At 44.5% G+C, this 106518-nt stretch overlaps 6 protein-coding genes across 12 annotated transcripts; 4 read left to right on the forward strand and 2 right to left on the reverse strand.

Moving 5' to 3' along the window:
* Positions 1 to 25299: 25299 nt before the first annotated feature.
* LOC110502855 (desumoylating isopeptidase 1) lies at positions 25300 to 31945 on the reverse strand. 2 transcript variants are annotated; one of them, XM_021581195.2, is made up of 7 exons: positions 31477 to 31945; positions 31237 to 31258; positions 30997 to 31066; positions 30347 to 30456; positions 30105 to 30227; positions 26531 to 26648; positions 25300 to 26073 (listed from the first exon to the last, which is right to left on the reverse strand). In XM_021581195.2, exons 1-6 carry the CDS (start codon positions 31565 to 31567, stop codon positions 26555 to 26557), a joined length of 510 nt encoding a protein of 169 aa, XP_021436870.1. In that variant the 5' UTR covers positions 31568 to 31945; the 3' UTR covers positions 25300 to 26073; positions 26531 to 26554. The 2 variants fall into 2 exon arrangements, with proteins under 2 accessions (XP_021436870.1, XP_021436869.1); XM_021581194.2 differs by having other exon boundaries at positions 25300 to 26648.
* Positions 31946 to 34139: 2194 nt separating this feature from the next.
* Positions 34140 to 39563, forward strand: xrcc6 (X-ray repair complementing defective repair in Chinese hamster cells 6). 3 transcript variants are annotated; one of them, XM_036960582.1, is made up of 13 exons: positions 34140 to 34292; positions 35149 to 35240; positions 35325 to 35437; positions 35683 to 35824; positions 36011 to 36262; positions 36454 to 36640; positions 36991 to 37177; positions 37689 to 37857; positions 38028 to 38189; positions 38301 to 38430; positions 38626 to 38726; positions 38862 to 38978; positions 39143 to 39563. In XM_036960582.1, exons 2-13 carry the CDS (start codon positions 35171 to 35173, stop codon positions 39340 to 39342), a joined length of 1830 nt encoding a protein of 609 aa, XP_036816477.1. In that variant the 5' UTR covers positions 34140 to 34292; positions 35149 to 35170; the 3' UTR covers positions 39343 to 39563. The 3 variants fall into 3 exon arrangements, with proteins under 3 accessions (XP_036816477.1, XP_021436871.2, XP_021436872.2); XM_021581196.2 differs by having other exon boundaries at positions 34196 to 34352; XM_021581197.2 differs by lacking the exon at positions 34140 to 34292 and adding an exon at positions 34635 to 34738.
* Positions 39564 to 41455: 1892 nt separating this feature from the next.
* On the forward strand, positions 41456 to 45962 carry LOC110502859 (GTPase IMAP family member 4). The gene is made up of 7 exons (XM_021581199.2): positions 41456 to 41738; positions 42115 to 42192; positions 42423 to 42473; positions 42607 to 42657; positions 42851 to 42901; positions 43006 to 43056; positions 44892 to 45962. The coding sequence occupies exons 1-7, from the start codon at positions 41621 to 41623 to the stop codon at positions 45635 to 45637; spliced, it is 1146 nt and encodes a 381-aa protein (XP_021436874.2). The 5' UTR covers positions 41456 to 41620; the 3' UTR covers positions 45638 to 45962.
* A 169-nt stretch (positions 45963 to 46131) lies between these two features.
* On the forward strand, positions 46132 to 53022 carry LOC110502861 (josephin-1). 2 transcript variants are annotated; one of them, XM_021581202.2, is made up of 5 exons: positions 46132 to 46331; positions 46791 to 47654; positions 47857 to 47985; positions 50595 to 50715; positions 51072 to 51205. In XM_021581202.2, the coding sequence occupies exons 2-5, from the start codon at positions 47350 to 47352 to the stop codon at positions 51108 to 51110; spliced, it is 594 nt and encodes a 197-aa protein (XP_021436877.2). In that variant the 5' UTR covers positions 46132 to 46331; positions 46791 to 47349; the 3' UTR covers positions 51111 to 51205. The 2 variants fall into 2 exon arrangements, with proteins under 2 accessions (XP_021436877.2, XP_021436876.2); XM_021581201.2 differs by having other exon boundaries at positions 46136 to 46331; positions 50595 to 50789; positions 51072 to 53022.
* Positions 53023 to 53192: 170 nt separating this feature from the next.
* cbx7b (chromobox homolog 7b) lies at positions 53193 to 58512 on the forward strand. Of its 2 annotated transcripts, XM_021581200.2 has the most exons (7): positions 53193 to 53276; positions 53472 to 53585; positions 54597 to 54640; positions 54748 to 54813; positions 54953 to 55019; positions 55163 to 55499; positions 57248 to 58512. In XM_021581200.2, exons 2-7 carry the CDS (start codon positions 53517 to 53519, stop codon positions 57445 to 57447), a joined length of 783 nt encoding a protein of 260 aa, XP_021436875.2. In that variant the 5' UTR covers positions 53193 to 53276; positions 53472 to 53516; the 3' UTR covers positions 57448 to 58512. The 2 variants fall into 2 exon arrangements, with proteins under 2 accessions (XP_021436875.2, XP_036816478.1); XM_036960583.1 differs by having other exon boundaries at positions 53214 to 53585.
* A 2434-nt stretch (positions 58513 to 60946) lies between these two features.
* LOC110502858 (histone acetyltransferase p300) lies at positions 60947 to 84340 on the reverse strand. 2 transcript variants are annotated; one of them, XM_036960585.1, is made up of 29 exons: positions 83807 to 84340; positions 81102 to 81691; positions 79862 to 80035; positions 79393 to 79699; positions 79106 to 79219; positions 78455 to 78688; positions 77986 to 78091; positions 77686 to 77820; positions 76659 to 76776; positions 76293 to 76380; positions 75899 to 75976; positions 75568 to 75650; positions 75126 to 75329; positions 74343 to 74819; positions 73637 to 74060; positions 73333 to 73451; positions 72966 to 73205; positions 72124 to 72212; positions 71487 to 71567; positions 69765 to 69821; positions 69569 to 69646; positions 69411 to 69478; positions 69130 to 69280; positions 68321 to 68467; positions 67920 to 68199; positions 67534 to 67701; positions 67185 to 67346; positions 66694 to 66975; positions 60947 to 66177 (listed from the first exon to the last, which is right to left on the reverse strand). In XM_036960585.1, exons 1-29 carry the CDS (start codon positions 83898 to 83900, stop codon positions 63070 to 63072), a joined length of 8256 nt encoding a protein of 2751 aa, XP_036816480.1. In that variant the 5' UTR covers positions 83901 to 84340; the 3' UTR covers positions 60947 to 63069. The 2 variants fall into 2 exon arrangements, with proteins under 2 accessions (XP_036816480.1, XP_036816479.1); XM_036960584.1 differs by having other exon boundaries at positions 71487 to 71597.
* Positions 84341 to 106518: the final 22178 nt, after the last annotated feature.

Genomic DNA, 106518 nt, shown 5'->3' on the forward strand with positions numbered 1-106518 from the left:
ATTCCTCCTCATCTTCTCTCTATTCATCCTCTCCCACTCATCTTCTCTATTCCTCCCCTCCACCACCTCCTATTCTCTCTATTCCTCCACATCATCTTTTTATTCTTCCTCTCCCCCTCATCTTCTCTATTCCTCTCCTCCACCTCATCTTCTCTTTTCCTCCCCTCCACCACCTCCTCTTCTCTCTGTTCCTCCCCTCCACCACCTCCTATTCTCTCTATTCCTCCACATCGTCTCTTTAGTCCGCCTCTCTCCCTCATCTTCTCTATTCCTCACCTCCACCTCATCTTCTCTTTTCCTCCCCTCCACCACCTCCTCTTCTCTCTTTTCCTCCTCATCTTCTCTCTATTCCTCCCCTCCACCTCCTCATCTTCTCTATTCTGCCCCTCCACCTCCTCATCTTCTCTCTATTCCACCTCATCTTTTCTCTATTCCTCATCTCCACCTCCCCACCTCCTCATCTCTCTGTATTCCTCTTCTTCTCCCCCTCATCTTCTCTCTATTCCTCCTCTTCTCCCCCTCATCTTCTCTCTATTCCTCCTCTTCTCCCCCTCATCTCTCTCTATTCTTCCTGTCCACCTCCTCACCTTCTCTCTCCACCTCATCGTCTCTATTCCCCCTCACCTTCTCTCTACTCCTCCTCTCCACCTCATCTTCTCTCTATTCCTCCTCTCCACCTCCTGATCTTCTCTTTTCCTTCTCCCCCTTCTCATCTTCTCTCTAATCCTCCTCATCTTCTCTCTAATTTCTATAATTTTTTAAGTAAAGTATAACAAAAATAAGAACACAAGAAACTATGTAAGCTATATATAGGGTGAGTTCCAGGGTCAGTAGCTATATACAGGGTCAGTTCCAGGGTCAGTAGCTATATACAGGGTCAGGTCCAGGATCAGTAGCTTTTTATGGGGTCAGGTCCAAGGTCAGTAGCTATATACAAGGTCAGGTCTAGGGTCAGTAGTTATATACAGGGTCAGGTCCAGGGTCAGTAGCTATATACAGGGTCAGTAGCTATATACAGGGTCAGGTCCAGGGTCAGTAGCTATAAATAGTGTCAGTTCCAGGGTCAGTAGCTATATACAGGGTCAGTTCCAGGGTCAGTAGCTATATACAGGGTCAGGTCCAGGGTCCGTAGCTATATACAGGGTCAGTTCCAGGGTCAGTAGCTATATACAGGGTCAGTAGCTATATACTGGATCACTTCCAGGGTCAGTGACTATAAATAGTGTCAGGTCCAGGGTCAGTAGCTATATACAGGGTCAGTTCCAGGGTCAGTAGCTATATACAGGGTCAGTAGCTATATACTGGATCACTTCTAGGGTCAGTAGCTATAAATAGTGTCCGTTCCAGGGTCAGTAGCTATAAATAGTGTCAGTTCAAGGGTCAGTAGTTATATACAGGGTCAGTAGCTATATACTGGATCACTTCCAGGGTCAGTAGCTATAAATAGTGTCCGTTCCAGGGTCAAATCAAATTTTATTTGTCACATACACATGGTTAGCAGATGTTAATGCGAGTGTAGCGAAATGCTTGTGCTTCTAGTTCCGACAATGCAGTAATAACCAACAAGTAATCTAACTAACAATTCCAAAACTACTGTCTTATACACAGTGTAAGGGGATAAAGAATATGTACAGTGCCTTGCGAAAGTATTCGGCCCCCTTGAACTTTGCGACCTTTTGCCACATTTCAGGCTTCAAACATAAAGATATAAAACTGTATTTTTTTGTGAAGAATCAACAACAAGTGGGACACAATCATGAAGTGGAACGACATTTATTGGATATTTAATACTTTTTTAACAAATCAAAAACTGAAAAATTGGGCGTGCAAAATTATTCAGCCCCCTTAAGTTAATACTTTGTAGCGCCACCTTTTGCTGCGATTACAGCTGTAAGTCGCTTGGGGTATGTCTCTATCAGTTTTGCACATCGAGAGACTGACATTTTTTCCCATTCCTCCATGCAAAACAGCTCGAGCTCAGTGAGGTTGGATGGAGAGCATTTGTGAACAGCAGTTTTCAGTTCTTTCCACAGATTCTCGATTGGATTCAGGTCTGGACTTTGACTTGGCCATTCTAACACCTGGATATGTTTATTTTTGAACCATTCCATTGTAGATTTTGCTTTATGTTTTGGATCATTGTCTTGTTGGAAGACAAATCTCCGTCCCAGTCTCAGGTCTTTTGCAGACTCCATCAGGTTTTCTTCCAGAATGGTCCTGTATTTGGCTCCATCCATCTTCCCATCAATTTTAACCATCTTCCCTGTCCCTGCTGAAGAAAAGCAGGCCCAAACCATGATGCTGCCACCACCATGTTTGACAGTGGGGATGGTGTGTTCAGGGTGATGAGCTGTGTTGCTTTTACGCCAAACATAACGTTTTGCATTGTTGCCAAAAAGTTCAATTTTGGTTTCATCTGACCAGAGCACCTTCTTCCACATGTTTGGTGTGTCTCCCAGGTGGCTTGTGGCAAACTTTAAACAACACTTTTTATGGATATCTTTAAGAAATGGCTTTCTTCTTGCCACTCTTCCATAAAGGCCAGATTTGTGCAATATACGACTGATTGTTGTCCTATGGACAGAGTCTCCCACCTCAGCTGTAGATCTCTGCAGTTCATCCAGAGTGATCATGGGCCTCTTGGCTGCATCTCTGATCAGTCTTCTCCTTGTATGAGCTGAAAGTTTAGAGGGACGGCCAGGTCTTGGTAGATTTGCAGTGGTCTGATACTCCTTCCATTTCAATATTATCGCTTGCACAGTGCTCCTTGGGATGTTTAAAGCTTGGGAAATATTTTTGTATCCAAATCCGGCTTTAAACTTCTTCACAACAGTATCTCAGACCTGCCTGGTGTGTTCCTTGTTCTTCATGACGCTCTCTGCGCTTTTAACGGACCTCTGAGACTATCACAGTGCAGGTGCATTTATACGGAGACTTGATTACACACAGGTGGATTGTATTTATCATCATTAGTCATTTAGGTCAACATTGGATCATTCAGAGATCCTCACTGAACTTCTGGAGAGAGTTTGCTGCACTGAAAGTAAAGGGGCTGAATAATTTTGCACGCCCAATTTTTCAGTTTTTGATTTGTTAAAAAAGTTTGAAATATCCAATAAATGTCGTTCCACTTCATGATTGTGTCCCACTTGTTGTTGATTCTTCACAAAAAATACAGTTTTATATCTTTATGTTTGAAGCCTGAAATGTGGCAAAAGGTCGCAAAGTTCAAGGGGGCCGAATACTTTCGCAAGGCACTGTACATAAGGATATATGAATGAGTGATGGTACAGAGCAGCATAGGCAGGATACAGTAGATGGTATCGAGTACAGTATATACATGAGGTGAGTATGTAAACAAAGTGGCATAGTTAAAGTGGCTAGTGATACATGTATTACATAAGGATGCAGTCGATGATATAGAGTACAGTATATACGTATGCATATGAGATGAATAATGTAGGGTAAGTAACATTATATAAAGTAGCATTGTTTAAAGTGGCTAGTGATATATTTACATAATTTCCCATCAATTCCCATTATTAAAGTGGCTGGAGTTGAGTCAGTGTCAGTGTCAGTGTGTTGGCAGCAGCCACTCAATGTTAGTGGTGGCTGTTTAACAGTCTGGTGGCCTTGAGATAGAAGCTGTTTTTCAGTCTCTCGGTCCCAGCTTTGATGCACCTGTACTGACCTCGCCTTCTGGATGATAGAGGGGTGAACAGGCAGTGGCTCGGGTGGTTGATGTCCTTGATGATCTTTATGGCCTTCCTGTAACATCGGGTGGTGTAGGTGTCCTGGAGGGCAGGTAGTTTGCCCCCGGTGATGCGTTGTGCAGACCTCACTACCCTCTGGAGAGCCTTACGGTTGTGGGCGGAGCAGTTGCCGTACCAGGCGGTGATACAGCCCGACAGGATGCTCTCGATTGTGCATCTGTAGAAGTTTGTGAGTGCTTTTGGTGACAAACCAAATTTCTTCAGCCTCCTGAGGTTGAAGAGGCGCTGCTGCGCCTTCTTCACGATGCTGTCTGTGTGAGTGGACCAATTCAGTTTGTCTGTGATGTGTATGCCGAGGAACTTAAAACTTGCTACCCTCTCCACTACTGTTCCATCGATGTGGATAGGGGGGTGTTCCCTCTGCTGTTTCCTGAAGTTAACAATCATCTCCTTAGTTTTGTTGACGTTGAGTGTGAGGTTATTTTCCTGACACCACACTCTCTACTCCTCCTCTCCACCTCAGTAGCTATATACAGGGTCAGTTCCAGGGTCAGTAGCTATATACAGGGTCAGGACCAGGATCAGTAGCTATATTCAAGGTCAGGTCTAGGGTCAGTAGTTATATACAGGGTCAGGTCCAGGGTCAGTAGCTATATACAGGGTCAGGTCCAGGGTCAGTAGCTATATACAGGGTCAGGTCCAGGGTCAGTAGCTATATACAGGGTCAGGTCCAGTGTCAGTATATAAAAAGGGTCAGTTCCAGGGTCAGTAGCTATATACTGGATAACTTCCAGGGTCAGTAGCTATAAACAGTGTCAGTTCCAGGGTCAGTAGCTATATACAGGGTCAGTAGCTATATACTGGATCACTTCCAGGGTCAGTAGCTATAAATAGTGTCAGTTCCAGGGTCAGTAGCTATATACTAGATCACTTCCAGGGTCAGTAGCTATAAATAGTGTCAGTTCCGGGGTCAGTAGCTATATACAGGGTCAGTAGCTATATACTGGATCACTTCCAGGGTCAGTAGCTATAAATAGGGTCAGTTCCAGGGTCAGTAGCTATAAATAGTGTCCACTCCAGGGTCAGTAGCTATAAATAGTGTCCGTTCCAGGGTCAGTAGCTATAAATAGTGTCAGTTCAAGGGTCAGTAGTTATATACAGGGTCAGTAGCTATATACTGGATCACTTCCAGGGTCAGTAGCTATAAATAGGGTCAGTTCCAGGGTCAGTAGCTATAAATAGTGTCCACTCCAGGGTCAGTAGCTATAAATAGTGTCCGTTCCAGGGTCAGTAGCTATAAATAGTGTCAGTTCAAGGGTCAGTAGTTATATACAGGGTCAGTAGCTATATACTGGATCACTTCCAGGGTCAGTAGCTATAAATAGTGTCCGTTCCAGGGTCAGTAGCTATAAATAGTGTCAGTTCCAGGGTCAGTAGCTATAAATAGGGTCAGTTCCAGGGTCAGTAGCTATAAATAGGGTCAGTTCCAGGGTCAGTAGCTATAAATAGTGTCAGTTCCAGGGTCAGTAGCTATATACTAGATCACTTCCAGGGTCAGTAGCTATAAATAGTGTCAGTTCCAGGGTCAGTAGCTATATACTGGATAAATTCCAGGGTCAGTAGCTATAAATAGTGTCAGTTCCAGGGTCAGTAGCTATAAATAGTGTCAGTTCAAGGGTCAGTAGTTATATACAGGGTCAGTAGCTATATACTGGATCACTTCCAGGGTCAGTAGCTATAAATAGTGTCCGTTCCAGGGTCAGTAGCTATAAATAGTGTCAGTTCCAGGGTCAGTAGCTATATACTGGATCACTTCCAGGGTCAGTAGCTATAAATAGTGTCAGTTCCAGGGTCCGTAGCTATATACAGGGTCAGGTCCAGGGTCAGTAGCTATATACAGGGTCAGTAGCTATATACTGGATCACTTCCAGGATCAGTAGCTATAAATAGGGTCAGTTCCAGGGTCAGTAGCTATAAATAGTGTCCGTTCCAGGGTCAGTAGCTATATAGTGTCAGTTCAAGGGTCAGTAGTTATATACAGGGTCAGTAGCTATATACTGGATCACTTCCAGGGTCAGTAGCTATAAATAGTGAACGTTCCAGGGTCAGTAGCTAGAAATAGTGTCCGCTCCAGGGTCAGTAGCTATATACTAGATCACTTCCAGGGTCAGTAGCTATAAATAGTGTCAGTTCCAGGGTCAGTAGCTATATACAGGGTCAGTAGCTATAAATAGGGTCAGTTCCAGGGTCAGTAGCTATAAATAGTGTCAGTTCCAGGGTCAGTAGCTATAAATAGTGTCAGTTCCAGGGTCAGTAGCTATAAATAGTGTCCGTTCCAGGGTCAGTAGCTATATAGTGTCAGTTCAAGGGTCAGTAGTTATATACAGGTTCAGTCGCTATATACTGGATCACTTCCAGGGTCAGTAGCTATAAATAGTGTCCGTTCCAGGGTCAGTAGCTATAGATAGTGTCCGCTCCAGGGTCAGTAGCTATAAATAGTGTCAGTTCCAGGGTCAGTAGCTATAAATAGTGTCAGTTCCAGGGTCAGTAGCTATAAATAGTGTCAGTTCCAGGGTCAGTAGCTATAAATAGTGTCAGTTCCAGGGTCAGTAGCTATAAATAGTGTCCGCTCCAGGGTCAGTAGCTATATACTAGATCACTTCCAGGGTCAGTAGCTATAAATAGTGTCAGTTCCAGGGTCAGTAGCTATAAATAGTGTCAGTTCCAGGGTCAGTAGCTATATACAGGGTCAGTTCCAGGGTCAGTAGCTATATACAGGGTCAGTTCCAGGGTCAGTAGCTATATACAGGGTCAGTAGCTATATACTGGATCACTTCCAGGGTCAGTAGCTATAAATAGTGTCAGTTCCAGGGTCAGTAGCTATAAATAGTGTCAGTTCAAGGGTCAGTAGTTATATACAGGGTCAGTAGCTATATACTGGATCACTTCCAGGGTCAGTAGCTATAAATAGTGTCAGTTCCAGGGTCAGTAGCTATAAATAGTGTCAGTTCCAGGGTCAGTAGCTATATACTAGATCACTTCCAGGGTCAGTAGCTATAAATAGTGTCAGTTCCAGGGTCAGTAGCTATATACAGGGTCAGTAGCTATATACTGGATCACTTCCAGGGTCAGTAGCTATAAATAGGGTCAGTTCCAGGGTCAGTAGCTATAAATAGTGTCCACTCCAGGGTCAGTAGCTATAAATAGTGTCCGTTCCAGTGTCAGTAGCTATAAATAGGGTCAGTTCCAGGGTCAGTAGCTATAAATAGTGTCAGTTCCAGGGTCAGTAGCTATAAATAGTGTCAGTTCCAGGGTCAGTAGCTATATACTAGATCACTTCCAGGGTCAGTAGCTATAAATAGTGTCAGTTCCAGGGTCAGTAGCTATATACTGGATCACTTCCAGGGTCAGTAGCTATAAATAGTGTCAGTTCCAGGGTCAGTAGCTATAAATAGTGTCAGTTCAAGGGTCAGTAGTTATATACAGGGTCAGTAGCTATATACTGGATCACTTCCAGGGTCAGTAGCTATAAATAGGGTCAGTTCCAGGGTCAGTAGCTATAAATAGTGTCCGTTCCAGGGTCAGTAGCTATATAGTGTCAGTTCAAGGGTCAGTAGTTATATACAGGGTCAGTAGCTATAAACTGGATCACTTCCATGGTCAGTAGCTATAAATAGGGTCAGTTCCAGGGTCAGTAGCTATAAATAGTGTCCGTTCCAGGGTCAGTAGCTATATAGTGTCAGTTCAAGGGTCAGTAGTTATATACAGGGGCAGTAGCTATAAACTGGATCATTTCCAGGGTCAGTAGCTATATACAGGGTCAGGTCCAGGGTCAGTAGCTATATACAGGGTCAGTAGCTATATACTGGATCACTTCCAGGGTCAGTAGCTATAAATAGGGTCAGTTCCAGGGTCAGTAGCTATAAATAGTGTCCGCTCCAGGGTCAGTAGCTATATACAGGGTCAGTTCCAGGGTCAGTAGCTATAAATAGTGTCCGTTCCAGGGTCAGTAGCTATAAATAGTGTCAGTTCCAGGGTCAGTAGCTATAAATAGTGTCAGTTCAAGGGTCAGTAGTTATATACAGGGTCAGTAGCTATATACTGGATCACTTCCAGGGTCAGTAGCTATAAATAGTGTCAGTTCCAGGGTCAGTAGCTATAAATAGTGTCAGTTCCAGGGTCAGTAGCTATATACTAGATCACTTCCAGGGTCAGTAGCTATAAATAGTGTCAGTTCCAGGGTCAGTAGCTATATACAGGGTCAGTAGCTATATACTGGATCACTTCCAGGGTCAGTAGCTATAAATAGGGTCAGTTCCAGGGTCAGTAGCTATAAATAGTGTCCACTCCAGGGTCAGTAGCTATAAATAGTGTCCGTTCCAGTGTCAGTAGCTATAAATAGGGTCAGTTCCAGGGTCAGTAGCTATAAATAGTGTCAGTTCCAGGGTCAGTAGCTATAAATAGTGTCAGTTCCAGGGTCAGTAGCTATATACTAGATCACTTCCAGGGTCAGTAGCTATAAATAGTGTCAGTTCCAGGGTCAGTAGCTATATACTGGATCACTTCCAGGGTCAGTAGCTATAAATAGTGTCAGTTCCAGGGTCAGTAGCTATAAATAGTGTCAGTTCAAGGGTCAGTAGTTATATACAGGGTCAGTAGCTATATACTGGATCACTTCCAGGGTCAGTAGCTATAAATAGGGTCAGTTCCAGGGTCAGTAGCTATAAATAGTGTCCGTTCCAGGGTCAGTAGCTATATAGTGTCAGTTCAAGGGTCAGTAGTTATATACAGGGTCAGTAGCTATAAACTGGATCACTTCCATGGTCAGTAGCTATAAATAGGGTCAGTTCCAGGGTCAGTAGCTATAAATAGTGTCCGTTCCAGGGTCAGTAGCTATATAGTGTCAGTTCAAGGGTCAGTAGTTATATACAGGGTCAGTAGCTATAAACTGGATCATTTCCAGGGTCAGTAGCTATATACAGGGTCAGGTCCAGGGTCAGTAGCTATATACAGGGTCAGTAGCTATATACTGGATCACTTCCAGGGTCAGTAGCTATAAATAGGGTCAGTTCCAGGGTCAGTAGCTATAAATAGTGTCCGCTCCAGGGTCAGTAGCTATATACAGGGTCAGTTCCAGGGTCAGTAGCTATAAATAGTGTCCGTTCCAGGGTCAGTAGCTATAAATAGTGTCAGTTCAAGGGTCAGTAGTTATATACAGGGTCAGTAGCTATATACTGGATCACTTCCAGGGTCAGTAGCTATAAATAGTGTCCGTTCCAGGGTCAGTGGCTATAAATAATGTCAGTTCCAGGGTCAGTATCTATATACTGGATCACTTCCAGGGTCAGTAGCTATAAATAGTGTCAGTTCCAGGGTCAGTAGCTATAGATAGTGTCAGTTCCAGGGTCAGTAGCTATAAATAGTGTCAGTTCCAGGGTCAGTAGCTATAAATAGTGTCAGTTCAAGGGTCAGTAGCTATAAATAGTGTCAGTTCCAGGGTCAGTAGCTATAAATAGTGTCAGTTCCAGGGTCAGTAGCTATAAATAGTGTCAGTTCAAGGGTCAGTAGCTATAAATAGTGTCAGTTCCAGGGTCAGTAGCTATAAATAGTGTCAGTTCCAGGGTCAGTAGCTATAAATAGTGTCAGTTCCAGGGTCAGTAGCTATAAATAGTGTCAGTTCCAGGGTCAGTAGCTATATACTGATCACTTCCAGGGTCAGTATATTCCAGGGTCAGTATACCATATTTACAATGTGCAGGGATAGTGGAGTGATAGAGCTAGATATGTACAGTCGTGGACAAAAATATTGGCAGCCTTGCACTTTTTTTAAGTAAAATTTTCCCAAAAAAGAAGTTGAAATTGACCAAAGTATTTGGTCTCTACAATATTCTTTAATTCACTATTAATATTACATAACCTTTTGTTTTTGATTCAGAACTTAATATATCCATTTGAAATCAGAAACTAAACAGAAATGTAACTGACAAAATGATTGACACCCAAGACTTAATATTTGGAAGCACAGCCTTTGGTCAAAATAACTACAATCAAGTGCTTCCTATAGCCATTGATGAGCTTCCTGCATCTCTGTACAGGCAGTTTGGCCCACACCTCTGGTGTAAACAGCTTGAGTTCTCCCAGATTGCTGTTTCCAGATCCCTCCACAGGTTTTCAATGGGATTTAGATGGACTCATTGCTGGCCACTTCAGAACAGTCTAACAATTTTCCAGGCCTTCCTTTCACACCGCCTAATATAGAGGTCCCGGGGGCTCAGCCCCAGTGATGTACTGAGCTGTCCGTGCCACCCTCTGTAGCGCCAAGCGTTCGAGGGCGGTGCAGTTGCCATACCAAGCAGAGATGTAGCCAGTCAAGATGCTTTCAATGTTGCAGCTGTAGCAGTAACTTTTTGATGATTTGAAAGCCAATGCCAAATCATTCCAACCTGGGGTGGAAGAGATGCTGTTGTGCCTTCTTCACAACTGTGTGCGTGTGTTTGGACCATTTTAAGGACATCGAGGAAGCTCTCGACTCGCTACTGACGTTGAGGGAGAGGTTGTTGTCCCAGCACCACACTGCCAGGTCACTGACCTCCCCCTGTAGGCAGTCTCATCATCAGCGTTGATCAGGCCTACCACCGTTGTGACGTCAGCAAACATGATGGTGGTGTTGGAGTTGTGCGTGGCCACACAATCGCGGTTGAACAGTGTGTACAGGAGGGGACTAAGCACAGATTCCTGGAGTGGAGCCACCATTTTGAGGGCCAGTGTGGCGGAGGTGATGTTGCCTACCCTCACCACCTGGAGGCGGCCTGTCAGGAAGTCCAGGATCCAGTTACAGAGGGAGGTATTCAGTCCCAGGGTCCTAAGCTTGGTGACGAGCTTGGAGGGCACCATGGTGTTGAACGCTGAGCTGTAGTCAATGAACAGAATTCTCACATAGGTATTCTTCTTATCTAGGTGAGTGAGGGCAGTGTAGAGTGCAATTGAGATGACATTGTCTATCCATCTGTTGGGCCGGTATCCAAATTGGATTGGGTTTATGGTGTTTGGGATGATGGAGTTGATGTGTGCCATAACCAGCTTTTCAGAGCACGTCATGATTCCCGTCCCTCATTCACTCCCTCACGTCCTCCCCCTCCCTCATTCACAACCTCCATCAATCCCTCATTCCCTCCCTCACTCATTCCCTCCCCCCCTCCATTCGTCCCTCATTCCCACCCTCTGTCCCCATCACTTGTTCATGTTCTCTCCAGACAGTGTAACTGGTAGTCTTTTGACCCCCTGCTCTGACAATGGCTCCTCCAAGCTGTTTCCCAGTCCAAGCACTATCACCTCACAGCCCCAGAATGCAGTCTTCAGTGTGTGTGTGTCAGGGCAATGGGCTGAGGACAATGACAAATGTACTCTCACAGCTTCCCCATGAGCATGACTGACACTACTAGACAATCAAATGTATTTATAAAGCCCTTCTTACATCAGCTGAAATCTCAAAGTGCTGTACAGAAACCAAGCCTAAAACCCCAAACAGCAAGCAATGCAGGTGAAGAAGCACGGTGGCTAGGAGAAACTCCCTAGAAAGGCAAAAACCTAGGAAGAAACCTAGAGAGGAACCAGGCTATGAGGGGTGGCCTGTCCTTCTGGCTGTGCCGGGTGGAGATTATAACAGAACATAGCCAAGATGTTCAAATGTTCATAAATGACCAGCATGGTCAAATAATAATAATCACAGTAGTTATCGAGGGTGCAGCAAGTCAGCACCTCAGGAGTAAATGTCAGTTGGCTTTTCATAGCCGATCATTAAGAGTATCTCTACCGCTCCTGCTGTCTCTAGAGAGTTGAAAACAGCAGGTCTGGGACAGGTAGCACGTCCGGTGAACAGGTCAGGGTTCCATAGCCGCAGGCAGAACAGTTGAAACTGGAGCAGCAGCACGGCCAGGTGGACTGGGGACAGCAAGGAGGCCAGGTAGTCCTGAGGCATGGTCCTAGGGCTCGGGTCCTCCAAGAGAGAGAAAGAAAGAGAGAAAGAGAGAATTAGAGAGAGCATACTTAAATTCACACAGAGAATTCACATATAGACACAGTGTGTAAATGACTCCCACGCCAGTAGCAGCTACTAAAGCAAATGTTTTGACTTACAAGAACAGAAAACAGACCCATTTTCAGCTAGGTTTTGCATTGACTGCTTCCCCTTCTCAAGTGAGAACCAAACAGATCCGATGAAACACCAATCCTGTAACATTACAGCCTCAAAACTAAATGTAAGATACACCACCACAACAATGACATATGCAACACAACAGAGCCCTCCACGGCAAAAACAGTGCAAGCAGCGGGTAATAAAGAGGGACGAAAAATGTTGAAGCAATATAAATAGTTCTTAATATTTCAGTACTTAAGTCAATGTTTTTAGCACTGAATGAAGTGCTTTCAATCTTTTCCAGTATGACACCATGCATTTTTTCCAACCCGATGATGATATCTCCTTGTACGTACAGGTTATACTTGTGTTTTATGTTCTGTTGGGATAAACGTATGACACATAATTATCTATTCTTGTAAGCAACATTTTATTTGATGGTCAATACACATTACTTACCGATCATACCAAATTATAGGGTGAAGAAATTAGAAAATCATGTTTTCACTGTATATAATGACGTGTATTATGTGGAGTTGACATTTGTTTTTGGATAAGAGCTTTATGATCTGTGAAATAGTATATTTTATTGATAGAGTTTAATGAATTGCACAGTCTACTATGGTGTGACCAAATCAGCTGGAGTTTTTACACAGGATGAAGGCCATTGAAAGCCATGGAAGTACCCACAAAACACCAGTCTCAACGTCAACAGTGAAGAGGTGACTCCAGGATGCTGGCCTTCTAGGCAGAGTTGTAAAGAAAAAGCAATTTCTCAGACTGGCCAATAAAAAAAAAAGATTAAGATGGGCAAAATAACACAGACACTGGACAGAGATATGGCTTTTTCTTTGCAACTCTACAAGGAGGAAAACATCCCGGAGTCACCTCTTCACTGTTGACGTTGAGACGTTTTGCAGGGACTATTTAATTAAGCTGCCAGTTGAGGACTTGTGAGGCATCTGTTTCTCAAACTAGACACTCTAATGCACATATGTCAGAGTCAAGGCCCGCGGGCCACATCCGGCCCGCAAGAAGGTTTTTTACGGCCCCTGGGATGATCTTGATTTATTATTAGAACCGGCCCGCAGCAAGCCGGCAGCCCGCAGATCTTTTACACGCACCAATACTACATTTCCCACAATGCAAAGGTGACGCACCGAGCAGTAGGCTGCTTCATTTCAATATTTATTGGCACAGCAGTCGTCAGCATCACAGTAAAATTAACTTTCAGATACCCATCAAAAATGGCAAAACGGAAGGTGGATACTGAGAACCGGGGGTTTCAAACAAGGTGGGAGTCGGAGTATATGTTCACGAAGGTAGCTGGAAAACCTGTGTGTCTTCTGTGTGGAGAAAGTGTGGCGGTACTGAAAGAGTATAATCTGAGACGACATTATGAAACGAAACACGCGGACACACACGCGGACGCAACTGTCAAGGCCAGTTTTATTTTGGCAGAAGAGATCGCTAAATCAGCCCGGCCATTTACGGAGGGGGATTTCATCAAAAACTGCATGATTAAAGTTTGTGACGAAGTTTGCCCAGAAAAAAGGAAACTCTTTTTAAATGTGAGTCTGAGCAGAAACACCATTGCCGAGAGAGTAGACCAGTTGTCCATCAATCTAAAAGAGCAGCTTGTGAAAAAGGGAAAAGATTTTATTGCATATTCCTTGGCTGTGGATGAGAGCACCGACATTTCTGACATTGCCCAGTTGTCAATTTTCATCCGCGGAGTGGACTCCAACCTAAGCGTGACAGAGGAGTTTTTGGCTTTACGTCCTATGCATGGCACAACTACGGGGCATGATTTGTATGAAGAGGTGTCAAGATGTGTAAATGAGATGGAGCTGCCTTGGGAAAAACTCGTGGGTTTGACAACCGACGGAGCACCTGCGATGTGTGGACACAGGAGCGGACTGGTGGCGAAGATACGGGAAAAGATGCAAGAGGAAAACGCGACAGGTGAGCTGACAGCTTATCATTGTATCATACACCAGGAAGCGTTGTGCGGTAAAGCCTTGAAAATGGAGCATGTAATGAGCATCATCACGCGCACAGTTAACTTTATCAGAGCCAAAGGTTTGAATCACCGCCAGTTCAAGGCATTTCTGACGGAGTTAGAAACGGAGCATGGTGATTTGCCTTATCACACAGAGGTGCGATGGCTAAGCCAGGGAAAGGTGCTTCAAAGATGTTTCGAGCTTCGTGAGGAGATTTGTCTGTTCTTGGACAGCAAAGGGAAAGACACAACACAACTCCGAGACGAAATGTTTCTGTGTGAAATGGCTTTTCTGTGTGACATTACGAGTCATCTGAATGCAATAAACTTGCAGCTGCAGGGTCGGGATCGTGTCATCTCTGATATGTACAGTACAGTGAAGGCATTTAAAACCAAACTGACTCTGTGGGAGACGCAGATGCGGAAAGAAAATTTGAGCCACTTTCCCAGCTGCCAGACCATGAAAGAGAAGCTCTCTACCAGTGCGTTCCCGAGCACACAGTTGGCTGATAAAATAGGTATGCTTGCCGCTGACTTTCGACGCCGATTTGCTGACTTTGAAGCACAAAAAAGCAGGTTGGAACTGCTCGGTAACCCATTTGCTGTTGACGTGGAAAGCTCACCACCAAACCTCCAAATGGAGTTGATTGACCTCCAATGCAATGATGCACTGAGGGCAAAATATGCGGCAGTGGGTGCTGCGGAGTTCGCCCGTTTCCTCCCCGGCACAATGCCCCAGCTGCGCATCCAGGCTGCTCAAACGTTGTCTATGTTTGGCAGCACATACCTGTGTGAACAACTGTTTTCTTTGATGAACCTGAACAAAACATCACACAGAAGTCGACTTACTGCTGAACACCTCCACTCAATTCTGAGGATTTCTTCAGCTCAGAGCCTTACCCCGAACATTGATGAACTTGTGGAAAAGATGGGACACCACCAAGTATCACCCTCAACCTCAAACAAGTGAACATTACTGTGCAATCACATATTTAGAGTTTTTACTCAGTTCAAGTTTAAAAGTTAAAATTTAATATTTGTTTTCACTGCATGTTACTTCTCCTTAAACAAAGTGTTGTTTTTGATTAATAGATTTTTGCACTTTATTTTTTTGTATTTCAATCCAATTATATTTTAAAAATATTTCAGTTGAGTGGATGATAGAAAATTGCTATTATTGTTTTTTCTTTGAAGTAAATTTAGCCCACTTTTGCTAAAATAGAAAATATAGTCTACTGATGGTGCCTTGAATACCGGTTTCTTTCATTTAATGTTCATGTTATGGGGATATTTATATAAAGGAAATTTGTCTTTTGTGTCTGTTGAAAATTAAAGATTACTGACAGAGCCATAAGAAAATATTGCTTTATTTATCTGATCATATTGTAATATATTTGTTAGGTTTTCAGTAGGTTCAATTAGGTTCACTAGACTATATGCGTCATTTAAACATTTTTCAATGAACATTCGAACAGTCCGGCCCTCGTCTTGTAGCTGATTTTTTTATTTGGCCCTCCGTCCATTTGACTTTGACACCCCTGCTCTAATGTACTTGTCCTCTTGCTCAGCACTGGGGCCTCCTACTCCTCCTTCTATTCTGGTTAGAGCCAGTTTGCGCTGTTCTGTGAAGGGAGTAGTACACAGCGTTATAGACTGACGAGTTTCAGAAGAAAGTTATTTGTTTCTGGCCATTTTGAGCCTGTAATCGAACCCACAGTTTTAGCTGTGCTAACATAATTGCAAAAGGGTTTTCTAATGATCAATTAGACTTTTAAAATGATAAACTTGGATTAGCTAACACAACGTGCCATTGGAACACAGGAGTGATGGTTGCTGATAATGGGCCTCTGTACGCCTATGTAGATATTCCATTAAACATTTATTTTTATTTTTTATCTGCTGTTTCCAGCTACAAAAGTCATTTACAACATTAACAATGTCTACACTGTACTTGTGATCAATTTGATGTTATTTTAAGTGGACAAAAAAATGTGGTTTTCTTTCAAAAACAAGGACATTTCTAAGTGACCCCACACTTTTCAATGGTAGTGTATGTGTGTGTGTATATATACACTGCTCAAAAAAATAAAGGGAACACTTAAACAACACAATGTAACTCCAAGTCAATCACACTTCTGTGAAATCAAACTGTCCACTTAGGAAGCAACACTGATTGACAATAAATTTCACATGCTGTTGTGCAAATGGAATAGACAACAAGTGGAAATTATAGGCAATTAGCAAGACACCCCCAATAAAGGAGTGGTTCTGCAGGTGGTGACCACAGACCACTTCTCAGTTCCTATGCTTCCTGGCTGATGTTTTGGTCACTTTTGAATGCTGGCGGTGCTTTCACTCTAGTGGTGGCATGAGACGGAGTCTACAACCCACACAAGTGGCTCAGGTAGTGCAGCTCATCCAGGAAGGCACATCAATGCGAGCTGTGGCAAGAAGGTTTGCTGTGTCTGTCAGCGTAGTGTCCAGAGCATGGAGGCGCTACCAGGAGACAGGCCAGTACATCAGGAGACGTGGAGGAGGCCGTAGGAGGGCAACAACCCAGCAGCAGGACCGCTACCTCCGCCTTTGTGCAAGGAGGAGCAGGAGGAGCACTGCCAGAGCCCTGCAAAATGACCTCCAGTAGGCCACAAATGTGCATGTGTCTGCTCAAACGGTCAGAAACAGACTCCATGAGGGCCCAACGTCCACAGGTGGGGGTTGTGCTTACAGTCCAACACTGTGCAGGACGTTTGGCATTTGCCAGAGAACACCAAGATTGGCAAATTTGCCACTGACGCCCTGTGCTCTTCACAGATGAAAGCAGGTTCACACTGAGCACATGTGACAGACGTGACAGAGTCTGGAGACGCCGTGGAGAACGTTCTGCTGCCTGCAACATCCTCCAGCATGACCGGTTTGGCGATGGGTCAGTCATGGTGTGGGGTGGCATTTCTTTGGGGGGCGCACAGCCCTCCATGTGCTCGCCAGAGGTAGCCTGACTGCCATTAGGTACCGAGATGAGATCCTCAGACCCCTTGTGAGACCATATGCTGGTGTGGTTGGCCCTGGGTTCCTCCTAATGCAAGACAATGCTAGACCTCATGTGGCTGGAGTGTGTCAGCAGTTCCTGCAAGAGGAAGGCATTGATGCTATGGACTGGCCCGCCCGTTCCCCAGACCTGAATCCAATTGAGCACATCTGGGACGTCATGTCTGCTCCATCCACCAACGCCACGTTGCACCACAGACTGTCCAGGAGTTGGCGGATGCTTTAGTCCAGGTCTGGGAGGAGATCCCTCAGGAGACCATCCACCACCTCATCAGGAGCATGCCCAGGCGTTGTAGGGAGGTCATACAGGCACGTGGAGGCCACACACACTACTGAGCCTCATTTTGACTTGTTTTAAGGACATTACATCAAAGTTGGATCAGCCTGTAGTGTGGTTTTCCAAATCCAGACCTCCATGGGTTGATAAATTTCATTTTGTTGTCAGCACATTCAACTATGTCAAGAAAAAAGTATTTAATAAGAATATTTCATTCATTCAGATCTAGGATGTGTTATTTTAGTGTTCCCTTTATTTTTTTGAGCAGTATATATATATATATATATATTAGCACCAATCAAAAGTTTGGGCACACCTCAAGGGTTTTTCTTTATTTTTACTGTTTCCTACATTGTAGAATAATAGTGAAGACATCAAAACTATGAAAAAACACATCATGTAGTAACCAAAAAAGTGTTAAACAATTCAAAATGTATTTTATATTTGAGATTCTTCAAAGTAGCCACCCTCAGCCTTGATGACAGCCTTGATGACAGCCTTGCACACTCTTGGCATTCTCTCAACCAGCTTCACCTGGAATTACATTATTCTATAATGTAAAGAAAAACCCTTGAATGAGTAGATGTGTCCAAACTTTTGACTGGTACTGCATATATTTATAAAAATGGGTGGGTCGGGCCCTAAATGCTGATGGGCTGAAAGCCATGGTAAAGCAGACCGTATACCATGGGTACGCCAAAACATTTTTACTGCTCTAATTATGATGGTAACCAGTTTATAATAGCACTAAGGAACCTCGGGGGTTTGTGATATATGGCCAATATACATACCATGGCTAAATCAAATCAAATCAAAATGTATTTGTCACATACACATGGTTAGCAGATGTTAATGCAAGTGTAGCAAAATGCTTGTGCTTCTAGTTCCGACAATGCAGTAATAACCAACGAGTAATCTAACCTAACAATTTCACCACAACTACCGTACACACAAGTGTAAAGGGATGAAGAATATGTACACAAAGATATATGAATAATTGATGGTACAGAACGGCATAGGCAAGATGCAGTAGATGGTATCGAGTACAGTATATACATATGAGATGAGTAATGTAGGGTATGTAAACATTATATTAAGTGGCATTGTTTGAAGTGGTTAAAGTGGCTAGTGATACATTTTTTACATCAATTTTCCCATTATTGAAGTGGCTGGAGTTGAGTCAATATGTTGGCAGCAGCCACTCAATGTTAGTGGTGGCTGTTTAACAGTCTGATGGCCTTGAGATAGAAGCTGTTTTTCAGTCTCTCGGTCCCAGCTTTGATGCACCTGTACTGACCTCGCCTTCTGGATGATAGCGGGGTGAACAGGCAGTGGCTCGGGTGGTTGTTGTCCTTGATGATCTTTATGGCCTTCCTGTGACATCGGGTGGTGTAGGTGTCCTGGAGGGCAGGTAGTTTGCCCCCGGTGATGCGTTGTGCAGACCTCACTACTCTCTGGAGAGCCTTACGGTTGTGGGCTGCTGCTGCTGCGCTGCTGCGCCTTCTTCACCACGCTGTCTGTGTGGGTGGACCAATTCGGTTTGTCTGTGATGTGTACACTGAGGAACTTAAAACTTACTACCCTCTCCACTGCTGTCCCGTTGATGTGGTTAGGGGGGTGCTCCCTCTGCTGTTTCCTGAAGTCCACAATCATCTCCTTTGTTTTGTTGACGTTGAGTGTGAGGTTATTTTCCTGACACCACACTCCGAGGGCCCTCACCTCCTCCCTGTAGGCTGTCTCGGTTTTGTTGGTAATCAAGCCTACCACTGTAGTGTCGTCTGCAAACTTGATGATTGAGTTGTGTTGAGGATCAGCGGGGTGGAGATGTTGTTACCTACCCTCACCACCTGGGGGCAGCCCGTCAGGAAGTCCAGTACCAAGTTGCACAGGGCAGGGTCGAGACCCAGGGTCTCGAGCTTGATGGCGAGTTTGGAGGGTATTGTGGTGTTAAATGTTGAGCTGTAGTCAATGAACAGCATTCTCACATAGGTATTCCTCTTGTCCAAATGGGTTAGGGCAGTGTGGTTGCAATTGCGTCGTCTGTGGACCTATTGGGGCAGTAAGCAAATTGGAGTGGGTCTAGGGTGTCAGGTAGGGTAGAGGTGATATGGTCCTTGACTAGTCTCTCAAAGCACTTCATGATGACGGAAGTGAGTGCTACGGGGCGGTAGTCGTTTAGCTCAGTTACCTTAGCTTTCTTGGGAACAGGAACAATGGTGGCCCTCTTGAAGCATGTGGGAACAGCAGACTGGGATAGGGATTGATTGAATATGTCCGCAAACACACGAGCCAGCTGGTCTGCGCATGCTCTGAGGACATGGCTGGGGATGCCGTCTGAGCTGTGTCCTAGCTCTCCACGTTGTGTCATGCATAAGAACAGCCCTTAACCGTGGCATATTTGCCATATACCACCCACACTCGGGCCTTATTGCTTATTTATATTCCAGTCTCTGACATTGCTCGTTCTGATTTCTTAATTTCTGTAATTTTCTGTAATATGCGCCTTAAATGTTTTTGTATTGCTAGGCATTACTCTACACTTGGAGCTAGAAACAACCATTTCTCTGTACCTGCGATAACATCTGCGTACGTGCGTACGTGACCAATAAACTTTGATCTGACATTCAGATTCTACAGTTCCCCTTCGGAAATCCCTGATGTGTTAATGTTGTCTGACGAAGGTTATCTTCTGCTCAGTTGTAGATCCACAGCTCAGGCTGTCTCTCACTGCAGACCAGTAACACAGCTGTCACCAGCTGAAGACTGAATATACAGCCTAGTTTGAGACAAATTTAACTAGACCAATGCAAAATATGAATGTACCGACTTGAGGCAAAATTATAGAGTTATAAAATTATAAAATGTTTAAGATACTATGATCAAATATATAATTATCTAACTGAAGTGTGATACATGTATGATATTGTGCTGAATAAAAACGTAATAATCAAGGATATATTGGACCAAAAAAACATGTATATCAAAGATAAACTACTTATTTGTACCTGTACTTACTGTATATGAAGATGTTTTTGATGTCACTGACTTCAGATGAAGGTGAAATTACAATGGAACTATTGTAAGACTTAAATGTCTCTCTCAAAGAGACGTTCATAAGTGTTATTTGTATAACTTGGAAAAAAAACATTTTTTTTAGCAACAACATGTGGTGCGGTGCGTTTCCTCTGTAGCTATACTGTCGACAATTTAAACAAATCTGAAACTGGAAACCACCATCCCCCCATGTGGACATTCTGGGAATTATCATCAAAAGCACTTGTATTTTCCAGTAGTACAGTATTTTACACCATCACATAAGGTATGTAGAATGCTCTCCCACTGATCACTGGCTATTTGGGTGATGGGATAACTTAAATATGAGTTCAGTAAACTACCAGTACTAGAATATCCATAGACAGGCTGGTAACACACTGCACTGTGGAACACCGTCCTTTTCGATCTTTCTTAATTAAGATCGTCGAGTTAACACAAGAAGACACAGACAACAATACTTATAGAGAAAGGTTCTTTATCAAACAGTGGCAAGAGTTCCGTAAAATATAAACGGGATCATTTATATCACAATAGTGGAGAGAGTAAGGATGGATTTTTTTGGGGGGGGGGATATCACAACATTGATTTAACACCAATGTGAATTACTGAATACATTAGCCTTGATAATACAATAGCTATAACAATATATGACCATAGTGACATTAGGGAATTCATTAAAATATTTACCTTGCAAAGACAGCCTTTGTCCACTATCGGCATATCTATTTATTATTGCCATCGAAATGTAAACTGCTAAGATTAGATCAAACAATAATATTAAGGGATTAGAAATCCGTGTCTTAAAAACGAAGGTGTCATTTTACGCTGATGATTAATGTTTTATTTTAAAACCACAACTAGAGTCTCTCCACGGCCTCATAGAGGATCTAGATACTTTTGCTATTCTCTCTGGATTAAAACCAAATTATGATAAATGTACCATATTACGTATTGGATCACTAAAAAATGCACATTTTACATTACCATGTAGTTTACCAATTAAATGGCCTGACGGAGATGTGGACATACTCGGTATACAAATCCCAAAAGTAAGAAATGATCTCACTCCAATACATGTTTATAGAAAGTTAGCAAAAATAGATAAGATCTTGCTACCATGGAAAGGTAAATACCTGTCTATTTGTGGAAAAAAATCACCCTGATTAACTCTTTAGTAATATCACAGTTGACCTATTTGCTTATGGTTTTGCCTATACCTAGTTGACCTGCTTTTTAAATTATATGAACAAACAAAAAATATTCAAGTTTATTTGGAACGGCAAGCCAGATAAAATTAAAAGCGCCTATTTATATAACGAATATGAATTTGGAGGGCAGAAATTATTAAATATTAAAGCATTAGACCTCTCACTAAAGGCATCAGTCATACAAAAGTTATACTTAAATCCAAACTGGTTCTCTAGTAAATTGATACAAATGTCTCATCTATGTTCAAGAAGGGCCTTTTCCCCTTTATTCAGATTACACCAGCCCACTTTCGGTTGTTTGAAAAGGAAATAATCTCCAAAATATCTTTATTTTTTTAAACAAGCCTTAGAAAGTTGGTTGCAATTTCAGTTTAATCCACCTGAAAAGACAGAACAAATAATACAACAAAGTGGTTACATTCAAATATATGAATTGATTAAAAAAAAATATTTTTCGAAGAAATTTTTAAAAAAGGTATAATTTTAGTGAATGATATCATAAATAGGACTGGTGGAGTTGTCACACGCAGCTAACACAGACATATGGAAATGTCTGCTCTTCTCAAAATTACAACCAATTAATTGCAGCATTACCACAAAAAATGGAAGAGGCAAGTAGAAGGGGAAAAAAGTATGAACTTGTATGTCAGCACTGTATTAAAGAACACAAATGGTTAAAGAAAAGTGTGATAATAAAAACATATACCAATTTCATTTGAGGACCAAAAAACGGACAGCTGTGCCATATAAATTGCAAAATAGTTGGGAAGAGATTATCGATTTACCCATTCCATGGCACATGGTTTATGAATTGATAAGCAAAACAACGCCGGATTCAAAACTAAGAATTTTTCAATTTAAATTACTATACACAATTCCTGCAACTAATAGAATGTTATATATATATGGGGGATACAATCTTCTCCGCTCTGCAGATTCTGCTGTGAGGAGGCAGAGTCATTAGATCATTTATTTTTGGAATTGTCCATACGTAGCTCGTTTTTGGTCACAGGTCCAGGAATGGCTGAAGAATTGCAACATTTGCCTAGAACTAACGCTGCAGATAGCAATACTGGGTGATTGGAAAAGCCATAGTCAATCAATCAATAATATAATAATTACTTTAGCAAAAAATATATTATTAATTTACAATCTGTAGAAGCTATGAGAATAGAAAGGTTAAATTATTTTGTGAAGCATTTTTTTTTTTTTGGCTTTATTTAACTAGGCAAGTCAGTTAAGAACAAATTCTTATTTTCAATGACGCCCTAGGAACAGTTAACTGCCTGTTCAGGGGCAGAACGACAGATTTGTACTTTATCAGCTCGGGGGTTTGAACTTGCAACCATCCGGTTAACCACTAGGCTACCCTGCCGCCCCAAGCATCACAGCACAGTTGAAAAATATATGGCAAATAGAAATCCGAAATGAATGATGATGGGAGGGGTTGAATGGAGCTGAAGGGTGGGACTAATAACAAGGTAATGTAAAACACACGGGTCTGTAAAATGTATATAGGTTCAGAACTTTTGTGAAATAGCAGTTACAAATAGAAATCAAACTGGATGGACATCAGAAATAGAGGAAGAAAAAAACGAACTATTGTAAAATAGACTGTCTGTAAAATGTGTATAAGATGTATAAATTGAAGGTAAAAGCCAAAGTGTTTATTTGTTTACTCCAATTGGGGGATCGGTGGTAGGGTTTGTGGGGAATAATAAAGGTATATTCTTTAAAAAAGTATATGTCTATATAGGTATGTATATGTGTGTATATGTATGCATGCGTGTATGGATATATATATTAACCCCAAAAATATATGGGGGATTGGAAATGATGCAGATTATCACATTGATGGAAGCAACATTCTTTCCGCAATATTAAGCTGACCCACCCCTCAAAAAACATTTATAAAAAAAAGACAGCCGTGTGTGTGTGTGTACAAACACACACACACACACACACACACAGCTCAAAAACATAAAGGGAACACTTAAACACAATGTAACTCCAAGTCAATCAGACTTCTGTGAAATCAAACTGTCCACTTAGGAAGCAACACTGATTGACAATTCATTTCACATGCTGTTGTGCAAATGGAATAGACAACAGGTGGAAATTATAGGCAATTAGCAAGACACCCCCAATAAAGGAGTGGTTCTACAGGTGGTGACCACAGACCACTTCTCAGTTCCTATGCTTCCTGGCTGATGTTTTGGTCACTTTTGAATGCTGGCGGTGCTTTCACTCTAGTGGTAGCATGAGCTGTGGCAAGAAGGTTTGCTGTGTCTGTCAGCGTAGTGTCCAGAGCATGGAGGCACTGCCAGGAGACAGGCCTGTACAGCAGGAGACGTGGAGGAGGTCGTAAGGAGGGCAACAACCCAGCAGCAGGACCGCTACCTCCGCCTTTGTGCAAGGAGGAGCAGGAGGAGCACTGCCACAGCCCTGCAAAATGACCTCCAGCAGGCCACAAATGTGCATGTGTCTGCTCAAACGGTCAGAAACAGACTCCAGAGGTAGCCTGACTGCCATGAGATCCTCAGACCCCTTGTGAGACCATATGCTGGTGTGGTTGGCCCTGGGTTCCTTCTAATGCAAGACAATGCTAGACCTCATGTGGCTGGAGTGTGTCAGCAGTTCCTGCAAGAGGAAGGCATTGATGCTATGGACTGGCCCGCCCATTCCCCAGACCTGAATCCAATTGAGCACATCTGGGACATCATGTCTCGCTCCATCCACCAACGCCACGTTGCACCACAGACTGTCCAGGAGTTGGCGAATGCTTTAGTCCAGGTCTGGGAGGAGATCCCTCAGGAGACCATCCACCACCTCATCAGGAGCATGCCCAGGCGTTGTAGGGAGGTCATACAGGCACGTGCAGGCCACACACACACTACAGAGCCTCATTTTGACTTGTTTTAAGAACATTACATCAAAGTTGGATCAGCCTGTTGTGTGGTTTTCCACTTTAATTTTGAGTGTGACTCCAAATCCAGACCTCCAATGGGTTGATAAATTTGATTTCCATTGATAATGTGTGATTTTGTTGTCAGCACATTCAACTATGTAAAGAAAAAAAGTATTTAATAAGAATACTTCATTCATTCAGATCTAGGATGTGTTATTTAGTATTCCCTTTATTTTTTTGAGATATATATATATACACACACACACACACAGGGGCAAAAAAGGTATTTGGTCAGCCACCAATTGTGCAAGTTCTCCCACTTAAAAAGATGAGAGGCCTGTAATTTTCATCATAGGTACACTTCAACTATGACAGACAAAATGAGAAGAAAAAAAAATCAGTATTTGGCCAATAACAATTTCTCAATACTTTTATATACCCTTTGTTGGCAATGACAGAGGTCAAATGTTTTCTGTAGGTCTTCACAAGGTTTTCACACACTGTTGCTGGTATTTTGGCCCATTCCTCCATGTAGATCTCCTCTAGAGCAGTGATGTTTTGGGGCTGTTGCTGGGCAACACGGACTTTCAACTCCCTCAACCCCATAGAAAATCTTTGGAGATCTGGAGACTGGCTAGGCCACTCCAGGACCTTGAAATGCTTCTTACGAAGCCACTCATTCGTTGCCCGGGCAGTGTGTTTGGGATCAGTTAATCGAGATTGGCATGACTCGTGATATGAAGAGTGATTTTTGTATTCCTATGCTGGACCAACATTAGACTGCACAACATTTCAATCTTAGAGAATTCCTGTATATGGTGTATTCCTGCTCATTTGACAAGGTATGAGAATACAAACTCTGGAAAGATCCGGACACAGAACAATGAGCCAGATATTTCACCGACTGTATAAATGTGAAGCATCCGCTTGGCGTTTCCAGTGAGAGGAAGCCCAGTAGCTGGAGATTCTGCTAATTGATTAAACATTTTAAACATTTGATCTCATTACAGTTCTGTTCCCAAAACTTGAAACTGTTATGAACAGTGGACTAAGTTTCCTAGAATTTACCCTTTGCTAAAGTTTTTTAAAAATGGCACTGTTTAGGAGTGCAAAAGCGAATTGATTTATTGCACACGCACTTCACAGAGTAGGTGTTCCCAAGCAGAAATATGCAAATGTATGCTAGAACGCGCCAAAAGGATCTCGCTTGCTTGTAACTGGCTCTGCCCACCTCCTTTCTTGTTCTGCCCATTATGAATTTTTGTTCCGATTTGAAACGACCGGTTGTGGTCTCTTTAGTTATAAAAAGAAAAATCAAACATTCAGTACTTTGAGGTCATCTTCGCATGATGACCCTGAGAGTGTGTGACGATGTATTCAAGGGATGGATAAACCTTGACACAAGACTGTTGGTACAAAGACATGTGAATACACAAGTTCCCAATACAAAGACAAGTGCAAGTCAGAATTTGTCTAGATTTTATCACCACTTTAGCCGTTTCTCTTTTCTTTTCCTTTCCTTCTCTCCCTCTATTGGCAACCCAGTCATATCATGGTAATTAAAAAAGAACACAAAACAATATAACAGTAAAATAGCTTAATACTTATTTAGTAAAACATAGAAGGTATGTAAAAATGTACCCTACCCCCACCCGTGTAGGAAAGAGCTGCACTTTCTAGAGAGAAACTTTGCAGCTCTCTAGTTTTACATTCAGCCGATCATGGGATCCTACGGAGAGTAGAAGAAAGCTCCAGCTTATTATATACTTACAGCCATCTTGATAACCGTGGACATACTAAAATACAGGCACGGATCAGGCCAACTTTATAGTGGAAAAAGGGGAGAGTTAGGTATGGCTGGGGATGGGGTGTGCCAGGCTGGGTTGGTGTTAAGGTATTAAAGAGGTCAGGTAGGGTGAGGTTTCTGCCTGGCCCACTGACTGACATACATCAGGCAGCCCATGTCTGAACTTTGTCACTAATTGGTCTTTTGACCAATCACATCAGATCGTTTCCCACCAGATCTTTTTCAGAGCTGATCTGATTGGTCAAAAGACCAATTAGTGAAAAACAATTCAGAATTGGGCTGCCTGTGTGAACACAGCCTAAGGGACTCACAAAAGGTGAGCTGCAGATCTCCCACCCCTCACACACAGACTGTTGGTATAATATATTACTCTGTGCACCTGTGTTATCGGCCTATCTCTGGCCTATCTCTGGCCATAGTGTCCGTTGAAGGTGTTGCCCCCCTGAGGTGCAATATTGATGGAGTCCAGTAGAGGGCGTAGCGCCTGGCCGAAAGGCCTGTGGGTGAGAGTGGAACACCACAAATTAGAATCTGATCAACGGGGAGTAACATGATGAACAACATACACAGTGACTTGTGTTTTGAACAAGCTGTCCTGATTTATATATACTCACATATACACACACACAGTTTAAGTCGGAAATTTACATACACCTTAGCAAATACATTTAAACTCAGTTTCACAATTCCTGACATTTAATCCTAGTAAAAATTCCCTGCCTTTGGTCAGTTAGGATCACCACTATTTTAAGAATGTGAAATGTCAGAATAATAGTAGAGAATGATTTCAGCTTTTATTTCTTTCATCACATAACCAATTGGGTTAGAAGTTTACATACACTCAACTAGTATTTGGTAGCATTGCCTTTAAATAGTTTAACTTGGGTCAAATGTTTCAGGTTTCCTTCCCAAGCTTCTCACAATAAGTTGGGTGCATTTTGGCCCATTCCTCCTGACAGTGCTGGTGTAATTGAGTCTTTAGTTTGTAGGCCTCCTTGCTTGCACGCGATTCTTCAGTTCTGCCCACAATTTTTCTATAGGATTGAGGTCAAGGCTTCGTGATGGCCACTCCAAAACCTTGACTTTGTTGTCCTTAAGCCATTTTGCCACAACTTTGGAAGTATGCTTGGGGTCATTGTCCATTTGGAAGACCCATTTGCGACCAAGCTTTAACTTCCTGACTGATGTCTTGAGATGTTGCTTTAATATATCCACAATTTTCCTCCCTCATGATGCCATCTATTTTGTGAAGTGCACCAGTCCCTCCTGCAGCAAAGCACCCCAAAAACATGATGCTGCCACCCCCGTTCTTCACGTTTTTTTTATGGCAGTTTTGGAGCAGTGGCTTTCCTTGCTGAGCTGCCTTTCAGGTTATGTCGATACAGGACTCGTTTTACTGTGGACATAGTTTTGTACCTGCTTCCTCCAGCATCTTCACAAGGTCCTTTGCTGTTGTTCTGGGATTGATTTGCACTTTTCGCACCAAAGTATGTTCATCTCTAGGAGACAGAACGTGTCTCCTTCCTGAGCGGTATGACGGCTGTGTGGTCCCATGTTGTTTATACTTGCATACTATTGTTTGTACAGATGAACGTGGTACCTTCAGGCATTTGGAAATGGCTTCCATAGATTAACCAGACTTGTGAAGGTCTACAATTTTTTTTCTGAGGACTTGGCTGACTTCTTTTGATTTTCCCGTGATGTCAAGCAAAGAGGCACCGAGTTTGAAGGTAGGCCTTGAAATACATCCACAGGTACACCTCCAATTGACTCAAATGATTTCATTTAGCCTATCAGAAGCTAAAGCCATGACACCATTTTCTGGAATTTTCCAAGCTGTTTGAAGGCACAGTCAACTTAGTGTATGTAAACTTTCTGACCCACTGGAATTGTGATAGTGAATTATAAGTAAAATAATCTGTCTGTAAACAATTGTTGGAAAAATGACATGTCATGCACAAAGTAGATGTCCTAACCAACTTGCCAAAACTATAGTTTAACAAGAAATTTGTGGAGTGGTTGAAAAACTAGTTTAATGACTCCAACCTAAGTATGTAAACTTCCAACTGTGTGTGTTATACACAGTGCATTGCGAAAGTATTCGGCCCCCTTGAACTTTGCGACCTTTTGCCACATTTCAGGCTTCAAACATAAAGATATAAAACTGTATTTTTTTGTGAAGAATCAACAACAAGTGGGACACAATCATGAAGTGGAACGACATTTATTGGATATTTCAAACTTTTTTAACAAATCAAAAACTGAAAAATTGGGCGTGCAAAATTATTCAGCCCCTTTACTTTCAGTGCAGCAAACTCTCTCCAGAAGTTCAGTGAGGATCTCTGAATGATCCAATGTTGACCTAAATGACTAATGATGATAAATACAATCCACCTGTGTGTAATCAAGTCTCCGTATAAATGCACCTGCACTGTGATAGTCTCAGAGGTCCGTTAAAAGCGCAGAGAGCATCATGAAGAACAAGGAACACACCAGGCAGGTCCGAGATACTGTTGTGAAGAAGTTTAAAGCCGGATTTGGATACAAAAAGATTTCCCAAGCTTTAAACATCCCAAGGAGCACTGTGCAAGCGATAATATTGAAATGGAAGGAGTATCAGACCACTGCAAATCTACCAAGACCTGGCCGTCCCTCTAAACTTTCAGCTCATACAAGGAGAAGACTGATCAGAGATGCAGCCAAGAGGCCCATGATCACTCTGGATGAACTGCAGAGATCTACAGCTGAGGTGGGAGACTCTGTCCATAGGACAACAATCAGTCGTATATTGCACAAATCTGGCCTTTATGGAAGAGTGGCAAGAAGAAAGCCATTTCTTAAAGATATCCATAAAAAGTGTCGTTTAAAGTTTGCCACAAGCCACCTGGGAGACACACCAAACATGTGGAAGAAGGTGCTCTGGTCAGAAGAAACCAAAATTGAACTTTTTGGCAACAATGCAAAACGTTATGTTTGGCGTAAAAGCAACACAGCTCATCACCCTGAACACACCATCTCCACTGTCAAACATGGTGGTGGCAGCATCATGGTTTGGGCCTGCTTTTCTTCAGCAGGGACAGGGAAGATGGTTAAAATTGATGGGAAGATGGATAGAGCCAAATACAGGACCATTCTGGAAGAAAACCTGATTGAGTCTGCAAAAGACCTGAGACTGGGACGGAGATTTGTCTTCCAACAAGACAATGATCCAAAACATAAAGCAAAATCTACAATGGAATGGTTCAAAAATAAACATATCCAGGTGTTAGAATGGCCAAGTCAAAGTCCAGACCTGAATCCAATCGAGAATCTGTGGAAAGAACTGAAAACTGCTGTTCACAAATGCTCTCCATCCAACCTCACTGAGCTCGAGCTGTTTTGCAAGGAGGAATGGGAAAAAATGTCAGTCTCTCGATATGCAAAACTGATAGACATACCCCAAGCGACTTACAGCTGTAATCGCAGCAAAAGGTGGCGCTACAAAGTATTAACTTAAGGGGGCTGAATAATTTTGCACCCCCAATTTTTCAGTTTTTGATTTGTTAAAGTTTGAAATATCCAATAAATGTCGTTCCACTTCATGATTGTGTCCCACTTGTTGTTGATTCTTCACAAAAAAATACAGTTTTATCTTTGTTTGAAGCCTGAAATGTGGCAAAAGGTCGCAAAGTTCAAGGGGGCCGAATACTTTCGCAATGCACTATATATCTTCTACACGTGAACAGAGACTTCCATATTTTTCTCTTTATTCAGACAGTATTGAAAGTAGATTTAGGGTTACAGGTAGAGGAGAGACAGCATGAAAGTGTCAGAGGTGGAATTGTTACCCATGTCACTCATGAACAATATGTGCTCGACTATCACTGTGCCATGCTTCTGCACTACACTCTAAATGTCTGACAACAGGTTATTGTTGCTATAGAGACAGGGGAGGGGAGAGAGGGGTAACTCACGTGGAGAGCACTTCAGCCGGCAGGTCTGTGATGTGGCCGGGGATCTTGCTGCCAGTGAGGAACTGGGCCACTTCGTTACTGAACGTGTTACAGTTCCACTCAAACAGATGGTATTGGTTCCCCCTACAGATAAAGAAGATGTGAGGCAAAGATAGGAACAGAGTAAAGATAGAAGGGAGAAAGAGAGACTGCACATCGCCATTACGTGTGGAGTTGAGATCGACCAGGTGCCACAGCCTCACCTGTACGTGGACTCTCCCAGTGAAGACAGGTACTCCATAAAGATCTCCTCAGTCACCTCTGTGGTGCCCAGATCTATTATGGAGTTGGGTTGTCCCAAGGATGTTCCGCCCTAAAAACACACAGCTTGCTTGTCAGTTGTACAACCAAATGCATTTAACCCTCTGAATCATAGAGGTGCGGAGGGGTGCCTTAAATTGACCAGGGGTTGTTGGTTTAACTGCACATTTTTCAACTTAAAAAAAAAAATAATAATAAAAATATTTACCCCTTTTTCTCCCCAATTTCGTGGTATCCAATTGTTGTAGTAGCTACTATCTTGTCTCATTGCTACAACTCCCGTACGGGCTCGGGAGAGACGAAGGCTGAATGTCATGCGTCCTCCGATACACAACCCAACCAGCCGTACTGCTTAACACAGCGCACCAATGTGTCGGAGGCTACACCGTGCCCCTGGCAACCTTGGCTAGCGCGCACTGCGCCCGGCCCGCCACAGGAGTCGTTGGTGCGCGATGAGATAAGGATAAGTTTTGTATCACAACTAACAAGATCTATGCTTGGGGTAACTAACTTAGACTTATGTACACCAATAACAAAGAGATTTCCAGGTCTAGTTTATGTTAGGAAGGAATAGAATAAAACATTGTCTTACAGGTGGGCAGTTTGTGATGCCATCTCCCCCATAGAAAAACTCCTCTCCATGTACAACAATAGCAGTGTGCCTAAGTGAGAGGAAAAAGGCTACAGTTTATTTCACATAAAGACGGACTCCCAATTAACAGACTTAAAAAACACTGGGGGAAAATATAAATATTAAAAGGTGTACATAACATGACCTTTGTCCTCCCTAAAATAATAATTAAATCATTCAAAAAATACATAATTTACTCACCATATTCCATCAAGCTGTATACCTGTGAATAGAACAGAATAGTTGATAACGTTATACATTAAGTTTACAATTTGTAGCGAACTTGGGGTTCATAAGATACAGAAATTGATTCTAAATTCAGCGCATAGGCCTAAAATGCATCCTCAGCCTCTGCTCATCAATCCAAACTCTACATCAGCGGGTAAAACAACTTATATTCCAAGCAAAACTAGTTAGCTAACTAACGCGTTAACAACTTACCTAGCATGAGGGGGCTCAGCTGGCGAGCCATTCCTTTAGATATGTCGTAAACGTACAGTTTCACAGCGTACGAGGTGTTATTCGGATCCATAATTCAGCTTGGTGGTGTAAAATTAGGTTTAGTGCTGTGTTCAATGTGTACGAACTAACGTTAGCTAGCTAGTGTTATCTAGCTATCCGACTAGCTAACGTAGTGTTAAGTTACTATAGTTCGTTCTGGTTCCGCAAATAGAAAAACACAAATAGTCCGAAATGCCTTACGCTGGGCAAAATAAAAAGGCATATAGTAGCTAAGCTTAATTACAACGAATATCTAATAATTGAGGCAAATTCACGAGTCACAACCGTACGAAGCTCTTAGCTAACATGCTAGTCAGCTGTTGCTGTGTCACTGTGACTCAAAGCAAAATATATCTGTCAAAAATGCCCATACATACATACATACGGCTTAAAAAACAGCCAATGAATGGATAGAGTGAGACTGGGACACCTGAGTGAAGCTAGCAACAATAAGAATTGGCCAAAATTGTGGAATTTTGGGTTTGCGTTCAAAATAAAAGTCACCCATTGCAACATGCAAACGGATACAAATAGTGGAATAATGCCATATTTGGACTAGATCATCCTAAACAAGTTTGGAATATTGATATATAAATTCAAAAAATGACAATAAGTAGTACATTTGATGCCAAAAAGTTTTTTTAAAGTGTTTCAGCATATTGTGTTTGATTTGGTCCTAAACGATATCCATCGATAAGAAACAATACTGTGCAGCCGTATTCATTGACCTGGCCAAGGCTTTCGACTCTGTCAATCCCCACATCCTCATCGGCAGACTCAATAGCCTTGGTTTCTCAAATGATTGCCTCGCCTGGTTCACCAACTACTTCTCAGATAGAGTTCAGTGTGTCAAATCGGAGGGCCTGTTGTCCAGGCCTCTGGTAGTCTCTATGGGGGTGCCACAGGGTTCAATTCTTGGGCCGACTCTCTTCTCTGTATACATCAATGATGTCGCTCTTGCTGCTGGTGAGTCTCTGATCCACCTTTACGCAGATGACACCATTTTGTATACTTCTTCTTTTCTTAGGCAATTAAGCTAAGGCTAGGACTGTTTCCTCGTCTCTGCTGCTGCTGCCTCCACCGCATTGTTGCCTCCCTGCACCTGCCCGCTCGTCGAGCATGACTACTCTGTACGGTTCTGACTTAGAATATGTGGACAACTACAAATACCTAGGTGTCTGGTTAGACTGTAAACTCTCCTTCCAGACTCACATTAAGCATCTCCAATTCAAAATTAAATCTAGAATTGGCTTCCTATTTCGCAACAAAGCCTCCTTCACTCATGCTGCCAAACATACCCTCGTAAAACTGACCATCCTACCGATCCTTGACTTCGGCGATGTCGTTTACAAAATAGCCTCCAATACCCTACTCAAATTGGATGCAGTCTATCACAATGCCATCCGTTTTGTCACCAAAGCCCCATATACTACTCACCACTGCGACCTGTACGCTCTCGTTAGCTGGCCATCGCTTCATACTCGTCACCAAACACACTGGCTCCAGGTCATCTACAAGACCCTGCTAGGTAAATCCCCCCTTTTCTCAGCTCGCTGGTCACCATAGCAGCACCCATCTGTAGCACGCTCTCCAGCAGGTATATCTCTCTGGTCATCCCCAAAACCAATTCCTCCTTTGGCGCCTCTCCTTCCAGTTCTCTGCTGCCAATGACTGGATCGAACTACAAACATCTCTGAAACTGGAAACACTAATCTCCCTCACTAGCTTTAAGCACCAGCTGTCAGAGCAGCTCACAGATTACTGCACCTGTACATAGCCCATCTATAATTTAGCCCAAACAACTAACTTTTCCTCAACTGTATTTATTTATTTATTATTTAGCTCCTTTGCACCCCATTATTTCTATTTCTACTTTGCACATTCTTCCACTGCAAATCTACCATTCCAATGTTTTACTTGCTATATTCTATTTACTTTGCCACCATGGCCTTTTTTTGCCTTTACCTCCCTTATCTCACCTCATTTGCTCACATTGTATATAGACTTATTTTTCTACTGTATTATTGACTGTATGTTTGTTTTACACCATGTGTCGAACTGCTTTGCTTTATCTTGGCCAGGTCTGAATTGTAAATGAGAACTTGCTCTCAACTTGCCTACCTGGTTAAATAAAGGTGAAATAAAAAATACAAATAAAAAATGTGATTTGATAGTGCTTATTATAAGTATGCCCCCAATGCAATACGGAAGTCTAATTACATCCACAGTGCGATTTCAACTGATTCTTTACTTTTTTGTGTCAAATGAACTACTTATTGTCTTTTTTTGAAGGTATATAAAAACATCCAACCTTGTTTGGCATCTAGTCCAAATAGGTATTATTCCACTATTTGTATTCATTTGCATGTTTCAATGGGGGAATCTTATTTTGAAGGAAAACTGCAAATTCCACAATCCTTATTGTGGCTAGCTTCAAACAGTTGACGGTGACGACCTACATCGTCAAAGCGTCTGATAAAATATTGTGAAATGTACGCAAGAATCCGTAATAAAATTAAGAAATCTTGTGTTTGTGCAAGTGAGTTTACGATTGATATGAAAAATATTTGGACGATATTTGTTTCATAAATCGTCTCAACCTCAATCGCACAGTAGATGGCACTATGCACATTTAGCTTTACATGAACCCACGAACATTTTCACCATAGAAAAAGTAATGCGCGTTCACGTCGCAACTGACGACGCAATTAAACACGACTACGGTCTGATCAACACCTGCATCAAGACAAAACAAGGTTTGTAGTTAACTATTTCCAACGAAATCACATTTGTAACATCATACACTCGGCCATAAGGTATGCTTTCATTCGTCTGTATAGTTTAAATGAGAGTGCATTCTTATGTATGCTGATAAGTGGATGCTAAGATAACCATATATCGTTTAGAAATTGTGATTATATTACATTCAAAAAGTTGTTTGCAGCCTATTCCCCGATGTTCTGTCTAAACGCAAATGCAGGTGTTGGATACAGTTTTGGAAACATTTGGAACTTAACTTGAATATAAGTGAGGGGGAATAATCAAATACAGAAGACTTACCGCATGCAGTTTTTGAAAGTTGCACACGGCTGTATTTTAAGAAACACCGGAAATGTGGAACGTATTGGTGTAATGGAGATATCGTAGCTGAGGCCGTGTGTGAAAACAGCCGGGTGCAACTTTGCTAAACTGCACAGTAAAAGTGTGTGTTTTGTATTTTAAATATTATTTATCGCTTATATAAAAGTTACACTCCAAAGGTTTACAAAACCTTTTCCCAAGTGGCGTATTTGCGTTTAGAGTTTCCGGAGTAAACAGAGCGTCGGGATTGTGGTTCACATGGGGAGGGAGAGTAGCTGTGGTCCATACTATCAGCTAAGAACCCAAAAGGGGGGCAACTGTATAGTGGGTATACCCTCCTTGAGTTCTCAAGAACTAACTAGCCACTTACCCAAAAGGCGACTGGAGTGCCACATTAAATTGAACCCGACATCATCTGGTATTACCTGATCAGAGTTTTATAACAACCACAGTTCTCTCACACTGTGTGTGTGTGTGTGGGTGCACGTGTGTGTGTGTGCACGTATGCGTTTGTTTCCTTGTTATTTTAAGGGCAAGATTACTGCATGCCTCAATGGCACAGTGGAACGACTACCACCATGAGGATGAAGATGTGGATGGAGAGGAAAGGGATGAGTCTGGAGGTAAGACCAACATTGATGGTGATTGAATGGATCAATACTGAATAGAATGGGGGTTAGCATATGTAATGTAATCCCTCTCCACAGTGGACTATACGAGCACAGGCCGTGACAGCCTGGTGTTTCTGGTGGATGCTTCCAAGGAGATGTTCATCAAGGGGGAGGATGAAGAGCCCTCGCCATTTGACATGACCATGCAGGTAGTCATTCTCTCTCACTGTCTCTAACTCCCTCTCTGTTTTCGCTTACCATTTCCTGTCCTTTTTTCACCCCCTCCCCTGCCTCTGTTTCTCTCCTTATCTCAGACATTATGAAAATGACTGAACTCTTAGCACCATGAGAAGTGACATGACTGATGGCCCTTTTCCACTCCTCTCTTGATCTCTGTGGTCCTACTTAACCCTCTGACAGTGTTTTATTGTATTGTGCTACTCTCCCTCCCCAGTGTGTCCGCAGTGTCTACACCAGTAAAATAATCAGCAGTGACAAGGACCTGGTGGCTCTAGTGTTCTATGGGACGGAACAGAGCAAGAACCCCAGGAACAGTTTCAAACATGTCTATATCTACCACGACCTGGACTTACCTGGTATGTCCCCCTGGCCTGCAGTTTCAGTGTGTGTTTTGATCGAGTCTTGGATTCTTCTGGAACCCATTTGAACATTTGTTATTATTCTCTCTGTGTATCTCCAATCTGCTTATCTTTACCCTTCCTCCTCACCTATCTCTCTGTCTATCCTTTTCTTTTATCTCCTCCCATCTCTCTCTCCTCTAGGTGCTCGTCGGGTGCAGGATGTGGATGGGCTGCGTGGGGAGAAAGGTGCCCAGGTGGCAGGAGAGACAATGGGCAGTGGGAATACCAACCTGGGTGAGGCGCTGTGGTGCTGCTCCAACCTCTACAGTGACATCAAGCTTCGGCTCTCCCACAAACGCCTCATGATCTTCACCTGCCGAGACACACCACATGGGGGAGACGGCGAGCGCGACCGCCAGGCCCGCACCAAGGCTAGCGACCTCAAAGAGACCGGTGGGTCTGGAGAAAGGGGGAAGGCAGTTGTCAAAGAGATAGAACATTGTGTCTCTATGGCAGTTGGCCTCCTTGATGTAACAGGGTTGAAGGTGAAGGGGTTTGAAAGGGGCTGGAAATACATCTTGGTCTTGCAAATGTTTAGTTTATCACAAACAATGTTGGATCAGTGAACTCTCTGTCACTCACAGGTGTGGTGATAGACCTTATGCATCTGATGAAGCCAGGTGGGTTCGACGTCTCGCTCTTCTTCTGTGACGTGGTGAGCCCCCCCGAGGATGAGGCTGAGCTGGGCCTGCAGATGGAGCCTTGTGGGAAATTGGAGGACCTCCAGAAGAGGGTCAGAGCCAAGGAGATGAAGAAGAGATCGGTCGCAAGGTACAGAGCACAGCCCAGCACTGTTTCCCTCATCATTGTATAGGCGTGGCACTGTGTCTTTTGACACTATATAAATGAGTCATCCCGCAGTGTTTGTGATTATACCCTGATGAAGATAGCTTGGCTGTCGAAAAGTTGGTAATTAAAGTTTTGCACCTGAGCTCCTAGAGTGTGCGGCTCTTTTATTTTCAAGTTTTCTACTCCGCTAGCCAGCACCTCGCCTAAATAGGTGTGCGTTTCTTTTTCTTCTAGATTGTGTTCTTATAGGACATGTTTAGATGTTACAAATGTTTAACAAAACTGAATAGGGCCCTGGTTGCTGATGGCTCCTCTCTTGTCCTCTGTGTCAGGTTGAATCTGTGTCTGGGGGAAGGGATGAACGTGGCAGTGGGTGTGTACATCACGGCCCTACAGGCCAGGAAGCCTAACGCCATCAAGCTCTACAGAGACAACAACGAGCCCGTCCGCACCAAGACACGCCTCTACCACACACAGACGGGCAGTCTGCTGCTCCCCAGTGACACCAAGAGGGTTCAGGTAACTAAGTGGGAATTTCAAATCAAACCAAATATATATTTAAAGTGTATCAAAGAAAGTATGGGCCTCCCGAGTGGCGCAGTGGTCTAAGGCACTGCATCGCAGTGCTAGCTGTGCCACTTGAGATCCTGGTTCAAGTCCAGGCTCTGTCGCAGCCGGCACCGCAACTGGGGGCGGTGCACAGTTGGCTCAGTGTCGTCCGGGTTAGGGGAGGATTTGGCCGGCAGGGATGTTCCTGTCCCATAGCGCTCCTTTGGCGGTCTGGGTGTGCCCGGGTGTACACATTGGCTTCCGGGTTAAGCGTGCATTGTGTCAAGAAGCAGTGCGGCTTGGCTGGGTTGTTTTGGAGGATGCACGGCGTGTTGCAGCGATGGGATGGGACTACTACTGTAACTACCAATTTGGATATCACGAAAAAGGGGTATAAAAAAAGAAAGTATGATTTCATATTCATATTTCGCATTCTGTCTGGTTAATTTCAGTCAAGATGTGATGTGTGTTGTCTGTATAGGTGTATGCAGGCAGGCAGATAGTGATGGAGAAAGACGAGGTGGATGTGATAAAGAAGTTTTCTGACCCGGGTCTGGAGCTGATTGGGTTCAAGCCTATGGAGCGTCTCAAACTGCACCACCACCTCAGATCTGCTGTCTTCATCTACCCAGAGGAGGAAATGGTCACAGGTGTGTGTGTGAACCTGTCACTATGATGGGAAGAGAAACGGTGACAGTTGAAAACATAACTACAAGTCAAACTGTAATCTGGGAAACATCAGCCCATGTTCGTCCTCCAAGTTCCATTTTGAGTTCCAACTTTAACCCCTTTCTCACCATGTCCTGTTTTTCCATCCCAGGGAGTGCCTGTGTGTTCACAGCGTTGCTGCGCAGGTGTAGTGAGAGGAACGTGTTTGCTCTGTGTAAATATACACGGATTCGTAACTCTCCCCCACGCTTCTTAGCACTGGTGCCCCAAAAAGAGGAGGTGGATGATGGCCAGGCCCAGATTGTGGCTCCAGGTACTGTCATTGGGTCCCACTGCAGCCGTGGTCTTGCACAAATACCACACAATTAAAATACTTTTAAATGTTCAGACTAATTGTAATGACGTGTGTGTGTGTTTGCCTCAGGCTTCCATGGCATCTTCCTGCCCTACGCGGATGACATCCGTACCCTGGACACTCCTCAGCTCCCCACGGCCTCCGAGTCTCAGGTGGACAAGATGAAGGAGATAGTACACAAGCTGCGCTTCAAATACAGGTACGGCCCTTTTATTACAGTGAATACTGAACATTATTATTTCATACCAGGATTCACATTTTGAAAAGAGTTAAAGCATAAAACATTACAGTGAAAGCATACCAGAAAACAAGGGGAACACTATTGTAAACGTCCTAGAATGAGTCTTGAGATTCCCATTCCTGTGTTGTCTGTGTTGCTCTTCCTGTGTTCCAGGAGTGATGCGTTTGAGAACCCAGTCCTCCAGCAGCACTACAGGAACCTGGAAGCCTTGGCTTTAGATCTCATGGCCCCGGAGCACATAGAGGATCTCACCAGTAAGATGAATACACACACACCATATGCTCCTGATTGGCCCACATCCTTCTTTTTTAGCAGTGCTCAAGCTCGCTTTTTCTCGTCCATTCTTTCTGTTCAATCTCTCCTTATCTTTCTCTTGCTCCCTCTCTCAGTGCCCAATGTGAATATGATGGACCAGCGTCTTGGTTCCCTGGCTCAGGAGTTCAGAGATCTGGTGTACCCTGCTGACTACAACCCAGAGGGCAAGACTGCACCCAAACGCAAACCAGGTGAGTTCTGTATGAACTATATTGTGGTGTATGGTTTACTTGCTTTGTGTCCTGTAGGGGAGATTTTGGTCTGGCCCATGGGGTAAGAAAGAACAGAGTAGTAGCTGGCAGTCTCACTGTTGAAATACTGGTTGTTGTAACATCCTGGCCCTGTGTGTGTTCAGCTGAGGCGGCAGGCGGCACAGAAAAGAAGCCCAAGGTGGAGATGTCTGAGGACGAGCTGAGGGGTCACGTACAGAAAGGCAACCTGGGTAAGCTGACGGTGCCTGTGCTGAAGGACGCCTGTAAGCAGTTTGGGGTGAAGGTCACAGGGACCAAGAAACAAGAGCTAATAGACGCCCTGACTGCACAGCTCACCAAATGAGGCGTAGATGTCAAAATATGTTGACATCTACGCTGTCGATATTCTGGTCAGAGGCACTAGATCGCAGGATTATTGGTCTATCTTTGGGCTTCCATTTTAAGGTTTCTAATCTGAGATATATCACTGTACTTAAAATGGAAAGTTTCTCATTTGTGTTGCTAGAATAATATTGTTTCTTTACATGTTTTAAACTTTAATAAAAAATTAAAAGGAACCATTTATATAATTGTCTGTAATTGCTTCAAATTTTACTTGTCTGCAGTTTTTGAACATAAAGGTAACTGCCAAAGTAAAGGGAACATCAACATAGTGTCTTAATAGGGCATTGGGCCGTCACGAGCTGCCAGAACAGCTTCAATGCGCCTTGGAATAGATTGTACAAGTGTCTGGAACACTTTTGGGGGGGATGCGACTCCATGACAAATTCAATAATTTGGTGTTTTGTTGATGGTGGTAAACGCTGTCTCAGGCTCCACTCCAGAATATTCCATAAGTGTTTCATAAGGTTGACACGCACACACCCTTTAAACCCCCTATGTACCTTTGAGACCCCTCTTTCAAAGTCACTAGCTAGGTTTCCATCCAATTGGCAACAGATTTTCAGGTGAATATTCTTAATTCTGCATAAAAACAATGTGCATGTTCCATCAAATTGACTTGTTGCAGATAAAAGCCTGTGCTGATGGGTTAAAGTCCCATGTACTGAATATTTTTTTTTTTAAGAACTATACTGAACAAAAAATAAAAATGCAACAATTTTACTGAGTTACAGTTCATATAATGAAGTCAATAAAATTCATTTGTAAATAAATTCATTATGCACTAATCTATGGATTTCACATGGCTGGGCAGGGGCACAGCCATGGGTGGGCCTGGGCCAGCCAATCAGAATGAGTTTTTCCCCACAAAAGGACTTCATTACAGACCAGAAATTCTCCTCTGTTTCATCTGCTGTCTAGATGGGCTGATCTAAAACGATGCCGGGTGTGGAGTTCCTGGCCTGGTGTGGTTACATGTGGTCTGTGGTTGTGAGGCCAGTTGTACTTACTGCCAAATTCTCTAAAACTATGTTGGAGGCGGCTTATGGTAGAGAAATTAACATTACATTCTATGGAAACGGCTCTGGTGGACATTCCTGCAGTAAGCATGCCAGTTGCATGCTCCCTTAACTTGAGACATCTGTGGCATTGTGTTGTGTGATAAAACTGCACATTTTAGTGGCATTTTATTGTCCCCAGCACAAGGTGCCCCTGTGTAATGATCATGCTATTTAATCAACTTCTTTATGGCACACCTGTCAGGTGGATCTATCATCTTAGCATAGCAGAAATGCTCACTACCAGGGATTTAAACACATTTGTGCACACCATTTTTGAGGAACTTTTTGTGAGTGTGGAACATTACTAGGATTTTTTTATTTCAGCTCATGAAACATGGGACCAACACTTTACATGTTGCAGTTATATTTTAGTTCAGTGAGAGTAAGAACCATCATTTCGAAGTAAACTTTGAGTCATGGGATGATATGTTGTGTAGTCCTCCCACTATGACTCGGGAAAGCATGCAGTTTATTAAGCTACAGATGAAATAAGTTATGATGAACTACAGAGGGTGGTGAATGTGCATGGTAATAAGCTTGATGCCTCTTCCCAATAAATATCGAGGGTCTTATTCTGGTGACATGTTCGATGCTTGGCTGCCATTTGACTAATACAAATATTCTTACTCTTATCCATTATATCAACATGTGTAGACTATAGCCTATACCCTCACTATATCTGCAAATTGTTGGCTAGATTGCACATGCAAAGACCAGAGTACATTAAAATGTACGTGAAAAAGTAAATGTGTGCAATGTCATCACTGACTGATTTTTATCCACAAGTCAGTTTGGTGGGAAAAAGTGCATATATTTGTTAGAATATTTGCATTAAATTTGTCGACAATTGGATGAAAACCTAGCTACTGAGGTCTCTTGCCATAGTAGCTAAAATAATGGGCATTTTTCTGCATGACCCTAAGCATGATGGGATGTTATTTGCTTAAGTAACTCATGAACCACACCTGTGTGGAAACACCTGCTTTTAATATAATTTATATGTCCTCATTTACTCAAGTGTTTCCTTTATTTTGGCAGTTACCTTTATTTCCCGTCCTACTTGTATGATTAGAAAAAAGGAGTGTCTCAGTGCCACACATACTGCATTATATCGCTCATTCAGCTACAATAAAGAACACCTTTGTTCCGACGACTCCTCAAAGTACCACGTAACGAGAGATGGCGCTTTGGTTTTGGCCAGTAGCATACGGACCGGGCTTACCTGTTAATATGGACCAGTGCGACTGCAAACCGGACAGCGATTGTACCTCAACCGACTGTGGAGATGGTAGCACTGGTAAGAAGGATATTCACATCCGATAAATGTAATTGTTATCCTATCCGTCCGAGATGTAAAAGTAACAAGTATCATACCGACATTTGCTCGGTTTGTGTAACATGCCGAGCAGAGTTTTTTTAATTTTTTTAAAAATCTGTTTCAATCTCCGTGAGACCGTTGAGTCCGAAATGTAGGCTACATGTTATAAATATATACAATAACTTATTTAGACTATAATCAATACAAAACACAAGTGTACCAAGCTGGTAAGCCCACAGTTTATAAAAGTAGAACAAAAAATACATTTTTTCAAAATGTATTGGGGTTAAAGTTTAAACTCTTGACAAGTAAAGAACATTGATCAGTCTCATGCTTCTCTAATCTTTCCCTGCAGGTCTGTGGTTGGACTTCAACAGTGTTTTGACAGGAGCTCTCACTGTGGTGGGCTATCTCCTCTACAGATTCTCACAGGGTCAGGAGTCTTACACCACAACAGTACTATTTCAGCAAATGCTTTTTTGATGTACATAATGTTGTCTTATCTGTAAGATGATCCTCTCTCCCATCTGGGGACTGACTGTATGGTTTTAACATCAGCTGGTGTTGTGCATCTGATTGCTTTATAATCAATTTGTTATGCCACCGTAAATAGAATTTTGTTTGATACTGCGTGAGTTCATTTATCTCTTTGGTCCGCTGCAGCCCTCCCAGCTCTGATAAGATGGCCCATCCATCTCTTCTGCACACTCACTGGTATGTCATCATGCCTGGAGGTTGAACCTTGAACCCTATTGCATTATTCCGCCTGCATATCTTCATCTGAGCAACAGATTAAATGTCTTGATTAAATCCTATTTTAAACTAAGTATTATTCCCTCTGTTTTAGGTGTGTCCTCACTGTGGGTTTGGGTGAGCCACCTGATGGGAACTCTTCGTAGTACGTACTGTCACAATTCTTCCCTTTCCCTTATCAAAACCCACACTCAGGAAAATATTCATTAACATGTTTACTAAACTCATCGGAATGTAAATGTGCAGTAGATTAATTGATTGCCATCACAGGTTTTAGGTAATTATATAATGTATGATGTGGTGGTGAATGATTTGTTAATTTTGTCTTTGTGTGTCAGGCTTACAGTATTTACTGAAGTGGCTGTCGCGTATTTGGAGGTTTATAGTTGGTAAGAGATTGCTAATACCCACCCACCTTATAAATGATAATGTCTTTGATTCATTACTCTGAAAGTGTTGATAATGTATTGATATGGTTTTGTTCGTCTATCAGCTTCATTCACAAAACTCAGCGGGTTCACTGTTATCATTCAAAACAACTCTGGTAAGGTTCTCCCTCTCTTTTCTCACTTCTCTAGTTAATTGCAAGTTCTGTTCCTTTATACAGTACCAGTCAAAAGTTTGGACACCTACTCATTCAAATGTTTTTTATTTTTACTATTTTCTACATTGGGTAGTAGTGAAGACTCCATGTGTTTTCATAGTTTGATGTCATGTGTTAAACAAATCCAAATATGTGTTAGATTCTTCAAAGTAGCCACCCTTTGCCTTGACAGCTTTGCAAAAAATGTTCTCTCAACCTGCTTCACCTGGAATGCTTTTCCAACAGCCTTGAAGGAGTTCCCACATATGCTGAGCACTTGTTGGCTGCTCTTCCTTCACTCTGTGGTCCAACTCCTCCCAAACCATCTCAATTGGTTCAAGGTCGGGTAATTGTGGAGGCAAAGTCATCTGATGCAGCACTCAATCACTCTCCTTGGTTAAATGGCCCTTACACAGCCTGGATGTGTGTTGGGTCATTGTCCTGTTCAAAAACAAATGATAGTCCCACTAAGCGCAAACCAGATGGGATGGCGTATAGCTGCAGAATGCTGTGGTAGCCATGCTGGTTAAGTGTGCCTTGAATTCTAAATAAATCAGACAGTGTCACCAGCAAAGCACCATCATACCACCTCCATGCTTCATAGTGGGAACCACACATGCGGAGATCATCCGTTCACCTACTCTGCGTTTCACAAAGACATGGCAGTTGGAACCAAAAATCTAAAATTTGGACTCATCAGACCAAAATACAGATTTCCACCAGTCTAATGTCCATTGCTTGTGTTTCTTGGCCCAAGCAAGTCTCTTCTTATGGGTGTCCTTTAGTATTGGTTTCTTTGTAGCAAATAGACCATGAAGGCCTGATTCACGCAGTCTCCGCTGAACAGTTGATGTTGAGATGTCGTCTGGTATTTGAACTCTGAAGCATTAATTTGGCCTGCAATCTGAGGCTGGTAACTCTAATGAAATGATCTTCTGCAGCAGAGGTAACTCTGTCTTCCTTTCCTGTGGTGGTCCTCATGAGAGCCAGTTTCATCATAGCTCTTGATAGGTTTTTGCAAATGTTCAAAGTTCTTGAAATGTTCCGTATTGACTAACCTTCATGTCATAAAGTAATGATGGACTATAATTTCTCTTTTCTTAGTTGAACTACTGTTCTTGCCATAATATGGACTTGGTCTTTTACCAAAGAGGGCTGTCTTCTGAATACCACCCCTACCTTGTCACAACACAACTGATTGGCGCAAACGCATTAAGAAGGAAAGAAATCCCACAAATTTGAACAATTCACACCTGTTAATTGAAATATATTATTTCAGGTGACTACCTCATGAAGCTGGTTGAGAGAATGCCAAGAGTTTGCCAAGCTGTCATCAAGGCAAGGGGTGGCTACTTTGAAGAATCTGAAATATTTGTAGATTTGTTTTGCTTTTTTTGGTTACTACATTATTCCATATGTGTTATTTCATAGTTTTGATGTTTTCACTATTTATTTTATGTAGAAAATAGTAAAAATAAAGAACCCTTGACTGAGTAGGTGTCAACTTTTGACTGGTACTGTATGTGTAATTTAGTTTCCCATACTGTTCCCCTCAGGTTCACTATCAAATGTGAAGCAATGTGTGGAATCTGTAAGCAAACTGAAAGAGGAAATTAGACATTTATATTATGTTCCTTGCTGCGTCTGTATTCCTGCACAAAAAAACATCCTATCAACTGTCCTTTAGTCTTGTGGGTTGTTTTCCTTAATAATAGAACTAGCACTTGATGAAATCATGACACAAAACCCTCTCCATTCATTGAATTAACTGTTCCACTCGTTTATTTATTTTCCAGGGGCTTCTAGTGACAGTCCCCCAGGCACAGAGCCTTCTCCCAGCCCTATTTCCATAGAGCCTGGGCTGAGGCTCATCCTTACGGGGCCTCCCGGTGGAGGTCGGACCTCCCTTGCAGATGCCCTGGTTGGCTGCAGCCTCCCTCAGGTTGGGGGGTCCCTGGGGGCTGTGATGGAGTGTACCAAGCGGAGGGTGGTGGTGGACAGGAGAGAGCTGATCATAATCGACACCCCAGACCTCCTGGGTCCATCTCTGGGTGACAGTAAGAGAGCCTTGGAGACCCTCCGCAGCCTGCAGCTGGCCAGCCCAGGCCCACATGCCTTCCTGCTGGTGCTCCAGACCCCTGGCTCTGGAGATGGGGTGGACCAGGATGTTGCTAGTGCTACCAGAGCCCTCCTGGAGCTGGTCGGAGAGAGTGCCACAGGCCACATCCTCATTGTCCTCACCCATGCAGACTATTTGGGTCCAGGCTCCACGCTAGCCCAGCTACTGGAGGATGATGCTGGAGGCCTCAGAACTGCTCTGTATCTGTGTGGTCAGAGGGCTGAGCTTGTGGACAACAACCCAGACAAGCCGGTGGAGGAGAGGAGGGAGCTGGCGAGGGGGCTGCTGGAGAGGCTGGCAGAGATGAGGGCACTGAGGGGACACTACACCCACGAGCTGCAGAAAAGGGAGGACCAAGTCCGGGAGGAACTGCTGATGGACATGGCCTCTGTGTTGGCACGGAAACTCGGACAGGAGTATTAAGAGTTGAGTAATACTTCATTTTTGGTATAGGTGCATTTTGTTGACTTTTTTTTTTTGGTCATTCTGGGTTTATTGTCTTTGGGGAATTGATCCTCATGATGTCACTGTCTCTGCATGTATTATTGTTAAGTATGTCAGACTTAGCATGGGCTTGTTGGGTAAAATCAATATCATGTTCTTACAGTACTGCTGTTATTGAACAGTATTTAATCCATGTCAATTTGCCTTCATGTACACTACTTGTTTTCTTGCACACACTCTTGTCTGTCTACTACATTCCTCCCATGGTTTCTTTTTTTAAGTATTAAAGTTTCTTCCAAATAAGTGCAGTGACTCGGACTGTATTTCCTGCTAGTGTAACTGCAAGTCAAAAGAGCCCTTATAAACGTTCATTCAATTTGCGGATGTTTTTGCATAAAATAAATGCTTGGTCTCAACCCATTTTTAGATAACTAAACCCTAGATTTAGTTATTTTTTTAGTCTCGAGGGAGTGGTGGGACTACAGTTCGCAGATAGCCTGCGTCAATCCTATGACAAGCAAACAAGCTATTGACGTTTTGCGCATGCTCATATACGTCGCGACAAGGAAAAGGTGCTAAAGACAAAGGACTAAACAACCCCAGGAAAAGAGGCGAAACAATTAATTTAACCAGGATTATGACACCCATACTACAGTATCGCATGAAGCGAAAGGTAAGTGGCAACAGATAAATATACTAAATATGAAGGGTTTCGCATCCATGTTTATGCTATCAAACAAATGGCACATACAGCCAGCCATAGAAGGAACATCTAGTCTTTGCAGCTGCCTTCCTGTTCCACTGTATTTTAGCTAGAGCGATGGATTTGAATATCAGGTAGATTTGACATATTTCGCTAATCTGTAAATATCACTTGTTTTACAGAATACTAAATAATACTAAGACTCTTACGCCTGTTGTCTAGTTATATCAGTTTGCTGTGATGCCACAATCATGCCGCTCTTATCGAGTCAGCTGTTAGTATAAATGTTTACTCTGTCTTGTGTTCCTTCCTGTTGACCACTGCTGAAAAGACGCTTTAGAAAAACATAGTTATCCCTAAATTATTTCAGCATGGCATTGATTTAGGTGACAACCTCTAAACATGGATTTCTGCCTCTTCCTCCCTCAGCTGTTTTCTTAAGAAGTCGTCTGTCTGTCTACATGTCACAGAGCCTCCTGTATCAGGTCCCTCATCTTTTCCACTGGAGCAAACTCTGTGGTGGAGCCGTGGTCTTCTGGGCTCTCTAGAAATGGAAAGAACTCCTAAGCTCTCATGACACTTGAGGTGCTCATAAAAAAGTTACGATGACACACATCAGAATTGAGGAAGTTGAAAAAAGAGACTCATACTCTTGCTTCTCTTGCTAATTTTTCCATAGATGATCCTTGTGGTTCATTCTAATTTTATACTGAAGCAACTGGAATATCAATGTCTACACACCCAACTTTTTGTTCACATTCAATTCGGGCCTCCTCACTCAACTTGAACACTGTTTGCCAGCAGTTTTTCTTTTCTTTTCTTCTTCCAATCATCCCTTTTGAAACAGCAGGTGTAGTTGAAGTGACCTGGCCCCCCCTCAGTGTCATCCAGTAGACCCACCTCCCCCTTCCCTTGTCACACTCTCGCCCCTACAGCAACTGAAAGGTTGCCATGACGATGCTAGTCGTGTCAGCGTAGCGACAGGGTGATGGGGAGTGCTCCATGTTCTGGGAAGGGGAGGGCAAGAGGGGGGCTGCAGGACCTGGGCTGTATGCCATGGAAGCTGAGCAAGCAGAAAGGGGTGGGGGTGGTGCGGGGAGGGATGGGAAGAGGGGTGGGGGGGGAGAGGTCAGACCTGGGAGAGCATGCTCTCTCCACCCTTCCGGCCACGCCTCCACCGCCCATCTACCACGAGAAGCAGCGGCGGGAGCTGTGTGCTCTGCACGCGCTCAATAACGTCTTCCAGGATGGGGCAGCTTTTAGCAGGGATACTCTCCAGGACATCTACCAGAGGTGGGTGGTTAAAGTTGTGTCCTCTAGGGGAGATATTTCTCTCCTCCATTCTCTATTTGTCAAATTCCTTTCCTCTTTCACCCCCTCTCTCTTTTTCTCCCCCCTTCTGCATCTCTTTCTACCTTCTGCATCTCTCTACCTTTCTCAACCTTTTTCTCTCTTGCTTCTTCTGTCCTCATCGCTCTCTTGTCCCTCTCCACAGACTCTCTCCCGGCAGTCTGGTAACCCCCCACAAGAAGAGCATGCTTGGAAATGGGAACTATGACGTGAATGTCATTATGGCCGCTCTGCAGACCCGAGGATACGAGGCTGTCTGGTGGGATAAAAGAAGGTATACCTCTATTCTCATCAAAGCTATATGGCCTTCTTCCCTATCTAGTCATTTAACATTTTTATCCAAAACGATGTAGAGGTTTTCAAATCCACAACAAGCACCATCCAACCCACTGAGCCATTGGAACCATAATGCTATGCTCATTTGTGTTCTCCATCTTGTTTACTCCTCTCCCTTTTTGGTGCGTGTGTTGTCTGCAACTATGTTAGTCGACTCAGCAGTGCTCAATTTAGTTCACTTCAATCACTGGCCGTACGCCAGCTATAGAGTGGAAAGAGGAAGACTTCCTTACATATCCTCTTCATTCTGAATCCCTGTTGAGCACATGGCAGCTACTCATGATTACCCAAACAGCTACCGAAACCGATTGCGACATAAATACAGTGCATTCATAGGGGAGAGTGGCGTAAGTTAAGTCCTTTTTTACATTTAGCATCACTACGTCAAGGCAAATGTTCTTTCTAACAAATATATCTACATATATTTCAGGATGTTGTGTATCCCTGGAAATAATCAGAATTCATGTAAACATTACAGTTTTGAAAACATAGCTAGGGGTAAGTGGGTGATGGGGCTGGTAGGTCAAAGTTGATTTCATGGAATGGGTGTGTGGTATATTTTACAGGAGGTTGGTGGCACCTTAATTGGGGAGAACGGGCTCATGGTAATGACTGGAGCGGAATCAGTGGAATGGTATCAAACATGGTTTCCAGGTGTGTGATGCCATTCAATTTGCTCCGTTCCGGCCATTATTATGAGCCGTTCTCCCCTCCGCAGCCCCCTTTGATATATTCAATATATTATAATGTACAAAATATTAGGAACACCTGCTCTTTCCATGACAGACTGTCCAGGTGAAAACTTGATCCCTTACTGATGTCAGTTGTTAAATACACTTTCAATCATTGTAGATGAAGGGGAGGATTTGTAGATGATTTTTAAGCCTTGAGACAGTTGAGACCTGGATTGTGTATGAGTGCCATTCAGAGGGTCAATGAGCAAGACAAAAGTTTAAAATGCTCTTGAACAGGGTATGGTAGAAGGTGCCAGGTGCACTGGTTTGAGTGTGTCAAGAACTGCAACGCTGTTGGGTTTTCACGCTCAACAGTTTCCCATGTGTATCAAGAATGGTCCACCACCCAAAGGACATCCAGCCAACTTGACAATGCTGTGGGAAGCATTGGAGCCAAAATGGGCCAGCATCCCTGTGGAATGCTTTCGACACCTTGTAGAGTCCATGCCTTGACAAATTGAGGCTGTTCTGAGGGCAAAAGGGAGGGGTGCAACTCAATATTAGGAAGGTGTTCCTAATGTTTTGTACACTGTGTATATCTTGAATGTATTCCTACATTCAGATATAGATCTCTCCGTTCAATATGACTTACCCTTCCATTTCTTGACCAGTTGTCTGGGACAGGGATTTTGTTCCATTTCTTGACCAGTTGTCTGGGACAGGGATTTTGTTCCATTTCTTGACCAGTTGTCTGGGACAGGGATGTTGTTCCATTTCTTGACCAGTTGTCTGGGACAGGGATGTTGTTTAAATGTGCCAATTTGTAGGAAGGTTCTCTGCATTAGAGGCTACTAAGCCCATGAAACTGGTCCGCAAAATTCCGGATATGTTTATCAAGCTCAGATTCCATGTCATCAGATAAGACCTTGTGCCTCCGCTGTTTTCTTTTTTGTTAATGTACCTCTTCAGTGTCATTCAGTCAACTTGTTTCATCCCTTGCTGCTGCTCCAATGGACTTCTTCCCTTCTTTCACTTCCTTGGCTACTTTCAAGAACCTTAAGAGGGGCTAGACCCCTGCTTGTTTTCCGTTTGTAAACACAGGCATGATAATCTTGAGTTCATAAGCATGACACATTGCAAAAATACTATACTACTATGCATATTATGCATAGAACTGACTAAATGTAATCATCATTTGTATGGGGTATGGTGGCCAATTACTCAATTTATCCCAAGGCAAACATTTTGGCTATATTAGCCCACACAGCTACAAGGTTGCATGTTCATGCAATGTTAAGGACCTCATAATGTTGCTTATAGAGACCCCAACTGATGTATAGAACAATCATAGAAGTATCTACTTTGGTGTAAATACAAGCATCAAAGTCATTAGAATTTGTGAAAATCTTTTCTTCGGGCATAACTTGCTTATCACTTTTCCCATGTGGTTTATTCCTTCACAGATGCCATAAAATGATGACCTCTTCATAAATATTTGGTCACATGATCAAGTTTGTGTATAGATATCTAGAAACAAGGGGTGGCTTAACTTACCCCACAGACATCATCATGGATTTACAACATTACAGTAGCTACTGAAAATCCACTCATGGAAGTCTGTGATTGTGTAACCTTTATTTAACTAGGCAAGTCAGTTAAGAACAAATTCTTATTTACAATGACGGCCTACCCCGGACAAACCCGGACGACGCTGGGCCAATTGTGCACCACCCTATGGGACTCCCAGTCATAGCCGACTGTGATTCAGCCTGGATTCGAACCTGTAGTGACGACTCTTGGACTGAGATGCAGTGCCTTTGACTGCTGCGCCACTCAGGAGCTCGTGATTGACTTGTGTATTGTGTTCCTGCAGGGATGTGGGCAGTATTGCGCTATCCAACGTAACGGGCTTCATCTTGAACGTCCCATCCAATCTGCGCTGGGGTCCGTTGCGCCTGCCACTCAAACGCCAGCACTGGATAGGGGTGCGGGAGGTGGGTGGAGTCTATTACAACCTCGACTCCAAACTACGTAGCCCACATACCATCGGAAACCCTGATGAGCTCAGGTAGTGTGTGTGTGTTTTATCCTGTCCAGTCAGTAGATTGAGTCCATCGTTATTTGCATTGTTCATTTTACATACATTGTGGAGCAGCCAAGAGAGAATGTAATTTGTATTGTCTCCACTAGGTGTTGCCACATAGTAATACAAAGTCAGTCTCATTCCCAAATAATAATCACTTCCACGGCCGCCATCCACAATGATGATTGATCCTTGTCTAACTTCTAATAAATAACAAGCTGACATCTTTATTTTCCGTCTGTTCTTTCAATTCCCTCCACACAACAGGAAGTTCCTGCGTTACCAGCTGAGAGGGAAAAATGGTGAGCTCCTATTGGTGGTGTCTGAGGAGGTGGAGGTCCACCAAACATGGAGGTCAGATGGCTGTTGATTGAATGTGCCCGGCAACCTTTTCTCTACCGGATTAGACTTTTCCCAGTTGTTGCTCAGGATAACATGGTCCAATCAGGAGACAGATTGAAGAGCAGGTGGGGTTGTGTTCAGCCAATCACACAGATGCACACCGACCAGACATACTTTTTTTTCTCACACACCCATTGCTGGACTCTGGCTGATGAGACCTTAAGCGATGAAGGAAACAGATGAATACAGGGAGGTAATGAAGAAATCACACTACACAACGTTATGTTTGGTGTTTGGGATTCTGTGTTTTTATATATATTGATGACTATTTTTCATTTTTTTTGTACGTTTCCAGTTTCCAAGTGTGAGAGGCATGTGACTGTGTGTAATACTACCCATCTGTCACTCTTGCTAGCTCTCTCTCGCTCTCTCTCTCTGTCCTCGCTCTCTCTCTCTGTCCCCCCTCTCTCTGTCTCTCTCTCTCTGTCCCTCTCTCTCTCTCTGTCCCTCTCTCTCTCCTATCTGTCATTCTCTGCTCTACTGTGACAGTGTGCATCTCTTCTTTACCTGTCTGTCTTCCTCTGATCATGTCACTGCTCACAATTCAATTTTTTTTCACCCGGACAACATTAAATCCCGCCCCCAAAAATTATAACGTTTGTACAAACACAGAGCTAATGATGACAGCAACCAATGGAATGCCAAGCACTCCATGGTGTGTCTATTGTGTACATAGACTGTAATATAGTTGGTGAGAAGCACGTTTTCTCAATAGCACAGGAGGACCTGTGTATGTAGCTGTTTTATCCTCTGTTGCTTCTGAGACCATCCCTGTCTGTTAGTAGGAAACTCTGCTAGTTCATGTCTTCAAATTAGAAATCCTCTTGGCTGAAGCCATGTTAGGCCCAGGTATTGACACATGGCTATATAAATAAAGGTTCAATTAAAATGTATTAATGAATTAATTGACAAATGGCTGTATATTGTATCATGGTAGAGCCAGGATTTGTTCTTGACCATGCGGCCCTACCAGGAAAAGCCACACACCTGTTTTTTATCAGGGCCCAGAGTTTTTTCTGGTTAGATCGTGTGGTCAAGAAAAACTCATGACCTCAAGACCTGCAAAAATCCACGAGCCAAATATACAGAGTTGTGGAATTGGTACAAATGCTAATTAAGGTTTCCAGTTATTCGCTGGAAATGCACTGCTGTTAGATTTGGATATATCTGAAGATACCTTGGCTGTAATGTCCACAATGGTAATGTCCACAAAAAGTAAAGTGGAGTCAGAGGGAAAAGGTTGACAGTTGAGGGAGTAATGGAAAGAGAAAGTATGTCCGATAGATGTGTAGAAGAAAAAGGGAAAGTTTGAGAGTCCAAGACCTGTTAGTTTAGAAATTGAGAATTTTTAACAGCTGTTTGAGAGATTTGGTTGATAGATCTTTATCATCATCACAACAACATATTGTGAATTATTTAAGACTTGATAAGGCCTTAACTTGTTTAGAGGATGCAGACATTATTGTCTACCAAAAGAGGGGTTGTTACATTTTGCACCTGGTGGGCTCAATCCTAAAAGCTTTCCTATTCATCTGAGCATCCAATCACATGATTCATTCAACTGATGATTTAATCATTTGCAACAGTCACACATCATGAGACAAAACAATGAGGTTGCTGGTCTGGGGATGCCCCTAGGGGACTTCAGGTTGGGCAACCAAACTCACCGGTAGAAAATCCCTTTCAAACCAGTAAATAGTGACATAGTGGATTTAGCGTTTTGCCATGACAATCCCACCCACCTCCCTTCTGTTACTGTTTTCTGTTTTTTTTTTCTCACAAAAATAAAAGCTTGTAATGGCACTTTATATGTACACCTGAGGATGTGGCTTAATTTCTTGAGTGCAATTGTTGGAATTTGGATGGAAAATGGAGCGCATTTATAATAAACCCTACGTTGCCTGCTTTGTTTTCCTGCTACTGCTTGTTTAGTGTCATTTGCGTGCGCGGACCCATGTTACGGGCGTTTCGCTCGAGCGTTGTTTTGACACTGTGGAACGAAGAGCGCGCGTTTGGAAGTACGGGAACGCGCCAAACAGTGCAGATGTGTCGCAGATTTGAGAAGTCACTGTACGTACGGAGAGATCGAGTGGAATGGAGAAATTAATCTGGAACTAAATCGAAAACAAATCTCACTTTCTAGAGGGAGGGTTGGGGGAGGAGAATACCATTTTTAAACACGACTTCTAGATATTTGTCATAGCCTATACAGTTACTTTGTAGCGACAGAGTTGAACTAACAGCGGTTATTCTCATCTCTACTAGATCAGTTTATTTCAAAGAGTAAGCAGAACGTTCATTATTGGACCAATGGAGCTGTCAGCGATTGGTGAACAAGTGTTTGCTGTGGAATCAATAATCAAGAAAAGAGTTAGAAAGGTAAGGCGTTCATATTGGAAATAAAACGCATGTACCATAATTGGATAATGACAATTTTACGCATTTAGGAGAATATCCATTATAGGGTACCCTATATTTAGTAGGGAACACAGATGGCTACATTGAAAAGCACTTTACCAGTGGTCTATTTATATCCAGTATCCATTGACATAAACGTTTAAGGGGGCGTGAAAGTGGGGAGTATCTCTTTAAATTTAACATAACGTGGAGCGTGTTGCAGTCGCTTTACACTCCGGGTGCCAGTGGTCTATCCTAACGGAAGCATCATATCGGAACCTAAACATTGCATTCAGTCTTGTGCATTGGCAGAAGAATAGCCCACGGGTTATTCAATTATTGCGTATTTGTGAAGAGCTACGCAGTTTCGCTTGAGGAAATGGCAGATACAGGTTTTTGGGTTATTAGGGCGCAAACCGCGGCCGCCTCGTTTGACAAGCATCATGTATGAAACGAAGTCCTTGTAAGTGTTGGTCTTGCATTGCATTAAAAATGAATTCGATTCCGTCCATGAGTCATTGTCCGTGCAGGCGCTCATCAACCGTTAAAATAGCCAGTCCCCGTAACATAGGGAAAAACATTGCATTCGGTCAAATATTGTTGTGCATGTCTTTAATCCCTGTCCAGTTCACATATTAATTTTATAACGTTTTGAGCGTGTGCGTATGTAGGGGGGAGTCTCGTGACGTTCCCAATTCTCTCAAGTCACCAGTGTGCTCGTGCGATGACGTCATTCTATTTAGCAACTGTCAAAGTCAAGAAGATATATAGAGTAAAGTCATCTGGAATCTGACTTCCCGGTAATGACATGATTACATCGTATAGATGAGAAGACATGCATTTCCTTGATTTTCAAAAGTTATTATAGGCTATTTATCTATGTGCTTGGAGTAGACTGTGAGCATAGCAACATTACCATTAACATCCTCCCACACACACTCTCTCTCCTCTTTCTCCCTGATTGATGTTTGTCTCCAACGTTCTGTGTCACAGGGGAACGTGGAATATCTATTGAAGTGGAAGGGATGGCCCCCCAAGTGAGTATCATCTCTATGACGTCATCATCATATCCAGTAATCCAGGACCATGAGTCATGCAGAGTATTATTGGATGGATGAGTAACCACGGCGATGTCTTTGTACAGATACAGTACATGGGAACCAGAGGAGCACATCTTGGACCAGCGTCTGGTGCAGGCCTATGAGGAAAAGTAAGTCCATGAGACACTGTAGAGGCCTTACCTAACTAACGAATAGCATAGCACTGTAGTAGTAGTAGTATTAATACACCATACTGTAGTAATAGTAAACTATGCCTGTTTGTACTGACTGACCTTACCATTCCACCAGAGACCAAAAGGACAGAGCTCTAGGGTACCGGAAGAGAGGACCCAAAGCTAAAAGGCTTCTACTACAGGTGGGATGGGTTAATGTTAAATGTATCTTCTCCTGTGTCTGTTTAGACAGAGTAATACTAGTTGGCATACTAACTAAAGGAGTAAGGATGTTGGAGAAACACTGCTACTCTATAAGACATCTTTATTATTCCCCTCTCTGTAGAACACTATTTACACCATGGATCTCCGTAGTGCCCACAAGGCCCCAGAGAAGCCTCCAGCTCGCCTACGTCTCTCCCTGACTCGCTCACTGGACTCTGAGGCAGAGGATCCGACCTACGGGGCCTGTAGACGGAGCCTGCACCCCCACCTGGACCACCACAAAAACAAACCCAGGAGGTCACAGTTCGTGCGCCTGGCCTCTCCCCCTGGTCCCCCTACCCCCACACAGGACCCCACACATGAGGACTGGGGAAGGAGGGAAGAGGAAGATGAGGAGGAGGAAGCTCGACAGGATGAGTCAGAGCGAGAGACAGAGATGTCCAGCGGCATTCTGAATGGTAAGTGTGTTAGTCGGTCACAGGAAGTTTCTATTCTGCCTAATCACCAAATTGACCTAATTCTAGACTATGACACTGGTGTGTGTGTGTGTGTGTGTGTGTGTGTGTGTGTGTGTGTGTGTGTGTGTGTGTGTGTGTGTGTGTGTGTGTGTGTGTGTGTGTGTGTGAACCTGTTAGTAGGTATAGTACAGGAGGCCCGCTGGGCAGACAACCAGGAACATAAGCTCCCCGATCCCATCCAAACTGGGCACAGCAAACAGACACAAGTAATGGCAAGAGAGAGGGTTGACAATAGGGTTTAATGTATGGCACAGTACATGTCAATCTTCCTGGTAGAACACAGATGGCCTATGCATAGCCTACAGGCAATGTACTCATCATGCAAGCAATGCACAGTGCTCTTATCAACCTTTGTCAGTGAGTTCATGATGTCAGGAACAAATGAGATACATAATCTAGGTCACGATAGAAATGTAACTTAATAATAAGTTTGTTCTTGAATTGCAGTGGCATTTGCATCTCTTGGCTTTGCAACCATGGAAAACACTTTAAAATTACAAATAGTTACAAATCATACATGTTTTTTTGTTTATAATGAACTAAAACATAACGGATGGTGTTTATATTGCAAAACCTTACCTTAATGCATTGTATAAAGTACCAAGTGCAAGCAAATTGGTTTGTCCCTGTAGTGATGAGTAGAGTTTTAGTGATAACTTTTGGGCGGTAAAATCACCTATATGCATAAATATTAATATAATAACCATCATATTGAAGTAAATTTGGAGTCACGCGATGATATGGTGTGTGGCCCTCTCACTAGGACTCGGGAAACCATTCAGTTGATTAGGCTACAGATGAAATAAATGATAATGAACTTCACAGGGTGGTGAAAGTGCAAGGTGATAAGCTTGATGCTCCTGTCTAATAAATATTAAGGGTCTTATTCTGGTGAAATGATGATCGATGCTTGACTGACGTTTGACAAATACAAATATTCTCGCTGTTGTCCATAATAATCTCATCATGTAGACTAGCCAACCCGCACAGCCTACCTGCACTGTAGCCTACCTACACTGTATCTGTGAGGTGTTGGCTAGAGCACGTGTCAAGACCAGAGTAGGTACATTTGCTAATTAAAACAACAGTTTTTCATAAAACTATGGGTAGAGTTGAAAATGCGATGTAAACACATTGAACTTTAGTTTTTTATTCGGTACATGAAAACCTAAACAAAAAGTACATTTTGTATGCACTACGTCATCGCGCACTGATTTTTATCCTCAACAACAAGTCCATTTGTGGAAACATACCACTGGTGGGAAAATTTTTATATTTTCCTTACACCGATTCTAGAATATTCTCATGTAATTCTGTCACCAATTGAATGGATACCTAGCTACTGTGAGCAAAATCATTCAAAATATAACTTTAGTCAATTATGTTTAAATGGTTAATGACCTTAGATGTGTCAGTCTGTGGTCTCCAATCCCCAAATTCTCAGTTAACAACAATGACACATTTTAGTTATCATCATTGATATTACAACTCCTACTGGAGCACAGTGTTATTTAACCTTTATCATAATGATAAAAACTGTTAAAAGTCATGAAGCTGACATATCAGTTGATTTAGAATGGGAAGATGTACACATACATTCAATACACGTGATAGACTTGATGAAATCCCAGCAAACTTACCCTCTCCTGTTCTCTCTCCCTCTTTCCTCCTATCTCCCCTCCCATTAGGGCAGAATAGGGCAGAGGACTGGAGTTCCGTGATTGGCTCAGAGGAAGTGACCGTGTCAGAGAGGTCGGACGTTTGGAACCCAGTGATAGGCCCAGGGGAGGTGACCGTGACTGACGTCACCATAAACTCTCTCACAGTGACTTTCAGAGAGGCCCTGGCAGCCAAAGGCTTCTTCAGAGGCTGGGGCTTAGAGTTCTAGAGAGTTCTAGAGAGTCTTGAGTTTTATCTTCACACTGTCGGGAATGCGTGAACTCTTTCTCCTCATACGTTTACCCTTCTTCCCTTTCTGGCCTTGTGAGTGACCTCTGTCCACACTAACTTCCTCTTCTGTTCAATAGGCAGACTGTAGTGTACAGTATACACCGACTACATTGAGATGGGCATACACTCCTACATCGAGCCGGCTATACACAGTATACTGTATATCATAGCCTTCTATACAAGAAAGGGTTTTGTGCACTGCATATGGACTGTTATTATTAGATGTGGCTTAGAGTCTTGTAATGATTTAGAAATCCTCTACAAAATGACTTAATCAGTCTGCATACTTTTCTCCTCTCCTCTCTATGGGTACATAGTGATAATCAAGACATGTTGGATCCCACTAACACCCTGCACAACACATGCAGTGTACACTGCCCTTAAAAGTGGAACCAAAACCTTTTTTATTTATTTTTTTACAAAAAAACTGACTTGGGAACAGTCTGTTCTGAATTGCACTGTATTTACATCATGATGTGGTCATCTTTGTGGAATCTACCATTGGTCAGTGGCTGTTTATCCCACTCCAAGCCGAGGCTGATGGTGTCTTGTGAGTATGACTCGGTAAAATGATCTGATCTCCCTCTGCGATCAAATGCAGCAAGGGATTATGGGACTGCCTGAAGTTACTCTTTCTGGAGATATTTTGGGGCTTGTAAACGTGCGTCTGCACGCGCACTCACAACAAAGCAACACTGACTGCCCCCTCTTTTTGGATGTTTATTCAGCTATCCTTTGAGCTTGAAGTAAGAGGAAACAGACTGAAGGGTATTGTGTCTTTTTAGTCCTTATTTTTTCTATATATCGATCTGACTGAATGTAATTCAATGTATTTATTATTTGAAGGAGAAAACTTGTGTATTAGTAAATACTGAACAGATTTTTTTGGTAACACTTTACTTGACACCCAGCGTCATAACACATTGACATGTTCATAACCATGTCATAACAGCTGACAACTTGTCATAACATACATTGTGTTATTTTATGGCTGGTTATGACACCTACACTACCGGTCAAAAGTTTTAGAACACCTACTCATTCAAGGGTTTTTTTTATTTTTTATTCTACATTGTAGGATAATAGTGAAGACATCAAACCTATGAAATAACACATGGAATCATGTAGTAACCAAAAAAAGTGTTAAACAAATCAAAATATATTTTATATTTGAGATTCTTCAAATAGTCACCCTTTTGCCTTGATGACAGCTTTGCAAACTCTTGGCATTCTCTCAACCAGCTTCACATGGAATTATTTTCCAACCGTCTTGAAGGAGTTCACACATATGCTGAGCACTTGTTGGCTGCTTTTCCTTCACTCTACGGTCTGACTCATCCCAAACCATCTCAATTTGGTTGAGGTCGGATGATTGTGGAGGGCAGGTCATCTGATGCAGCACTCCATCACTCTCCTTCTTGGTCAAATAGCCCTTACACAGTCTGGAGGTGTGTTGGGTCATTGTCCTGTTCAAAAACAAATTATAGTCCCACTAAGCGCAAAACAGATGGGATGGCGAATCGCTGCAGAATGCTGTGGTAGCCATGCTGGTTAAGTGTGCCTTGAATTCTAAATAAATCAGACAGTGTCACCAGCAAAGCAACTCCTCCTCCATGCTTTACGGTGGGAAATAAACATGCAGAGATCATCCGTTCACGCACACCGCGTCTCACAAAGACACAGCGGTTGGGACCAAATATCTCCAATTTGGACTCCAGACCAAAGGACAAATTTCTATCGGTCTAATGTTCATTGCTCGTGTTTCTTGGCCCAAGCAAGTCTCTTCTTATTATTGGTGCCCTTTACTAGTGGTTTCTTTGTAGCAATTCAACCATGAAGGCCTGATTCAGTCTCCTCTGAACAGTTGATGTTGAGATGTGTCCATTACTTGAACTCTGTAAAGCATTTATTTGGGCTGCAATTTCTGAGGCTGGTACCTCAAATGAACTTATCCTCTGTAGAAGAGGTAACTCTGGGTCTTCCATTCCTGTGGCGGTCCTCATGAGAGCCAGTATCATCATAGTGCTTGGTTTTTGTGACTGCACTAGAAAATGTCAAAGTTCTTGAAATGTTCCATATTGACTTGACCTTCATGTCGTAAAGTAATGATTAACTGTAATTTCTCTTTGCTTATTTGAGCTGTTCTTGCCATAATATGGACTTGGTTTTTAACCGAATAGGATTGTTTTCTGTATACCCCCCTACCTTGTCACAAACACAACTGATTGGCTCAAACTCATGAAGAAATTCCACTTTTAACAAGGTACCCCTGTTAATTGAAATGCATTCCACTGTACTACCTCATGAAACTGGTTGAGAGAGTGCCAAGCTGTCATCAAGGCAAAGGGTGGCTATTTGAAGAATCTCAAATAACATATTTTGATTTGTTCAACACCTTTTTGGTTACTACATGATTCTGTGTTATTTCATAGTTTGTCTTCACTACTATTTTACAATGTAGAAAATAGTAAAAATGAAGAAAAACCCTTGAGTTAGGTGTTCTAAAACCTTTGACCGGTAGTGTACATAAGTGTCAAAACCCACAAAACCTACCACACAAGGCAAAACATTCCATTACACCATGGCCTGCCTGTCAACAGTGTATATATTTTTTTACATTTACCATATTCAATGCTCATTGTAATTGCGCACACATTGTCAGACATGCACCTACCCCAATGTGCTGTTGCTGATGACTAGGATAAATGCAGGAACAGGACAAGACACCTTTTTGACTGATGACTGACATAACGGCATGTACGCGATGGGCTTATATAATTAGGATTGTCAAAATGCTTCTTGAAGGACTAAGAAACTACACTTCAACACCAAGTAAAATGACACAGGATGGTCATAATGCTTCATGACATTGTCAGAGTATTTTCTACAAGTTATTTAAAATATGACAAAATGTATTATTCTCTTTCAAGAGAAAGGAAACTTGTTGGCAGGGGAAAAAATGATTACAATAAAATGTTGGTTGACTTATGTGGGTCTCATAACCAGCCATAAAATAACACAATATGTCACAGGTGTAAATATGGGTCATTAGTGTTACATGGTTATGACACTGGGTGTCAAGTGTTACCTATTTTTCTTCGGATTAAACTATGCGCTAATGCGGTAGCCATGACAAGACTCGTTTGATATTGCCAAATGCGGTTAGTTGCTTAAATATTCACTGCTGAGCAAAGAATTTTGCACTTTATGGCTTGTCTAATCAAAAACCATTGTCTATAACTTGTCAATGTCTGAGATTATTTATATTGTACTAAAAATAAATGGATGTTGAGCTTTAATTGTTCGTTTGTGACAGATTTCTTAATTTGTCGGCGGTCATGTGGGCGAGATAATGAAGTAAATGTGTTGTCCGTGTAACCAATGTACGATTGGCTTAATCATGTTACTGTAGCTTGTGTAAATAGACATTACAGGTATTTTTCCAATGGTACAAACATACTTTATTGTACAATTAAATTATTTGCAAAAAAAAATACAAATCAGACCACCAAAATAACTTAAATTTGAAACTAAAGAAAAATGGAGCAACAGTTCTTTTCTGCTTCCTTTTAGCACAAGCACCAAAATATGTAGAGAAAAGTGGTCAAAGATTCCATTTGAACACTAAACAAATATTAAATAGTCTTATTTCCAGTCTCTTTAGGAAGAAACAAACTAAACAAAAGTTCAGTTGCCATGGTTTCTACAGTGATTCAGTATGTATACATTTATATGCATGTACATCTCTTCAAAATGGCATGATATACTCAAACCCGCAGTATCAATGACCGCAGTGTCATTTTGCATCACATCTTTAATACAAAAAAAGTTTAATCTAATTCCTGTAGCTTCAAGTTTATATATATATATATATATATAAAAGAAATTAAATAATATATCTATATATAAAAGACTGTCTTTTTATATAAAATAAGTCTCAAGATATTGCCACTTTTTTCCCCTCCCCCCAAATCCCAACCTATAGAGAAAAATTAGTGAACTTGTGAAATCTTTAATGACATTGTCTGACCACACTAATAAGCCTTCTCCCCGGTATTGTGTTGCGCATGTGAATGTGTTGGTGATCACAGCAAACAAGATGTGATTTGTTAGAATAACCCCAGTTTGTCAAAAATACAAAGGCGCATTGGTGCTCATATGACCTACTGTACCTTACAGAAACCTCAATACTTTCAATTTGGGAGGAGTCCGAGTTGCTAGGAAATCAAAAGGAGAATATCTATAATTGAGTCTCTCTGCTCATCCTAGGTTAAAGTCTGTACACCAACTTTATGCTGTTCATTTTATTACAAAAACAGCATTTCATTAAAGTCCAGTTCTTTGTACAGTAATATTAGATTACACCCAATGGTGCAGGGCAAAAGACAACAAGGGGGATGTGACTAGGAGAGGTGGGAAAGGGCAGCATTGTTGACAATAATAATTATTATTTTTTTTAAAGAGGCGAGTTTGTAGCTAGAAAACCCCGCTACACATTCCCCATATCCCCGTTCCTCTGCGTTTCATTTCATGAGGGTATGCATGTACACACGCACACAGCCAATCTATCCGAATCAGCTGGCAACAGGCAACATCCTCAGTAAGTCCATCCAACATTCTGTAGTAAGTGTGGGGGTAAAAGGGGAGTGCACATTCATGGGAGAGAAAAAAAAAAAAAAAAAAAAAAAAAAAAATTGGGAGACACGTAGAAGATCTGGGCGTCAAAACTGGAAGCTTCTGACCTGAGACAGTCAGTCCAAGAGGGAGATCAGCCAGTGTTCAACACCCTCCCCACAACACTTAAGTTTAACTTGGATTACAAAACCAGAAAAAAAGTCAAGAAATAAAATGTTTTTTTTTTTTTTTAATTAAAAATAAAAAAACTCACCTTTCTGAATCCTCTCGGTTTTTGGACAGTCATTTTCAAAAATATATTCTGTGAAATGTAGCAGTCGCAAGGTACATTTACCGGGAAAAAAAGTATCCCCCCCCCCCCCCCCAAAAAAAAGGCAGGAAGATATGTTGTGATGTTTGTTTGTAGATACAGCAAAAATATTGATCATTATAATATATTTATATATTAAAAAAAAATACTTCTGCAAAACAGATACAATCATGACTGGTTTTATGAAGGAAAACAGAACGATAAAAAGGTCCATTGTAATTAGCTCACTGCAATTTTCCACCACATTTAAAATCTTAAAAATACGTGTAAAAAAAAAAATAAGCAAAAAAATTCAGTCCCCAAAAATATTACTTGTGTCATATACTAAGGAAGAACTCGCACATCCAGAAACTCCATACACACAATTGGCAAAAATGTTATATATATATATAAAAACATAAACAGCAATAACTTACCATTCGTTTAATTTATTCATTTATTGACTTGTAGATTTAAAATGTTGCATCTCCCATAGGAAGTTAAGTTCTTTTCATTTATACATCAGAAAAATATTAAATAAAAATACCTTTTAAAACTGCCATCCCCCTTCCATTCAATCCCAGCAAGACCCATGAAGGCAGTTCTTCAGACCACTGAGACAGACGTAGTAGTAGGTTACATAATGTCTGAACTGTTGTGGTTAATGTTCGTCCCCAGGTCCTGGTTGTTATTACCCAACATGTCCGATTGCCCTGGGCCATGCAAACCCCCCATCCCACTTATCTGGGACATCATAGCACTTGGGTCCGAACCAAATGTACCCGGGTCCCCAGAGTTAGTCTGTTGTTGTTGCTGTGACAATTGTTGTTGTGGGTTTTGGGAGGCCACCATGCCAGGGTGGTGCTGGGAGACGTGACCTGGGTGTGGGGAGCCTGTCTGGGTCTGGGGGGAGATGCGGTGAGGGGAGGGCTGGGGCTGCATGCGTGGCGAGGGGCTGGAGTGGGGTGGCTGGGACTGTGGCCGAGGGGAAGGCTGAGGAGAACGCACCTGGTTACTGAGAGATTGACCGCCCAGAGCCTGGCCCTGGAGGTGGGGGTGTGGGGACTGGGCCATCTGCTGCTGGGGGCTCATAGGACTGCCGTGCTGGGCAGGCGAGCCCCCTCCTAGGTGCTGCTGCTGGAGGAGTCTCTGGTGGAGGGCCTGCTGGAGAATGGCATGGGAGGACTGGGGCTGGGGGGGACCCTGCTGCCCCTGTTGGAGTTGCCCAGGCCCCGCACCATCCTGTTGCTGCATCTGCATCTGGTGCTGCAGCCTCTGTTGCAGGGCTGTGGCCACCTGCTGGGACATGGTTCCAGGGTAGCCCTGGCCCTGCCCGGGACCCGGGTGGGGCCCCTGCCCCCCCCCCTGCTGCAGCCCTCCTCCCCCAGACTGGGTCTGGCCAGGTTGACCAGGCTGGCCCTGCTGCATGAAGCCCTGCTGGCCCTGACCCTGCTGTTGGGGGGGCTGCTGGAACTGACCATTGTTACTCATCTGTTGTTGCTGCTGCTGCTGCTGTTGCTGCTGCAGGTGCCTTCGCATCAGAATCTCTCTGAACTGGGGAGTCATGTTGGACATTGGGGTGCCTTGGCCCGGCATACCGCCTTGTTGTTGCTGCGGTTGTTGCGCTGCCATTTGCTGCTGTTGCTGCAAACTCCCAGGCAAGAGGGGGCGCTGCAGCTGTTGTTGCTGCTGCTGCTGTTGCTGCTGTTGTTGTTGCTGCTGCTGTTGTTGTTGCTGTTGCAGTTGCTGCTGCAGTTGCTGCTGCTGCAACTGCTGTAGCTGAGCCATAGTGGGTATATTTCCTCCTCCCTGGCCCATGTTCATACCTGCCTGGGCCGCTCCAGGATTTACGTTGACCTGCTGACCATCCATAACAACCTGGTTACCACCAGGCCCAACTCCTACCCCACCAGGGGCCCCCTGGAACCGCACACCTCCAGGCCCCCCTCCTGGGCCTCCTCCCGGTGCCCCAGGCACCCCTGGACCTCCCTGGTATCGGGCGGCTCGCTGCTTGATGAAGGCAGCCATAAGGAGGGGGTTGGAGCGGAGGATGTTGAGGACCTGTTGCTGCTGGCCGGGGGAGCTGGGAGAGCGGAGGGTACGCAGGAGGTCCTGTAGAGCTGCCTGGGGGAGGTTCCCTGTCCCCACCATTGCTGCCGCCGCCCCAGCCACGCCACCTTGAACTCCCATCAACCCCATTAACCCCCCTTGCCCTGCCTGCTGTTGTTGCTGCTGCTGCTGGGGTTGACCTTGCTGCTGTTGTTGTTGTTGCTGCTGCTGCTGCTGCTGCTGCTGCTGTTGTTGTTGTTGCTGCTGCTGTTGTTGTTGTTGTTGCTGGGCAAGCTGCCGCTGCTGCTGTTGCTGGGCAAGCTGCTGCTGTTGCTGCAGTGTCAGGTGACCCATCTGTCCCATCATGCCTTGCCTCTGCTGGGGAGTCATCCCACCAGGGCCTCCCCACTGCTGTTGGTTGGGGTTCTGAAGTCGGGCCTGCTGCTGGAGCTGAACCTGAGGGGGGATCTGGGACTGCTGCTGCATGCCTCCTGGCCCCACCACCATCCCCTGCTGCTCCATCAGGGTCCTGCCTGCCAGACCCTGGCCCTGGGGCCCTACCATGCCTGCTCCTGGGTGGGCCATGCTCTGCATCTGGGCCTGGGGGTTCTGGTGGTGAGGGGGGATCATGCCTCCACCCTGGGCCGCCTGCTGCCTCTGGAGGATCTGGGCCTGGGCCATCTGACGCTGGGTCTCTGCCACACGCTGGATCTTCAACGCTATCTCCACCGCTGCCGGAGGAGGCCCCTGCTGCTGCCCCTGGGGCATGGAACCCTGACTAGGGTTCGTCTGCTGCTGTGGAGGGGTGGCTGGGCCCAGACCAGGTTTACCCAGGGACTGGTGGAGGGGTGAGGCTCCTGGAGGTCTGGGGATGTAGGGGGGCAGACCTCCTGGGTGCTGCATCTGCTGGACATTTGGAGACTGGCCCTGTTGCTGCTGTTGGAGCTGTTGTTGGACCATCTGTTGCTGCTGAGGAGAGTTAATCATTCCCCCTCCCCCCTGCTGCTGCAGCTGCATCTGCTGCTGGAACTGGTGCTGCATGTGGTGCTGCTGGGGCATGCTGCCCTGCTGCTGCCCTGGGGGGCCCTGGCCCATCCCCTGCTGGGGCATGTTCCCCTGGGTGGGGGTCTGAGGCGTGGGGGGCTGCGTGCCCACAGACATGGGGGTGCTGGGCCCTGTGGTGCCGTTGTTTCCCGGAGATGGTAGTCCACCGTTTCCCCCCGGTCCCGGAGGTGGCTGACCCACCCTCTGCATGCTGGCCATCCTCCTCCGCAGCATCTGGGCCTGCTGTAGCCGATGCTGGAGCTGCTGCTGCCTCAGCTTGTGCTTGATGTTCAGACAGAACGGTACAGGACACTTGTTCTCCTGGCAGTGCTTGGCATGGTAGCAGCAGAGAGCGATGAGCTGCTTGCAGATGGGGCAGCCGCCGTTGGTCTTACGCTTGCAACCTTTGGTGTGCTGCACCACGCGCTTCATCTTCTGGCAGGACGGCAGGCTGCAGTTGGCATTGCGACACTGGCAGGCGTGGACCAGAGACTGGATGCAGCGCTGGATGCTGAGGCGCCGCGAGTCCCCGGGGTTGGCAATGGACGAGGAGGCTGCGTTGTTGCTCTCGTCGTCCAGGCCCAGACCCAGCTTCTCCATCTTGTGGATGTGGCCCTTAGTATTGTAGCAGGTGATGCACAGGTCATAGTCCTGGGACAGAGAGGGGAGAAAGCATGTGTTGGTTACTACTCCACACATTATTCATCAATTTATAAGTTCAAAAATGTATGTAGCAACTAAGGATTCTAGTTTTAATGTCCTGTAGCACTAGACTAGTTGATGTATTCTATATGAATGGCGTGCAACTCTCCGCAGGTGCATCATCTCAACCACATTAGGCTTCACAATCATATGTAAAGTGCTGGTGCCATATCTCAATATTGGAGTTGAAATAAAATGTTATACCCCGAAAACTTACTCTCCTCTCTTTGATAATGGCAGTTGCTTTAAAAACAGTGCGTTTTTCCACAATTGCAATGTGTAAATGCTTGCGCTTATCTCTCCAGCTAATTAGTGTGCACATGGGAGAGGCAGTGAAACAGGGACATGGCATCGAATTTGTATTAGGAAATAAAACATTTAAAAAAAAAGAGGAAGGCATCGTCCCAGCTTTACCCATCCCCTCTTCTTTCCTCCTCCCCTTCTAACCCTCCACCAGCCCCTCACCTCGCAGACGGTGCAGTGGTAGCGTGTCTCCACATGGCCCTTGCACTCATTGCAGGTGTAGACGAAGCGGTCCTGGCTCTGGTTGTGGAGCTCCACCAGCATGCACATGGAGCTCCACTTGGACCTGCGCAGCGAGCTGAACTCCAAGTGTTTGTCCCGGGCCAGGGTGAGGAAGGCGTCGCGCCCATCCATCAGGTCGCAGGCCATCAGGCCGTCGGGGTCCGTAATGGGGCCCAGCGTGTTGGACATGGGTGCTGCTATCAGACGGATCACAAAGAATACCTGGCAAGGAGAGAAGGGTTAACACAGAGAAGAGTGAGAAGATACGGTCTTAGTGGAAAGTAGTTTTGGGTTTGCGAAAGTGACTCGTTCAGCCGGTCCTAAAATCTGATTCTCACCAATTTACTCCAACGGAGCCTGATTTACTACCTAATGTTTGTAACTTATGTTCAGAAATATATTAAACACATTCAATGGTCTCTTCCTCCTACCTCTTTGTGCTTCTCCATGCTGGCGTAGAGTTTCTGAGAGAGGTCATTGGACACGTTGGGCAAGCCTGGCTTCTTCTTATTGGCTCGGCTCATACTGCTCTTATTCTTAGAAGTCTTCTTGCTGTTCTTTTTCTTGGCGTTCTTGCTGTCGCCCTTCGTGGCCTGGAGGTGAATTACACACACAGTAGTAACCCTTTTTGATTTAGATCAAATGTAGAAATGCAGTTCATACAAGCATCAATTTAACATTTTGTATTTAAAAGTTCAAATTGAATCACATTGAAAGAGATCAAAAGACCCATAAGAACACACAGCAATGTACCTTGTAGTAAATACTTATCCCACTTACATCTACGCTCTCGTTGGAAGTACTGTTTTCCTCCCTCTTCCTCTCCTCCTCCTCCTGCTCCAGCTCCTTGATGCTCTCCTCTAGCACGTTGGGCCAGAAGTCCCCCTCAAAGTACGGCAGCTCCTTGGCACTGGTCAGACGGTCCTCCGTGGCCTGCTTGAAGATGTCCTGAGAGAGGGAGAGAGATTCAACCTCCACTCGTCCTGCTTTATGTAACAAATGCATAACACCAAAACATGAGCAGTGATAAAAATTGTGCTCCTTCTCAGAAGCCAATCCAATGACTCTGTTCTTGTGCGCTCAACCCCTCCACTTGTGAATGGAGCCATTTAAAATTCGAACTCTGTCCCTGCATGGAACCCTCAAGCCTTCCTCAAGACTCTTACCTTGAAGTCGTGCACTATGCGCTCCGCCACAGCCTTGTCCAGCATCTTCCTATACCACTCCTGTAGCCTCTTGGGCTTGGGGATCTTCTGGTCCATAGGGTGACAGTGGAAAATGTAGTCGTCCCCTTCACTAGGTGGGCACGCCCAGATGTGACCAGTTGTGTACCCCAGCTTCTTGACATACTCCAGGTAGCCAATGAGAATCTCATGGTAGACACCCGTCCTCAGAGAACGAGGCTGGAAGAAGTGAACACTGTCCAGGTACGAGATGTACACTCGTCTGGGGTAGACAAGTAGGCAGAGAGAGAAAGATTAAAGATGAGGTCAAGTCCTTTGATGCATGTACATATAACTGCTCCCAACTGAGTTAAGATAAAATGGACCCTTAACAGAACCATTACCTCTGATTGGGAGGAGGGCAGTCCGAGCCATACTCCTGTACATGCATGCCGAAGAAGCAGACGTCAGCGCCATCGATGTCCTCAAAGGCAAACAGGGCTTTTGTTCTATATGGGAACGACTCACACATCTCCCCAGTGTCCACAAACCTGGAGACACGACAAGAGTGAGACAACTGATGCATGCTTCCCAACAGGGTTAGGTAGGTTACTTTCTAAATGTAATCCGTTAGTAACTAGTTACGGTCATCAGTAACATAACCTGATTACTTTGTTACTTTTAGATTACTGTCCCCTTAAGATGCATTAGAAGGGAAAAAGGATCGCCGACTTGTGATCAGACTCTCAGGTGGAACAAACTTAATGTACACCTTCAATGTTGAATTCAATATCATTGAGAAAACAGGAAGATGTCAATGCATGTGTTCTCAAACATCCTTTCTGAATTCAAAAGTGTCTAATATAACTGCAATATTGTTGCTTTTAACTGATTAGTTCACTTTTTTGTAATCAGATGACATGTAAATCAGTTACTCCCCAACCCTGCATACCAATATCTTCAGAACTTCACCATTCAGAGAGTTACTGTTTCTCCATCTAACAATTCTGGGGGGGGAAACACTTCTCAGAATTTGAGTTATCCAATCCTCTCAGATGTACAAAAGTGCCTAGAGGGTGGTGGCTATGGGTTGATTTTGGCTTCAGCAAATTACTACATTAACCTCACTTGTTCCACCACTACCATTATCCCTTTCTCCTGTCCCATTTCTTCAAGGTAACCCCCCCCCCCCCCCATGGTGCCTGTCCATTACCTGGACTTCATGCCTGGTTTGACCTCCACCACCTTGTCGGAGACGTGGACGACTCGGATGGTGACGTCACCCGACTCAGGGTGGCTCTGACGTTTCAGGAAGTCATTCACCCTCGTCTCCAAATAACAGCCCAGCTTAGTGTGGGGCAACCCTGGAGAGAGGGAGGGAGATGAGCTTAGTTTAGTTACAAGTAAGCTAGGTAAAGAGGGATGAACTACATCAAAATGGACACGGGTAAGTGATATTTAGATTATTTTTTTGATAAAGACATTGGTACTTACTTTTGGCGGCATACTTGTTCTCTCTACGTGTCTTATTCAACTTCTTTAAGCAGCCATCACAATTAAAACTGGTAGGAGAAAGAGTTCATTAGAGAAACCAGACTCTTAAACGCAAACTGACTCATCTTTCCTAGGTTACAGGGCACACACAGACTTACCCTAACGGCCAGATCGTGTCATTGTGCAGCACACAGATCTGGTGCATCTTACGTCCACAGTCCATACATTCCACAAGCCTGCAGAGAGGAACCAAATCAATCACTGCTACTACTTACAACTACATTGCGCTCACAATGCAATCACAACATGAATGCAATTACTCAACAAGATATTTACTTCTAATGGTGGACTTACAATTCAGGGTCCAATGTGTCATTCTTCTTCTTCTCAAACTGATCTTTACCGATGGAACTGAAGTGAGAAAAAAGAAATGCCATCCCCAGTCAACGTCCGCAACCAGGCCACACCCAGTCAAAAGCCTCAAGTTTTTTTTTATGAAAATGGAAAAAGGTAAGATGGCTGAACCACAGCCTAGGTGGTTCCCAACCTTCTTTGAAAGATTTTACTGAGTAACAGTTCATGAGGAAATCAGTCAATTGAAATTCATTAGGTCCTAATCTATTGATTTCACATGACTGGGAATACAGATATGCATCTGTTGGTGAAAGACACCTTCATTATTTTTTAAATATTTAAAATCACATTTTTAAAAAAAGGGCCTCAGAATCTCATCATGGTATTTTTGCGCATTCAAATTCCCAATCGATAAAATGCAATTGTGTTCGTTATCCATAGATTACGCCTGCCCATACCATAACCCCACCATCAGCAAACTCTCTGAAACGATGTTGGAGGCAGCTTATAGTACAGATATTAACATTCAATTATCTGGCACATTTTAGAGTGGCCTTCTTGTCTCCAGCACAAAGTGCACCTGTGTAATAATTATGCTGTTTAATCAGCTTCTTGATATGCCACACCTGTCAGGCGGATGGATTATCATGGCAAAGGAGAAACGCTCATTAACAGGGATGTAAACACATTTGTGCACAATGAGAGAACATTGTGTGTATGGAACATTTCTGGGGAGCTTTTATTTCAGCTCATGAAACCAACACTTTATACGTTGCATTTCTATTTATTGTTTAACTATTGCCACAGCTCATGATAAAAGAAAATATATATAAAAATAAGGTATTTAGTTTTGAACGTTTGAGCTAGAGGCAAGTGTTTTTCTGCATTGTAAAGGTAAACCACGAACACAAAGCCATGCTTGTGTGCATGTGTAACTTCGCTGCACACCAGACTTGAAACGACAATACAGATGTAACAAAGTGCTATTCAATGTATTTATCTGAGATAGACTGGTGCTCCCAAGTCTAAATTCCATGTGAATTCAACAGGTCACGTTTACAAATGAGTGCAATTATTATTATTTTTATTAATTAAGAAAGGGTTCACGGCACAAATGAGCACTCCTCAAGGAACACCACTGTGCCAAAGCACACCGGATGAAAACCACTGGTCTAACCTTTACAGGATTTCCCAACACTCTCCCTCGGCCCCCCTCCCCCAACCGTTAAATAAATACATAAAATTCTAAAAATCACCACAAGGTGGGAGCATTTGATTCTCTGGCTGTGCCCTCGTCAAACATTTCATATAGAAAGTATAAGACTCATGAAACCTGCCAGATATCCAGATATAATACGCCATGTTTTCATCCCAATCGTGATTTACTAAAAAGAGATGCTGCAAAAGAGATGCTGCAAAACAGATGTAGAGCTATAGAGGAAGACCCGTCTGAGGTGAGACAAACACTAACAGCAGCAGTACAGATGTGCAATAAAACGAATCACCTACTGCAGAAGACAGAATACCACAGAAAACACAGAAATGGAAGGGAGACATTCACAAAATATTACCAATAACAGCAAATGGAGGTACTTTAAGCAGATATGAGGGAGAAGCTTGGCATATGAGGAGTCAAATAATAAAAGCCTAAATATAAAATCAAATTTACGTTAAAACTAAAAGACAAGTTGAGGGAAGGCTAGAGGGTAACGTTCTACTCACGTCGGAGGCTGGGAGGGGTCGTCTCCTAGGGACACGTTGTCCCCCTGGATTTCGTTGAAGCACTTCTCACAGAAGTGGTACCTGTCAGCAAGAAGCCCAAATTTTGGTGAACTACACCGTTCCCCAACAGCACAGCCAATCACAGAGAAGGCACGGGGAGGCAGCCACCAATCAGGGCAAGGCATGGCAGGACATGGCGGGAGCAAGCACGCAGGAGGAGCGCAGAGTGGGCGGGGCAGGGGTCGTCGTCAGAACAGCCAATCATGATTCAGGATTGAAGGGGAGGGAGGGGTTTGGAGGCGCATGATTGGATCAGACAAAAGCAAGCCAATGCAGATGTCACAGGCATTGACGACAGGGGGAGAGGACCGAAAGGGTTGGATGGTGAGGAGAGGGAGGACAAGACAACAGAGCAGAAGGCCGAGGCAAAGCACAGATTAGCATTTGGACATGAGAAGATGAGCAAAACCACCACAGCAGCGACAGAATCAACTGGAGGGGGAAGGAGGGGAAACATGGGACAATGCAGACACTGAACAGATATGAAAATGAAGTGGCAAACCATTTATTTCCATAGAAACACAATTCAACATAGAATAAGTGTGTGTCACTCAGATTCCTCCCCCCCTCTCCATACCTGTTCTGGTAGCTGAAGTAGGCAGCGTCCCGGGGTATAGTGCACAGCTGCTTCCCATAGCAGCACAACGTCTGGGGAGAAAACTCCAACTGAGGGAGGAGAAGAAAGGAAGACAGGAAAGAGAAAGAGACGATAAATTAACACTTACTTAAACCCAAACTACATTTTCAAAATAGTTTGGCCCTTCAATACCAGGAGGAATATAATATTTGTACAGAGCTTTTCAGTACAGGTAAAAAAAAAAATTAAAAAAGAGCTACCCATTTTACAAATGTAAGTAGTAACAAAAATACTGGAGCAAGGAGAATGAAAAGAGAATTACAAATCTGCTTTTTGTTACACATTGCCAGGAGTTTTACCAGACCATGCGACCAGGGAAACATGATCATGAGCACCATTAGACCCAAGAGGACAGACTATATACAGCCTCTGCCCAAAGCAATAGAACAATGTTTTGGCGTCATCATGGGTCACTTGGTTAGGCCAGAGGAATGGGTCAGTCCTGGCTCACAAGGACCTTCAGGCTCACTGTCACAGAACAAGACAACAGCTGTATGGGGCTGAGCCTTGTTTTCAAGAACGGAGACGCTCAAGTCATCCCTGTTGACCACTTTGCTTAGCCCATTCAAGAGCAAAGTCAGAAATAGCTGCAAGGTTATGCTCAATTTGAAAAAGTGTTGAAAGTTAATATGGCGGTGTGTTATGCCAACGCTGAAATTAGCCAAGCCTCGTCTCCATGCGAAACTAACGACGTAATAGCCACATCTAGCATGACACTGTACGTCACACACCCTAGTAACCAACCACAAACACAACCCCCCCGCATCACACTCCCATTTCACCTTCCGGCCACAGCAGTAGCCCAGGTTGACCATGACGGGGTCTATCTCGGCCTCGAACACCTCAGCCAGCTTGGAGCAGTACTTGTAGACGCGGGACGTCTTGCGGTTGTATAGCCAGGCATTGTTTAACATGACCCAGATGTCGTCCACATACTGCCAGGGTTCCTGGTACTGACCCGTGTCAAGCTTCCGCTTTATAGTGGACAGGTCCATGGGGGTCTTCACTATGTCAAAGTAGTCCTGGGGAGGGAGAGTTTAGGTTCCTTTATTATTCCACAGATGGGAAATTGGTTTGGCTAGCTTCACATGTAAAAAGCACATTTTTGGTGGAGCATTAACTGAAACCGTGCGAATATGCAGTACATACAGGTATGCCCAGTAGGTGAGGGTCGACAGGCTGTCTGAAGGGCAGAGACTCTGGGTCCTGTCTGTATAGAGATTCCAGGGTGGGTATGAGGGCCTGGCGCAGCTCCTCTGGCTTAAAGACTGAGAGAGGTAGAAGGAGAAGAGGTGAAAAGAGTAGAGGGGGAAGGAGAGGGGTAGAGAGACAGGTTAAGGTTCAAGACGGATTCAGAAACAGATAACGGCATACATTTTTAGAAGCAGGAACATACTCTGTGTGGTTATAGAAACAACTCAGTACATATGCCATCACAAAACACAGTCCTTACTCTTCCTCTTGTTCTGGGCACCAGACGGTGTACCAGGGGACTCGGATCCCTTCTCTTCCTCTTTTGGCTCCTTCTTCACCTCCGGCTTCCGGTCTTCAGTCTTCACCCTGTCTTCACTCTTTACCCCCACCAATGATGACGTTTCCATGGGAACACCTTTGCCCCCACACTCCTCTTTCTTCACCCCCTCCATTTTGATGGGTTTGTTCTCCATCTTGACGTTGGATAACTTCCCCCCCTTGGAGCAGCCTTCCTCCCCGTCATCCTCCTCATCCTGCTGCTGCTGCTTGACCTCCGTCTTGGGGTCCACGGAGGCCGAGGCATCCGAATGGGAGGCCTGCTGGGAGGCTGTGTCCACACTGCTGACCGACGCTGGGGTCAGAGCCTGACCGTCCTGGGGCTGGAAGCCCCCCTTCTGGGACATCTGGGGGGGTTAGAAAATAATTGATATCACAAGAGAATGCAACAACCCCCATGGGAGTTAGTGAAGGTGAGGAAATTGACAGGCAACTGAGTGCAGTAAGGTGGGTGAGAGGAAGTTCCAAAACAAATCATTAGTACATTGGCTGTTAACTGTTCCATTTTGCAGCTGTATGTCAATGTTGAGATTACTTTTGTAAAACTGGTACTGAATCAATGTACTATTCATACCACATGTTGGAGATGTGGCTGTACTTTTCTACATGATCTATTAAGTCAATCTCACCGGAGTGCGAGGCGTGCGAGGGAGCTGGCCTCCATGTGGGTTGGGGGTTGTGGAGGGGTGACCAGGGTGCGATGGGGTGGTAGACCCCGCCCCCATCCCCTGCTGCATGGGCTTGTTGGAGCCTGGCCCCTGGCTGCCGGGCCCTAGCTGCTGCTGAGGGCCTGGGGGGGCCAGCTGAGACGGGTTGGGGGTGTGGGGCTGGGGGGTCTGTGAGCCCGCTAGCCTGGGTGGCGTTTGGTGGGGTGTGGGGGTAAGACTGCGGGCGGGGGAGGGCGAGCTCTGGCGCATGGCCGCGAGGTGGGGGATGGAGTTGGGCTGCTGGGGGTTGTTGGACAGGGGCAGGTTGGACAAGGGGCCTCCACCCACACTCTGGGGACCCATGGGCCCCACCGAGGGGACGCCACTACCCCCACCGACCGAGCCGGGCCCAGCTAGAGGGCTGTTGACGGGGAGAGGGGAAGGAATGGGTATCTGAGTCTGTAAGGAGAGATGAGGTATTTAGCATGAACAGTTCATACATTATTCAGACATTAACATACATAATGTATGACGGGGGCATCCCTCCAGTGAACCTACATGAGGAAACGCTAGTGTAGGAAGGAGGGTTTCACTTGTGCATGTACAGATGTGTGGGAATGTCTTAGCGATTGTGTTTAGTTAGTTTGGTACTATGGTTCACAATTAAAACCAACAGCAGAACCCAATCTGCCCTTCCGTTTCCTGCATCTACATAATTGAGGGCAGCGACAGACCATATAGTTCCACTTTTGCCCACCCTCTCACCTGTACAATGCCTCCCTGGTTGCCTTGCTGGTTCATACTAGGCTGTGCCATGCCTCCCTGGTTGCCTTGCTGGTTCATGCCAGGCTGTGCCATGCCAGGCTGACCAGTGCCGAGGCCTGGACCGGAGCCTGGGAACTGTCCCTGGGGCAGGTACTGGTTCTGGCCCACGTTGGGCTGGTTCATCCTGGGGTTCCCCATGCCCATCTAAAAAAGGGGACACAGACATTGGTTTAGAACAGAGCTCAGTCCATTCAGACACTGATACTAGGGACTACTCCTTGTGTTTAATCAATGTATACGTAAGTGCTATGACATGATACCGTTCCTCTTGCGTCAAAATAAGATCAATTGAACACAAACTTTTGTATTTGGGTATAATTCGCCCTTCTCAAAACAACGACCATTAAGTGCATATATATTTTTTTTTTTACAGAGTACTGACCTGGTTGATGGGTGTGAGGGGTAGAGGAGGGGTCAACCTCTGACCCATAGACTGCATCCCCATCTGGTTGAACTGGTTCATACCTGAAGAAAACAAGCATGAGGATGAACACAAAGAAAACATATTTAGGTGCTTATGCATCTAAACGTGCTGCATAACGTTGGACATAGTAACCAGGATAGCTCAAGGCACACTAACAAAGTTACAGAATAAAATATTGTCAACATGAGCCAAATGTAGTAACCTCTCAAGTGAAACGATAAGGTATAACACCACTAAAAACAGTCCAATAATGTCTGTTTGGCAACCCCTCCTGTCCCCATGGACTCACCTGCAGGGTTCTGCATCCTATTAACCATCTGGTTGGGTCCACCGGGCCGCACCAGAGAGTGGTCAGGGAGGGGACCATCTGTAGGGGTGAAGAGGTGAAAAGATGTATTGCCACTGTTGCACTCTAAAAAGTATGTGTGTCCTGTCTGAGAATCTGAATGCAGTATGCACATCCATTTGTGATATTACATGTGTATCCTGTCCACTCAGTGAGAGGCAGTGAGGGCATGCCAGCTGGCCCAGGGCCCTAAACCCTGTAGGGGGCCATGCCAGCTGGCCCAGGGCCCTAAACCCTGTAGGGGGCCATGCCAGCTGGCCCAGGGCCCTAAACCCTGTAGGGGGCCATGCCAGCTGGCCCAGGGCCCTAAACCCTGTAGGGGTGGCCACCAACATACCCTGCTTCTGGAGCCGCGTCCGCCTCTTCTCCTCCAACTCCTTCTGGATCTTATAGATCTTCTCAGCCAACAGGTGGTAGTACTCCGCCTGGGAGGAGAGAGACATACAAGGAGAAATGATAGAGTGAAGGAGACAGCGAGATGAATGAAGGTTAGGATGATAGAAGAGGGGTAATGATGAGAAAGGGGAACAGCGTAAGGGAAAGAGGGGGAAATTAGTTAACACACTAGGAACAGAAAAATACACAAAATTAGAGAAATTCTGAAGTGTATTTGTATTCCACAGACATTTGTATTGTCTAAGGGTTGCCCCCCTCTCAACAGGAACTCAGTTAAAGTCTTCACTCAGTCAGTGTAACAGCTTACCCTGCTGTTGGCAGACTCGTACATGTCCCCCTCCACCTTCCTAGCATACGCCACTAGGTTCTCCATCCGCCTGTCCTTCAGAGCAGCAGGGTCTGGGGTCGGGAAGATGGCTTGTACCCTACACACACAGAGAGAGAAAGAGAGACAAGAGACTAAGGAAACTGGGGTGGGGGGGGGATATGAACGAGAGCAGGACGCAAATCACATTTCAGTGCAAAGAGAAAGAATAGAGAATGATTTAAGAGGAACGCTAGGGGAGATGCAGCAGGGAAGTGTTGAAAACAGACAATCACACCTAGCTAGCTGTGTCTGAGCTGGGAGACAGTGGAGAGGTGCTTAGATGTGGTGAATGTGGTCAGTGTGTTCTGTCATAGTCGTTCTGCGCTGTATGAAAACCCAGAGGATGTGAGTTTACTGTGAAACTGTCTGCGGCCTGTTCTGCAGTGTCTGGGCTGGTACATTTACCACAAAGAGTTCTCTTCATATTTCCTATTTGTCTAGGAATTCAATGTTCCGTGTTCTTACAGAATACCCATCTATGACATGAGATCGCATTAGCTGCATTGAAACGAGGGCTAGTTTTTGGCTTGTATACAACTAATTGAACCAAATTCAAATGAAAGACACTGCTAAACCAAATTTAGCAGGATGTCTTCATTATCCACAAATTAGAGATCCTTTAGGCTCACACGCCCCACTATAGGCTCACACGCCCCACTATAGGCTCACACGCCCCACTATAGGCTCACACGCCCCACTATAGGCTCACGCGAGGACAAGTTTTCATTTACAACTGTGACCTGGCCAAGATAAAGCAAAGCAGTGTGACAAAAACCAGAGTTACAAACAAACGTACAGTCAATAACACAAAAGAAAGATCTATGTACAGTGTGTGCAAATGTAGAAGAGTAGTGTGTTCTGGTATAGGCTCACACGCCCCACTACAGGCTGTAACTCTTTAGCCGTATAAGAGTGTTAAGCCCTCATCCAGAGGCTATTGTCCCTCCATTCCAGCTCAGTCACTTACAGTTTGTGCACCAAGTGGTTCCTCAGGTCCTGGGTGATGTCCTCGTGCCAGCTCTTCCTCATGCCTGCTGCAGAGGGTGGGGTCGCTGTGGGCATGCATCCCATGTTACCCGCCCCGCCCGCATCACTCATCAGACTAGAACAGAGAAAGAACAAAGTTAAATTCATCACTGTATTTTATCAAAAAAGCACAACATGGAGCGTTTGATAGCACCTGCCTGGAGTGTCAGATATGGTCAGTGGGGTTTGCACTTCAGGGACTATTCTATAAAGTATATTTGAAAGCAGGTCTGCTACTCACCCCTGGGAGTTCATATTGAGGTGTAGCATGGTGTCCTGTAGCAGGCTGGCCTGCTGGTTCTGGGGTGAAACACCCACACCTCCATTCACTCCCATCGGGTTACCCCCTGACAGAGTGTAAGAAACATTAACACAGTCAATATTCAACATTACTTTTAAATTTTTATTCTCAGAGCCACCAACAAACACTACTTACAAGTCAATGATAGAAATAACTTTCCCTGCGTGTTTTATTTGCAAATGACTTTTTGACAAACAAAACGTGCAGAGATAAACGTATGCGTGCTGGAGTAATTCCCATTAAAGTGTGTTGGGGGGGGGGGGGGTAGTAACCTTACTACTGTGGATATTGACTGGTTACATTCTTCAATCCCCAAGAGGGACATGCACACTGTTGCTGTAGTACATCAATTATTTAAACCAGTAAAAAAAGAATACATACATTAGACTGGACTAACTAAACAGCTTACCCATGGGATTGAGCGGCCTCATGCCCGGCTGGCTCTGCAAGCCCTGTGAGGGCAGAGAAGCCTGGTTGGGCTGGCTCTGCAGGCCCTGGTAAGTGAGGCCCAAGGCGGCGTAGGCCCTCTCGATGGAGCTGGGGTCGATCTGGCTGGGGGGGTTGAGGTTTGGGGTGCTGGGCTGGCCTCCGGGCACTGAGCCCAGGGAACTACCCAGACCTACACCAGCACCCCCTAGCAGAGCTGTAGAGACAGTAGAGGGGCAAATCCATTGGTGTTAACACTTCTGTCCTCTAGGACGCATGCTATGAACACCGAGGTCAGGAACACAAGGAACTGGTCTGTCGAAGTTTCAAATGTAGTCACTTACAACATATTTATACGGCAACAGATCCAGAAGTCCACGGCAGAGTTCAATCATAAGACAATATCTCATAGCATCTAGACCACTTGTATACAAACATACACACTATTCCGAGCCAGTACGGGAGTTGTAGCAATGAGACAAGATAGTAGCTACTACAACAATTGGATACCACGAAATTGGGGAGAAAAAGGGGTAAAATTCACAAAAAAAAAAAAAAGGAATACTACAAGCGCATACTACTATTACAGGAGCCAGCTGGGGGGGGGTAGCGTTTGATGGGCAGAGACACTCACACTGCTGGTTCCTCTTGTCCCCAGCGTTCTTGAGTGGCAGGCAGACCGGACAGTCGTGCCGTGTACAGTTCTTCCAGTGAGAGATGATCTGTCTGGATGAAGCACAGTGAGCCACTGGGGAAGAGAGAGGGGGTGGGGCAGAAAGAAGAAAATAAAAAGGGAGGGAGGGAGAAAAGGCTAATGTGATGAGTACGTCAAGACAATGGTGAATATCATACACATCTCAGGTAAAGGTGTGACAGGGAACTATCTTGCAGGTCTTTCTCTTCTGTGTTTCATCAGCTCACCTTGGCAAGACTTTCCGGCCTGGCAGTGGGTCATGTGGTTGAGGACGTTCTTCATGGTGCGGCAGTGTGGCAGGTTGCACTGGCGCACCTCCCCGTTGGCTTGCTCCCGCCGCTGGCACTTGTGTGCGTGTAGCAGGAGCACTAGTTGCTGCTGGATAAGCTTGCGCTTCTCAGGGTCGGCCGTAGGGGGCACCCCGGCTGCTGCGGCTACAGACACGGCGGGCCCTAGGCCTCCCTGGGCGTTGGGGACCATCCCTGCAGTGCCTCCGGCTCCACCGCCCACACCTGCAGCGGACTGCTGGGAGGCCTGGGAATAGAGAGGGGAGGAAGAGAAAAGAGAACTGTGTCAGTTAAGGGCTGGTCAGTGCAGTTGACTGGTACCCAAACGGTAGCACCACCTGCATAAGAAAGCTTTGTGACAGGTAAGTGAGAAGAAATACATAACAGACTAGCTAGCCAACTTCCTAACCATGGCAGACATGCCCTGCATGGGCTGGCTCTTCTTGTCCATGCTGAACTGGGCCAGGCTGTTGGGCATGGAGCCTTTGTTCTGGAGCGGAGGGCCCAGCCCTGCTCCCCCCAGGCCTGCCTGCTGCCCTCCATAGGGGCCTCCATAGGAGCCCGGGTTACCCATCATACCCATCTGAGGAGATTTGGGGGGAGGGGGGGGGGGGGGGAGAGAGAGAGAAGAAAAACAGTTTAATAAATTGACATTATTTCTACAGCTTTTATATGCTGCTCCAAACAATGTGTATGAAAATGTAAGTGTTCAAGTCATTTGTGTTGTTTCAGACAGTAGCCCTGTTAAATTAACACAACCCCAGGGATATTACCCACTTTACAGTGAAGAGCATCTACGCTAAAAGAACCACCATCGCCTTTCAGAGAGAGATTATTAAATCATGCTGCTTTTTTACCACTAATCAACTTCCCTTCCATTTACACACCAATTAAATCAACCACTTCTAAAGAGAGACAATGTACTTCATTTCTAATCAATTAGCGGCAGGTAGCGCTGGTGGGTTCAATTAACTCATTAATGATGGCTCAGAACAGACAGGCCAATTACTACTCCGCCATGCCAGTTGCCCCACATTTCATGTTGACACGTTGGAATAAGACCACCACTGATGTGAAATATTAATCAAGGGCTTCCACGTGGCTCCCAATTTGTAGTAAAATATCACACCAGCAGTTACCACAAAGTGCTTATACAGACACAGAGCCTAAAACCCCAAAGAGCAAGCAGAAGAAGCAGCGCTGGTGTGTGTGCTCATGCATCTCCACCTCTCCAAGTACTTGAGGTTAAGTGAACGTTTTCATCAATTTGCATAAATTCCCTCCTCCCCGGCTTTCTCCCTCCATATCCCAGCCATGCTCTTTCCTGTGGTCTTTCCAGCTCCCCGACAGAGCCTTTAACCATCCCAAGCTTTTGATCGCTACAACTCCAATTTGTACGTTTTTAAACCATGATTAATACATCCTTAATAGGAGTACTGAAATGTGCTCTTTCAGCCTGCTCTCTTTTCGTGTGAATAAACTGTTGGATAGTAATGTTGTGTGGGCAAAAATAACTGCTTGTAGCTTTCTTGGTCAGGGGGGCTTATGTGGGGGGAAAAAAGACACCAATCTCCCCTCCTTGGTAAAATAAAGAACAGGTCAATTAAAAAAAGCATCTCTCTCCTGTGGTCTGAAGGGTCCATACATACCTTGTTCATTGCTCCAGGTTGCTGTACTCTGAGTCCAGCCTGTCCACCAGCCCCCTGCTGCTGTTGTTGCTGCTGCAGAGTCTCAGCCAGCACGTTACTGTTCCCCCCAATCCCCTGGTTCAAGAAGCCCATCCTGGGGGATCCGTTCATCACCTGCCCACCCATCATGGATTGCTGCTGCTGTCCGTTGCCCTTCTGGGCCCCCATCATTCCCCGATTCATGCTGCCCACCATCCCCACCTGCTGCTGCATCATGCTGGCCTGCTGCTGAGGTGAGAGGTGTTGCTGCTGGCCCATGCCCTGGGGCCCAGGGGACATCTTCATGTTTCCCAGGTGGCCCATGCTGGCCCCGCCTGTGCTGCCCACTGCGCCCTGCTGGGTGGAGGCGTGTGGAGCGCCTGATCGAAGGAGCTCGGAGAGCTGCTTGTGCTTGGCCACCGCGTCCTGGCCACCCCCTCCCCCTGGGCCCAACCCACCTCCCAGGCTGGTGTGCAGTTGGCTGAGGTCCCCGCCGTTGACCAGGCCCAACTCTGAGGAGTTGATAAGCTCGTCCGGGAGGTCATGCTCCAGGTCAAACAACGAGCCGAAATCTGTGCAGAGAGGGAGAGAAAGAGAGCATATGGAGAGATGAGGGAGAACGAGCAAGACGGGATTGTGAGTGAGAGAAGAGGGGATTGGAAGATAAGAGAAGGAGAGGTGTGCTAGGGTACATTGCTAGCATAACAAATTAACAAAACCAAATCCACTGTACTGCATTCAGACATGGTTGCATCAAATGATGTGGCTAATTGGCATAGCCAGATACCTACATTTGTATAATGAGGAAAATAAAGCTTTGAAATGAAGGCAGATGCCCAAGCAGACACACAACCCCACCCCCACACACAGTGGCCGACCAGATTGTCTGTGCCGGATCTCGAGCGTGATTTAGCTCGGCAGAGACAAGTTTACACACACGGGGCACAACATTGCATTAACACCACACAGTGAGCCAGGTTAATAGAGACCCTCTGGACCATCACCAGGGTCACTGAACAGTAGGCAACAAATGAGAGAAAAGTGGGCAACGTTATGCAAAGCTGTGCCAGAGTATTGAACACAACCCAGGGATGAGTCTGCTCATCACAAAATGACAACTAGAGAATTTACAAATTACATATAGGCCTACATAAAACAAATTCTGGGTATGTTGGACAGCCACAGCATTCTCTGAACTGTATGGGGGGGGGGGTTTCAAAAGTGCAGTACATGCACTGGATTATTTTCGGTTATTAGGGTAACTTGGACCCTTAAAGTATTTTGTGTCAAGTGGCTGACTTGAGCACGTATCAGATGGACAATGGGAGGCCGTAGCTCTGCAATGACAAAATGTACGAACAGTTTCAAGTCCCATTTCAAACATGCCTTCTCACATAACGACTAGCGAGCATCTGCAGGCCATTTTAACACATCAGAGTGGTAAATAATGTGGCCACGTTCTATGGCTTTTTGTCTTAACCGTGTAATTGTTCACCTTTTTGTGTAAGGTTTCTGGCCTGGATCCTCCAGTCTCTCCCACACATCTTCAGAAAAACTGACAATGGCAATTTGAGCATAACAATCACTCGGTTAGCTAGGTAGCTACATGGATGGGCCTGCTGCAGTAGCTAACGTTATCTAACTATGAAATTAACGTTAGCCAGCAATCAAACTAAGCTAGCGTACTAAAATTGGAAACATGTAACTTTTCCAGGTAACCAGGTGAAGGAAACTTCAACAACTAGTTTACTAGCTAACGAGATATAGATAGATAGATACACACATATATAGATATATATATATATACACATACACACATATATATATATATATATATATATATATATATATACACATACACAGATATAGATATATATATATATATATAGTTAATGATAACTATGAAATACTCTGTTGGAAAAAGTATATACACATCAGACAGTGTTGAATTTTACTGTTCGTTGGTGCGTTTGAGTTAACACGTTAGCATTGTATGGCGATGAGCTTTGTCATAACTCGCTTTGAAAGTTAGCTAGCGAGCTGACTAAATAGCTCGTTAGCAACCTACAAATAGCTCACTAGTTAGCAAAGTAGCTAGCTACTTGGCTAGACAAGTCCATTTACTGGTGAGCGAGTTGGACCATTTGTGTTTCATGGATTGCCACTTAGCTAGTTTGCTAATTTATTATAAGTTTTTCCAACCATCATTTGCCACACCGATCAAGCGGTAAGCTTCAGCACTAGCTAGCGCGTTGGCTACTTAAAAATAGTTAGCAAGCTAACGTTAGCTGTGTCGCCTAAAAGGAAGAAGTACTTGTCAACATCGGGGATCATTTAAAATGTTAACTGTGTTCCTGACATACCATTTATATTTCCCGGTATTTATTACCTAAATACCAACGACAAATATACGCTGTAGCCAACTACCCATGCAGCGAAGTAGCTATCAATCTAAGCACCGCATTCGTAACTAGCTACAGTAGTAGCCAGCGTTCATCGTAGTGCTGAAATTACTAGCCTATCGCTAGTCAAGTCCGACATACACTCGCTAGCTAGAGCTAGTACGACAAAAACAGTGGGGCAATCTTACGGTCCCTTCCTATTTCAAATAAAAATCACATTTCAATTTTAAAATACCAAATAAAAACACATAATACCCTAACAAACCAAATAAAAACAACATTTACCGTTTCCATCGCTTGCGGAGACAGACAGTGCCGGAGAGGATAGTTTAGGCCTCTTGGCTGAAGGCGGGCCAGAGTCCAGAACGTTCTCGGCCATATTTTTTCGAATTAAAAATATATACGGTATCCACAACGGAAGACGTTTTCACGTCTTTTGAACCTTATTTTCCTTTTCGATTCCACAATTCTGACTTTTCCCCCTCCTTTTGGGGGACGAAGGGGGGGAAAGTCGCGTGTACAATATACTCCTTTCCTGGGTTCGCCTCTCGATTTCAGCTTCGGCGTATCAACCCCCTCCCTAGTCGAATTTTTTGTTCTTTATAAATTGCCAGCGGAGGAGGAGGGGGCTCGGTGTGAGAGAGAGGGAGACACACGTAGTGGCTCTCCTCTAAACTCGTATAGCTTCATCTGATGCGAGAAAATTGTCCCAATATATATCTTCCATGATTACACCCGTCATTTATGCCACCCTTAGCATAAGATGAACATAAACGTCCGGCAGCAAACCCTTGTCGGCTGTGGCGAAGAGGTGATGCGAAAAAATCCAGCGCAGCTGCAATTTATTGGGGATAGAATAAATAGCTTGTTATCTCCAGGGTCTGGAAAATGCAATGGTTGAAAAGTGTGTATTTCAATGCATGTATCCTATATGTTGCAATGTAGTACACATATGATACAATGTATCTGGTTAAATCAGAATTGCAACTGCATGCATGGTGGTAAATTATGGACATGGGAATTTGAATACATTAATGGGATGTCAATGGTTGCACCATGCAACAATTTATTTCATATAACCTAGTAGAACTACACTCTTGAATACTTCTTTATAATGCGGAGGTTTTTCAGTCACCTCTCTTCTTTCCTTCCTTAGGGCCCCTGGCTCCTACCAGGCCACGTTCAGCAGCCTACTGAAACGTTCAGAATGTAAGTAAATGCAGAGCCATACAGGCCTATACATACTGGATAAATGCATATAGGACTGGCATGATTCCCAATAGGCCTATTCTACATGGCACCTTATCATTTCTGTTTTATTATATACATTTTCTGAACGTTCTGTAGTGCTTTGCTATGTACACTATCATATCCCTATTCAACATGACAGCGAGTCATATCTCTCGCTACACAATACATTTCTTTCTGAATGTTCTGTAAGGTTGTAGCCTCTGTAACAGGCCCATGTGGACTTCATGATGATAATGGTTAGATTGTGACACATCATCTCTCACTGGCACTCAAAAGCTGAATTTGACCAACTGTGCCCAAGAACACAAAGGTAACCTGCCTAAATGACTACCGACCCGTAGCACTCACGTCTTTAGCCATGAAGTGCTTTGAAAGGCTGGTCATGGCTCACATCAACACAATTTTCCCAGAAATCCTAGACCTACAAATTTGCATACCGCTCCAACAGATACACAGATGATGTGATATCTATTGCACTCCACACTGCCCTTTCCCACCTGGACAAAAGGAACTCCTACGTGAGAATGTTATTCATTGACTACAGCTCAGCGTTCAACACCATAGTGCCCTCAAAGCTCATCACTGAGCTAAAGACCCTGGGACCTAAACACCTCCCTCTGCAACTGGATCCTGGATTTCCTGACAGGCCGCCCCAAGGTGGTAAGGATAGTTGAAATATTAGGTACCTACCTACTTGGTAGGTAATCCCGAATGAATCGGGCCCAAAAATGGTCAGCTAAAATTTGGCTGTGTCGTCACCGGCGTCTGCCTACGAGGTTGGTATCAGCATACATGGCTTGAGGAAGTGACGCATCTCGGTGTCCCATCAAGAGCATATTCGGTGTAACCGGATCGGAGTCAGCGATGTCTACAGAGAGATATCCCAAGGGTTTGGAGTTCAGAATCCCTTCCACCTCTATCAGGAAGGTCCTCAAGACAGTTTCAGTGACAGTTTGGTCCCCTAGTACGACTCGTAAGGCCGTCTTTACAGATTTGATCTCTCGCTCCCATGTTCCTCCAAAATGAGGAGCTCCTGGAGGGTTAAATTTGAATGAGATTTGTTGGTCCATCAGCTGATTCTGGAGGCTGGGTTCCATTGCTTGGAAGGCTTCCTCCAACCTGGCTTCTCCTGCCTTGAAGTTCGTACCTCTGTCAGCCAGGATCTCGTAGGGTTTCCCCCGTCGGGAGATAAACCGCCGTAGGGCCATGAGGAAGGCTTCAGTATCCAAACTCTCCAGTAGGTCCAGGTGGACACATCTGGTTGTCAAACACTTGAATAGAATGCCCCAGCGCTTTTCCACACGACGACCTAGCTTGATCATCAAGGGGCCAAAGACATCTACTCCTGTTGACCAGAAGGGTGGTTTAAGGAGGCGCATGCGAGCAGGGGGTAAATCTGCCATTTTGGGCACCGTAGCTCCGGCCCGCCATTTCTGACATTCTACGCAGGCGTATTGGTGCTTACGAATGGCTCCTCGTCCTCCAATTATCCAGTACTTCCGCCTCATCTCCCCATAGACCCTCTCTGGCCCTGGGTGGAGAAGCCGCTCATCATAACTCTTGATGAGGAGCCTGGTAAGAGGGTGTCTGGAGTCAAGGATAATTGGGTGGATAGCATCTGGGTCCAAAACCTCTGCTTGGCGCAGCCTCCCTCCGACTCTGATCACTCCAAGGATTGGATCATATTCTGGGGCAAGAGAGAGAAGATGGCTGTCCTTAGCCACTTCCCTACCGGCTTTCAGAGCTTTTAACTCCTCAGGGAAGCTAACTGCTTGTGCTTGCTGGAGGAGTAGTGCCTCTGCCGCGAGGGAGGTGGGTATAGAAGCCAACCCATCTGAGGTCTGGTTTGTGGCGGCGATCAGATCCGGCAGTGTTTGAGATTGTGTTAGGTCAGGGAGAGCCGTTGTTGGTTCCGTAGAGATGCTGTAGCATTGGGCGGACTTCCTTAACTCATGAGCTTCAGTTGGTTGCACGCCTGGGGGCTGTCGGCCACTCGTTCTCTGGTTGGGACAAGAATGGTGGTCCCAAGCTCCAGCGATGGGGTTTAGCCAATTCCTTAAGGGTTTTACCACGAGTAACGTCATCAGCAGGATTGTTTATGCTATCAACATACCTCCAGTCCTGGACTTCTGTTAGGTCTTGGATTTCCGCAATGCGAGTTCAGACAAACACCTTATACCTGCAGGACTCCGACTTGAGCCAGGTCAATACAGTGGTCGAATCACTCCAGTAGATTTTGGATTTTGCAAGGTGAGCTCGGCTCGCAAGGTAGAGGCCAACTGAGCTCCAGAAAGGGCAGGACTGAGTTCCAGCCTAGGCATTGACAACTGCTTCTTGGGTGCGACCCTGGACCTGGCCATGACAAAGGAGACATGGGTGTGGCCTGCCTTATCCTCCACTCTAAGATAGGAAACCGCCCCATAAGCTTGCTCCGAAGCATCACAGAATACATGCAGTTCCAGGCATGATCCCGGTTGGTCAGCACAGGATGGTATATAACATCTTGGCATTTGAACATCAGAGAGCTCCGTTAACTCCGTTTCCCAACAGATCCATCGTTCCACTAGGTCAGCCGGGTGGATTGGTTCATCCCCGTCCCTCTTGGTCTGCCACAGGTCCTGGACTAAGACTTTGGCCCGTGTTGTGTATGGCAGGATATACCCAAGGGGATCGTATTGACTGGCCAAGGTCCGATAGATGGTGCGCAGAGTGGGGGTTTCGGTACTCGGGGATGAGCGGTGCTTATACCCCAGGGTATCCGGTATGCAGCTCCACCTCAGTCCTAGAGTGGGCTCTTCTGGGTTAGCACCAGACTGCGTTAGCCATAGTTCACTGCTACTGGACCTAGCTTGTGGCGGGAGGTGTTGGATAACCTCCGCTCTGTTACTAGCCCTCTGTCTGACCTCAAATCCCCCTTTGGACAGGAGATTCCGTACTTTATCAAGGAGTGCTTTCGCTTCAGCCATGGATGGGATGCTCTGTAAGCAGTTATCCACATAGAAGGCATTTTCCACTGAATCCAATACTTCTGGGTCACTGTCTGGATGCTCCCGTGCGTGTCTCTGCAGAGCGTATATGGCACAGCAAGGACTGCAGGTGGTGCCAAATGGGAGTACCTGCCATTCATAGATTGTGGGCTCTGCATCTCGTTCCATATCTCGCCATATGAACCGGAGCAGTGTGGTGTCGGAAGGCAGTAAACGAATCTGATGAAACATGGCTTTGATATCTCCACTGATGGCTGTAGAGTGCTGCCGGAACCGGAGAAGGACACCGAGCAAGGAAGGACCTAAGGTTGGTCCGGGGAGTAGACAGTCATTCAGGCTTTGACCAGCAGCTTGGAATGAACAGTTGAAGACAAGTCTATACTTCCCACCGTGTTGCTGGATAACATGGTGAGGGAGATACCAGGATTCACGGAGTGCGTTTCCCTCTTCATGAGCTGTCACTTCAGTGACGTGGCCTGCCTTCACAAGGTTATGAATCTCTCGGTTATGAACTTCTGCAAGCTCAGGACTCTTCACCAGGCGTCGCTCCGTTCCACGCAGTAGTGGGAGTACAGCCCGTGTCGTGGTTGCCAGAGGAGGATGGTTGGGCACCCGTAGCAGTGGGGTTGCATACCTGCTAACGCCATCCATTTCAGTAGTGGTGGTGCTCTTCTCCAGGAGGTCTAATGCATAGGAGTCATGTTTCGAGCGAGTGACCTCCTGTAGCTTCCGGTTGGAGAAGGTGTCCATCGTCCAGAGCATCTCAACATTCCGAAAGAGGTCAGTGGCTGCATCTGGATTACTTCTGGTGAAGAGGACTTGCTGTGACTGTACAGCTTGGGTAGAGAGAAGTAGATGGGATGGACCTTGCACAGCCCAACCCAAGGATGTATGGACAGCAATGGGCCCTCCTTCTGGTCCAGCTCGTATAGGCTCAGTCGGAGCTACGAGATGTGGGTGGTCTGACCCAATCAGGATAAGTGGTGCTACTCTGGCCAGGTTAGGAAGAGGCAATCCCCGTAAATGAGGATATTGTTTCTGTAGAACACTTACCGGGCAGGAGTGCTCTGCGAGATTCAAGCCATCTGCCGTGAAGGCATTGGTGATGTTATAGGCCACGTCCCTGTTTCCTGAAGGTGAAATGCTAAAGGTTACAGCAGAGCCTTTCATTTGGATAACATCATGTCGCACCGTTCTGAGATTAAGGGTCTCGGGGGTCCACTCCAGGTTAAGCTGACGGGTGGCCGCTGTAAGAATGATTGTTCTTTCTGACCCATCATCTAGAACGGCAAATGTATCAATGCTTCTCCCTTCACTTTGCAGAGTGACCTTGACCACCTTCAACATGACCCGTGGAGACCGGTTCTGCTGGTCGAGGTACAGCTCCTTTGCAGCTCCTACCATGAGCATACTCTGCTCCTTCTGTGCTTGGGGAATTAGATCATGCAACACGGTGGATTTCTTTACAGCGGTTGCAGGGTTTCCTTAATGTGCAGGTCTCCGACTTATGGCTACGGGCACACTTGTAGCATCGCTCGCCTGAAGTGATCCAGGCCTTCAATTGAGTTTGAGAAGGATTTTTTACCCTGGGGCATGAGCCAAGGAAGTGCCCCTTACTATTGCAATATGGGCAGTAAGGCTGGAATTTGATGTTCTTGCTCTTGAGAGGGGTCTTCTTCCCGGGTTCCTCCCCGGCCTCACTATTTAAGTACATGGTAGTGGGATTTGGCCTTTTCTGTCCCTCCTGGCGTTCAAACTCCTTCCTTCCCCCGGTGGCACACATTTCAGCTCGTTCCCATCTTCTCCTTCAACGGATTGGAGCATCGAGGTCAGGGATTGGACAGCCAGGGAGAATTCTCGGAAGGCAGCTTGGTCTCCCATTTTAATTGGAGACGTGTTCAGGATGTTGTTTAGTTCATTCTGGACTAGCTGACGTGGCTCACCATATCTCGCCTTCAGGGCCTGGAGAGCTACAGTGTATGGTGTTGCGGAGTGCATAAAGGATTGGGCCAGCCTGTATGCACTGGGAAACCGCAAATGATCCATTAGTACTTGGTATTTGTAGCGTTCTGACAGATGACTGTGAATACCCAGTAGACTCTCCAATGACATTTCCAAAAGGACAAATTCACTCTCCTTTCCGTTTTCAAAGTATGGCAGTTTGGGTCTGGGAATTCCATAGGCTGAGGCTACTAGAAGTTTCATAATGTTGGCTCCCTCTTCTGGTTGCGTGAAGGATAAACCCGGGACTTCTGATGAGCCCACTGTGGCCTCATTGGGCCGGTCCCCTACTGTCCCAGACCCTCCATTTGTGGCAGCCGGAATTGGGCGAGAATTTGGCGAAAAGGCGAAGGAGTGATGCTTTGTCCAGATGGAGGAATGCTAACTTGTGTCACTGGCATAGAGGGCGTTGGCGGAGCTGCCTGTCTCCCATGCTCCGTGTTGGCTGTTGACCCCGGAGCCTCCGGGGACTGTGTGCCATGCTGTACCAGAGGGGCAGATTGGGAAAGAAAGGCAGAAAGGTCAGGTCCATGTGGAGGGGTGGTCAGTTCAACTCCCTGTTCGTTCCTCTCCAGGAAGGATGAGACCATCCGTGCCTCCTCCAATTCCCTTCTGGCTTGACGGTGCCGTCGCTGCTGTGCCAGGTCCTTGGCAATGAATTCCCTTTCCTGTAGAGCTCTACGGGCCTGCACATTCAATTGGTGACATCGTTCGTCAGCCTGTCGTTCCTCCTCAATCTGACGCTCAATTTCCTCCAAAGCTAATAGTTTCATCCTCTCTTGTAGGACAGCAGTCTGTGAATCGCTGAGGGCTAGTGAATGGCGGCTGCCATGGCCACTTCCAAAGGGGTATCCACTGGTCGAACTCCCACTCCGTCTAGAGTGCTTTGACGATTTCCCATTAGTTAAGGGGTGAGCGGAGCCTGCCTCTGGAAGCTGGTCGACCTGTGCGGTGGGAGTTACCTCCTCCATAGGTTCTTCATGTAGACCACTTTCTTGCTCCAAAGCAGTTTCCGGTCCTTGGCTCAAAGGAGATGGTTGATGGCTGAAACGTATAGTTGATCCATCAACTCTTTGAGCTCTGGTGGGCTTGCCCTTTGATGTCGGAAACTCGACCACATAATCCTTAGGATAACCAGGTGCTTGCCTGGTTCTTCTGGTGCTGCTGGTGGTTGAGGATGAAGCCTTTGTTGCTTTAGGCTTAGCTCCTGCTCTCTCCTCCTCTCTTCTTCCTTCCAGTGGAGACAATTCTTCCCTCTCCGCCTCCATTTCCTTTTCACCTGTCTTTGGTTCAGTCATCATCCAGCTCGAAGGACCATTGAAAGATTAGTGGAATCTGTGTGGGTAGCTGGACAGGTAAGATGACTGACAGTGAAGGTGAACAGGTGGTCACGTGTCAGGTGACAGAGGAATGGATGAGACTGAGGCAGGAATTCCTTTAACCATAAAGTGGTATATTTACTGAGTAGTCTGTGCTGAATCACAAAGGAAACAAATAACATGTATCCAATCAAATATCATAATCAAAGATCAAATCATATCATTCATTATTAACATAATTTAGGGGATTCAACAGTCTAGTTCATTAAGAAGTCAATAGTAATCATTCGCAAGTCATTTAGGCTCGTAACTATTTATCATAAATCATGAAAGAATACAAACATTGAATGGTGATACAATCTATAATCCCCATGATCAAAGACAATCAGTTAGCAAACAATGACGTTTCTCATTTCACTCTTTCAATTGTCTTCATGTGTACATATAATTAATTTCATTACACATGAACCATATAGATTGCATAATTGCATAATTGGCCTATGGGGGCCGTGATCATTGACAATTCACATTACACAATATCTTTGAAGCGTGCGCTCCAAGCCGCGCTCCGCGGTAATAACTATTAACAGTAACTGAATGGCCCACTCTCCCGATCGCCACAGATAATTCAGATGAAAGGTAAGAGTCGGTCGACTTACGTGGATTCATGGACGCACAGAACTTCTGGATCAGATGGAGTTAAGGAAGAGAAAGCAGCGAGATCAGGCGATGGCAATTTCCTCCTTTTATGGAGTTGAGATCTGTCGGACATTTCCACCTGACCTAATTAAAGCGCCCCTGGCCCAGCTGAGTAAATTGCTATGAATTAAAGGATTATTCCACCAACTCCATGGGCCTTTTCTACAGTAGGTAACAACATATCTGCCATGCTGATCCTCAACACGGGGCCCCTCAGGGGTGTGTGCTCGCCCCCCCCTGTACCCTCCAACCCCTATTTTATGCTACTGCTACTCTCTGTTCATCACACATGCATAGTCACTTTAACCATATCTACATGTACATACTACCTCAATCAGCCCGACTAACCGGTGTCTGTATGTAGCCCCGCTACTTTTATAGCCTCGCTACTGTATATAGCCTCGCTACTGTTATTTTTCACTGTCTTTTTACTGTTGTTTCTTTACTTACCTATTGTTCACCTAATACATTTTCTGCACTATTGGTAAGTAAGCATTTCACTGTAAGTTCTACACCTGTTGTTTTCGGAGCACGTGACAAATAAACTTTGATTTGATTTGATTTTCACCCATGACTGCATGGCCAGGCATGACTCCAACACCATCATTAAGTTTGCCAAAGCCCAGGGTTGCAAAGGGTCGGAAACTCTCCGGTAAATTTCCAGAATCTTAATGGGAATTTTCCAATGAAAGTTAAGCCGTGGAATTTGGTGAATTTTGCTTACATTCATCAAAAAGTTAGCTTATAACATTGAACCTTTTTTTGTGGGATACATAAGGCAATTCTAGGTCTTGTGGCATATTTTGGTTAAACTATCCCCAATTCAATGGAATTGCAACTCTCTGTATGCACAGTGTACTCTTCCATCACATGTACAGCTGATTCTCAAGCTCTTGTACACTAATGAGATGCTCTTGAGCCCACACTACTACACTGTCTGAGCCAAGGGCTACGTGCTTTCTGGTAAGTTTTGGTTACAGTACTGTGTGTGGTGAATATATTTTACATGACATACATGATTTATTAAATAACTAGTAAATAGTAGCCCACAGCAAAGTGTGTTTAAATAATTTCTAACTTGTTAACAATTTCTGCTCGTTTGTTTTTGCTACCATGGTTTTTTTTGCTTGCTTGAGCCTGCTAACTGAGGAGTGTTAATTCACCTGTTTCCATACATGTTTCATTTTAAAACACGTCTCTTACAAAGGAGTTGTTTAATCGAACTGCTTAACTATTTATCTGTACATGGAATTGTATTATTATTATTTTTTACTCATTAGTTTCTAATCATTACAGGAAAATGCCACGGGCAGTATCTGATGTGTGGAGACATTTCACTGCAGATAATGTAGAAGGAAAAGCTGTGTACATTTTCAAATACTGTGCCAAATCATATGTGAAGAATGCTACGAAGATGCAGAATCTAGCCAAGTGCATAAAGTTCCTATTTGAGGTGAAAATTATGAATCAGACACCTTGTCGATAGCAACAGCTCATGGTCCTCCTGGAATCAGAAGTTTTTTTGACTCAATGGAGGAACGTAGTCAGAGAAATGCTGATGAATGTCTTGCTTGAGCTGTGTATGCAACTGGTTCACCCCTGATGCTCACGGGCAATGTCTGTTTCTGAATGTTCTTCACCCAGCATACACCCTCCAACCAGACATGCTTTATCTACTCATTTGCTGGATGCAGTGTTCAACAAAGTTCAAGTGAAAGTCAAGCAAATCATAGAGAAAGCAGACTGTATTGCAATCATCTCTGATGGGTGGTCGAATGTTCGTGGAGAAGGAATAATTTACTACATCATCTCCACCCCTCAACCAGTATTCTACAAGAGCACCGACACACGGGACAGCAGACACACCGGTCTCTACATTGCAGATGAGCTGAAGACAGTCATCAATGACCTTGGACCACAGAAGGTATTTGCACTGGTGACAGACAATGCTGCGAACATGAAGGCTGCTTGGTCTAAAGTGGAGGAGTCCTACCCTCACATCACACCCATTGGCTGTGCCGCTCATGCATTGAATCTGCTCAAGGACATCATGGCACTGAAAACAACGGATACACTCTACAAGAGATCCAAGGAAATGGTTAGGTATGTGAAGGGTCATCAAGTTATAGCAGCAATCTACCTCACCAAGCAAAGTGAGAAGAATAAGAGCACCACATTGAAGCTGTCCAGCAACACACGTTGGGTGTTGTCATCATGTTTGACAGTCTCCTGGAGGGAAAGGAGTCTCTCCAAGAAATGGCCATATCACAGTCTGCCGATATGGACAGTCCCATCAAGAGGATCCTCCTGGAAGATGTATTTTGGGAGAGAGTGGTAAGTAGCCTGAAACCTATAGCAGTAGCCATTGCACGGATTGAGGGAGACAATGCCATCCTGTCTGATGTTCAGACTGCTTGCAGAAGTAAGAGAAGAAATCCATACTGCTCTGACCACTTCACTGTTGCTCCAAGCAGAGGAAACTGCCATTCTGAAATACATCAAAAAGCGTGAAGACTTCTGCCTGAAGCCCTTACATACCTTAAGGGAACATTTCGGCATTTCGTGTATGATCAGTGAGAAAGTCCATATTGCAAATGTACGGTCCCTTACCAGACGTCCGAAATCGTTTGTAAAATTCGCGGTCGGCGTCGGGCCGTGCGGTAGGGCCGGACCTACCGGGAAGTCATCGAATGAACTTTGTCGGACGTTCGGTTTCCGTAAAAAAAAAAAAACAAGTTTCGGACCGTTTTTCCGCCGTCCCGGACATTCCCACCAGATGGCATACGGAATCATATGGCAATTTGGCAAAACATCACGAATCACGACGGGGCCTTATCTCAAAAACTGAAAATATTTCGAAGCCGAAACTTGGTGAGCGTAGGTTTGGCGTAACGGGCAGTTGGCCCCGAACGGGATGGCGTCTAGGCCTCGACGGTTTTTGAGTTACGGCCATTTTTCTGGGATTAAAGGCTTAAAATGGAAGTAGAGAAATTATTTAAGTCATTTAAGAGAAACGGAACAATGACAAATTGGTGATGGTCACAAATAGGCGTTTTTTTTTTTCAACGGTTACAGATCCAGTTGCAGGGTGTTCATACGAATCTTTTTAAAGTGTGCTGCGGAGCTCTGCGACATTTCTGTGATTTTCTATGATTTTCTGAAATAACACAATAACTCAGTTCTTAACGTAAAGACTTAAAACTCAGGATTATGTAAAGGCATACCCCAATCAGGATATGAGTTTATTTATAGCTTCCTGTGCCAACCAGAAGTGCCTTAAATGGTGTCATAGTGGCTGTTTCCAAGGGTTAAAAAGGTCAGATCTTTTCAAAACTTCATATGTGTGATTAGGCAACCCCCATAAACTGTAAGTCAGTCATTTCTCCCAACAGATGTCAAAGAAAAGCTCTCACACACACACACACACAGCAAGGATGGAGTGACAAAGTGCGGTGCTTAAAGACACAGAGAGCAGGCAATGCAATGCATTACCATAATCCCTAGGCCGTGCCGAGTTCAATGAGATATCCCGCTTGACCGTAGCTCGCTCGGTCTAGGCGCAGCGACCATTAGAATAGTAGGCCCAAAATGAAGCCTGCCCCACAATGTCATTTGCTTTTGAGTGACAGTGAGAGAACCGTTAGGGTGAGAAGAAAAATTCCACCACATGAATGTTCCTAAGGTCCTCCCGATCTGAACAAGCCTAACCTTGACCGTGTGGCATTAACCATTCAGAGTAAAACAGGGTTTTTTGATCTCACAGATTACAGTGACATTTCTCCCCATAGGAATACATAGCCTGCACCACAAAATTCAACCTGAAGCCTATATGGGTTATGAATGCCGTATGAACCTGTCTTCGGTACCAGTCCATCAGGCCACTATGAGGTCTACCTGTGTCGAATCTAAGCTTCCTGGACCAACCGGAAGTGGTTCAAATGCCCCTAAAAGTGTATATCCATACCCTGCCTGCAGTTTGACAGACATTCTGCATTCAGGCCTGTGTAAATCAGTCAATTCTTAACGTAAAGACTTAAAACTCAGGATTCTGTAAAAGCATACCCCAATGAGGATATGTGGTGACTTATAGCTTCCTGTGCCAACCGGAAGTGCCATAATTGGTGTCTCAGGGGCTGTTTCGAAGGGTTAAAAAAGTCAGATCTGTCCAAAACTTCATATATGTGATTAGGCAACCCCCATGAACTGTAAATCAGTCATTTTTCCCAAAAAAAATCAAAGGAAAAAAAAATCGCACTAAAACACAACTTGGATGGAGGGACGTATTGGGGTGCGTAGAAACAGACAGTGGCTGCAATAGTTAGCTTTGTTCGAGCTAAAAAAGAACGGTCGGACCTAGAGTTCCGAAACTTTAGAAACCTGTTCTAGACCTCCGGTCGATGGTGCGTGGCGAGTTACGTGGCTCTAGACGGTTCTCGGACCGAGAAACAGCCTTGTACATTTGCAATAACGGGGTTTGGTGTCATAATGACATCTAATTGACTGATGGACACTGACTTGCTAGTTGACTTTTGTACATTTGCAATATGTTTAAACGGAGAGGGACCATCACCAAAATGGCATTCTGAAATCAACAAAATGGCATCACCATAGTCTCCAGACTGTGCTGAGTTCAACGAGCTATCCCGCTTGACCGTAGCTCGCTTGGTCTAGGCGCAGCAACCATTAGAATAGTAGGCCCAAAATGAAGCCTGCACCACAATGTAATTTGCTTTTGGGTGACAGTGAGAGAACCGTTAGGGTGAGAAGAAAGATTCCACCATAGGAATGTCCCTAAGGTCCTCCCGATCTGAACAAGCCTAACCTTGACCGTGTGGCATTAACCCTTAACAGTAAAACAGTGTTTTTTGATCTCACAGATTACAGTGTCATCTCTCCCCATAGGAATACATAGCCTGCACCACAAAATTCAACCTGAGGCCTATGTGGGTTATGAATGCCGTATGAACCTGTCTTCGGTACCAGTCCATCAGGCCACTATGAGGTCTACCTGTGTTGATTCTAAGCTTCCTGGACCAACCGGAAGTGGTTAAAATCACCCTAAAAGTGTTTACCCATACACTGCCTGCAGTTTGATAGACATAGTGCATTCAACCCTGTGTAGATCAGTCAATTCTTAACGTAAAGACTTAAAACTCAGGATTCTGTAAGTGGCCATGTCAATCAAGACATGTGTTGATTTATAGCTTCCTGTGCCAACCGGAAGTGCCATAATTGGTGTCTTAGGGGCTGTTTTGAAGGGTTAAAAAAGTCAGATCTGTCCAAAACTTCATATATGTGATTAGGAAACCCCCATGAACTGTAAATCAGTCATTTTTCCCAAAAAAAATCAAAGGAAAAAAAAATCACACTAAAACACAACTTGGATGGAGGGACGTATTGGGGTGCGTAGAGACAGACAGTGGCTGCAATAGTTAGCTTTGTAGGAGCTAAAAATGAACGGTCGGACCTAGAGTTCCGAAACTTTAGAAACCTGTTCTAGACCTCCGGTCGATGGTGCGTGGCGAGTTACGTGGCTCTAGACGGTTCTCGGACCGAGAAACAGCCTCGTACATTTGCAATAACTTCAATTCATTTTTGCATCACAAAAATGACGACATTTAGAAATGTCCCAGAGTCGCAAGACTAGGTGCATTGCGAACGTCTCGGCCCATATAGACAGACCCCAACGTTTCTGTCCGATAGCTCATTCAAGGACCCCGTAGCAAGTCATGGAAAATAGTGGATTTTCAGCACCAATTAGGGTTTTTCTCGGACACCAAATGACCTATCGAGCCGAAACTTGGGATTCGGGGTCGCCTCAGCTAGGCCAACACATAACATAAGAAATGGACCCGCAGCTAGAACGTAACTACGTGTTTTATGGTTTTTTTATGGTTTGAACCGAAGGCGTTGTGAATTTTGGGCCAGCTCTGAAGTATGTAATAGTTGGCTACTAAACGAGTTGGAAAAAGGGGGTTTGGTGTCAGTTTGTATCAGTTTGGTGGTCAGAATGATATCTAATTGACTGATGGACTCTTGTCCACTTGACTCTTGTACATTTGCAATATGATTCTATAGTGAAAAAACATCACCAAAAGCGACATTCTGAAATCAACCCAAACGAGCGATTGAGATGACCCAGAATCACTGCAAAGCCATCCCGAGTTCATCGGGCCAGTCAATTTCACATTCCTGCAGGATTTTTATAGCATGACAAATTCGTGATGGTACCTGCCCATTAAAACATATTGCAAATGCACAGTGACTTTGAAAAAGTAAGGAAGCGAAAAAAAATAAATCTAAAAAATTTTGAGCATGACAAATTCGTGATGGTACCTGCCCATTGAAACATATTGCAAATGCACAGTGACTTTGAAAAAGTAAGGAAACATAAACAAAAAAACATCAACAAATTTTTTGGGTAACCAGTTGCATATTTTAGATCACAAGATGACAAAGGTATAGTTTGAGCAAAGTAAAGCTTGAATTTTGAGCATGACAAATTCGTGATGGTACCTGCCCATTAAAACATATTGCAAATGCACAGTGACTTTGAAAAAGTAAGGAAACAAAAAAAAATACATCTAAAAAATTTTGAGCATGACAAATTCGTGATGGTACCTGCCCATTGAAACATATTGCAAATGCACAGTGACTTTGAAAAAGTAAGGAAACATAAACAAAAAAACATCAACAAATTTTTTGGGTAACCAGTTGCATATTTTAGATCACAAGATGACAAAGGTATAGTTTGAGCAAAGTAAAGCTTGAATTTTGAGCATGACAAATTCGTGATGGTACCTGCCCATTAAAACATATTGCAAATGCACAGTGACTTTGAAAAAGTAAGGAAACAAAAAAAAATACATCTAAAAAATTTTGAGCATGACAAATTCGTGATGGTACCTGCCCATTGAAACATATTGCAAATGCACAGTGACTTTGAAAAAGTAAGGAAACATAAACAAAAAAACATCAACAAATTTTTTGGGTAACCAGTTGCATATTTTAGATCACAAGATGACAAAGGTATAGTTTGAGCAAAGTAAAGCTTGAATTTTGAGCATGACAAATTCGTGATGGTACCTGCCCATTAAAACATATTGCAAATGCACAGTGACTTTGAAAAAGTAAGGAAACAAAAAAAAATACATCTAAAAAATGTTGAGCATGACAAATTCGTGATGGTACCTGCCCATTGAAACATATTGCAAATGCACAGTGACTTTGAAAAAGTAAGGAAACATAAACAAAAAAACATCAACAAATGTTTTGGGTAACCAGTTGCATATTTTAGATCACAAGATGACAAAGGTATAGTTTGAGCAAAGTAAAGCTTGAATTTTGAGCATGACAAATTCGTGATGGTACCTGCCCATTAAAACATATTGCAAATGCACAGTGACTTTGAAAAAGTAAGGAAACAAAAAAAAATACATCTAAAAAATTTTGAGCATGACAAATTCGTGATGGTACCTGCCCATTGAAACATATTGCAAATGCACAGTGACTTTGAAAAAGTAAGGAAACATAAACAAAAAAACATCAACAAATTTTTTGGGTAACCAGTTGCATATTTTAGATCACAAGATGACAAAGGTATAGTTTGAGCAAAGTAAAGCTTGAATTTTGAGCATGACAAATTTGTGATGGTACCTGCCCATTAAAACATATTGCAAATGCACAGTGACTTTGAAAAAGTAAGGAAACAAAAAAAAATACATCTAAAAAATTTTGAGCATGACAAATTTGTGATGGTACCTGCCCATTGAAACATATTGCAAATGCACAGTGACTTTGAAAAAGTAAGGAAACAAACAAAAAAACATCCCAAAATTTTTTTTTTGGGTTACCAGTTGCATATTTTAGATCACCAGGTGCACATTTCAGGTCACCAGGTGCACATTTCAGATCACCAGGTGCACGGAGGAAAATATTTACTTTTGACTTCCTATGACATCATATTGCAAATGGAGAAAACATATGCCTTATGCACAAGTAAAACAAAAAGAAATATGATAATACAAGTTGACAAAGGTATAGTTTGAGCAAAGTAAAGTTTGAATTTTGAGCATGACAAATTCGTGATGGTACCTGCCCATTAAAACATATTGCAAATGCACAGTGACTTTGAAAAAGTAAGGAAACATAAACAAAAAAAATCAAAAAATTTTTGTTGCACATTTTAGATCATCAGTTGCACGGAGGAAAATCGTTACTTTTGACTTTGACTTTTGACTTCCTATGACATCATATTGCAAATGGAGAAAACATATGCCTTATGCACAAGTAAAAAAAAATATGATAATAAAGTATGACTAAAGTATGTTGATAAAGTTCTTATACATGTGTTATTGACACAAAAATCGAAAGAATTTTGAAAAAAGGTCCAGAAAGCACTTTTTTAAGGATGTGTGAAGTTTTTTACCAAATTTTGACATTTTTGACTTTTGACTTTTGACTTCCTATGAAATCATATTGCAAATGGACAAAACATATGCCTTCTGCGCATGTACTTAAAAAATATATATATATGATGACAAAAGTATACTCATACAGTTCTTACACATGTGTAATTGACAAAAAAATCGAAAGAATTTCGAAAAAAGGTCCAGAAAGCACTTTTTTAAGGGGTTTTAAGTTTTTTTTATTTTTTTATCTTTTTTAAAATTTTGGCTTTTGGATGTTGACTTGGGTGCCATTTGCAATATGAAAAGCCCCGGTGGAACGCACACGCCCCCTATTGGAATTTTGAAGTGTTACAATTGGCAATTGCCATATGGCATTTGCAATATACTTTGCATGAATCAACGCCAAATTGGGTGGTATTGGCCATCGTGTATATGGTTTGTCCAATGCCAATATTCCGCCATTTATTTTTGTCCAAATCAGGGGGGTATTCCCTATGCCGCAGTGTACATGTTGGACCCTAAGTATGCTGGCAAGAGCATCTTGTCTGGTGCAGAGATCAACGAGGCCTATGGTGTCATCACTGCTGTGTCTCACCGCCTTGGCCTGGATGAGGGCAAGGTTCTTTGCAGTCTGGTGAAGTACACTTCCAAGCAAGGGCTTTCGGATGGAGATGCAATATGGCAGTCGTGTGGATATGAGGCTCTTTCCCCTGTTGCCTCCATCATCCTCCAAATCCCACCAACATCAGCCACCTCAGAGCACAACTGGTCCTTGTTTGGGAACACACACACCAAAGCATGCAACAGGCTGACCTGATACAAGGGTTGAAAAATTGGTGGCCATCCAGGGAAATTTTAGGCTTTTTGAGCCTGACAACGAGGCATCCTCAACCAGGTTGGAAAGTGACAGTGAAGATGAGGCCTCAGAGTCTGACGTTCAAGAGGTGGACATTGAGGAGGTCCAGGGAGAGACATGGAAGCCTGAGAGGAAGACAACCAAAGCTTTATTTTCTAGACTCATTTTACAGATGTATGTTGAAAACGTTTTTGGGAGATGCAATGAATCTTTGGGGATCATTCAATATTTCCTTTCTTGTGTTGTTCAGTGAAGTCGTCCCATTTGAAGGGTCAACTCATTTAATTAAAGTTCAATTCGTAACTAAATTGTTTTTTTATTTCTATTGGAAGGATTGAATCATTTGCAATTATGTCTACTTATGATAAGATAAAATGTTTCTGTCTCTGTATAATATGGTAATCCAATGCAAAAAACATCAACATTTAAATGGTATTAATATTAATTTGCATATATTTCCGTTAATTCCCATATATTCCCGTTAATTCCCACAGAAAGTTTCCAACTCTGAATTTTCCCAAAAATGTGCAACCCTACCGACAATACAACAGTGGTAGGCCTGATCACCGACAACAATGAGACAGCCTATAAAGAGGAGGTCAGAGACCTGGCCGTGTGGTGCCAGGATAACAACCTCTCCCTCAACGTGATCAAGACAAAGGAGATGATTATGAACTACAGGAAAAGGAGGACCGAGCACGCCCCCATTCTCATTGACGGGTTTGTAGTGGAGCAAGTTGAGAGCTTCAAGTTCCTTGGTGTCCACATCCCCAACAAACTATCATGGTCCAAACACACCAAGACAGTCGTGAAGAGGGCACGACAAAGCCTATTCCCCCTCAGGAGACTGAAAATATTTGGCATAGGTCCTCAGATCCTCAAAACGTTCTACAGCTGCACCATCGAGAGCATCCTGACTGGTTGCATCACTGCCTGGTATGGCAACTGCTCGGCCTCCGACCGCAAAGCACTACAGAGGGTAGTGCGTACAGCCCAGTACATCACTGGGGCCAAGCTTCCTGTCATCCAGGACCTATAAACCAGGCGGTGTCATAGGAAGGCCCTAAAAAAAAAATGTTGGTCAAAGACTCCAGCCACCCTAGTCATAGACTGTTCTATCTGCGACCCCACGGCAAGCGGTACCGGAGCGCCAAGTCTAGGTCCAAAAGGCTTCTTAACAGCTTCTACCCCCAAGCCATAATGCTCCCGAACAGCTAATCAAATGGCTACCCAGACTACTTACATTGTCCCCCACCCCCTATTTTACACTGCTACTACTCTCTGTTTATTATCTATGCATCGTCACATTAACTCTACCTACATGTACAAATTACCTCAACTAACAAGTGCCCACCCACATTGACTCTGTACCAGTACCCCCTGGTACCCCTCGCTACTGTTATTTTGCTGCTGCTCTTTAACTATGTTATTTGAATTAAAAATGTTTACTTATCTATTTTTTACTTAACACTTATCTTTCTGCATTGTTGTTTAAGGGCTTGTAAGTAAGCATTTCACCTGTTGTATTCGGCGCATGTGACAAATACAATTTGATTAGATTATAAGTGCAATTTACTAAAAAACAAAATCACCGTAAATATAAAAATAACACTGACACTTTCTGGGGTATTGGAAGTGAGCCCTCATCTAATTCAGTTGGTTAGCCTCCACCATGTTGTGCCATGCTACATGCCTGCCTGGTCCTGCTTTGACTCTGCCCAATGGTTTATGCAACTGTCTGGCTGGACTTTTCCCTTATCATGACTCCAATTCCATCCATTACATTACAGTAGGAATGCCTCCTTGGGCTCTCTAGAGCTAGGCTGGACTAGATACATAGTTATGTTCCCTGGACACTGTTTCCAAACCCCGATACCCAACCCATCCACAGCCAGGATGGGCTCCCCTGCATTAGTGTTACGCTTGAACAAAAGCCTGCACACACACACACAGTGGCACTCCAGTCAGAGTTGCCCATCTTTATAGTCCATGGGTCAAACCCACAAATTTGGGCCTTCGGGCTCACTTGTGTTGAAAATGTCTCATAGCGATTTTCTTGAAGACTTTCCCTAAAGTGTCCCTAAAGTTGGAAAATGTGTGGCAGCAGTGCAGTACTGGCAGCTTTCTCTGTGTACGCAGACCCGCAAGCAACAGCTGCCGGGCCCTGATGAGTTCAGATTTTTTGTGGCCCCCACCCCCATCGAATTTACCCATCCCTGCTCTAGTTCCTCAACACAGCTAGCTGAGCTCAAAAAAAAGCACCTTATAGTTTAAGACTCGTCTTTGAATCATAAAAGTGCTTTGAAATTACTAAGGAACTTTGCACACTTTGAAGAGGTATGTGGCCACTTGGAGACACCAGTTAGTCCTTTGACTCAAACCCTTGTCATTTCTTTGTTTTGTGTTGCACCTACCGCACATTTTCCAGGAATATTCGTATCATGTTACTGAGTTTATCCAGAGTATTTTCAGATTTTGTTATCAACAAATGCGGCAAAAAGTACAGTAAATGTAAAATACACAATAAATCAACAGCAACAGTGTAATGTTTGGATTCAGTCTTGTGTCAGGTGAACTTTCGGTCTAACAATTTTCCCATAATCTCCAATCTTTCAATTTCCTTTCAATTGTTACCATGGTTATGCATTTCATATTTCTTCTGTAAGAAACATTTAAATGTAGCCCTGTCACGTTCGTCATAAGGAGTAGACCAAGATGCAGTATGTTCCATCCTTTATTATGGAATAGAAAACTTCAAAGAACAAAACAACAAAACGAACAAATGAAACGTGACGCTATAATAATGCTCACAGGCAACTAAATATAGACATGATCCCACAAAGCACATTTGGAAAATGGCAACCTAAATATGATCCCCAATCAGAGACAACGATAAACAGCTGCCTCTGATTGGGAACCATACTAGGTACAACATATAAATATAATTCACCTAGATAACCCACCCCTAAATCACACCCCGACCTAACCAACATAGAGAATAAAAGCTCTCTATGGTCAAGGCTTGACAGCCCTATCAATATAGGCCAATTCCCACGGGTGTAAAGGGTTAATCCCACAGAAGCCTTTTCCAATATGGCCACCAAACAACTCAATGGGGTCCTATTTGATACATTTCACATGACCATACTGTAACGGTTTTCTTGAGTTGAAGGAGAGGCGGACCAAAACGCAGCGTGGTTATTATTCATGGTACTTTAATGAAGAAAACTATACATGACTAAACTAACAAAACAATAAACGTGAGAAAACCTAAACAGCCTAACCTAACAAAACCCCAAGACAAAACACACCACATAAAAAACCCATGTCACACCCTGGCCTGACCAAAATAATAAAGAAAACACAAAATACTAAGACCAGGGCGTGACAGAACCCCCCCCCCCCCCCCCCCAAGGTGCGGACTCCCGGCCGCACAACTAAACCCATAGGGGAGGGTCCGGGTGGGCGTCTGTCCACGGTGGCGGCTCCGGCGCGGGATGTGGACCCCACTCTAACAAAGTCTTAGTCCATTTGCCTTGCGTCCTTAGATAGGCGACCCTCGCCGCCGACCCTGGCCTAGAAGCCCTCACCAAGGGCCCCACTGGACTGAGGGGCAGCTCGGGACTGAGGGTAGCTCGGGACTGAGGGGTAGCTCAGCACTAAGGGGTAGCTCAGCACTGAGAGAAAGCCCAGTACTGAGAGGAAGCTCAGTACTGAGAGGAAGCTCAGGCAGGTAGTTGGCTCTGGCAGATCCTGGCTGGCTGGTGGTTCTGGCAGATCCTGGCTGACTGGCGGTTCCGGCAGATCCTGGCTGACTGGCGGATCCTGGCTGACTGGCGGATCTGGAAGATCCTGGCTGACTGGCGGATCCTGGCAGACTGGCGGCTCTGGCTGCTCCATGCTGTCTGGCGACTCTGGCTGCTCCATGCTGTCTGGCGGCTCTGGCTGCTCCATGCTGACTGGCGGCTCTGGCTGTTCCATGCTGACTGGCGGCTCTGGCTGCTCCATGCTGACTGGCGGCTCTGGCTGCTCCATGCTGACTGGCGGCTCTGGCTGCTCCATGCTGACTGGCAGCTCTGGCTGCTCCATGCTGACTGGCGGCTCTGGCTGCTCCATGCTGACTGGCGGCTCTGGCGGCTCCTTGCAAACTGGCAGCTCTGGCGGCTCCTTGCAGACTGGCAGCTCTGGCGGCTCCTTGCAGACTGGCAGCTCTGGCAGCTCCTTGCAGACTGGCAACTCTGGCAGCTCCTTGCAGACTGGCAGCTCTGGCAGCTCCTTGCATCTCTGGCAGCTCCTTGCAGACTGGCAGCTCCTTGCAGAGTGGCAGCTCCTTGCAGACTGGCAGCTCTGGCTGCTCCTTGCAGACTGGCAGCGCTGAACAGGCGGGAGACTCCGGCAGCGCTGTATAGGCGGAAGGCTCTGGCAGCGCTAAACAGGCGGGAGACTCCGACAGCGCTCGAGAGGAGGAAGGCTCTGACTGCGCTGAACAGGTGGGAGACTCCGGCAGCGCTGTAGAGGAGGAAGGCTCTGGCAGCGCTAGATAGGCGGGAGACTCCAGCAGCGCTGGAGAGGAGTAAGGCTCTGGCAGCGCTGGACAGGCGAGGCGCACTGTAGGCCTGGTGCATGGTGCTGGCACTGGTGGTACTGGGCCGAGAACACGCACAGGAAGCCTGGTGCGGGGAGCTGCCACCGGAGGACTGATGCGTGGAAGGGGTACTGGATAGACCGGACCGTGCAGGCGCACTGGAGCTCTTGAGCACCGAGCCTGCCCAACCTTACCTGGTTGAATACTCCCGGTCGCCCTGCCAGTGCGGCGAGGTGGAATAGCCCGCACTGGGCTATGCAGGCGAACCGGAGACACCGAGAGCAAGGCTGGTGCCATGTAAGCCGGCCCAAGGAGACGCACTGGAGACCAAATGCGTAGAGCCGGCTTCATGACACTTGGCTCGATGCTTACTCTAGCCCGGCCGATACACGGAGCTGGTATGTACCGCACCGGGCTATGCACCCGCACTGGAGTCACCGTGCGCACCACAGCACAACACGGTGCCTGCCTGGTCTCTCTAGCCCCCCGGTAAGCACAGGAAGTTTGCGCAGGTCTCCTACCTGGCATAGCCATACTCCCTGTGAGCACCCCCCCCAATACATTTTTGGGGCTGACTCTCGGGCTTCCATCCGCGTCGCCGTGCAGCCTCCTCATACCAGCGCCTCTCCGCTTTCGCCGCCTCCAGTTCTTCTTTGGGGCGGTGATATTCTCCAGGCTGAGCCCAGGGTCCTTCTCCGTCCAATTCGTCCTCCCATGTCCATTCCTCACGCTGCTCCTGCTGCCGTTTCTCCTGCTGCACCTTGGGGCGGCGACACTCCCCTGGCTTTGCCCAGGGTCCTCTCCTGTCGAGGATTTCTTCCCAAGTCCAGAAGTCTTTATTACGCTGCTCCTGCTGCTGCCCGTTACCACGCCGCTTGGTCCTGTTGT

Source organism: Oncorhynchus mykiss, chromosome 23 (assembly GCF_013265735.2).
Source record: "Oncorhynchus mykiss isolate Arlee chromosome 23, USDA_OmykA_1.1, whole genome shotgun sequence".
NCBI classification, from domain to species: domain Eukaryota; kingdom Metazoa; phylum Chordata; class Actinopteri; order Salmoniformes; family Salmonidae; genus Oncorhynchus; species Oncorhynchus mykiss.

What these genes read in the sequence shown, in the direction of transcription:
- LOC110502855 (XM_021581195.2), bottom strand. Translation starts at nt 31,567, where the DNA reads ATGGATCCGAATAACACCTCGTACGCTGTGAAACTGTACGTTTACGAC. An exon ending in GCTGAGCCCCCTCATGCTAG is followed by an intron (nt 31,259 to 31,476) that starts GTAAGTTGTTAA and finishes TTCTATTCACAG; the next exon opens with GTATACAGCTTGATGGAATA. An exon ending in CTGGGAGAGTCCACGTACAG is followed by an intron (nt 30,228 to 30,346) that starts GTGAGGCTGTGG and finishes CTTTATCTGTAG; the next exon opens with GGGGAACCAATACCATCTGT.
- xrcc6 (XM_036960582.1), top strand. Translation starts at nt 35,171, where the DNA reads ATGGCACAGTGGAACGACTACCACCATGAGGATGAAGATGTGGATGGA. An exon ending in CATTTGACATGACCATGCAG is followed by an intron (nt 35,438 to 35,682) that starts GTAGTCATTCTC and finishes CTCCCTCCCCAG; the next exon opens with TGTGTCCGCAGTGTCTACAC. An exon ending in GTGACACCAAGAGGGTTCAG is followed by an intron (nt 37,178 to 37,688) that starts GTAACTAAGTGG and finishes TTGTCTGTATAG; the next exon opens with GTGTATGCAGGCAGGCAGAT.
- LOC110502859 (XM_021581199.2), top strand. Translation starts at nt 41,621, where the DNA reads ATGGCGCTTTGGTTTTGGCCAGTAGCATACGGACCGGGCTTACCTGTT. An exon ending in TCTCTTCTGCACACTCACTG is followed by an intron (nt 42,474 to 42,606) that starts GTATGTCATCAT and finishes CCTCTGTTTTAG; the next exon opens with GTGTGTCCTCACTGTGGGTT. An exon ending in TATTTGGAGGTTTATAGTTG is followed by an intron (nt 42,902 to 43,005) that starts GTAAGAGATTGC and finishes TTCGTCTATCAG; the next exon opens with CTTCATTCACAAAACTCAGC.
- LOC110502861 (XM_021581201.2), top strand. Translation starts at nt 47,350, where the DNA reads ATGGGGAGTGCTCCATGTTCTGGGAAGGGGAGGGCAAGAGGGGGGCTG. An exon ending in GTCTGGTGGGATAAAAGAAG is followed by an intron (nt 47,986 to 50,594) that starts GTATACCTCTAT and finishes GTGTTCCTGCAG; the next exon opens with GGATGTGGGCAGTATTGCGC. An exon ending in GGAAACCCTGATGAGCTCAG is followed by an intron (nt 50,790 to 51,071) that starts GTAGTGTGTGTG and finishes TCCACACAACAG; the next exon opens with GAAGTTCCTGCGTTACCAGC.
- cbx7b (XM_021581200.2), top strand. Translation starts at nt 53,517, where the DNA reads ATGGAGCTGTCAGCGATTGGTGAACAAGTGTTTGCTGTGGAATCAATA. An exon ending in TCAAGAAAAGAGTTAGAAAG is followed by an intron (nt 53,586 to 54,596) that starts GTAAGGCGTTCA and finishes TCTGTGTCACAG; the next exon opens with GGGAACGTGGAATATCTATT. An exon ending in CTAAAAGGCTTCTACTACAG is followed by an intron (nt 55,020 to 55,162) that starts GTGGGATGGGTT and finishes CCCTCTCTGTAG; the next exon opens with AACACTATTTACACCATGGA.
- LOC110502858 (XM_036960584.1), bottom strand. Translation starts at nt 83,900, where the DNA reads ATGGCCGAGAACGTTCTGGACTCTGGCCCGCCTTCAGCCAAGAGGCCT. An exon ending in TGCCCAGAACAAGAGGAAGA is followed by an intron (nt 73,452 to 73,636) that starts GTAAGGACTGTG and finishes TACCTCTCTCAG; the next exon opens with TCTTTAAGCCAGAGGAGCTG. An exon ending in GAACAAGTATGCCGCCAAAA is followed by an intron (nt 69,281 to 69,410) that starts GTAAGTACCAAT and finishes CCCTCTCTCCAG; the next exon opens with GGTTGCCCCACACTAAGCTG.